We start from the raw sequence: 144,179 nt of genomic DNA on the forward strand, positions 1-144,179 counted from the left end.
GTGTCCACCTGACAAACACAGCAGTATGGGTTACCCTGAGTGAGAGCTACAATGGCTCATATGCCTGTCTCATCACAGTGTCCATTAACTCCAATGGAGGTCATTACATTAACTATGGATGGTCAGCTTCAGCAAGCACAGTATAGCACATAATAGGACTGTGGAAACCTATTTCTTTCTTGTTTGCTTTCTTGCTTTATCTTTAGTTTAGTTTAGCTTTGTTTCTTAACAAAAAGAAGCCACTACCCTTTTCATTTTGGAAGTCAACCTTAAAATCTAGGCATTTCCCTAGGCACTGTCAATTGTGAAAAGATATTTTATATTCACCAAAAAGCTCACAAAGGATGGTTGCTGAGCTTCTAATACTTTCTATAGGTTGTCCTCTACTGAAGATGTCAGGAGATCAATGGAAGTTTTGATCCTTTCTGTCAGTCCCCACTCCTGGCAGACCTCCTGAGGTCGATACAAAGGGAGCCACTGTTCTGCAGACCTTAGAGTTGGAGATAAGAACTTGTTATATGAAGGGAGAAGATCAAGGATGAGAGAGCCCCCCAACAAAGACATTTTAGGAAGTTTCTTGAAACCATCTTTCCTGACCTCATAAGACTAAGGCTCATGGGGATCACCCCTGTGAGCCATAGGAGGCCTATCCCAATGATCTCTTCAGAGGCTTACAACAAACACTACATTGACTCAGTAGAAGCCAACAAATCTATTATGGATTGTTTGATGGAGCAAAGTCAATTAAGTCTTGTTGTAGGTCTTCAAGAAGAGGTCTAAGATTTGTGAGGGTATGTGGATTTGTGATTCCTCCCCCTCCCCAGCTCAAAAAAAAAAGGTTGAGCAGGGCCACTGGGAAAAGGAAGCAGCATGATATTAAAAGCCCATAGCATCATCATCAAGCATATTAGAAGATAGCTAAACAACACTGTATCTCACTGAGAATGCAGAGGAAATTTCAATAAACAGAATAGACCACAATTTGTACTTAGGTATACATTCAGTATTCTTATTGAAATTGATAGCAGCTGTATGTATGCCTGTGAGGACAAAATTTGACTGAATATTTGGGACACTAACACCCCCGCACTTGTGAATGGTATTATGACTTCTTTACTCCTGACGAATGGTCAAGAAAGACCTCAGTTTTATGTCTCATCCAAAAGCTAGCATCCACTAACAGCACAGTAGCCCCTAACACACATGTCCAAGACATGGGGTCAAATATTTGATTCATGTTCATTGGACCCACCTAAACATCTTCTATCATGCCACTTTACAATATTAATACAATATAAATGTTTTTAAAAAAAGATATTATGAAGGCAAAAGCTGCCATCTCCTACCGGAGAAGTGGCTTTATTGCCCAATAGATTAAAGTGATTTCCACAGTATGGAGAGGCAGTAGCTTCACTGTAGTTGAACTGAAATTATCTTTCTATTATAAACTGGATTTCCAACATACCCAACACACTTTAACATCCTTAGAAAATGTCCTTTCTGGCAAATTAGCTCAGGGTCAAAAAGATTTTTTTCCCCAAAAAATTTGACATGAATTGGTCCATCTGATACTGATGTATGAGACAATGAGTTGTTCTGTGGCATCTTAAGGCACATCTACACAGCTGGGCTAAAGTCGAAATAAGCTACAAAACTTGAGCTATGTTAATTGTTAATCATCATGGCTTGGCTTCGCGAACGAAGATCTAGGAAGGAAATCCACGTCTTCTGCAGGCACGCTGGTGGCTGACAAGGCCTATGCGGGACAGGCAGGTCCTGCCACAACGGCTGCAAATATAGGTCTGATCTGGGATAGGTGCTGAGGGGTCACGGTTCTTCTTCCTTCTCCTTTTGTCCTCCATACAGGCCCTGTGGGTATCTTCGAAGAAGGAGGTGGCCTGGTGGACTGTGTGCCGCCAGAAGTTGTTAATAAGCTATGTTAATAAGCTATGTTAAGTTGTAATAGCTTATTTTGGCTTTTGGCACTATCTACACAGCAGGAAGTCCGTGTTATAGCACTCTTCCCCCAACTTCCCTTACTCCTCGTAAAATTAGGGTTACAGGAGTCAAAATAAGAAGTCCTCCAGCTCGACATTATTTTGACATTATATCAAAGTAACTGCCTGCTGTGTAGGCATGGACTATCTTATTTTGGAATAACATCAGTTATTCCAAAATAACACTTCTGTGTAGACATAGCCTCAGTAAATAACCAAAATATATAGAAATCCATGAGCTTTTATGGGCAAAACCCACTTCATCAAATGAATTAGAGTGGAAAGTGGAGGTTTGAAAAATTAGGTGTTTTGGCCATTTGGCAAATCTTGTCATATTTTTTTGTCCTACATCAAAAGAAGAGATGCCTTGAAACCTTGGCTCTGGTTTACCATGAAGTTCTTGAATGACACTATTATCTTGTTCCCAGAAATGGTGGTAATTCGGGAGGAACTTTTTCCCCTGGTGACTTAGCCGTAGCTGAGCCTTCTATTGGCATGTTGCAATCTTCTAAGCTTTACCAAAAGTCTGGAGGATCCAGTGAGGTTACCAAGTGTCTGACAGGCTTGGCGAGTTTGTCTAATTAACTTCAGGACCCCTTCAGAGCTTCTAAGCTCCATGAAAAGTCCATCAGACATGTGTTGCAACACTTCTCCTAAATCCCAGAGGGATTTTTTCTGTTGATCTCCTTACCCCCACAGGGCTCTTTAGCCATGTAAGGACTCCTTTGCAGAGTTCATAAGTTCCAAAGCATGACTAACCCCAGAGAGTCTCAGGTTGAGCTAAATGACTGTAAGAAATCCACAAGTGTAGCTTGGAAAAAATTGGGTGTAGTTCAAGCAAGCAGGTGACCAAGATATGCTAATTGACACAGCTGTCATCTAGGATGTAATCTAATTTACATACTTGGTGGTGAATAAATGCTTCTATATGGCAGAGCACCAGTATTTTTCCTTGACAACTTTATCAAAAGGCTAATGAAATTCCCAGACAAAAGTTTGTTCAGCTTCATTTAAGGGTGTAACTACAGTAACTCAAATAAAAGAAACTTGAAGAAATGATGCTGTTTACAAACATTGGAAAGCCAAGAAACTGTACATTAAAAAGCAGCTTAAAAGAAAGGCTGTGGGAAAATATGGAAACAAACCACTAAGACTCCCCAGTTGACAATTTCTCCCTATTCCCAGCTACTCACCAGCCTAATTCATGAGACATCCTTTCACTGGCTCATCATACAGCTTCATTGTTGACAATATGAGCAAGACACCCCTTGCCATACCCTGGATCCTAAATGTATGAAATACCCACCAAGCACCAACTGTCACAGGTCACTCTCCACTGACAACATAGCAATGCCAGCATCCCACATCTCACACTTCCCTCGCACACCAAAGGATGCTTGAACCCCCATGTCCTCTTCTCAATGTACTGTGGTTCTCTGACACAAATTAGTCCTTATTTTGGCCACTTAAGGATACAAGAATGTGATGTCTCTAACCTCTGAAGTTCAAGGCCACATCATTAAAGCAGTACAAGATTTAAGATGTCAAATAATGGAGACACTTGTCCTATACACAAATACCTCACATGTTGAGTGCATGGGGTGACAGAAATATGAGGAAAGAGTTAAACTTATTTGGCTTTCTGAATTCTCCATTTTCATTCTTTCTAACGTCCATTTTATTTACCTTGAATTTATTAACCTTGAATTAGAATTTTATCCATGGGTTAAGCTAGAAAAAGGAAAGTGGTATTCTTTTAAGCTCTACCCATAAACCAAGCTCTGCCCAACCCAGTTGCTAAAATGAGACATTTCCTCATTCTGCAGGTGTTGAAAATATGACCATGCATGCTCTGCTAGGCTTCATAAATTTGGATCATTTTCACAAATTGATTTAATAAATACAATTATATACAAATGCGTATCCTTGTATCAGAGTTCAGAATAAGTCCTGATTTTAACTTATTCCTTGGCTTTCCAGTGTCTGGATTCTGTATAACTGCAATATTCTTTTAAGTTTCCTTTTTTGCATAAGTGATTGGTATATGTCCACACCTTCAGTCCAGCTTAACAAAGTTGTTGAGGTTTTTTTGCTTTTTTTGTTTGTTTGTGTATTTGTTTTGTTGTTGCTGTTGAAGGGGTGAGGGACTGGGGGGAATTGACAAGGAATTCTGTAAGGAGGGTTAAAAAATTTCCAATGGAACAGTTTTCCATCAGAAAAAGCCTGATGTGAGTAAATGAAAACATCTTGTGGGAAGAGTTCAATTTAGTTGAGGATGAATTATTAAAATATTTATTTTCAGTAAAATCAAAACCTATTGTTTTGATTTGAACAAAGAGCTTTATTTTGACTTTATTGTTTTGACTTTTATATCAGATTTTATTGCAAGGTTTTTGCATGTATACAGCAACTTTAGTTCTGAATGCTATACTATAATATACAAGTCAAAATGCAATTGTTTGACCATTATCATAATGTTTAATTTTGATAAGATATTTTCCAAATTGGCTTTTTTTTTGAATTTTTGTTTTGCAGGAAATTTTAATTTTCTCCTCTTCCCCAATTCTGGACAAAAGGTGTTTTTGAAATGCCTGTTTCAACTAGCTCTAGACTTCTTTTGGAAAACTTATCTGCAAAAACTCCATGCATTAAAGAAGAAATGTACTGCAAAGATGCAAAATTATTGTTACTAACAACTGCCAGCAGGCCCCTCTATTTTTCTCCTGAGGCACTCTAGGATTTTTGCACTAATTTGTATATACTTTAATTAGGCATTCCTAAACTCGGTAACTTTAAAGACATGTGAGTACACTCAATGCCCAATGGAAAGAATTACTCAGCAGCGGCGGCAGCAGCCTGGACCAGCTGACTATGAATAAAGTGGAGTTGGCAGGCTCCAAAATAGAGTCCCAACCACATAGCCAGAAATATGATATACAAGCTAAGGGACTGTACGTGTCCAGTTAGCCCAGGCAGAAAATGGGAGCAGTTAAATACACAGAGGAGATACAATTTCTGGCTTGAAATAGAAATTGGTTTTCAGCCATATCAAAAGTGGAACACCTTCTAACAACTGCTGAAAAAGATATTTTGCACTAGTTTAGGAACACATCTTTGAGAGTGCGCTAGAAATAAATAATTTTGGTTAGATACTGTGTGTATTTGAAATGCTGGACATGTGCCAAAAGGAAATGGTTATTGTTAAACTGATACAAAGGTTTCCCAGTTGGTTTCACCTTGGGTGAGAGGGGACTGAAGTGTTCTATACCTGATTTACATTATCACCTTCTGTTTCTGCTCACTGTCATTAGTGCAGGACTACAGTCACAGAGGACAGCACTGTTGCCTGGCTGCTTTCTAGTTGTGCGCATGCTGTCAACCGCAAATATGCCTGGTGCAATGAGGCCTTTACCCATTCTGTGGATTTTGGCTTCTACTGACAATGTCATTAAAAGTTTCCTCTTCTTGTACTATTTTGGGACAGAAGAGATCTAACATAGCCTGGGAAAATGTGGTAAGCCTGATTGGTAAAACATTTTTAGGCTGGAGTAAACACTACTGCCATAAAGGCTGCATTTCCTATTTGAGCTGTGTTCCATCCACAGAAGGAGAGCTCAAGACATCTCAGCTGGGCTGGCACAGTCCTTATTTCTTTCATATCCCCCTTGTCAACAGTTTGAAAGTGAGATGGCTAATTTTGTGCCTGACAAGAAAGGACACATCATTTTCTCAGATGCTGCTATCAGCAGAGTCAGGGCTGGTACACTCTCTGAGGGAGTCCCCAAACTACAGGTTACTGGCAGGCAGACAAACACTCACTGACAGCCATTTGTGACCAACTATGAAACACCATCTGCTGTTGTTGGGAGGAAGGAACATATCCAGTAAGTGATACCACTGTGAGAAATGAGTCTCTATGTTGACACACAGCAGTCTTTAGCTGGCCCTAAAGAATAAGCTTAGTTTTCCAAGATTTGTGAGTATGAGGGAGAGAAATGTATATTGATGCAGCACTGTACATGAAGCATTCTGGCTCTGTTTATAATAGAGTTAGAGAAGAGAAACTTTTGGTGCATTAGTATTACACATATGAACTAAATACAGTACATCCATGAAGTGAACCCAATATCTATGGGAAGACATGCTAAGGAGAAGCAACATTGTCTAGGAATTAAAACAAGTCGACAAAAGCTGGAGTGTGGGGTTTTATTCTTGCTCTGCCACTGATTACTTGTGAGGTTGGGCAAATCACATAACTTCAGTGTGACTTCATTTATGAAATGTTAATCTCAATTCCTGCTTACCTCTCAGGGGTTTAGTGATGGTTCATTAATGTTCATTAAACACTTTGAGATCCTTGGATGGAAGGTGCTGAACATTGTCATTGATACTGACAAGCCGCTACTGCAAATTGTTAAATACACTACAGTACCAAAGATGGTAGATAATTTTTCTTCCCACCGTGGAAAGAATCTGCCTTTTGAATCAGCTCTCACTCTGCATATAAAACACAAAAAGGGGAGTTTATGTACATTAATTTAACTTAGTGAAAAATGTTACAGCTGTTGTAAATACTCACCTGAATCAAAAGCAATGTCAGTTTAATCATGTGGCATACAAACCATTTCAATTCAAAAGTTTCAGGATGGCTAAAGAGCCAGCAACCTAATAAAAGAAAAAAGGAATCTTACTTGCTCATTAACTTAAATAAGGCATGCTGCCAAAGGCATATGCCAATGCTTCCCTCTCTGGTCAGAAAGTAGACTTCCATCTTTAGGATATTTAATAGTTCTATGTTGATTAAGTAATGAGAGCAGGCATCCAAAGTGATTGAAATTCTGCTGATGTTGCTTTAGGCCGTCGTGGACCATAAAACACAATGTTTTAAAATAAAATAAAATAAAATAAAATAAAATAAAATAAAATAAAATAAAGACCTTAGAATTTCATGCTTCTTCCACAGCAGAGAAGTGACAGGGTTATAGTATTTGGCAAGAAATCTGTCTAAATTGTTGTTTGAGTGTGTGTGTTTTTAATGGTGGAAGAACCTCTGTATGGAGACTAACATTTGAATCTGAATTCTAACCATATAGGTCAATGCATATCAAAGAAAATTAATCGAGACAATGCTCAATTCAGCTCCCATTGAAGTCACTGGGTGTCTTTACATTAATTTCAGTAAGAGTTGGGTCCGATACATAATCACCAATGAGAAATGTCTTTCTAAAAGCATACACTTGTGGTTGGTGCCTCTTTAAGGGAGAACACGCAAGGAGCCATGATTTCCCTGTGATTCAGGCTGTTTTTACATCAGTGGACATCCTGCAAGCTCAAGTGACCTGCAAAAGAGATGAATCAGAAACTTCATAGTAATTTGTGCTGGTGGAGAAGCCTGTTACATTACACCAGAGGGCCAGAGTGACCTGTGCATGGGAATATAGCAAGATAATTACAGGGGGAGAAAAGGGGGATGTGGGGGGAAGCCTTATGATTTAAATATGCTCTCACTTATGGCTGTGCAGTATGAAAACCAAATCTAAACATTTGTCTGTAGAATCAGGTGATGATTGGCCCTCTACTGTCTCAAGGGGGGCAGGAAAATGGTCTATGCACCTGCCACCTAATTCAGTTTAAAACCTGACACATTTTCCAAGAGTGGGCTGGCATAATGAAGTTCATTCAGGCTGTCAGTGGAGTCAATAACTTATCCCCAACTGCTTTTGTTTCAGTGGCGGCAGTGCCTCTGATGGGGCTGAGGTACTTATCCAAGTAAAATTTATTTTCAATTGTAGGCCATAATACAACTGGCACAAGCCTGGCTTTGACAGAAGCTTTTGCTCAAGGCTAACCCATTGTTAAAGTTTGTGCCCATTGTCCAGGGTCTTTGATCTGTCAAAGCTGCTTAACAAGCTGGTTAAAAACTGTTTCAGATAACAGGTGTGTCCTTTGAGGACACTGAGACATTTTTCAACTTCTTTTAAAGACTAGTCCAGTGGCTGACTAAAATTTACATGCTGGTTGGTGGTGATATATGGCAAGCACTTTTAAAGCAAGAAACTAGATTTAGTGTTTTATTTCCTGGAATTTCTCTGTGTGCCTCTCCTGAATTGAGTGAGATATAAAATCATTTCTCTGCAGATTTGCAGAAATTTAGAGCAGCAGTGAAATATTCACCAGAGCTGCAAGCACTCTCTTTGTCACTTCAGAGAGAGATACCATTCTTGGTGTTTGACAAGGGGAAGGCCTAGAGGGAAAGGGTGTGACTCATACCAACATGTCAGCAGTGAAGGGAAGCTTTTACAAACATTGCATCCTAAGGCAGTTGCTGTGTTGTTATGTGAGAAGTTCAATTCCCTGTCTCTCATTCACCACCTTTGCCGTACATAAAGCAAGCCTGAAACTGAAATGGTGTCTGGGCCAGGCTGAGAGAAAGCCCTTTATCAACACTGGAAGGCTGACTCTTGCGATGTGGGAAAATCCACCTTGTCATAATAAATCCCAGTCTTGCTCTCTATTCTGAATGTGAAAGGTTAGGTTTTGATTTTTAGCCTGAATGCTGAACAACCTACAGAATGTGCCATATGTAAGATGTTTCCTTTAGGGTAAATGAAGAATGGATCCTTCTTTTTTATTATTATTATTTTTTTATTTTCAGTACTATCCCCCTTCTCCTCACCTTTTCCCCTGATTTACTCAATTTATCACTATTCTACCCAAAATCTGTGAGCAGAACCAATCTTAGTATTCTTGGCTGTGTCTACACAGGCAAGATTTAGCTCAAAAGCGTCCACTTTTGCGCAAAATCTTGCCACCTGTCTACACTGGCTGTGAGTATTTGTGCAAGAACACTGACATTCTACTGTATGAAATCAGTGCTCCTTGCGCAAATACTCTGATGCTCCCGCTCAGGGATAAGTCCTCTTGCGCAAGTGTTCTTGCACAAGAGGCAAGTGTAGACAGGTAACATTAATTTCTTGCGCAAGAAAGCCTGATGGCTAAAATGGCCATTGGAGCTTTCTTGCGCAAGAGAGCGTCTACACTGGCACGGATGCTTTTGCACAAGGCACATGCCAGTATAGACGCTCTCTTACTCAAATACTCTAATGCAAAAACTCTTGCGTTTAGTGTATTTGCGCTAAATCTTGCCAATTTAGACGTAGCCCTTGTGTATGGCTGCAAAACTACCAATAGGCAAAGGATTGGGACAGGGGAGTATTGGGTGGGATGACATTTAGACTACAACCCAAATTCAATCTTATCACTGGGAATATTTGAACCTGAGATCTCTGGAGCTTAATATAAGAGACTCTACAGCTTAAACTATAAAGCCAGTTGGCTACGTGTAGAGCTCTCTTGTTCTTATCCCTTGCTGTAAGTGGTCTAAGTGCCACTACATGGGACAGTGAACCACACCAGGTATGTGGATTACATACGCAGAGGCAACATACCTGCTGGTGGCATAGGGAGGAAGGAGAACAAAGTGAGGGTAGCCATTTTCATCTGATTATTGAACATGCTCAGTACAAGCCAACTAACAAATCTATGGCTTGGGGCACATGATCCCCACATGCCTTCTTCCCATGTGTGGCGTCTGCCCATGAATAAGTGTGTGTGTGCAGGATGGGAGAGGTCAGGATATGTAGATGTCTCAGCAGGTCTCAGTCTACTTGAGGAGCTCAGCAGCTTGTGTTGGGGTCTTATGGAACCAAACTACACTTTTTAAAGTTTTGCGAGTCACAATTGTCCAAATAAGCAGGATACACTGCAGCTTACTAGGCCTCCAGACAGTGTAATATTACACTGACATCTTGCTGAATTTTAGTGCACTCTTTCTTACAAACATTAACCACTTAGTTTTCACAGGCTAAGCACACTGTGAGCTGAAACATGCTGTGGAGTCATGTCAGTTTTGATGAAGTTTTCACCAGGAAGCTGCGTTTTTGCCCAGGACTCTTGGAAAAGAAGTGACCAGCTCTTGCCTGGCTTGAAGTCACCAATGTCCACTTACAACAATCCCAAACAGCTTTCAAGTGAATCTGATGTAGGCAGGGCAAGGTGAAATTCCTTGGCTAGAATTTTAGCAATTCTTTTCTTCTTCACACCTGGGCTGTGTCCAGACTCAGGGGTTTTTTCGAAAAAAGTAGCCTTTTTTCGAAAAAACTTCACCTGCGTCTAGACTGCAGCCGCGTTCTTTCGAAATTAAATCGAAAGAATGCGGCTTTTCTTTCGACGGTGGTAAACCTAATTCCACGAGGAAGAACGCCTTCTTTCGAAAGTGCTCTTTCGAAAGAAGGCGTTCTTGACAGCAAACAGGCTTTTTAGAAAGAGAGCATCCAGACTCACTGGGTGCTTTCTTTCGAAAAAGCGGCTTGCTTTTTCGAAATTCCGCGTGCAGTCTAGACGCGCTCTTTCAAAAGAGGCTTGCAGTCTAGACATAGCCCTGGAGCCTAGTGGTTACTAGCAAAGTCACAGTAACTCTCTTCTTCCCGTGATGTTAATAGAGCACAGTGCATCTTGCCTGGTACCATATGCACGTGAGAAATGTGGTCTTAGGTTCAAACAGTATCATGTGTGGGTGTGTACACCTGGAGCTGCTTAATGCAAGAATCTGTGGTAAGTGCTAACTTTGCTTTAGTTCCTCTGAAGCGGATAAGGGAATAACAGCTTTAGAAATGGGAGCTAGAAGGAACCCTTTCAATTTAGTATCGCTGGCGTCACAATGGAGAACGCAACGCAGAAACTTCTGTCATCTCCAGGAGCAAAGTAACCGCAGCTCAGACTCCATCTGTCTGAGACTTGAGGCGCAGCTTCCCCCTGGGGGTTTGGCTGAGGACGCGTTGGATTCCCGGAGGTTAGGGGAAGAGGGTGGGTGTTACTCAGCAGGGATCCCCGTTGTTTCCCAGCTCCTCAACAGTGGGCAATTGAAGTTAATGGAGCTAGGGCAATTCCCAGTCATACAGACGGTCAAGCCGCCAAGCCCTGCTGCCGAAGATCGGTAGTTACCAGCAGGGCCCTGGAGTGGGAAGCAATTCCCCTCGTGGCCAGACCTTGGAAGAAATGGGTCAGAGGCGCCGAGCCCCGTCTCTTCCTGCAGCTCTCAGCAGCTCAGGCCCGAAGAGAGCCCGAGCCTGCTCAGACAGTGTTGCCTGTGCCAAGAGCAAGCGATCCGGCCACAGCTGCTGGGAACGGGAATTACCCGGCTTGCTGCAGGCTTGTGTTAGCGCCTGCTGAAGCGAGGCAGCCCGGGGGCGCTGCGGCTCCTGCTTTGCCGGCCAGCTCACTCGCAGCACTGCTGCCCTGTGTGCGGCAGCAAAGGCCGCGGGGCCGCAGTGGTTTGTCAGTGGAACGAAGAGCCGGCGAAGAGGAGAGAAAAGCAAAGGAGCGGACTCGGGCCCGCGGGAAGCCTGTGGTTGCCGGGGGGTGGCAGACCCGGAGAGGGAAAAACCCAACCCAAGCGGCGTCCAATGGGCTGCAGGTGGTTAAGGAGTCGGTGGCGCCGCACTGGGCGCACAGAGGCCTTCTCCGGAGCCTCCCCTCCGGGCCAAGTTCTGCGCCCAAGGAATCCACATTTTCTCCCTGCTCGGCAGGTGGCAGCGCTTCCAGCGCGCACCCCCCTGGCCCGCCGCGTTCTCCAAGTGGGCCCAGCAGGGGCTGTGCATGTCGGCAGAGGAGGCACAAAGCAGCCCGAGCTCCCTGGGGCGGGCGGGAAGCAGTTTCAGAACAGGGCAATAGTTATTATCGAGGCCGAGGGGAGCCCCGGGAAGGCTTCTTAGCAGACTGCCCGGGAGGGCCGTGATGTCCCGGGGAAATCGAGGCAGCGATCCTTGAGCCCGTGACATCAGTAGCCAAACTGGCTTCGAGCGGGGAGCGGGCCCGCTGTCGCCGGCCATACAGTTTCCTTCCCTAGGTGGATACGTGCGAAGGGGCCATAGGCTTTACTGAGAGCTTGTGGGTTTCTTTCTCAGCCTTCCCATCAGTCGCTACAGCCCCGAGCGAGCCCCTGGCAGGGCGATGCTCACGGGGTTGACTTTGCCACGACCACAGCGCACCGGTGGCACCAGCCCGGAGACTCCCTTAGGTGGGAAACCTAAGGCCTGGGGGATGCGGCCCTGGCTTGCCTGGATCCGGCCCCAAGGCTCGGGGCTTTCTCCGCCCCAGCATCGGGGAGCCGGTGTTGGCGCTCCAGCCCTGCGCCCGCCATCCCGCATAGACTCCCCCACCCGCACTTCGCTCCTGCATCATTACCTCCTGGGCAGACCCCTTGCCCCCAGCCTGCTCCTACACCCGCCTTCCTTCCCACACCCTGCACCCTCACTCCGATCCGCACCCTCCAGACTCACTCCCCCACCCCACCCCTGCACCCTCGCTCCCGCCCTGACCTCACACGCTAAGCCTGATTCTCGGCAGCCTCCTCCCACACACTGAACCCCTCATTTTGGCCCCACCCCATAGCTGGGCCTTCCTAGGCACTGAGTCTTTCTACTTCTGAGTTGGGAGCCACATCAGTGAGGTGCTGGCTTTTTTTCTTCTCACTTTTGTGGGGCCCTGACTGATTTTTCTGTGGATCGGGGCTCCTGATCTGAAAAAGCCCCCCCCCCTCCCACCAGCGATTGATTCCGAATTACAGCCCGGAGGAGAAAATGGGAAGGAAAAGAGTTTCCCCTTTCCCAGTTACCCCCGAAATGAACGATAAGCCGCATCGCATGTTTGTGATTTAAAACATACTCCTGTGTACACGAAAACCCTTGGACTGCAGCGGGGAAGCGGACTGGACCCCAGCTCCGTGTTAGAGCTGGACCTGTATACACCGGCTCACCCAGAGCCGATTTGCTGCAGGCACGATTTGAGAAGCGACTCCAGCCCCGGCCCTTAGCCCCAGGAGAAGTGTATCCGTGACACTGCTGGGCAGGGGCGATTGGCAAAGATGTGGCTCGAAAGCCGGCGGCTCCATCGGAGGGGAAATGAGACAGGTCTCTGGACCGGGAGCGAGGGGGGGGAGCGGGCTTGGTGTGAATATAGATTCCTCGCATCAGCTGTGCGGTTTTCTGAACGCTCGGCTGCCCTCCCTCTTCACAAAGAAACACGCTCGGGAAGGCCACAATTGGAGATCCCTAGAGCTCTTGCCTTATGAAACCCGCAACATCAACTGTCCGGGACAGAGCCCTTTCGCTTTCAGCCCCCGACATACTTAAGCTGTGCTTTTTAAAGATCCAGCCCTTTACACTTCGCGTGGCAAAAGAGCAGAGAGACTCCTTTTGGGGAGACTCGCAGGGCGTCCCCTTCCTCTGGCCAGGAGAAAGGCAGGCCCGAGGAGTCGGAGTACCATGTGATACTGTGAGTTACCCAAATCACTATCCCTGGGAGCGGTGGCGTCTGAGACACAGCGCTCTATGCTGGCCTATGGGGGGGGGGGGAGTTTGATTTAGTTAAAAACAAGCCCGAGAACTTTGAGAGACCTTGAAACAAAAACAAAGAAGCCGGCCAGGGAAAAAAAGGATCTTTCTGCGTTCTCCAGCCTCCTAAACCAATGAACAAATGACTTGAAATAGTTCCGCTCTTCTGGTGAAACCCTGACCGTGATCATTAACACGGGGAGATAGATTTATTGTACAAATGTCTTTCCTCGTTCAATTAGAGTAGGGGGGAAAACTCTCTCTTCATCCCACCTTGAAAAATCTGCTGACATTCTGCAACCCGGATTTGTGAAAACTGGTTTCATGGTCACACTCTCTTTTCCCTACCTCCTCTTGTAAAAACACAACATCCACGAGTCAGGAATGAGCGATAGCAATTAGCAGCCCTCACGCCCAGATACAAAGCACAAACCCGTCCTTATCTGCTTTGAGTCTACTCTAAACCTTTCCTGGAACATGGAAGAAAAGGCAATCCGGAATCTGCTCCTGGCTGCGGTGTGAACTTCCCCAGGGCCCTGGAACCCGGGCTGGGGGATATCTGATTGTGGCTGGGGAGGGGTGAAATGAAGTCTTGGGCACTACCACTTCCTGACTCATCGGGTTGCAAGTAAAGCTCGCCCTTGTGCAGAGAGGGCTTTTTTTGGGGGGGAGTGCTAAGCTACTAAGCTACTCCTTAACCAACTTCCTTGATCAAGTTTCTTGCTAGGATCGCATATAACCCATTGCAAAGTGTTTCTGTTTCTCTGTCCGAGAGATGCGGCCCACGATGCTCTCCCCCCCCCATTGGGGAAATCCATGCTAGCGCTCCAGCCCCCCGTTTCCCATGGAGCTAAAGCACACAAACTCTGCTAAGATGCCCCCCAGGCTCTTATGCGGGAGGAGAACGTGAGGTTTATTTTTCTCCTCAATCGGGGGCCAGTCAGTGAAGGTTTGTGGGGTTGTTGGGGGGGTTGGTTGTTTGGTTTTTTGCTCCTCACTTGTGTGCAGCCCTCCCCGATTGTTCTGTGGGTCAATGGCTCCCAACCCAGAAAAGGTTCCTCACCCCAGTGCTAGGGAGTTTCTCATCCCAAACATCAGAGAGGCTCGACAGAGACATCCAGATTCCTCCTGCGGCTGTTTCCTCCCCACTCCCTTCCTCTTAGTCTCAGCGCACCCCGAAGTAGCCCCGTACATTTTAGGTCTCGCCTGCGCAGGAGCCGGGGTTGGGAATGGGACATTTGGTCCGAAGCGCTTTGCTCTTGCGTCCTGCTGTTAAATCCCCCGTTTGATCCGGCCCCTCTAGCTCCCCTGAGTGCAGAGCCTCGCCTTGTGTATTTCGTGTTTCTGTACAGAATGCCCCGAGCTGGCTGGGGCTCTGTAGCTGGCAGTTTGATTCTCGATTAGGAAAGACACAAACAGGGTTCCCCCGCACCCCCAGTTTTGTGAAAGAGGCGCGTGTGGATTCCCAGGCCATGTATCTTTATGACGTGACAATTGCCGGGAGCAGCAAACGAACCACTTGGGTGGAAAAGGTTTAAATTCAGAGATGGAGGAAATTCAAGTGAAACATTCTCCGGCTACTGCTGTTCGCCGCTTCTCTTCGCCAGGGGAAGGATCCCTCGGTTGTTTGGCATGTTGTTCCGGGCTGCAAGAAGCTGCACAAAGTGACCTCAGACCCAACCCTAAAATCTACACAAGCAAAACTCCCATTGGTCCATAGAGCTTTAAAGAAAAAGAAGACTGGTGCCGGCAGTGCTCTTACTCTCCGTCATGTGCCCTGATTCCCCGTTATTGGGAGAGGGGCGGCGAGAAGAAACAAAGTGAGAAATTCAGTAGCTGACTCAGATACTGACGCCACTAATGTCAAGGGGTGAAAAACCAGAGGGGGAAACTGTATCTGGTTTATCATGCCGATGGGAATCTTGAAACGCGTAAAAGTTCCCAAGGGATAAAAAAATCACCTGCGCTGCGTCGTAGTGTCCCCTGCAGGATAGACAGGATGTCGTGTCTTTTTTTTCACTCTCAATTATTAACAGTTACAAACTTTCAAAAGCAAAAAAAACCTGCCTGGGGACTCCCTATTGAGACACTGTAAAGGAAAAGACGAGCAAGTGTGTACCCGCACAGCGGATGAGAAGCCACTGGGAGGTCGATTTGGAGTAGTCTTCAAACATCGTACAATAGACAAGTCTCTCTGCACACTGCCAATCTCCCCAGCGCCTCTATCTTTAATCTCAATGGCAGTGTGGAGTGAAAACTCTGGAGTCTGTTTTGGGAGAACCCACGCGGGGAGAAAAAAGATATCGCTCATCGTTGTTAGGCCTCATTTGGCCCCAAAGAAAAAGGATGCTAGAGCTGCATATAGGAACATACTAGTATGGAGTCGAGTTTAGATCAACAAATCTTCCTTCCACTGATGTTACTGCCACTTTCTTTAGTATTAATTTTAACTTATTCTCGAAAATATCTTCAAATATTTTTGGGTCTCCAACCCCAGGACTACCCACATTTTGCGCCCTTTGCTCGCCCACTGCAGGCAGTATGGGGTTTCATTGGAGTAACTCTGAGTTTACATTAGGGTCCTTGAGAATAAAACGCGGCCCCAGTGGGCCTACGAGCATGTGTAAAACGGGCAGGATTTGGCCCAATACCTTAGTCACTGTGTGTCCCATAAATAAACACTGGCTTTTTCAGCCTCCTCGTGCTCACCTTTCAAGCCCAGGGGAGCAAGAAAGATACCATGCGCTTCTACACTTCTCTGCTAGTCAAATGCCCCTTGCCACAAACTCCAGGGCATCAGGCCAGGTTTAGCAGGCGGGGAATCAAATTTCGAATGCAAGCGGATTTCCACTAGATCCCATCACAGCCTCACTTTTTGTTTTATACCAGTGAGGGCGGTTTTCTTTCAAAGAAGAACTCCCATTTGCATCTAGTTTCCCCCCCCCCCCGTAGCGCTGCATTCTCTTTTCCATCGCACCCCAAAGATGGTTTAGTTACATGAGCCAAAAAAAAGCCTTCATCTTCTGTCCTCCAGTTCACAAGGCCAAAACCTGCTCGATTTTTTGCAATGAGACAACTCGCTTGAGCAAGAAGAATCAGACCATATGCAGGTCTTGATCTAACTTTGTCCTATCTGTCTCCAATTTAGAGAGTAGACTTTGTGGAAGGAAGGAAGGAAGGAAGGAAGGAAGGAAGGAAGATCCTTTTAGAAGAGGGGACTGGATTAATTTAAGCAAGAGAAAACTAAAGCACTCTTCGTTAGTGTAACATTTCATTAGTGTGTTTGCTTTTGTGGTTTTCGTTGGTCTACAAAAGAATCGATTGCTGTAGCACTTCGCAGGCAGTGTATTAAAAGAAGCGGGGTTACTTAAGGTGCATTCGGAAAACTGTTTCATTTATTCATTCAGATCTTTTAGCCTGAAAATATTAAAATTCCCGAGAGTTACTCTGTTTCGAGTAACTCCTCGACAGCTCCTTCATCACCCAGTGGAATGAATCACCAGAGGGAAACAGACCATTATCCCCCTATTTATCTGCCTAACACCACTGGACATAATCCTCCCTGCCAAATTAGATCTTTGCTTCATCCCTTTCTCCATTTCATGGACACTCTACGGGCAGTTTTTCGGTTAGAATGAGTTTCTTTCAGACTGGGCAACATAAACTTTCCTCTCTCTGTTCCTTATTTTCCTCTATACGCCAGGAATCAGGAATCAAACTCACTTCTCATCGTTTTTATTTGAACATAAACAGCACGGCTCTGCGGTCAGACAGTCTGACCATCAGTCTTCGTTTCAAATCCCTTCTAAGAATCTTCTTTGGAAGTTCCCAGTAACCATAAAGTGGCGGTGGTTGTTTCATTTTGTTTGCAGAGCCTTTTGTGTTAGATTTGTATAAAGTAACGAACAATAATAACTACCGCTTCTTCACAAAGTCATCGAAGCTCAAACACACGGAGTTTACACGGATAAAAGTTCTCCGTGGACCTAGCACAGTAGAAGTTTGAGAGTAATTCTAAATGGAGAATTTTCTCTTACAGAATTTTTATAATGTCCAATTTAGAGGCAATATAAAGAGATGTTAGAGACCTGATATAAGAGGGAAGGAAAATAAAGGTACGATTTCCTGCATTATTAATCCTTTCTTCATGTGCAGTAATTCACTGATTCTTTCCCAGTAATTATGCAAAAACTGTCCCCACTATAGAAAATAACAATATTTTAATAAATATATGAGAAATAGGGAATTTCGTTATTGTTACCCAATCAGTCCAGAACAATATATTTTCTATTATTTTGCTTCTAAGACTCATTTTGAGCTTGTAATATTTTATAGTTGATTTTCTGTAACGAATTTGTTTTTAAAAACTTTTTTAGCCTGGAAAATAAATGTTATTTGGACATAAAGAAAAGTTAACTTATTGCTTCTCTGTTTGTAAATGCATCTGCATTTTGCACTGTCATTTTGCTCCTGTATATCGCTTTGACAATCACTTTACGGCGAATAGTTTATGCACTCAGAAAGATATTGCACACTGTACAAAGAGAAATAGCCCTATAATTCAAGCAATTCATTTACACACGCAAGAACACAAGGAGGGGAGGAGGAGCTGGACAATTGGCTTCGTTTTTATTGCTACCCTAAAAGTAGTTCTTGTTAGCCTTCTTCAGCTTGTTGAGAAGAGTCACAGCAAGTGACTTTTCTAGGTTTTCCTTTTTGTTTTTTTTCTCGCAGTCTCAGACAAAGGCGAAAACAACTTTTATTTCATTTTTTATTTGAAATCTCATCCAGAAACACTGGTCCATAATAAATATATCGATAGTTATCAAGAATATATAAAAAATAAAGACACGTTGTTGTCTTTGAGGCCGTAACAAAATATTTCAAGCAAATGCCCAGGAAAACATAACAAAATCAAACATAAAACGACAGTAAAGTTCCAATGGAGTAACACAATGACCAATCTGGCCAGAGTCGACCCTGCATGCAGATCACTGAGCAAGGGGTATTGAGGGCAATGTGGAACCCAGCCAGCTGAACTACTACACTGCACTTAGAGCAGGAGATAAAAACCTGGCGAAACATTGTGCGTGTTTTGCGCTATTTCTCGTTTTATACAGCCACGGACGGGGTGAGGGTGTAGGGAGGAACCCAGGAAATGCTTTAGGGAATATCCTTGTTACAAGGAAAACTGCACCATTGCCAGAACAACATGTTTAAACGAGATTCAATTATAAGCAAGCATGCATTCTTTTGGGCTATATTGGGTAAAAAAAAGAATCATCATTCCTAGCTGTCATACCCTGGAGTGGAGCAGAGAAAATTCCCAGAAATGGCGGCGTTTGTCTTTAAAAACAAACAAATAACAAACAAACAACCCTCCCCCCCAATAACTCATCGTCTCTTTGCAGCTGCGAACAGTACAATGACCAGCATGTCTTTTTTTTGCATCCATTTAAAGGAATTATTTACATTTTTATTCGTTTTTTTACAACAGGGATTTTTGTTTTAGCATAAGAAGACAACATGGCCCGAGCATCCAACTAAAACGTTACCTTTGGAAGGTCCTTACTACACTAATCCCTTGTTACAACAAATGCAGTTTGGACAAGCTCGGATGTCAGTGAGGGAGAACACACCGGCCGGCGTCCATGGGAGGAAAAGAAGCATGCATGCGAACACTGGACTTCTTGGCTTGAGTCTTCCTGCGGCAGCACCTAGCAGAACTTGGGTGGAGGTGTGTCTCTGAGACAGCGAGCGAGGGGCGCTCAGCGTCACTTCAGCAAGTCCTTGGATTCTGCAGCGAGCCTGCTCATGTTGGCTGTGGTGAGGGCAGACAGGTGTGGCGGGGGTGGCATTTGACAGATCGTGCACGGGCAAGGCAAACCGGCCCAGTGCTGGAAGCCACTGCCAAGCTGGAGGGCCGGGGGGGTAGAGGGAGTCTTGAGTAAAGAGTGAGGGGGCCTGATGGTGCCAATCCCTGGTAGGGAGGCGGAGAGCGGGGAGGAGGTGTTGGCCGAAGACAAGGCACTGCCAAGGATGGGGTGAACCTGGTGGACCGTGCTAGCTGGGTGGGCCGGGTGCCCGCTTGCGTGTCCCACTGTGCCGCAGTGAAAAGCGGAGTGGTGCCCCCCATAGATTTCACCCACCAGCCTCTTCATCTCCTCCAGGGAGCTAGTGAGCATCAGGATGTAGTTTCTGGCCAGCAGGAGGGTGGCAATTTTGGAGAGTTTCCTCACCGAAGGTCCATGTGCGTAGGGCATCACCTCCCGCAGCCCATCCATGGCCAGGTTCAAATCGTGCATCCTTTTGCGCTCCCGCCCGTTGATCTTCAGCCTCAGCTGCTGCAGGTCCTGCTCCGAGAGCTGCTTTTTGATTTTGTACTTGCTGCCTTCCCCTCCGGCCTTGGAGCCGTTTCTGGACAGGCCTTCCCCGGACATCTTCTGCACCAGGTCGCCCTGCGTGGAGGAGACCGAATTGAGCCGGTTGTCCTGATGGTGGTGGTGGTGATGGTGGTGATGGTGGTCTCTCAGGTACATCTCATCCATGTCTGGCGAGGACGCTCTGCTGGAGACAGAGCTGGAGTCAGAATTCATTGTATTTGGACTTCCGAGCAAGAAATTTCTTCCCTGCTCTAAAGAGGGTGACGTTGGGTGATTGTTATTTTAAAAAAGCAAAACAAAACAAAATAAAACAAAACCCTGCAGGCTCTGTGAGGGGGGAGGGAGTTCAAACAGGAGGAAAATTCTTCTTTCTCCCTCTAATCTCTTCCGCTGGATACCCAGCCTGCATACGGGATAGCTGGTTGGTGTATGCTTGAACTAACCTCAGCCTGGAAAAGAGGGGCTTTTATAGCGCTGCAGCAGAGAAAAGAGACAAAAGGAGCCCTCCTATCTATAATGGTCTTGTTAGGATGACGTGCAATTATTCAGGGCGGTGCGCTTTGACTGTCCCATTTAGCAAGGACTCCCATTCATATTCATTGTGGTGCCACCCTGGGACACCTCAGCCATGGACCATCAGGAGTCAAGGAGACACAAAACCTCTCTGATTGACAACACGCACTCATCCCTGAATGTTCACGCCCTCTCCTCCCCCTGTTTCTAATTTCCAATATAAAACTGCCTCTAGTGTACAGTAAAGAGCAAAGGGGCTGATTTGGGTGTGTATTTTTGCTTGGGGTCATTTTTCAGTCTAGCATCTCAGTGTTAGTAACATCGTAGCAAATTCTATTTGTCTGAGGAAGCAGAGGAAGATTGGTTGCTTTGGGGTGTGTGCCTGTGTGTATGTATTTGGCTGGTTCCAATCCCGAAAGAAAATAATTGTCTCACTTTCTTAATCCTTTTCTATACATATTTTAGTTCCCCTTCGTTTTCATTTGCCACCGATCTTTATGGTTTTCTCGCTTATCATTTCTATTAAAATATTTGGAAATTCATCTCTCTGGCTGCAACCATTTGACTTTTTTTGCACTTTGAATGAATATAAACCATGAATCTGTGTTGACAGTTTTATTTTTAAAGATAATCCAAATTGTTTCAAAATTAGAAGAGAGACCACGATATATTTATTCCCTATAGATACACTGAATGGGAGGAGGTGGGGAAAGGAAGTCGTTTGTGAATTGGACTAAGAAGCTGCATAAAAGACTGGACACATGCAGGCAAAAGGAAACTAACATCAAGTCACAAGGGGGAGAGACTCTTGCAAGCAATAATATGTTACGCGATGAAGATTTGTTAGAGTAAGTAACTGGCTCCTTGAAGTAGTTTTATTTTGATATATACCTGGTAACAGACATAGGAGTCTGGTGTATGTGTGTGTGAGAGAGAGTGTGTGTGAGTGTGTGTGTGAGTATGAGTGTGTGTGTGTGTGTGTGTGTGTGTGTGTGTGTGAGAGAGAGAGAGAGAGAGAGAGAGAGAGAGAGACTGTGTGTTGGGATACTGAAGGATGACAGTTTGTGTGTCTATAGCTGGAAGTGTTTCCGTTATGTTGCCCTGAGTGTCTGTGTGTATTGTGGCGGAGCTTCTGCAAAGCGCCATGCAAGACTGTTCCAGATATGCGGCAGTCTGGGTACCGATGTGCAGGATTTGTTTGTGGGCATATGTGAGTGCTTTCTGTAGGATCCGGGCAGAGATACTGCGCATTGGGATGCGCCATTGCGGGACTGGGGAGAGAGGAGTTTGAGGGTGTGTGTGAGGGGGGCGGAGAAGCCTGCCAAAGCCAGGTGTGCTTATGAGGAAGAGTGTAATTTGGAGTAGTTTTGTAGAGATCCGGTGTACATAGAGACGGCTCAGCCCCTGGAATTGCCAGGGACTGATTGGTGTGTGCCCTGCACATGCTGAATGCATGAGTGTGTGAAAAGGACAAACATAGGGAGTGAATTGAGAAGAGTGACAGCGACGGTTTGTCTTGATTGCAGTGTTTGGTTAGCAAGTGTTAGCTGACACCTTCCAACAAACTTCTTCAAGCACTCTTGTGTAGACACGGCAGTGGAACCGTTAGCACGTGCAGACTGGCTTGGGTTGAAGCCTGACTCCCCCTTTAACAGCTTTCCTGATTGGAGAATGAAACCTTGACAGGAGTTTTCCGTCTGAGTATGGGTTTTAAAAGACCAACTGCACTGGACAGACTAAAAGCAACTGCTAGCAGGCAGGGTCCAAGTTATTGTTACTCCAAGGATATTTCAGACCCACAAGGAGAAGCGTCTGAAAGCGATAGATGTTTTCCTCCTATTGATTCTAACTGTACTTAATCTGCTGAGAAACACATTTAAGACGTTTGTCATTGCTGTCTGTAAATCCCGCCGTGGGAACTGGAGCAGATAGAGTGATAAAGAAAAGAAAAGAAAAGAAAAGAAAAGAAAAGAAAAGAAAAGAAAAGAAAAGAAAAGAAAAAGGCGCTTCTCTCACTGGGGGGAAAGTTGGACCAATAACTTGACTGAGAAATAAGGTGCATTAACCCCTTGTTCAGAAGCACGTAAGACAGAAAAATGATTGCATTCAGTTTCGGTTTGCCAAGCCTCCGCTGAGAGCATGGGAGACGCGGCTTTTCTCGTAGCTGAACCACTCCAGGTATAAGGAGAAAGAAAAACTGTTTGACTAACTTGTCCACATTTCCGTGTAATCTGGCGCCTATACAGAGATTCACTCCCATTTCACGACATCAGGAACCGCATAACTGATAGTCTGTAGGGGTTGCCGTGTTAGTCTGTATCTCTAAAAGCAGCCAGGAGTCCTGGGTCACCTTACAGACTAACACATTTAATAGGGCATCAGCTTTTTTTGGTCAAAATCCCTTCGTCAAATGCAGGAACATAAGTGAATAATGCACCTAGTGATCGCCATCCCTCTTCCCAGCCAAGAGCACAAATCTAAGCAGGACCAGGCAGGGTACACTTCTGGAGCTATCTTTACTCATGAAAAGACACCCAACGTGTCTCTTTCTGCCCCTTTCTACTTTTTATGTGCTTGGAAAAACTGCTGGCAGGACCTGCAAATTCCAGCCTTGCCCACTGATTCCCCCCTCCCCATTGTATCTATTTGAAACACTTTAGAAGTTTTAAAGGGGGGGCATTAATTGCTTAGCTATTCACATTAATAAGACAAAAGTGTAAGCACGGGAGAAAAGAATCAAGTAAAACCCGTCAAGCGATTCATAGTAATAAATGCGATAGCTGCAACCAAAGGGATTCTGTTCTGTCTCGGTTAAGAGTTCTTCGTCCTCAGAACCGCCCTTAAGACAACTTCCATCGGATCAGGGGCCGGCTGCATGGCACAGGCTTCTTCTTGGTCCCCAGGCTTTGGGGATCATGGAGATCCCTGTCCTCAGACTTACATTTTTTTTTCTCTTAGCAAGAGGGATTAGCGCCAGTTCCCGGCTTTCTACCAAAACATCTACTGCCCGGGAGAAGCGATCCCCGGGTGGCTGCCTTCTCTCTTCCGAGGGAAGAGTGTGGAGGGCGAGAGGGAGGCCTTGTCAGCCAGCTCCGGAGGAAGGGGGGTTATTAGAGAGAAGTGAACTCCCGGCTGCCTCGCCCCCACCCTGTCCTGCTCATTCCTTTGCGGTCCTGGTGTTCTGCTGCAAACCGCAGCGTCTCCCATTGCCAAGGGCAGGAGCGCTCCGCACGTGCTTTTTGGAGTTGGGGTTATATTCGAGCAGAGATGGGGGGAGGCGCAGAATGAATTGCAGGGGGAAACTGGCATGTGCGCTCTCTCTCTCTGTCTCTCTGTCTCTCTCTCTCTCTCTGTCCCTGCCAGACATAGAAACCAGAGGGGTGGGACAGCAGGATCTTCGCTGGGAATTGTTACAGCCGGGTGTAATGTGGGAACAGGCCATGGGGTGAGGAGCTGTGTTCCCGGGTGGGATGGGGGAATCCCAGCCACCATCAATGACTGGGTGTCAGTGGGGACAATCTTGCTGTCAGGACATTATACTGTGAGCCCGAACCTCCAGCGTTTACCCGGAAGATCCACAAACACACATGTACATGCTTCTTCTCTACAGCGGCCAAGGGAAGGTTTTGCCTGAGCTAGGCAAGTTGACTGGCAAAGACGAGAATTCGAGCCCCAGCGAGGGAAGGGGAAGGACCAGGCGTCACGGGCTAGAGATGAAGCGATCTGACTGCAGAAAGGGCCTTCGGACCGACTTTTCCAGCGCTACAGCCATCAGCCACCCTGTACCGTTCCATCGCCTTGGCAGGTTTTAGCCACCACGCCCGCCTGCGACAGAGTTTTGCCTTGCTGGCTGGAGAGCAAAGCGCCTCTGGTTGTTTTTGTTCAGTTAATTGGCAATCCAAGGTACACATGCACACACAAAGGCATAGTTTGCAAAAAAAAAAAAAAAAAAAAACCCGCAGAGAGATTTTCGGGGCATCCGAGCGCATTCTGTCGTCCCCTCTCCCTCCAATACAATGAAAATACTCCGCTTGAGGCGGGACAAGTGTTATTTTGCATTTGCTGCGACTTTGGCTGGGGCAAGGCTCTGCCCCCTTTCTCCTTGTTTAGCATTGCACATTTTTGGTAGGGCCGAAAGAACGCAAAATCTACTCCACATATTTCAGCAATATCAGACAAGCGATGTGTATCAGTAGTTGGTGTAGGATTTGATAGAAAATTTCACTGCCCTGGAATTCTTATACATAAACCCAACCCTACGCCAGAAAGGACCCTCCATTTGATCTAGTCCTTCCTCTGGGCCATGTGGGAATATAAATAAGCAAAAGGGGAGGGGGAAGGCTTTGAGAGAATAGCTTTGCACGACACTCTACAATTTAGAGAGATGGAGTATGTATTAATTATTATCAACATGGTTGTCACAGTCACCAGCAACTCTTGTTCGGCTTAGTAATGCAACAGGCTGTTCCCCCAAACTCCTTGTAGTTTAAAATGGGCCATAAGTGATTTATTACTATATTTACTGCAACAGAAATATCGCACAAACAAATACCTGGTTACCAGCTCTATTCCTTGTTAGAGCAGGAGTGTTCCTTACAATATGTACTTCTCTCTAGTCTGTGTTTCTCATGTGTGTGTGAATAATAAAGCAGTAGCTCATACTTCTTTGTACTATGATACTGATTACTCTCCATTATCTGCTACACTTGCTTTTTGTTTTGTTTACTTTAGAAAGTGAAGTAGGACCAAAAGCAAAATCAATTTTAGACAAGACTATTAAAGATTTTAAAAGTGTGCTCTTGCTCCCCTTTCAGTAAATAGCAAAACTCCCAGAATGCATCTACACAGAATCAAAAACTCAAAATAAGATATGCAATTTGTGCTATGCAAATTGCATATCTTATTTTGATTGAATTTTGAAATAGGCTATTTTGAAATTTGGCATGACTACACAGCGTCAAATTTTGAAATAACGTGCTATTTTGAGACATCCCTTAACCCTCATGGAATGAGGGTTACTGGGATGCCAAAATAATAGTGTGCCTGGTATTTTGAAAAATATTTTGAAATAACGAGCTGCTTGTTAAGACACTGGATAGCTATTTTGGGATATCTCTGGTTACCCGAAATAGCCATGCAATGTAGATGTGCCCCTAGTGACATCAGTAGGAACAAAATTAGGCCCTAAGATTCAGTAAGTTAGACAAATACATATTATAATAATTGATGGAAGAATATAATAAGAAAGCTAAACTGTGCTGGAAAAACTAACCTTTCCTTCCCTTCTGATCCCTCTCTTCACAAGGGGAGGATGTCAATTTGATGAGAAAGATATGTATTTTCTGATGAGAGGTAAATGTCTAACAGCCTTGCACTATGAGGCATGTGAGAGTCACAGGATGTGAGGGAGCCTCAGAATAGCACAAGTACTAATTATGCTACTATATATGAAAATGGAGTTTATTGGCAGAACTGGAAGTTTAATTTTAATGATGCATAAACATCATGGTTGATTAGAACTTGCAGACTTATTATACAATTCTGGTTTTGAAAGGTATATTAGAATGGAAGTAATTAATTTCTATGGACATAGTTTACCTGATTTTTAATTGGTGGATGTACTTCAAATTAGCAACTCCTAATTCTGAAGTCTCGTGCAGTTTCTGATGGTATATGGATGTGTCCTAAATATTTTTAGCATGGAGGCATGTTTCATCTTGGATCACTTCCATGGTGATTTTGTTTTGTCAAGGATCCCCTAACCTAAGGACTGACTGGTTAATTCAATATATAATTTTAATGTATTACTACTGTGAAGTTTTTAAGAGGCTATTTAGTTTTTTTATTCTTTGCCATCTAGATTTTGTTTCCTATTTAATTAATGCATTTTTAAACAGTGCTTTTAACAACTCATATATAAGAAGGAGATGACAAAGTTTTAAGATTCTTATAGTACATTATATTGTTACTATTTGATTAACTAATAGTGGAAAGAAAGAAAGAAAGAAAGAAAGAAAGAAAGAAAGAAAGAAAGAAAGAAAGAAAGAAAGAAAGAAAGAAAGAAAGAAATGAAAGCTTTTGTAGATGCTTTATCATATGTTGTACAGAATTCTGAAATCTGCTTGTATTTCTTTTAAGCATGTATTTCATTCAACAGAATTTGAAAGGTTTCCTTTTCTATGTTCTGTTTTTGCTCAAAGTGTGTTATTGATTTACAGCCAGATTGATAGTATCTTATCATTTGACATCCTTATATCACTTAATTGTATAGTCTGCAAGGCTGATATATAGTTCTTGTGATCATCACAAGCTTCTTTTCCAATAATTGACTCTATCCTGTACTCGAGGAACTAGTAATACAGCTCCCATTGAGCAGAAAAGGAGTAGGATCAGGCACAAGAAGTTTGTCACTCGCCAGATTCCAGTGGGATAAACCCAATTTTCTCCTTGACTCACATTTGCTGTCAAATTTATTGACATCAAGGATAGAGCAGAATATGATGCCATTTATAGGGTATAACTCCAAAGCCCTTACTCATTCCAAAGTCACATTGAATTAATGCAGGATCAGGCACTTAAGGTACATCTATACTGCAACACTATTTCAAAAGTGGTATTCCAAAATAACTTAGTCTGTGCCTACACAGCAGTCAGTTATTTTGAAATAGGGTCAAAATACTGTCAAGCTGGAGGACTTCTTACTTCAACTCCTGTAACCCTTATTGTACAAGGAATAAAAGAAGTTGGAGGAAGAGTGCTCTGTTTCGAAATAAGTGCTGTAAAGATGCTCCCTATTTCAAAATAAGCTAAGCAATTGACGTAGCTCAATTTGGGTTGCTTATTTCAAGTTAAGCCTTGCTATGTAGACATATTCTTAACAAGATTCTGTTTTCTAGACAGACTATAACATGCATTGTTGAAAGTAACAGAAGTGTGATTACCTTCTCCCTGCAGTTCGGTTTATTGAGGTTGCCATTTTCTTCCTACATTTAAATACGGCTTTGCAAAACTTTATGAAAAAAGTAGACATTTAAAAAACTTTGAAAAGAGAAAGGGAAAGAATTAGAAGTCAGTTTTCAAGGATTAATTAGTTTGAGGTGTTTGAATTACTAATCCTCAGTGACATTTGCTATGAACAGCCTGAAATTAGTTTCTGTAAACAAGTAACGCTACATAATCAACAATATGCATTTTGTTCATGTTTTTTTACCTTGCCTTAAAGATACCTGAATCATAAGTTTCACATTTAGTGAATGGATTATTGTAAATACATTTGAAGGTCTAGAAGGCCTTCAGATATACTGGGGATTTAACCAACAGTGAAATATTTTGCTGTCTTTGGATTGTAGAGAGAATAAAACCACCCAGGGTTGTTTGTATGCTTCCACCACAGAATGTATTTTTTAGGTGCTTGGTAAAACTGGCATTACTTCCAAACACTGAAAAGGTCTGCGCTACAGTTATTTGCTTTGTCAGTCATAAAGAGTTGTGATTATCATCTGTCTATTATATGCGCAGAATGGGCTGAATCAAGCAGTCTTTATTTAGGCAAATCTCCCATTTACTTTGGAATCAGGACCAGTTTGTATTAAGTTTAAAGGATAACCATAATACTTTTCAGTGGTCTTTATTTCATTTATTTTCCTTTTTTCTCTCTGATGACAACACACACATATTAAAGTCAAAATGTTTTAAATTAGTAATGCTGAAATTTTAAAATAAATTATATGTTTTCCTCCTCTTCCCATCTGGACCATCAAACCGCTAATAGTTATGCACATCTGAATCTCTATTAACCTCCTTCTAAACACTGGCATTAATTCTGACCCTTTCCAACTGACTTTTACCAGTGGCTATGAACAGAGACATAAATAACAATGTCAACTAAGAATAAAAAAGGTACAGGCAGATAAGATATGAGAAAATAATTGGGAAAATCAGCTGTGTTGTTCTTTGGTAAGTTTTTAGGCAATTAATAGGTTATTTAATATAATACGATATTATACCTATAGCTAACACATTAGTGAAATAACCACATAAAATGTAAAAAGGGTGCTAGGGTTCCAAATGGTTTGTAGAAAGACTAAGAAATTCAATTACAAACTGACATTAAGAAGACCAAATAAAAACACCCGAGTAGTCCAATAACCCCTAGCAACTTCCAAGTACACAAGCCTCAATAAAGAGAAAAATATCATATTCTAATTTTTATCATTTATAGATAAAGATAGATAGAGATAGAGATATATACACACACACATTGGGATAAAAATTGGAAGATGATTTTCATTTGGTCTTCATAATGCTAATTTTTAATTGGATCCATATATATATATATAGTGTTCATGTATGTAATAGTTTTCAGGCACCTTGCTATATTACAATTTATGATTACATTTTTGAAAGTATGAATGTGCAGGGAGACTTTGGAATTTCAGACAAGCTAGTTTCATCATTGTAATAATTTTCCTTTGCTTATTTGAATTAACTAGGTCTTTATCCTTATTACAGTTGTAACTGAATTCAGTCAGGCCATGTATAATGGCACTAATACTTTAGCTACATTTATTCATTTAAATAAATGGACAATAATATGCTGGGGCAAAATACAGTAATGTCAAGCACAAGCACAAAACGGAAGAACAAAGTGCAGAAAGCAATGGCACAGGAAAGGTTTGGGCCAATAGCGTGTAACCAGATGGACACCAGATCACACCGACAAATAAAGATTAATAGTCTGAGATGTATATATGTTCTGAGGTGTTTCTTGTATAAGGGAGAAAATCTATCTTAGGAATCTATGACTGTTTTTAATCCATGTCCCCTTTTAGGAAGATACTTAGCATGTGTGTAACTTTACACATGAGAGCAGCTATACTGATGTCAATTCAGAAAATGCCTTTTTGTGTACCGCCCCCCCCCCCCCTTGGAATATGCTAGGGAATAGGTTTACTGGCAGGGACAGGGGAACAGAAGGTTTGGTGTGATTATGGAAAATGAAATAGAGTTAGTTTACTATCTCAATAAACAATATAATAAAAGATGGACGAGAAAACAGAAACACCGAGAACTAAAGTGACATGCTCAGTGTCACACAGCTGGTCTAAGGTAGAACTGGGACAAGAACTTAGGTCTCTGGATGCCACATCTAGCACCCCCTCTACTAGACCACATTTTCATGTTCTTCAGTGACAGCTGGAAATTCCAAACATATGGTTCAGTCTAGCACAGTGTTTCTTAAACTTTTTAAGACTGAGGAACACCAAACAATAATTTTTTTGTATGAGGAACACCAAGGATTTTTGTTGAGCAAAAAAAAAAAAAAAAGCTCACCTGCCCCTTTAAGGGCAGCCATTTTGAATTCTGTTGTTCTCTGTGACACACCTCTGACTGCCTTGCGGCACACCTCTGACTGCCTTGTGCCACAGAATACAGCTTAAGAAACACTAGTCTAGCACATTACAAAGAACAAATGCACTCTTTGGAAGTATTTCCATGAGCCCCAGCAATATGCCATATTTGACAGGAAGGATTTAGCAGTATCTAAAGAGGAAGTGAGCCCAAGCAAAGGCAGAGATATTATCCCAGCCCTTTCTTCAATTCTATGGTGAAAGCCAGTACATCAGCACATAAGCTCTACTTCCATAACAGCTGAGAAAGCTAACAGTCTCAACTAAACCAATGGTGTTATCTTAAACTGGTTGCTGGTAGGCATCCATTAATGATACGGCACACTACATCCCCCTTCTACTTAGTAGCTCTCTTCTGTGGTCAGCCTTTGTTATTATAAACCCACTGTGTCAGAAACAAAAGGTTAGATCCCATCAGTGGCAATGTAGTGTGCCCAGGAGAACATAGAACGGCCATACTGGGTACAATCACACGTCCCTCTAGTTCAGTGCCCTGTCTTCTGACAGTGGCCAAAGCCAGGTGCCCCAGAGGGAATGAATAGAACAGGTAATCATCAAGTTATCCCTCCCTTGTAACACATGCCCAGCCACTGGCAAGCAGAAGCTAGGGACACCATTTCTACCCATCCTATCCAATAGCCATTGATGGACTTAAGCTCCTTATCCAGTTCTTTTTTGAACCTTGCTATAGTCAAAGATTATATTGGTCTGATCTGAAACCCTTTTTCCCTCGTGAGTAAAATGGCACAAGAATCATTGACATATCAGTGCTTTCATCCTGGACTGAAATGATTTTAAAAGCTGCTAGCAAATGTCACTTTGAAGAAAAATCTAGAGAATATTGATTCTATTACTGAAGGCTGGATTGTGTACATTGTACTCTGGCCCCACACTGGGCTGTAGTATAGAACTCAAAGCCCCAAGGGGAGAGTTTGGGGAAGAATTGCACCTCAGGAGGTACAATCCCCAAACTACTGCACCATTGTTTTAGGGCCAGGCCCTGCACTCGTCCTCTGTAAGGTGGTTTGCAAACCCTGGGGAGACTAATCCTTGTGTTTTGCCAGGGGCATGAACTTCCCCTGTGTCCTTCCCTTGTGTATTTTGAGGTGGAGTGGGACACAAGAAGAAGAGAAGTTTTTGCATCCCTGTTCACCACCAATCTGCACCCATATAAGGGCAAAGACAAAGCACAATGGAGCAGTAAACCGATTTACTACTCAGTATTTTCCACCTTACATCTTCCATCTCATCAGTACTGCAGTATCTCAGTGGAATTATAAAATAATAACAAAATAGTAATAAGAACAATAATATAGTACCAAAAGGCCTTAACCAAGATCAAGGCCTTGGTGTGCTAGGCACTGTAAAAACACATGGTAAGAGTTTGTCTTGTCATGGAAGAATTTAGACTCTAAATTGACAAATTAGGTGGGAAAGGACAGACAAGAATAAGGGACACACCAAAAAAGTTGGTGGGGGGGGCGATGAAACAGGCAGATTAATTTCTCTTGAGATGGCTGGTTTTAATTACGGATCTCTATGTTAATGCTATCCTAAACTGTACCATAAATTAACCTGGAAACACTAGGTTTTGCATGTATGATTGCAAGTTAAGCGTAGGTGCAAAATGAGTGGTATCTTTCGTCCCTGTAACTAATAGTTTATTTAAAATAAGAGTTTTACAAAAAGTAGCCTTTAAATTATTCTATCCAGCACCATCAACTCTGACTCCAAGTGAATTTCCACACCAAAAGTCTACATTCTGACTATTGTATCACTTCCCTACAAATCCACAGCACTCAAATTGTGCAGTGTTAGCATACATGGGTTCCCTTGAACATGCCAAGAAATTGCCACTCCCTACTTTTCTCTGTTTATTTGGGGACATTGATGCTTACCTTTATTCCTAGTTCATCTCCAGAACTGCATTTTGGGCCCTCCAGCAATTCAACTGCTTCTTAGAACCACTTTGGTCTGCAAATCTTAGAACCTTTCCCATCTGGTTTCATTAGAACCATTTCCAGCCATGGAATTGCAGAAATGCCTAATTAACCAACTGTTGGCTCAACTCCTATCCACTTTGCTCCTGTGAGTAAAGATCACATTTGGACTGCAAGTAGGTATTTGTAGTGTGCTCAGAGTCAGAGCCATTGATTTCAGCCAGTAACTTGGCCCGACTTACTCCATTTTCTAACAGCACAAGGAATAAGAAGGTTCCATTTAATTTTTCAATGACATTTCAGTTCAATTCTTATTGAATTAGGCTTGTTCACCCAGCCCAGAGTAGAAGAGTTCTCCACTTTGGTTTGTTTGTAATGCCGGTCTCTATACTTCCCCCTTCCAAGTGCTCCTGAACAATATGTTATTCCACACAAGCTTTTATCCTAGTGAGCAGGAACTGAACGAACAAAAGAATGAATGAATTAATGAATGAATGTATTAAAAAACCTCCACCTGCTCTGCTCCAAAAATCTCTCACTCCACTTAATAGAGACTTGTTAATTTTGGCTGGCTACAAAGTACTCCCTTTATTTTTACACAATACAACAAATAGAAGGTGTTTTCAATTGAGGTTGATTGCCGAAAATGAAAAATTTGCGAGAAACCAAAAAATTGCTAGTTAGCCTCTTGCTGGGGCCAGGGCTAACCTCGCTGCCCATGAGGTAATGAGGGAGTGAATAAATCAAAGGCAGAAGAGAGAAAAGGTAGCTTTCTCTAATGCCTTTCCAGAAATCTCACGCAGCTCTAATGCACACGTGTGCCCTAAGGCTGCAGCCTGCAAGCCCGTGCTCACATATGTGGCACTTACATGGGGAGACCCACTAACTTTGCAGGAGTAAAGACAACTGGATATGGACATGAATATTGCAGGATCAAGGCTCTAGAACCCAAAATATTGAGAAGCAGTGTTTATCCCTTACACACACACACACACACACACACACCCTTTGTCAAACAACTTTAGCTAACGCCACACACACACACACTTTGTCATACAACTTTAGCTAACGCCACACATACACACGCACACACACACTCACACTTTTTTACACACACACTTTGTCAAACAAGTTTAGCTAACGCCACACACACACACACACACACACACACACACACACACACACACACACACACGTTAGCCAGAAGTCTGTATCAGGGATGCAGAGCTAGTTCTGAGTTATGTGTTCATGGCAACACCGGTTTAAATCGATTTGCACTGGGGACACACCAGTGGGACCGAGGTGCGGGAGTTTATGGCTCAGGACGGCTGCCGATGATTAAACAGCAGCATTTGTTTATCCCCAGTAACCACCGCTTTGAGCACCAATAAAAAAGCAACTGTCCCCCGCGTGAAGGTGCTGAAACGCTAAGCCAGCGCTCAGCTCCTTTTCTCTCTCTTGGTGGCATTTGAAAGTGTAAAGCTTTGAATACCAATTGCTTGAACTGGACATATGTGAATCTCTTCTAATCCTACTAATCCCGTCCCCAAGTGCTTCTTTGTATGGGCAGGCAACACACATAGATCTAAGTGAAAGTGGCCGTAATCCTGGAAATGTGGAAAAAGGTCCCAGTGTGAGAGTCGGGAGAGGGGAAAGCTCCCTGGCAAAGGGGACCTGCTGGAGAACTCATTGTCTTTGGGGGGTGTCAGGGGGCGGGGGGAGACACGAAGGAGAACTCTCACCTTTTCTGGGCTGCTGGGAGGAAAGCAAACCCACCCAGCAGGAAAGCTCCCTCGCCAGCGGCCATCGCACACTTGAGCAAGCCCACAGAACGGAGACAAAGTTTCCAAACGCTGGGAAAATTCACCCACTGGCAGCTTTCAGCAGTGTGAACGCAGCAGGCCAGGCGCTAATGTGCTGACTTCATTATTTCCCACCCTCGCCTGTCTGAATGGCCGATTTGTTTATGGGATTGTGGGCTATGCCTTCTCGTCTGTACACAGATGCACGGAGGGAAACGGGGATCCCAGCCCTAGGAAAAGGACGAGACATTGAGTGTAAATGAGAATCAGGCTCCCTAAGCATTTCGCCTTTCCCAAGCAACAAGCAGATTGCAAGGCATGTGAGGCGCTCATACAGCTCGGTGTGAATAGCAATGTTAAAACCTCTGCAGCTGAAAAAGTATCCGGATCACAGGCCAGGGCACGCTGTATTAGTTTGCAGCACAAGTCAGGTTTCATTTTTAGAGCTTTCAAACTCATGTTTAAATTGGAGCAATTGAAAACATAAAATTCTGTTGGGCGAACACTCCCAAGACAGTCTATCCCCTCCGAAGTGACTTTTGGGGCTTTCCTAGATAAGGGTATGTCTACACAGTAGGGCTAAAGTCACTAAGCTACCAACTTCAGCAATGTCAATTGCCTAGTTTAAGTCAAAATAGCTTAATTCAGCTTTTGGCACTGTATACACAGCAGGAAGTTGAAGGAAGAACACTCTTTCTTTGACTTCCCTGAAATGAGGATTACCATGAGTTGTAAGGGGGCATCTACACTCTACCCCAAAACTCGAAATAGGATACGCAATTTGTGGTATGCAAATTGCATATCTTAGTTCAATTTTATTTCAAAATAGCTTATTTTGAAATTTGATGTGTCTACACAGCACCAAATTTCAAAATAAAGCACTATTTTGAGCCATCCCTTATCCCTTGTGCAACAAGGTTTACTGGGATGGCAAAATAGCGGACCCATTATTTTAAAAAATATATTGAAATAACAGGTGGCTTGTGTAGACACAGGGTAGCTATTTTGGGATACCTGCAGTATCCCGAAATAGCTCTGCAGTGTAGACATACCCTGAGAAGTCCTCCAGCTAGACATTATTTCAGAATAAAGGGTGTGTCTAGAAAGCACCCTTCTGTTGGAATAAGCTGTGCAATAGCTTATTTCGAGTCTAGGTTGAAAGGGCTAAGTTGTGTGGAGACAGTGCCAAATTTCAAAATAAGGTACTATTCCAACAAATCCCTTAGCAAAGGTTACAGGGATGCTGAAATAGCGCGCCCACTTTTTCAGGAAATAGCAGGAGTGTTTAAAGATGTGGCATTGCTATTTCGGGATACTTCCAGTATCCCAAAATAGAGTTGCTGTCTAGACATATCCAAAGGTTTGTAGTGTAGATGCGCATTTTGTTATTCAGAATCATGTCAGTTATTCTGAAATAAAGCTACTGTGTAGACATACCAGAGGTATCCCAAAATAGCTCTCCTGCATCTTCACAGCAAGCCTGTTATTTCAAAATATAATGGGCTCGCTATTCTGACATCCCTGTAAACCTCATTCTATGGGGTATAAGGGATGTTTTGGAATAGCGGGTTATTTTGAAATTTGGCACTGTGTAGACAGCCCCAAATTATGAAATAAGCTATATCAAAATTGACTTGAAATAAGCTATGCAATTTGCGTAGCTCAAATTGTGCATCTTATTTCGAGTTTAGGGTGCTGTGTCAGATGAACTCAATCTGCTGTTTAGTGATTGTATAAAGCATCCCCAATTCAACTGGGAGTTTATCTGAAAAGTTTTTGGCATGTAAGCCCACTTAATGGAGCAAGAGCTCTGGGTGCCAGGAGGATGAGGGAAGAACCCTGACTTTGCACTGAGTAGAACAATCTGATTTTCATCAGCAAGGAAATAAGGAATGAGTTTGCTTTCAAAATACTTCTATTTGTGATTCAAATCTGTACAATTATTCCCAGTGGGGACAACAGCCTCACTGTCCCTCTGGGACTGACTGGAGGGAGGAGTGCTCCATGCTCCTAGAAGGGTCCTGGCCTTGGTTAGACATATTTAACATGGTCTTTTTATGGCATCAAAGGAAAACAATTGTAAAACCACTATTTTCCCCTAACTCAATGGCTCCCATCCCAAAAGTCCTCAAGATGCTATAAGTACTCCTAGAGTTAAATGCAAGATTTGTCAGCTTTCTGCTTCTGTAAACCCTGCATTGTCCATTTCTCCTTCAATGAGGTGAGCTTTGTCTTCAATCAAGTGCTCCTACTTAAATCCATTGGTTGAAACCAGGCAAAAGTATATGCTGAAGCAAGGACATTTTAGTTGTTAAGCTTGTTTACAATACCGTAACTTTTCACTTGTACAGTACCTTTCATAGCCAAGAGGCTGTCATGCTTCAGGGGGTCTTGGATCTATTCTGCAGGAGCAGCTGCAGATCCATCTGGCAGCCTGCTGACATTTGCTTACCTGGGAGCCTGGAAGCCCAGTTTCAGGTTGAGGCTCTGTCCTGCATGTCTATTGGCAGACTCCAGAACCAGCTGATTGGCTTGCTGGTCCTATTTAAACCAGCAACAGGAACGGGAGGCTGTCTGAACAGCTGAATGCCACTTTGTTCTGGACAGTGTGCCACCTGCTCCTGCCTTCAGTGGCTTGATTTCCTGACATCCTAACTTCTGGCATCTTATTTATGGCTCTGACCGCTAGTTTCTTTCCTGCTTCTGACTTCCTGGTATGCTGACCTAATTGACTCCTGTCTTTTGACCCTGGACTCTAGCTCTGTGACTAGTAGGGCTTTTCATGACCTTACTGTGATAGTAGCTATCAAAATGCTTCTCCAGAATTATGTTTCACAACACCCCACTGATACAGAGAAGTATTGGAATATCTATGTCACAGATGGAGAAGCTGTGCTGTACAAAGATTAAGTGACTTGCCCCAAAAGCATAAGGCAATTTACTAGCAAATCCCATTCCGGGCTGTCTGACTGACGCTGATTGAGGGGTTGCTATAGTAGACAGGGCATTGTTGGAGTGCTGGAACATCTACCCTTATTCCAGAAGCTAGGAGACATGTACAAGTCATGATGCCAGTTCTAGACCAAGGATTCCCTATGGTCAGGGACTCCTTCAGTGGCTGATTATGCTTACTTTAGAGCTGCTTTGTGCTTCGGGGGGCAATGCAAAGCAACTATGACACTGGAGAACTGGGTCTACCATCTTTTGTATGTGAATAATATCAGTTTTGTCTGAGTTGTGGAGCGATTAGAGCTGGAAAGAAGAGGGGAATTTTCTAGTCTCCATAAAGAGGGAATGAGCCATATATTGCTTATTGTTACTAATCTGAGTAACAATGCTACATACACCCCATCCCATTATTCATTCGTTGGGTACAGAATGTAACCCATCCTTTCATTTCAACTCTCCTTTCAATAATGCTAAGGTTTCCTTGCATTAGTACAAAATAAATATGACAACATCACTTTTTAAATTCCTTGCTGTTTCAAATGTTGTTTAATTAGGCAAACTGCCACCCTGGAAAAATCTAAGAAGCAGGAAAGTGATATTGATTCTTTGTCACTCTAATTGTCTATTTTGATGTGTTAAAACTGAAACAATCTTCCAGCTGCAATGTCTAATGAACTCCAAGATCAAACAAGATCTTGCTAATTACTAAGTTAATGAGGACAGGTTCACAGGCAGAGTTAAGTTAGTAATTACATGTTTCAAAGCATCTTGAAGCTAAATAAGATTTTGATTTGTGGCTATAATGGTATATATTTTGCATCTCTTCCGTCTGAACATGGTATAGAAGGGCACCCCATGTACAGTGTATTCTGCTAATAATGTGGAAAGGGGGCACAAGGAAGACTTCAATAAACTAAACTTATTGTTTACAAATCCTTCAGCTAGAAACTGAAATCTCACTTAGGTTTCTGCTATCATATGTAATTTGTACATACATAATTTCAAAATTTGCAGGATGCATGTGGGGACCTATTTTGGATTTAAATTCCAGAACATGTGTCTCAATCCAAGGAAAGGCTACCAGAATTTTAAACGTACGTATTAATGACATTTGCAAAAACTGTCACCACTAGGCCAGGTCTCTGTGTCTGTAAGTCACATATGTTCCTTTGGGGCACAAGAGTCGCCACACACATTTACACTTAGTGGAACATGTGTTGTTCTCAGTAAAACCAAGAGGAGACCTTATATTTAACTTTTTTTTCTGAAAACTCAGCAGAACTCAGTAGTCAGTCTGCTGTGCATTGATTTTCCTGCAATTCTCAGCCTCATCTTTCAAGATGGAGGATGATGACCTCCTTTAACATGGTATCCTCATTTAACACGGTAGATACATTTCAGAAAATGATCGTGCTAAGTGAAAACGTGTTATGCAAGGTCAATTTTCCCGTTGAAAATAATGGAAAAGGTGGGGGTTGCGTTTCAAGTGCACATATGCTTGCAGCTCCAGTCTGCATTTGTTAGCAACTGAGACCAGGACATAGGTTGGGGGAGAAAGGGGACTGGGTTATAGCAGGGAGGGGAGGTGTTTGGCTCTGAAGAAGGGAAGGGAATGGAAGGACAGGGGAGGGGGCTTGCAGCCGGAAGCTGAGTTTCCCCAGCTGGCCCATCACCGGCAGTTGCGTGGGGCTTACCCTGCCTCTGAAGGTTCACCGTTCACCGCACCATTCCCCAGCAACCCCCTCTAACCGGATGCCTCGCTCCCTCTTCTTTGCCCCCCACTTTCAGCTGGTGGCTGGGTTTCCCCAGCTTGCTGGTCACCGGCAGCTGCGCAGGGCTTCCTCTCCCTCCTTACAAAAGCGCCGTAGGTTTGCCACTCACCGCGCAGTTCCCCGGTGACCCCCTCTGGCCGGACACAAGGCATCGAAAAATGTTCCCCCCCCCCCAAAATCGTGCTATCGCGAAAATGTGTTAAGCAAGGAATTACTGTAATCAGACTTCTCCCCTCCTGACTTAACAATAGCAGCTGCCCCACACGAGAGGGCCTGTTAGAGCCCCAACCAAGAAAAACCATGCACAATTGGATTCTCCGAGGAGCAAACCTGGAAACAAGTGGTAACTGGGCAGTGGGGTGCACGAATTCTGCATCAGAAAATGTTCCCAACAAGCACCTATCCCAGGTTAGCAGCCCACACCAGCTGCTCCACTCATTAGGACAGCCATGTTACACAGAGAAACCACATGCTGGCATGGCAGCTCTTTGTGGCTATATTTGTAGAGCATGTTCTTCCGCTAATGTTCTGGCAGCCTCAGGTAGAGAAATGAGGGTGAGGGAAGAAGAAATGATCTACAAGCACTGGGCCCAAGAATATCTTCAGAACAGGATTTCCAGGTGGTAGGTTAGTATATACAGGGACAGCTTTGCATAGTTCAGGTATCTGTCATTTTGAGTTGTACATCGTGAGTTCATTCTGTCTCACCTTTAGTATTTCTCTTGCAGGTTCCTGGGAGTTGGTTCTATTGTCAGAGGAATGGATGACTGTCAGACTGGATGTATTAAAGCAACATTTTTTCCCTTTTGTTCCTATTATGTCTCTTTTCCATTGGTTTTAGCTTACATTGTATACACTGTTTTTCTCTCCCCCCTCCCCTCCAATTGAAGGTGAATAAGAAAAATTCTCTGTTTGTGTGTGGAAACATTTTCTAGTATAGACATTTATTTTTCACTTTCTCTGTTTTTTGCATTTCTCCTGAGAGAGCAAATGCCAATTCAGTGAAAGCTGCAGTTGAGTCCACAGCTCTGCAGAGATCAGAGGATTTATTTGACATTAGCTGAGCCAAAATTAGAACCATATTTAAATACATATATGAACCATGAGATCTGGCCTACAGCAGGAAATTCAGTTAGTATAACTACATTGCTCAGGACGATGAAACATCCACACCACTGAGTTGCACAGTTAACCCAACATAACCTCTGGTGTTGACAGCAGTAGGCTAATGGGAGACTTCTGAGCTATATCCTTTTGGGGAGATGGCTTGCCTGTGCCTATGGGAGAACCCTTCCCATTAGCATCATCACTGAAGCATTACTGCAGCGCAACTCCAGCAGTACAATTGCAGTGTTTAAGTGCAAACAAGCCCAGAGACCTGGAGAACTCATAGATCAGGCCACCTATTCTAAAATGCACACCTTTTTGGTAAATCCACACTGCTGGACAGTAAGGTGATGCTCAGCTCTTTTGGCTAGGGTTTTTTTTCCCCACTTTAGGTTGGGGAGTTTGTTTCAATAAGATCAAAATGAAAGAGGGTTTGAATATCTATGAATGCCCAGGCACCAAATTCAGCAGGGCCCCAGCCAGAATTCATCTGTGCCTGAGTTAGCTTTTTGTTTAGCTAACTCTTGAAGATAGTTACTTGAACCAGAGAACTCCTCTCCCAGTACACTCCGCCCTGTTGTCATCTCATCAGAAAAATCCTTCTGTTTTTGGCCCAAATCCACCACCATCAGAGAGGCTCACCTGATAACTCTTAGCCTAGTGGCCAGAGCGTTTGCCTGGGTTCAATTTCCCCTGCTCCCTTCCAGAGGGGAAGAAAAGATTTATAGTGGGGTCTTCAGCAAGTTTGCTAACCAATAAGCTATTGGATATTCTGATGAGCCATTCCTCAGCATCTCCTGCTGAGGCTATTTCACCATGGAGAAATACTGGGAGTGATTGGAGCAGCAGCTTCTGTTTAACCAATTAATTGTGGTCTGATGGAGGGGCCTGAAAAAGACTCAGCTGTAGTGTCTGCAGCCCAGATTTAGGCAACTATACCTGAGAATAGCTTGCAGTGCTGTCATTAGCAATGGCATCTCCCGCTGGCTAGCTAGGGCAATTCCCACCTACGGGGCCAACCTTTGTGAATCCCATTTGTTGTAGAGGGAGAATAGGTGCCTGACACTGGTTTGTGGATCATCGCTGTACAGGGCTCCCCCAGCAAGCTATGTCCTAACTGGCTACTTAAAAGCCTCTCCCTAATTGGCCAGAGCTCTACGCAGGCTCCTTCCAGCACCCCTTCTGACCAATGAGGGGCAGCCGCCTCACCACACTGCCACTTCAGATACTTAAGCCCAACAATGAGGGCCACTGAGATCATCAAGATCCCTACTCAGCTGCTGCTGAGTAGACACCTATGTTCCCATGGCACCTGCATTTCTGCCAGTAAAGGGCCCAAAATCTACCCATGATCATATACACAGATGCCTTAGTCAAGGTGCCCAAGTGCCCCTCAATGGCGTTAAACCGCACTGGGCCAAGAGAGAAAAGACTGACTCATTAGGGCTCTGCCCTGGAATGTGGGAGACACAGAGTCCAGTCCCCCTGCTCCAATGAATATTGAATTGTTGACACACAGCAGAACAAATCCAACAGGCGGGGCTGAGGGAGCTCCCACCCAGAAAAATCCATAGTCCAAGTGGCAGGGTACTCTCCTGAGAATGGGAGCCATGTTCAAATCTTTTCTCCGCATCAGGCAGAAAGGGAATTTGCACCTGGGTCTCCCACATCTTGGATGAATGCTCCGGTCAGTAGGCTAAAGGTTAAAAGGCTTCAGAAACTCACACTAGCAAAGGGTTCACAGTTGTAAAACCCAAGCACAGTTAAGTCCTATAGGAATGAGGGATTTAGACCTTCTCCTTGGCATTTCCTATTGGCCAGCTCCCCGCTCAGCTTGCTGGCTCTTGTGGATCCCATTGTTCGGTGCCTCACGTGGGACAGTGGATTCCACTAGGTAGCAGGGCACGTAAAAGAAAGATACTGCAACTCCCTTTATGGATCTAGCCCTTTGTGACTCCCAGGCAGGTGGCCTGGGGACAAAGAATTATAGGGATCAGAAAGGCTTCTGGGTTCAGAGAAAGGACCTGGAAAGAGGTGTGAAAGAAGACAGGGAAACCCACACTCATAACCTATGCTGGGCAGAGGAGCTACTTTATTTTCATGTTATGCTTACATTTTGTGTTTAAGAAATGAGTTGTGGCCTAAGGCATGGGCCTGAAACATGCTCAGACATAGCATTGTTCCTTCCCGGACTGGTGAATTAGCCTGCTGGATAATCAACATCTCACCCACTGGGAACTTGATGCTATTGGTTGCTGATGAAATAAAGTAAGACGGGCTTATATTGTTGGCACTGTATGTTCATTTCTAATGCATTTCTTTCATTAGATTTGTATACAGATATGCACCAGTGTGGTCTGGTGGTCTCCAGGCATTGCCTGTGGATTATTTTTCATCCCTTAAAGAATGTTAATATTTTTCACCCCGATTTGCATTGTTACACGTCAGTTTGTGTCACTTCTCTTGTCTTGTTTCTATATTAGGAGAAGGCTTTTACTAAGATAATGAGGTTTGCACACCTTCTGCTCTGACTGTACCATGGGACTTGTGGACTGCTGTTGCCTGGAAATCATGCCTGGGTTTAGCTCAACTGCAGAGATGCCAAGCAGTTTCTACTTGTCTACTGGCAGTTTTCAGTGCGTTTGTGCGTAGCTAACACAATAGGGAGTTAATTCCCACGACAAACATTATACCCTTTCCTGACTCACTTATGCTTTGGAATCAAGGGTAACATTTCTTTTTGAAGCTCTTTCTCTGAATAGTCTGGCAAGCTAAGTTGGACTTCCCAGTCTTGGGCCAGAATTCAGATAAACTGAAATGCAGATTAGTGACTACAGCAGATTGTCCCAACCCCTACCAGCACACTAGTTTTCCAATAGCATCCGATCAGTAGCTCATGCTTCTTTTTCTGAGACAAGAAACTATTCACTTAAGACAAAGCTTAACCAGAGAAAGTCTCTCTATTTTACACCCACCTTGAGCAAACTACCTTTGTCTAGTCTTGTGTCCTAATACACTTTAAAAAATGTATGGAAAATGTTATTTGAGATTTTGGTTTATACTTCATACAGCTGGCATTTGGTGACAATGTCCATGATCATTGAGGACAGGTGTAGCTGGCAAGCCCAACCAGCTAAAATGACATTCAAAGCCCGTGCCCTTTTCTGTCACAGTAACAATGAGGCATCCTCACTCTGGAAATCATGGCAGAAGTTCTACCCGTAGAATTCTACCCACATTCTAATCAGTGGGAGCCAGACATGTAGCATTTGGCCCAAAGAATTGTGTTGCAAGATGCCTCCTTCTTTTCTTCCTGGGCCAGATCTTGCTCTTAGATATTGGTGGGACTGCCATTGATTTCAATGGGTGACTATGTGTATTACCGACAGAATTTTGCCCTCACCAAGTTTATGAAGGACAATGGTTTAAATGTGGAGTAATTCCACAAAAGTCAATTAAGTTATTTTGGAGTTACACTGGTGCAAGTGAAACTAGAAGCTGATCTTTGTATTTAATTGTTTTGTTTGGGTGTTTTGGTAATACATTCTCTGCAGCAGTTCCTTCCTTTTTGATAGGTAGAGTCACATGTCAGCTGGCAGTAGCTTTAATGTGGGAATATTTGGTAGTGCCAAAAACAAGTATTTCTGGAGTATTCTGCTTTAGCAATTGCTTCTAATAGCACACTTTTATTGGTGATTTTCCATACACCTAATAGTCTGTTTTCCTTTACTATGTGACATTTTCTTATCTGTATAAATCTAGTGATATCAATAGTTAGACAGTGGCAACCAAAGAGAGAATCTGGCACAGGTTAGAAGACAGTCAAAGCTGATACACAGTGCACTTTTTTAATGCATCACCAATTTAGACTCCCTTGTGCTCAGTTGGTAGAGCCAACTACTACCAAGCCACTTACTAATGTGTAACTTACATATCATCTCTGCTTTTGGCCCATACGTATGAAATTGGCATAATCCTTAAAATAGGGCCACTGTTCCCTTATGGGAGTATTGATATTGCCAGTGTCAGAGGACATTGGATGTCAAGGCTGCAGTAACCGCAGCATCATTACACAACCAGAGAAGCTTAAAAAGTGTGGTTTTCCTTTCCCACATTTTGGTCTTCTGTCTTAGTGCAATGGAGTGATTCCTAATTTCAGCAGTGCAGGTAGGATCAGAATCAGGATGATGTCTTTTATCCCTTTAGCCATTTTACTCGTCAGGTCTTCGGGTTATTTTTCTTGCAGAACGTTCTCACAGGTAACTTTTTCCAAGAACAGCATTCCCTAGAGTTTGTGGCATAATTGTGTGTCCTCTTATTACTTTTACATGAGGACTGCACATCAGTCATCAAACATTTGGATCACAGAGAGAAATTCCAAATATGAAAAACTGATGATAGATTACTTGCTGGGAATGAGTGTGAATCCACTCATCTCCTCCCATCTACAGGGTTACACTGCTGAAATGGTGGGGCAGGGGGAACCCAATACCAGTGCATCACCTTTGAGGCAATGCATATTAATAGAAACCTTGAATGGGAGAAGCATCATGTCAAGTTTGCATATTGTAAGCAATAGCAACAACAACAAAAAGAATGGTGATCAATTTCTTTTTAAGTGACTGACTTAATACTCCACGGCTGTGACTTTTTTCAGTGACTAGTGTGACTACTTTCAGCCTTCACCCTGAAAGTACTAAAGCAAAGAGCATTATTAACTAAGAGGTTGTCTGAAGGGACTGCTCACAGGCAATTAAATGTAACACCATCTCAACACATAGTGTGTTCAATTCTACGAGAATCACACCAATGACACTTCAAGGCCTAACCCTATATGGTTTAAATCTTTCTTGTGTAACTATCTTTTCAGTTTGCCTGATTACTTACCAAGGTCTTTTTTTCTCTCTCTTTCCTTAGACTCCTTTCAGCCTTGTCCTCTCTATTCTGGTTTGAATGTTGCTGTGTGTTTGGTTCACCCACTCCCAATGTGCTCGGATAACCTGAAAGAGAGAGGATTTTTTTTCATCCCTGGGAGGATACAGAAGAGGAAAAAAGATTAAGATGTAAGCTGGCTAGATAAGCCTGGAACGGAGTTTATTACTAGTGCTGAATGGGGGTACAAGGATATAAAAGCAGACTGCTTTATTGGAGCTGGAGCAAGGTTGGTGGGAGCCCTATGCTGATTGTGTGCCACTCCAAGAAGGGATGTTTCATTAATTACACATTAACTATGTGCACTGAGTAGGAGGTAGAGGATGAAAAATGCAGATGTTTCTGCTGCCCAACAGAATGAAAACCACTCTTGATCCTGTCAAAAGAACATTTTGAATCAAAGGGGTTTCATGGGACTGAAAGAATGAGTTTTGTGGCGGAGTGCAATGGTGAAGCCTTTTAATCATTAAACCCTTTTATGGTGGTAAAATGAACATCCATTGTCATGGCCACTCCAATGGGGCCATCAGACCTGGTAAAAAGGGAATAGTTTACGAAGGGCACTAAAGCAGGACACAACCAGCCCAACTGCTGGAATTGTAAAGATAACAACAGCAGTGAATGACAAAGAATGAAAAGGCAGCCCAGGTTAGTTTGCTCAAATTACTTTCCTCCCAAAGCCCATCACACAAGCTGAACATGCACCAGCTATAATGAGCATTAGTACTTTACAGGCTGGCAGTTCCCCTCCTTTGTTTGGTCAGATTTTACTGTCTTGGTTTAATTTTTACTGTTCTTTAAGTGACGGTTCCTTAGGAAAACTGATTGAAATGTTGTTTTAATCACTTTCTGCAGTGGGAGTAAAGCCATTAGCATTGTGAGAAGGGGTGATCCATTTCCCTCCCATCTATGCAGAGGCAGGCATGCTGCAAGACTGTTTTTCAAATGAAATGTTTCCAACCCACTGTGAGAAAGCAACCCTAATTTCAAGCTGGCTGCCAGCCACCCTGGAGTTTCAGCTATTCTCCTTTCCTTGCTTTCTTCTCCCGTCCCTTTATTTGATCGCTCAACAGTCAAACTATTTGTAAAAAAGTTGGATGAATCTGTACACTCCCCGGTTCCCTTCTGAATCAGAAATAATGCAATTAAAATATCTCTGATCTCAGACTGGGAGGTACTGGAAATCTTGGCAGATTTCTCTGATTTTCAGCCCAAAGAGATTATCAGCTCAGATAAGCTCTGGAGAAGTGCCAGAACCAAACCTTCAAACTTTTCAAGCAACACTGAGCAGAGAAAGATGATTCCATGTGGTGAAGGATTTTGAAGTTTGTTTTTTTTCTGATTCAGAGCACTTCCCCTCCCCCGCTCACCGATATTGAAATTATCTTTGAACTGGAATGGAGCCCTGGCTGCAGACAGAATGCCCTGGAACTTGGGAGCTCAGGCTGCAGCTGAGCTATGAGCCAGGGCTTCCAGGATCTTGGATCATTTTCTGACCACCAGGTGGATTGCCAAGTAGCCAGGGGGCAATCTGGCAGGAAATCAGGCAAGTAGATTTTGAAAGCTGCCTGGTGCACAGGACTCAATCAGCCTGCTTGAGCACCACTGAAATGAAAGCTGTTTCCAGGAAATGTTTCCATGTCACTGAACTAGAAAATTTCCATGAAAAAAAAGTTTTGTTGAGATTTTTAGGACCAGCTCCATTTCTGAGACTAATCCATCAATAATTAATACCGATCTGCCAGACTGGTGAGATTAATATAACTTTTATGAAGACTGAAGCATAATCATAGAATCATAGAATACTAGGACTGGAAGGGACCTTGAGAGGTCATCGAGTCCAGTCCCCTGCCCTCATGGCAGGACCAAATACTGTCTAGCCCATCCCTGATAGACATTTATCTAACCTACTCTTAAATATCTCCAGAGATGGGGATTCCACAACCTCCCTGGGCAATTTATTCCAGTTTCTGACTACCCTGACAGTTAGGAACTTTTTCCTAATGTCCAACCTAAACCTCCCTTGCTGCAGTTTAAGCCCATTGCTTCTTGTTCTGTCCTCAGAGGCCAAGATGAACAAGTTTTCTCCCTCCTCCTTATGACACCCTTTTAGATATCTGAAAACTGCTATAATGTCCCCCCTCAATCTTCTCTTTTCTAAACTAAACAAACCCAATTCCTTCAGTCTTCCCTCATAGGTCATGTTCTCTAGACCTTTAATCATTCTCGTTGCTCTTCTGTGGACACTCTCCAATTTCTCCACATCTTTCTTGAAATGCGGTGCCCAGAACTGGACACAATACTCCAACTGAGGACTAACCAGCGCAGAGCAGAGTGGAAGAATGACTTCTTGTGTCTTGCTCACAACACACCCGTTAATGCATCCCAGAATCATGTTTGTACCCCTAGGTAATATATCTTTGCAACAGCATCACACTGCTGACTCATATTCAACTTGTGGTCCACTATAACTCCTAGATCCCTTTTTGCCATAGTCCTTCCCAGAGAGTCGCTTCTCATTCTGTATGTATGAAACTGATTGTTCCTTCCTAAGTGGAGCACTTTGCATTTGTCTTTATTAATCTTCATCCTATTTACCTCAGACCACTTCTCTAATTTGTGCAGGTGATTTTGAATTATGACCCTATCCTCCAGATTAATCGCAACCCCTCCCAGCTTGGTATCATCTGCAAACTTAATAAGCGTACTTTCTATACCAATATCTAAATCGTTGATGAAGATATTGAACAGAGCCGGTCCCAAAACAGACCCCTGCAGAATCCCGCTTGTTATGCCTTTCCAGCAGGATTGTGAACCATTAATAACTACTCTCTGAGTACGGTTATCCAGCCAGTTATGCACCCACCTTATAGTAGCCCCATCTAAGTTGTATTTACCTAGTTTATTGATAAGAATATCATGTGAGACCGTATCAAACACCTTACTAACGTCTAGGTATACCACATCCACATAAGGAGATGTCCCAAAGAGCAATAAGTGTAGAATAACATATAGAACAGTGGAACTATGACTCAGAGGAGACCTATGGTACATATACACAGCTCCCTAAACTTGAAATAAGATATGTAATTTGCGCTATGAAAATTGCATATCTTATTTTGATTCTATTTCAAAATAGTTTATTTTGAAATTTGGCACATCTACACAGCGCCAAATTTCAAAATAATGCACTATTTCTAGACATCCCTTAAACCTCATGGAACGAAGGTTACCAGGATGCCGAAATAGTACACCTGGTATTTCAAAAAATATTTTGAAATAACGGGCAGTTTGTTAAGACGTGGGATAGCTATTTTGGGATACCTCTGGTATCCCGAAATAGCTGCACAGTGTAGATGTACCCCTAGGTAATATATCACCGGTTCAACTATTGTCCTGATGGCTGACCTTGAACAAATCACTTCCCTGCTCTGTGCCTCAGTTTCCTCACCTGTAAAATGGGAATGATTCTGACCTCCTTGTAAAGCACTTTCAGATCTACTGATAAAAAGCTAGGCGTTGGTTTTAAATAAAATCAAATAAAAGTTATTTCTATCTAAATACATGTAGACCACAATACACTGAAAAGTTACTCCTTCTAAGGTTCTGATGACAATTTCTGTGGGTACTCATCACATGCATTCTGCTGTCACTAAGTTTCCTCAATGGAATTACAGTCTATTACATGGTGGCTGTATCCACTTACCTTCATATATATTTCAGGTTAAAACTTCTTCCCGAAAGGTTTCTCAAATGACATCTGTAATTTTTTGTACCTGAAGTGTTCTGAATTGTGAAACTGTTAGATGACAACACTCAGATATTGGAGTGACACAAATAAAGTTGTGGGAGAAATTTTGAAGGCCAGTTTGAATCCATTTCAAAACTGGCCACTTGGAGATAAAATTAGTTTGATTTTTTCCCAGTTTATAAGTCAGGGTATGTCTACACTACCCTCCTATTTCGAAATAGGAGGGTAATGTAGGCATACCGCAATTGCAAATGAAGCCCGGGATTTGAATTTCCCGGGCTTCATTTGCATAAGCGGGGCGCCGCCATTTTTAAATCCCCGCTGGTTCGAACCCCGTGCCGCGCGGCTACACGAGGCACAAACTAGGTAGTTCGAACTAGGCTTCCTAGTTCGAACTACCGTTACTCCTCGTGGAATGAGGAGTAACGGTAGTTCGAACTAGGAAACCTAGTTCGAACTACCTAGTTCGTGCCGCGTGTAGCCGAGCGGCACGGGGTTCGAACCAGCGGGCATTTTAAAATGGCGACGCCCCACTTATGCAAATGAAGCCCGGGAAATTCAAATCCCGGGCTTCATTTGCAATTGCGGTATGCCTACATTACCCCGCTAGTTCGAACTAGCGGGGTAGTGTAGACATACCCTCAGACAGAGGCATTTATTCATTAGTCCATGTTGGGGAGTTATTTGTGTGAGGATATGTGTATAGTTTCCTCAAACCTATAGCAGGAAGCAATGCTGAATGTACAGCGGAAGATTTTAGTCAGAGACAGGGATGTTGAAACGGGGACTAGGAAACCATAAGGGTCACTGATGGAGGGAGGGCAGAGAGGAGCAAGGGAGGGGTGGGGTTTTGAGGGAAGATGCAATCCTGGGATGGGGGATTTGAGGAGATGGGACAATGAGATTCCTAGATCTCAGGAGGTACTGTGCTGGGAGGCATTGCCATGGTTAGGGCACCTGTGGGCCCCTTTACAATTTTAGGGCACTTCTGCCACCGCCAGGCCGAGGCGCTAAAGTGAAACAGAGCAACCAAAGCAACTTTAGTAAAAACATTGTTATAGTCATTCCAATAAAACTCCTTGTTCAGTATTAAAGGAAAGAAGTGTTTTCTGTGATTTGCTGCCATTGGCACATGGTTTTAGAAGCTGACTAATTCCTGAACTAACTTAAATCAGGAGAAAAAGAAAATACCAAAATTCAATCTCCTGCAACTCTCTTCCAGATTAATTTCAATGTAAAAGCAGACTACTTCATTGGAGCTGGAGCAAAATTGGTGGGAGCCCTATGTTGATTGTGTGCCACTCCAAGAAGAGATGTTTCATTAATTACACATTAACTATGTGCAAGGAGTAGCAGATAGAGGGTAAAATAAACCTATGGAATAGGCTGAATGGACAGAGTGTTTCATTAGATGTGAACGTCAAAGAACTTAACTCAGAAACAGGAAGGAAAGGTCATCCCTTTGATTTATTCAATGGCAAACAAAGCCGAATATATTTATAAATCACAGATTTCAAGCAAGGAAGGAGATAAGGAAAACTACGAGGAAAACTATGACATCGCTATTATATAGTATTGAGTCCAACTAGGAATGTAATAAATGAACATACATGCTTTTAACAAAGAGGGCAGAAGTCTGGAGAAAGTTTGGGGATCTCTTTAATGTCCCCATGTGAAAAAGAGCATTATGACTTCAATGTCAAGTAAAGAAAACACTTCAGATAGCATCTAGTGCAGTGGCTTGCAACCTGTGGTCCATGCATGCCTGGGGACCCAGCAGACTATGTCTAAGGAGGTCTATGAAAGGTTGTTGTTACTATAGAACAGTGGTTGTGAACTTGTGCTGCGTGGACTCTTGGAAGTCCACAGACTATTCCAAAGATTTCCAGGGGGGTTGCACCTCAATTTGAAAAATTTTAAGGGCCTGCAAATTAAAAAAGTGGAAAACCTCTGATCTAGTGGTTGTGATTTCAAATAATGAAATTCCTAGAAAAATTAATCTGTGGGGCAAAAATGTCAAGCTATTTAGTTATCTTAAGAGGCTGACAGTGTCTAGTGTGATTTAAAGTTTCTAGCCACCTAACTCCCCTTGAACCTTTACAATCAATGAATTAAGGTACGTAGGCCCCATAGAAAATTTCACGAGACATCTATTTGCATCTTTAGGCTCCTAAAATCTTAACAAATCTGGCTCTTATGATTGAGCTAAATCTGGAACTTGCACTGCAATTTGCATAGTAGTTGGAGCTTTTGATCATGCCTCATGGTCTCTCAGCAAGAAAGGGATGCAAGCATGGTGTTAGAAATGCCAAAGGTAAGGAAGCCCCCTAAACATGCACCTCAAGACTAGTGAGTTTCCTGGCAGACGTAGGGCAGTGGAACACAGAGCAGATGGAAGTCTGCCCAACCACGGGAGGCACATTCAGGAGATGTTAAAAAGAGAAGATGTTGGCAGCAGGTGTCAGAAACAAATGAATCAAGGAGAAAGGCTACACTCTGGTAAGTGTGATCCTTATTTCCTGTGCTCTGTGTCCCAAGAGAGCACTCAGGAATGGGCATGGATTGTGAACATCAAAGTTTTCAATATTGTTGTGAAATTTAAAATTGAGTCAGGCAAAGGCAAATGATTTGTAAAGGGATCTAAGAAGGTGAGCTCAAGCCCCAAGCGAGAGCAGCTCAGAATAATGCTCAGTATTCCAGAGGCACAGATAAACTGTTTGAGTAAATTAACATCTGTACTGCTTACAAAGACATAGAGTTCATATTTCATGCTATTGTCATTAATGGGCCCCTCCCAACATAACTGTTCCATAGCCATTTAGAGATATACTCAATATGCAGAAGGAACTGGGATGGTATTCAGCAGGGAAACACCTCCTTGCACTGTACCATCTTCTTCTTTGTCTTGTTGTTGTTGTTGTTAATAATAATAATAATAATAATAATAATAACATATTTTTTTCTTGTTCTTATTGCTGATCCAGGATCAGAGCTTGGAGATGATCACTGGATGTGAAAGTAATTGTGCTGATTTGTTGGACTATTTCTAGCTTTAGCAAATCATGAGGTGTTGGGCTCTCATTCTTTTTATTGTCTTTCTGCTACAGATTGTCCATTTCAGTTACCAGGTTTTAGCTGCTGCTGTTACATAGACTATTTAAGATGAGAACCTCTGCTTTATGTAATTTCAGCAGTACAGATAAGTATTATTAGTTCCTGGCTTTAGAAGTTTTTGAGCTCATATATCACAACAGAAGTGAGGGGAAAGGGCAAGGTAGTAATCAGAATAACATAAATTGAAGGATTGTCAACTTGTGAGTGACCTGCAAAGAGTAGGAGATTAATGCTTTTGTGCCATTGGAAAGATAGCTTTTCCACCTCTCATGGGTCATGACAAATTGGCCCTTATAAAATACCAGGGCAGAATATAATATAAACATGCAAACTAGTTCTTTTAATAGCGGTGAGCAAATCTTAAACCTTTCACCATAAAAAATGCCTCCAAAAAAGCAGGGCCAAAAATCTCTGATGTTTATGGTGATAATTAAACTGAATGCTGCTCAAATGTTTATCATGCTATGTATGGATGATGTGCAGCATCATTACTGAACCAACTGATCCTCTTCTCTCAGACTAAGTCATAAAAGTAACGCTACATATGACGTAGAGACATTGTTGTACCAAAAGCTTTAGGAGTATGATCCTGGTCTACTTGAAATCAATGGGAGTTCTGCCATTAACTTCAGTCAGAGCAAGAGTGGATCCTTTCATTGTGCCATTTACGTTATGGTAGCCCAATAAAAAAAGCTATGATACTATTTATCAGGCAGTTCTCAGGTGTCATAGAAAATACTAACATTTTCTCTATTGCAGGGGTGTCAGACTCCCAGTCCATGGGCCATCCCCAGCCAGCAGACTTACATAACCCAGCCTGGGAATCCCAGAGGACTGGGGGAGAGGCGGGGAGGCGGCGGGGAGGAGGTCTCTCTGTTGCTGTTTCCCAAGCTATCACCCCATCCTCTCCCCACCATGGCACCTCATCCCCCCAGGATGCAGCTTTAGGAATTACGGTCAGAGCTGTTCCCCACTCTGGCACTCTGAGTGCAGAAGGTGGGGGCCCACAAGAGAACTTAAAAACCTTGCCTCTAAAGGCACTGGTTACAAAAAACTTTCCATCAGAATCACAATACACAGATTTTTGAGAATTGCTGCAACCATCAAGTGATTTTTATCTCTAAAAGAACAGGGGTGAACACTTGAACCCACCCCCATAAGTACCCCAAGCTCTCCTGCCCTAAAAGAGCTTGAAAAAAGAAAAGAGGAAAATAAGCTGCAATCTCTAGTAGCTGCCCTCTCAGTCAGAGGCACGCAGTTACACACAGAGGGTATGTCTACACTACCCCGCTAGTGCGAACGAGGTGTACAGATAGTTCGGAATGGCTTGCTAGTCCGAACTATCTAGCCCGTGCCGCGTGTAGCCGCGCGGCACGGGGTTCGAACAAGCCGGCATTTAAAAATGGCGCCGGCCGGCTTATGCAACTAAAGCCCGGGAAATTCAAATCCCGGGCTTCATTTGCACGTTCGGTATGCATACATTACCCCACTAGTTCGCACTAGCGGGGTAGTGTAGACATACCCAGATAGACCTTCCAGGACACAAGAATCAAATCCTCACCTTTTGTATTGATTTTTTTTATTATAAAACAAAGATAAACTTGATAAAGCATACTTGGTTGCTAGATGTTACAGAGCTACTAAGGAAAACAAATTAAAACACAAAGAAAAGTCTCTGGGCACAGTGCTAGATGGTAAATGGTGAGGGGAGGCATAGATTCACACAGAGCAGTTCAAACTAAGCCACAAAATAGAGAAGAATTACCCTGAACAAGACTAGATTCACTTTCCCCTTTACTTACTTCTAATCTGCTCTTTGTTCATTTCACTCCCATGCCCCAAATTCCTTGGAGACATTGTAGTCCTGCCTGGGTTTAAATCATTCTGTCTCTCTCGATTCCTGGTTTTTCTCTCCCACATAAAGAAAGCAGGCAAGGAATTCAAATTTCAGTCTTCTATCTCAATTGGTTCTCCTGGCCCCCTGGCCAACACCGTTGCTAGCTACCTGAGTTTAACCCCTTAGTCACTGGGTGCTGGTCAGCACTCCACCTGTCCATTACAATTACCGAAGGGGCTGAGGAGCTAGTTTGGGGTGGCAGCAGTGGTTGGGCTGCCCTGCACTCACTGCGGTAGCAAGAGCCATGGGGAAGCGGAGTGCACTTGGTAGGCATACTCAATTTGCTTCGCTGTGGTTGCTGCTGCTGTAGGAATTTAGGTGGAGGAGGATCACTGCTGTTGCCTCACCATCCCTCCAGTAGTAATCCCTGAAGCCATGTCCTCAGAGATGGGGTGCCTTGGGAAGAGAGGGTGAGGTGATTACAGGAAGGGAGATGGTAATGGGCAGCCCCATTCCTAGATCACCAGGACTTCCAGGCCAGATAGCACAATTGCTCCAGCTGGGGATGGCCTGCAGCCTGCTCTACTGAGATGCTAATGCAGCAGGAATTAAGCAACATTTCTTCATTTGTTCAGTTTTTCAGCTGTGTAAGGGAAATTTTCAGAACACTCTGACCTCTTACAACAACAGCCCCCACTGCACTGCACACACATTTCTGAGTCCTGGGCACTGGACCTTCAAATCATTCCGCCTGCTTGTGTCTGCTCTGGGTTCCACATGGATAGGAATGGGGAAAGTGCTAAAGAAGGAAAACTCAGGAAAAGCTGCAGTCCCTGCCCAGCCCTGAGCATGAGTAATCAGGATCACTGGATTCTATTCCTGAGTCTGCCACACACTTTATTGTGACCTTCAGCAAGTTCTCAACCTCTCTGAGCCTCAGTTTACCAACTTGCAAAATGGCTATAATATCTTGTCAGTGGGGTGCTGTGAGTCTGTATATGTAGGGCCGTGCGCAAATACATTTGTATCCACAACTGCATCTGTATTCACAAAAATGAGCCATGGATATCTGCATTGACATCCATGGTTGGACACCAGTGGATGTAAAGACCCGCTGATTAAAGGCTCTTGAGCCATGCAAACACTGTTATTAATTGTTAAAATCAGCTCATTGAACACCAAATACCAGGAAGAACATCTGTTCTCTTACTAGTCCATAGATCTTGGTATATTTCTGGAGCTACGAGAGAAAGAGATAGATACACGGACACAGAGGGACCTGATGGACACACAGCTGCTTTACAACAATTACACTTTCCACTGGGGACTGGGGACATGGAGGGAGCAAGTGAGAGCACAGAACTCTCTGAAGAGTAAAGAAGCAAGACTTCACAGATATAGAGATGCCTCAAATATTTCAGCTATCAAAAGGTGACTTTGATATGCTATGAAGTGGTTTAAACACACTGATTTTCATGCTGAGGCTTGGTTGATGGAGCTCATTCCCAGGCATGATCTTGTCCAGATTCTCAATGGGAAACACCTCTCTGAGGGTATGTCTACACTGCATCCCTAGTTCGAACTAGGGATGCAAATGGAGACAATCGAAGTAGTTAATGAAGCGGGGATTTAAATATCCTGCGCTCCATTAACATGATCTCGCCGGCGCGCTAGTTCGAATCACAGCTGATTCGAACCAGGAAGTGCGTGCCGGGACGCGTTAGTTCGGACTAAAGCCCTTAGTCCGAACTAATGTTACTCCTCAAAGTTCTTTCGAAAGAAGAGGAAATAGGAAAAAGCACAGGTGCCCTGGTGGCCACTCCATCCATAGTAATCACAGCTCAAATGTGAGAGAGCTTCCATTCAGTGTGGATGATATCTTTTGAAAAAGCAGATTGCTTTTTCGATGCACTTCTGCAGTGTGGATGTGCTCTTTTGGAAGAAGTTTTTCTGGAACTTCTCTTCCAGAAACACTTCTTTCAAAAGAAGCCTGCAGTCTAGACGTAGCCGCAGAAAGACCTTAGCCTGGCAATGGAATCTACTCTGTCAGACTGTCCACGGAAGACATTAGTTCTGATATCAAAGGGCCCCGCTAGGTGCTAGTTATGGGCAAATTATGGAGCTGCCTAGGGCACAAGATAACCTAGGCCAGTACATTTCTGGGAAAAGCATTTTTTTTTAATGTTTGGCCCAGGTCATGGCTTGTCTACATGGCACTGCAGAGGGATCGATGGGGTGCAAATTGGAAAGCTCTCTGATGGGTAGTACTCTCACTGGTCCACATATGCCCTGCTGGCACAAATGAGAAAGATACTGTAAGGACTTTTTAGGGAAATGTAAGGACTAAAGACTCTTTATTATTGTGATGGACTCCATCTTAAAAATATAGATGCCATTTTGTCTTTGGGACTGCTGGAGAAGTAAACAGAACTGGTTCCAACTGGATTTTCCTGCCAAGGACATTATTTACCTCAGATGTGCACTACGCTGCACACGGTGCGGGACATTTTGCACATAGCACAGAGACAGTGCACTCAGCACCAGTGCTGGCTCAAGCAATTCTGGTGCTCTGGGCAGCGAGTGCGTGACGCATGTGTGGTTCCGCCCTGGGCGCACGGTGCATGCGCCCCCCCCACACCCTGGCGTGCTGCGCACCTTACAGCTGCCATCGGGCGCATGGTGCCTGATGGCAGCTGTAAGGGGTGGTGCGTGGAGCTGGTGGCGGCAGGACGCACGTGTTCTGCAGTGCCTGGCCTGGCCACTGCCGCTGGTGCGCAGCCCAGGGCCGCCTGGGGCGGGCCACACTTGGCCATGCAGGGCCCTTGGTCTGCTGCTGCTTCTTGCCTGTCCTGCTGTCACTCTGTGGTGAAGGCTCGAGTGAGGCCTACCATCCAGCTGCAGGATAGAAGCTGCCTGAGGGAGAGGAATCTCTGAGCTGCTGTGGGTGCCTCCCTTCACAGCCTCCACTGAAGGGCGTGGGGATTTGTGTTTAGGGGACATCCAGCAGAGTTCCTAGGTTCCTTTGCCCACTCTGGAATCCTGGCCTGGTCCCTGTGGTGAAAGCCCCCTGTAAGCCAGACCTGAATCCGTGATTGACCTGAGCCTGAATAACATTGCGGGATCACCTAGTGTTCCTGCTGGACAGCAGGTCTCCCTGCTGAACAGTAGAAGGTCCTAGGCAACTTGCTTTCTTCCCTCCGTCCGTTTGCCACCCTCCATCTAGCGATACGCCTACCTGTAAAGTATTTACTTACCTTGTTGTATTTGGGAAATCCTTTTCTATCTTCTTCTCTCTTCTGGTTCGGAGGTGTGGGGTTGGTTATTGGTTATACTGGGGTTAATCTGTGTTATCATATGCGGCGTACTGTTCAAATTCTTTAATAGACTGGTTAAATTTATATTTGAGTTGTATTTTTATTGGGGGCTATAGAAATTCACTGGTGATAGATACAGTTGTCAGGGGACCTGTGTTTCTGGTGTCATGAACACAAATCATAAGATCACATTCTAGTTTAAACTACATTTTATTATTGTTACTGAGTTCCTGGGTTACAATACCTAGCTGGCACAGATGTAATCCTGTTTCAAGAACATTGCCTCAGTGTGCACTAAGTACCTTTTGTGCATGCCAGCAGGATCTATGGGGGGCATTCTGTGGGCTGTACACTAGTATGGACTGCAGCTCACGCTACCCTTCAGATGAATCTGCAGTGCTGTGGAGGCAAGCCGAGCCCATATGTATGATCACAGGAAGTGTTTGGTGCAGAATTTTTCTTCTAAGTTAAAGCCACTGAATTTCTAGAGGCATGGGTGCACTCTAATAAGCGTAAAGGTGTGTCAGATTTCTGGGGGGTGGGGTCTGTACTGCAATTGAAAACGGAGAGCAGTGTCTCAGAGCCCAATTCAACTGGCTTGGGCTTACGGGGTTAGAGGCTTAAATGAGCAATAGATATTTGGGCTCAGGCTCTGAAACACCATGAGAGGGGAGGGCTTCAGAGCCCAGGCTCCAGCCCACACCCTGAACACTTAAATTGCTATTTTTAATGCCAGAGCCTGAGCCCCACAAGACTGAGTCAATTGAGCTGGGTGCCTCTGCTGTGGGTCTTTTATTGCAGTGTAGACATACCCTAAGAGGGCAGAAGGGGACAGCACCCTGAAGTTTTGCAGAGGGTGGCCTATTGTCTTGTGTGGTCATTGTCTGATAATGGCTATTATACTGACAATTGCAGGCCTCTGACTGCGGAAAAACAGTGGTTCTGCTCTTCCGAGCACTGTCCACAAAATAAACTCCAATCTCCACCACATGAGTTAGGAACATGAGATGCTGCTAATCGTAGGTTGTGTCGATGTTGAAAGTCTGACTATGCAAGTCACTTGAGCAGTACTTAATCCAACATCCCCCTCGATTGGCCTTGACAATGCCCATAGGTTATTGGCTATTTCTTGACTAATGGTAGGGTGACCAGGTAGCAAATATGGAAAAGCAGGTCAGGGGCTGAGGGGGTGGTGGTGGGGGTGGGGGTGGTAACAGATGCTTCTATAAGACAAAAACACAAATTTATCAGGATTGCCCTATAAAATAGTGACATCTGGTCACCCTAACTGAGAGTGGGGAGAAAATCATGTACTCATGGCACCAGAATGAGATATAATTTAAAGTAAATTTGGTCCTTCCTGTGATTTCTTATATGAAGAACAAAATAGCTAGCAATGTTGACATTTAAATCATCCTCACTAAGTATGTGAGTTGAATGGTGATGTTCATGCCTCTGACAGCTGCTGTGGCAGACTCAGAGGAACATCTCCGCATCAGTTGTTTCATGTTTTTAGATTTTTTTCTTCTCCCCATACCAGCTAGAGGCTTACATGCTTTAATACACTTTGAGATTCTGATGAAAAATACAGCATCAAGTAAGACATTCCACTACTCAGTACTGGCATGAACTGACCCTCTCCCAGCGCAATTTATTTCATAGTGGCAGAAGGATGATCCACAGTACCAAGTAAAGTTTAATCACTTGGGGAAATCCTCTTTCCTTCTTTTTCCTCTTAAAGTGTATTAAACTGCTCCCTATCCCAGTTATCTTTTATTTCAAACTCTGAATATCCAGTCCCTTTTTTGCTCGTTCTTGACAAGGAATTTGATGGAATTACTTTGTCAAATTTTCACTATTGCAATACAGTTTGTCAGCTGTCACTACTGTCTAAACAAATAAAGTCTCAGAGTGGTAGGCGTGTTAGTCTGTAAGTTTAAAAACAACAAGTAGTCCCGTGACACTTTAGGGTACACTATGCATTTATTTCAAAATTTTGGAATAATAACTCCCAGAATAGCTATTTCAAAATAGGCATTATTCTTTGTGAAATGAGGGTTTATTATTCCAGAATAAGAAGCCCATTATTTCAAAATTATTTTGAAATAATGGGCTTACTGTGTACTCGCTCAGCTGGTTATTTCGAAATAACACTGTTGCATAAGCATGTCTTTAGAGATGAACACAGATGTATAGGATCTTGATATTTTGTTCATCGCTAATGTGCCACAGGATTACTTGTTTTTAAACAAATAAAGTTCACCCTGATTTACTTATTTTCTCTCTGGTTTCCATTTGGTCTGTTTAATACACATCTCTTGATTAGAGATAAATATGATGCCTGAATCTGTGAGATGCTGAACATCTCCTGTTAAATATTAGCTATCCTTAACTTTCATTGATCTAAACAAGAATTGAAGGCTCTTGCAGGATGAGGCCACATTGACTATCCATCCATGAAAGTGGATGTATTAAACTAAAGAATTCAATACAGCCAAGTGAGGCTAAGAAAAGTTGAAGGAATTGGCTAACCCCAGATTTCAAAGCCTGTTCTAAGGCTAACATTTTCAAAAGCAACTAATAATTTTGGTGCCTTCATTTTTAGGTGCTCTACATGAGACCTTTTTTAAAAGACCTGATTTTTCAGAAAGTGATGCACTTTGAAATTCAGGTTCTTCCAGTCAGTCACCCCCAAAACAGAGGCACTTCAAATCATTGGTCACATTAGTAAATGTAGGCCAAAATCTTTATTAGGGAGGTGACAACCAAGGGTGTTGTGAAAGTCATTGCTTTGTAAAGAAGCAGTTTACAATTCCAGTGAGACATTTTAAGTGAGACTATGTCACATAAAGTTCCTCTGGGCTCTGTAACAACAGCAGCACACAAAACAGTCACTTCTCTTGCTGCACTTTATTCTGTTGTCATGTTAAAAGCAATGAATTTATTTCCCCCTCTTCGTCCCCCTCCACTGCTGCAGTCCTGCAGTAAATCAAAAAAGTAAACTCTCACTCTCATTGTGCAGGGCTTACTTCCAGGCCTCTACAGTTTCCACAGTAACTAATTAGAAATTTGCATCTCCAAGAGAGAATTATTTAATACTGATGTAAGCCCTTTTATTCTTCGGAGCTTGGCCTTTTGCTACTCAACTTCTGGTAGATGTTGGGCCTTAAGGTCATACTGTACAAACTCTGAATGTAGGTGGCCGTGGTCTCTCTTTTTTTATTTTGGATGATTCATATCCTGTGAAGAAAATGTCTTGCCAGGTTTTTGTTCAATGGCTCGATTTGAAAGGCCGCACCCAATTCATTTAGTCACCATTTGTTTTAAACTGTAACATCTTCTCCAGTCCTCATTAGCTAACACTTGTGTAATTGAGTCATGCATTTTTAGTTGTGCTATACCAGCGGAGCTAGGTCACATCCATGCACCTTCCCCATTAGTTCCCTTGCTTTCTAAATCTAAGCAGGGCTTTTATTTTACGTGACAGGACAGAAAGGCTGGAGGCTGGAAGTGTGTTGGCATTTGTTTTGTGGTCATGTCACAGGTACTGTATGTCTGATACGGTCAAGGCCTAAATAATGAGGGAAGAAGAGAATGAAGGCTGCAAATGAAACAAAAGGTTTCTTTCAAATCCATGCTCCACAAGCTCCACAAGCTTCCACGGCATAGAATGCTTGTTGGTAATATGGTAATAGGAGATACGCACAGGGGGCTTAATCCAGAGCACATAGAAGTCCTTGGCAAGTCTCCCATTGACTTAAACAGGCTTTGGATCAAGCCAATTGTGAACTTTCAGGAGCTCTCTCAATACCAATATTTTTTCAGCCAGGGGGCATTTCTAGAAAGGATCTTGAAGAAAGAGCAATAGAGGCTATCATCTTTGTGCCAATACAGGAAACATGCTCACCCTGATTCTCCTCTCGCTTATACCAGATTTCTACCACTGTTTCTCCATTAACCTCAGTGGGGACACCCATCATCTCCATTGGTGGAAGCAAAAGAGGCATCTGGCAACATTGTAGTTTCTTCCTTACACATTGCTCTTGAAGAAGACCTCATAGATGCAATATAAATAGTTTTGGGTGTGGGGATAGTGAAAGCTTTTTGTTCCAGCCACTTAAAGTGTGTTTGGTAATGGTAAAGATCTACTCTTCTGAAGATAAACTAGATGGAACTTCTCAAGAAACCATGTGCATTAATAATTTATGTTCCAGGAACAGTTCACAGTAGCAGAGAGTTTTCTGGACTATTAAAAAATGACCATAAGATTCCTTCCTTCCTTCATCCACCACCTGAAGTTTTGGATCCCTCCTTTGTGCCCAGGCCTGCTGACTGGGGGGAAGGAGGGGAGGGGGGCAATTGCTCAGAGGCCCAGCATTTCAAAAGACCCCAAAATTCCCGCCCCTTTGAAATGCCACAGGAGCACTGCTTTGTGGGGCTCTGACAGCAGGAGGGGATGATCCAACATCGCACTCTGGGCAGTTAAGGACTGACTGCCCTTGGCCCTCCCCCTTCTGCCTGAGGCTCCACCTGCTTTGGGGTGTGGAACCACCCCCCCGACACCTTGTCCCCCAGACCTGGGGTGGCAACTGGGCCTGCTGCTTGTGCCTCATGTTGGCAGGTAACAAAGATGGTTTCGGTTTGGTGGACCCTAACACTTGGAATTTGCTTGGCATCATTGCAGTCCATGTGTTTCTATTTAAAGACAAATAAAAACCTTTAAACTGTTATTCCTAAAGATGTTTTATATTATGAGCATAAGTTGGACTGACATTTACTATCTTCTCCCTACACTTCATTTTCAGTGGATGTTTTGATTTTTAATATTATTAATTTAAGGCTTTAATTACATGATCTCATCCTGAGTTCCAACATGACTAAAGGAATCAAAATCTGGATGTTAATATTCTAAGGATTTGGTGGCTTACATTTTATCATGTACTAGATGTAGTCTAACATATTTCTATGGCATTCCAGGTGCCTTGGCATGAAGACAACTTAAAAATGCTGTGTCAGCTCCAGATACAGTTTAGGACGCAACTCCGTTGTCCACCTCTTGGCTGTTCCTCAGTGCCTAACAAGCAGTGAAGTAGTGAGGGGGAGTGGGGAGGGCAGGTGCCCCCAGGTGCCACACTACGGGGGTGCAAATTTAGTCCCCTCTGCTTCTCCTGTCATCCCTTGGCTCACCTGCTCTTCCTCAGCCTGCTACTGGTGGCTAGAGCCTTCTCCCCGCCTCTCCGCCCCCAGCCTGCCCCTGCTCCATCTTCACCGGTGGGTTAGTGCATGCAGGAGCCCAGCCCCAAACTGGAGGACAGGGGAAGATGCGGTACAAGCTCGCCCCCTTCCTCTCAGGATGGGGTTCAGCTGTGCGCCAGGTTTGGGGTCCTGCTGTGCGGCAGCAGCGGGAAGGGTGGGGCACAAATTTTGCCTTTGCCCCCGAGCGCATAACACCCTCACTATGCTTCTGCAAACAGGCAAGCAAGCACACCGAGTGTCACTCTACCTCAGCCTGATGGAAACAGAGTAGTGGATTGTAAGGAATTTTGACACCACACATCTGCCACTTCAGTGCCCTCTAATCCCCACAATAAATACATGTGTGACAAAAGGAAGTGAGCAACAAAACAGACACTGTATTCAGATACTTTTACTGCCTACCATACTGCCAACAAGCCACACATGGAGGGGGGAACTGGAACTGGCTTTTAACAGTAAAAGCCACGCCAGCTGATTAACTCAGAATTAAGTGTGGAGCGGAGGTAGTTTTATTGGTTAAGTGGGAGCTCTGAGGAATGGGTAGCTGGAATTAAAATCCATGCCATACTGAACTACTGTTGAGTAAAATATTACACTCCTGACTACCCAGCTCATTTCTTGTTCAGAAGCAAAGGGATCAGGTTCATTAAAACTATGAAACAGTGTGGTAAATGTGACACCAAGACCTTAAATCTCAACTTTATTAGTTTAAAAAAAGAAAATGAGGGCAAGCCAGATGGAGAGGCTGACTTTTTAAAGTTTTTGAGTTATTTGTGTACAAAAACACCTCACCCGTTTTATGGGAAAAGTAAATATCTATCTAACTCCTGCTGAGTTGGTTCAGAAATTGCTGTATGAATTTTTCCAGTTCTTTCAAAAGACAAAACAAACCAAAAAAGCAATTTCTTGGCCGAAACAAAGTAAGCAAGCAATTTAATACAAAAGGAGGCTTTTACAGAAAGTTATCATTACAGTTTGACAAAGAATGGAAACAATTATTCATATTTTAATTAATCTTGAATTGCTTTTTGAGTCTCCTATGTTCATGTCCCCTGTTTGCTTGTCCAGGAATATTTGTTTAGGTGAGTGGTTTTTTACATGCATGTTTGTGCAAGTACCCACATCCATATATGGACAAATGGCTATTTGCTAGCAGAGGCAAGCATGCACTGTTTATACGAGAGATCTCTGAGATACCTTCCTCTTTTAATGAGTTTCAGTCTCCAGTAATGAAGCAGAGGGAATACCATATGTTTTAGGTGATCACTGAAATACCTAAAATAACAAAATAGTCAAAAATATAGTCAAAATGAATAGTCCAGAAACAACCCAGAATCTGAAATATACCTGCATAGCAAATTACTCAAACAAAAACAAATACCTAAGGCTCTTCGTTTTTCAATTTTTATTGATTTCTTACTAAAAAATTCCCAGGTTTTACAAAAGCTGTTCAGTTTTTACTGATATTATCCAAATTTTGGACTGCTCACAGGCTATGTCTAGACTGCAGGCTTCTTTCAGAAGAAGCTTTTCCGGAAGAGATCTTCCAAAAAAACTTCTTCAGAAAGAGAGTTCTTCAGAAAGAATAGTCCACACAGCAAAAGCACATTAAAAAAGTGATCTGCTTTTTTTAAAAATCGCATCCGCATTGATTGGACGCTATCTCGCATTTAAATTGTGAATACTATGGTCGGAGCGGCCACCAGGGCACCTATGCTTTTTCCTGGAGGCCTCTTCTTTAAAAAGAAACCCCTTTTCTCCGTCCACACATGCCTTTTTCTGAAAGAGCTCTTTCAGAAAAAGGCTTCATCCTCGTAGAAAGAGGTTTACCGCTGTTGGAAAAGCCCCTGCATTCTTTCGATGCAATTGCAGTGGGGACTTAAGTGTAGTTTTTCCTCCAAAACAGCAATTTTTCCTGAAAAACTCTGCAGTGTAACCATACCCAAATATACAAGAATACGTAAGTCTAGAAAATCCAATATATTACAAAAGCTAAATGTGTTTGTGTTGATAATAAATTAGTCTAAGTGTAAATGTGAGGCTGTCTGTTAAAGTAAAGGGAAAGTAAGGAACGGTATATACACACATTCATGCGTGAGAATATGTGGATGTATTGTTAATGTACAATTCTTGAAATAAACCACAGCATCAAGCTGCTTTCACATTCAATATTCTTACTTTTAGTTGTTTTTTTAATGTCTTACTGTCCCCAATATTAACTGTGGTATTTACAGAGAATTTATTACGTTGATTTTCATCTGTTATTTTTATTTTTTTCTAGGAAATTTTAAACAAAATACAAATATAAAATGCATCAGTAAGATTTTTTTTGTTTTCTGTTTTTAAAAAAAGGTCAAGATGTGCAAAATCAACTAGCGATTTTGGATGCCTCCATTTTGAGGGGATCATTCCCGCCCATCGTGGGGGGCAAAGTGAGCAATTGCACATGGGCCTGGAGCTTCTACCCATCGTCACTGCTACTGGGGCAGCCGTGGTCCAAGCCCTGGGCCTCTTTGAATTGCTGTTGGAGCTCAGGGCTCTGAGGGTTGGGGGGCGGAGAGGGAGTGGGGAGGAGAGGGCACAGTGCCATGCTCTGGGCAGCACTAAGGGATAAGTGCCTTTGTCTCTGACCATTCTGAGGGTGCAGAGCCAAGCCCTCCCCCACTCCTTGCCCCTGGGCCTGAGTGGCTGTTGGCCCTACTGGGAGTGATTTTTCAAACTGAAGCACGAATGAAGTATCCTATTGAACACTCAAAACCATAGCTGTGCATAACCACTTGCCATTTTAAAAAATCTTTCCCAAAGCCTATGCATGAAAATATTGCAAGCAGAAAAGTTCATTAGCTATGTTTTTCATTGTGAGTTGTTCACACAGATCTAGTGAGGGAGTGACAACAATAAATGTTATGGCTATGTCTACACTCGCAGCTTCTTGCGCAAGTACAGCCGTTCTTGCGCAAGAACCCGCAGAGCATCCACACTGCCCGCCTGCTCCTGCACAAGGAAATTTACAGTATGGCGTGGTAAGAGAGGGCTTCTTGAGCAAGAGCTACGCTCTTTCCTAACAGGTGTAAGCTCTCTTGCGCAGGAGCTCTTGCGCAAGAGGGCAGTGTAAACGCTTGGCAGGGATTTCTTGCGCAAGAAAGCCCTATGGCTAAAATGGCCATTAGAGCTTTCTTGCACAAGAGAGCGTCCACACTGCCATGGGCTCTCTTGCGCAAAAGCACAGCTCGCACACCGTAGTGTGGACGTATTCTTGCACGAGACTTCTTGCACAAGAACCCTTGCGCAAGATGTTCTTGCGCAAGAAGCCGCCTGTGTAGACATAGCCCTAGTGACAAGTCACAGCCACATAGTCTCCACGCCTGCACGCGGGTGCTACAGTAAAAGTGAAATGCCAAGACCAAGCACACTTAGCAGGCATGGCTTCTGATTACAGTGAGACAAGATTGAGTGAGATAACTTGTTTTGAACTAACCTTTCTGCTGGTGAAAGAGATAAGCTTTGGAGCTGTACACAGATTTCACTGTCAGTCATTTGGCTGTAATTACTTAATCACAGAGAGGTAGTAAATGGAAAACTCCCATTAAGAGCAGCCTATCTCCATACAATCCCACTTTTGTACTCCCTGGAGGCATCTCAATTCACCTCACTTCATTAACACCTACTTGTTGAGAGCTATTAGCTGGTCAGGTAGACTAGTTGGTGTCAAGGAGTCTGCTTCATAGAGTACTGACTACTAATTAGGGTCATTAGAATGAAGCTAGATTGCCCAGCCACCTGCACACCAGAGCTAGATATGTGGTTTTGCAGGGAAATGGTAGAAATCAGCAAGAGATTCATAACTAAGGGCATCTAATTAGATTAGTAGGTTTCTGTGCTTTGGATTTTCCCCATAATTCAGTCAATTAAACTACACTTTCATAGTGAGGCCTTTCATGCCATGTATCCCAAGACACCGTACAAAATAATAAAATTAACAGCTCATGTAATTATTATGGAGAGATGGTTACTTCTTCCTAGTTAAGATTGTGGGGTTTTCCATCATAAGACTGATTTAGACCGACCTTTTCTAATAGTGTTAAGAAAGCTTATTTCTGCTTCAAATTTTGCATGTGTGATCTGTGGCCAAAGAACCATTTTTTAAAATCAAAATTTGAGATAGATAATTTAAGGAGGTGTCAGCAAACCCTACAGCCTGGAACCTGGCTATCTAGGAGAGAGACCATGTCTTCCTCTGTAAACCCATGATGGCAGTTGTAATCAATCAGAAATCTTTTTTCATATTGTATTGAATGGCAATCACAAACACATCAACTCAATTCACCAAATACAGCCTCTTCTGGTGCCAAACAAAGAAACTGTTTAAACAACAAATAGACAATCCTTTCAGTGAGGAATGCTGTATCTGACTGAAAATAGGAAGGCATTTTATGTAGGCAAAATATAATTTACCACATCAAAATATAGCCAACATTTAGTGGCTAATCTCAAACCTTGTACAAAATACCAGGAGATCATTAGATCTAGAAAATTATCAGGATATTATCACATATCTTAACAACATCCCAGGTCCTATAGCACATATGATGGACGAGCATCTCATGAGAGCCCAGGTAACATTGTGCTCAGTGCCAGTGTCATATTTTCAGTTAATAAAGCAAAGATATTGCTCAGTCATTCTTCATTCTGGTCGCTGGCTCAATGGGTCTTATTGTCCTGTAATCAGATCTGCTGTATATTATATGGCATTTGTTTTAGAGAAAAATTCAAAACCACAAATACAATGGACATGGATACTGTATAAAAACCTAGATAAAGAAGAACAGAATAAAAATAAATCCTTTAAACTCAAAAGGGTGGCACAGAATCTGAAAACAAAATGTAGATATTGTTTTATTCTACACACTACTTCATTTCTAATTTAGATCATGTGCATTCAGAGCTATACACACTTGAATCAGCTATGTATACAACAGGCAAATAACCATTGGACATATTGAGTGAAGGCTTTCCCATACTACCCAGTCAATTCTGCCTCAATGAGGGCCTGAAGAGATTGCCAACTGGGGTATGAAAAATACAGTTTCCATGCTTTTACAGCCATTTAGTTCTCTGCTAACATGGCCAAAAAGGGTGAAAAATATGGTGATACAAGGGTGGTATAGACACCTATCCATTAATACATTTCATATGGGACAGTGCATAATCAGCAGAGGGCAATTATATTTGGTCACTGTGGACCAGGGCTGCTTTGTAGATTGGATATTTTAATTACTTAAACTTCCACCTAATTGGCATGCTATGTAGTCAGTTCTCTGTATAACTTAGAAAATATCCCTTTCCTGATTAATTGTCTTTTGGGATCATTACATAAATAACAATGCAATATATATTTTTGCTGCTTTAAGAGAATGGATCAAATCCTCATTTGGTGGAAATCAGTGTAGCAATTGAGTTATCTCAGTTTATATCCATTGAGTATCTGGCTCAATGTTTCTAATTGTTCTATGAGGCACTTATTGTCATCCTGAGGCTGTCACTTAGGTCTTTGCTACTATGTTCTAGTTCTACATTTCAGACACTTCAGCTTATTACTATTATTTTTTGACATCTCCAGTGTGAGTTACCCGCATCACCAGGGATTGCCTGAAAAAAATATTTTTAAATAAGAACCTCTAAAAATCCCAGCAGCTTTCCCATAAACACACACCAAAAGTCTAAACTGACTTTCCTGCTAAATAAACTCCACAGTTTGCTCCTTTGCTAAAAGCTTTATGCCAAGTTGTTTTCCTTAATCCAATGTATTAAGCTGGGTTGCATCAGAGTTTAGGAATACAGACAGCTGTTCCACTGTAACTGTCAGGAGCTGTGTTACTGTATGCAGCTAGAATATACTCTGCATTAAAGTCTTGGAACCTACTCTCTGAACATCAGATCATGGGATTCCTGATTTACTCAGCTGACAAACAATTGTTTTGTCCTAAAAAAAGAAAAATCTGCAAATTTTTCTCCTTCGTTGCTGAGGCTAACTAATTCCTGAATGCACTCTATACCACTCAGAGCTTTGTAGGGACCAGGACAATATTCTATAACATTTACATTTAAAAAAAATATCAATAAACAAACAAACAAAACCCAGAACTCCTTTCCTCTCTGTACTGTGCATGGAAGAAATTATGCTACTCCTTATAAATAATAGGGGTGTGCAATGTGTCATTCCTATTCAGTGTTTGTGGGGGTTTTTGTGCTTATTGATGCTGCATCTGTTTTGTCAGTGCGTCAGCTAATGGAGAAAGTTAATTGTGTTGGTTGTAAGGCCACCTGTCACACACATGCCTCATTTCCATACTAATGGTCCAACAGAGGCAGGCAGTGTACTCCTCTGCAGTAGCAGCTACTGCCTCTTTGGAAACATGGGCCAAATGCGTGTATGCAGCAACTGTAGGCCTCTTACATGAATGCCTCTAGTGTTGTGTCAACCCAGGCTCGCGTTAGCTCCCTACTGACGTCCCAAAGGTAGGTTTATCAGTATTTGGCAATACAGCAAATGTCATGCTTGAGCTAAGTCCACTTGCACAGCACAAGTATCAGGGCAGGCAGTATATGGCTGTTTGCTTCTGCAGCAAGTTTGGTATGACTAGCTGGATTCAGAACTGTACTTTCCCTTACACACATGCTTTGCCTAAGTGACCATCCCACCGCACAGGCAGATACAGTTCTTCATTCTTTAACAGCTGAATCCAGTCACTCCCCAGGTTCTTTCCTTTGCATTTTTAAATGGTTAGTGAATCCATAGCAAAATTGTCAAGTAGAGCGAGGCGCTGTGCTCATCTGACAGGGGCCAATATCAAAGTCCACCTTTTTTGTCCCTTTTCTTCAGCTTGCCAGTGAGCAAAAGGCACAGACAGGAAGGAAAATGTTACTGAGGCAAGCAGGAGTACTCTAGGCTGCAATGGATTCCACAGAAACTTTTTTAAACGCTCCATTATAGTTACCAAGGTGGTGCCAGAAAAGCTGCAGCTGATGAATATTTTATTTTAACATATGGGAAACTATTGTCTTCAGTTGAAATTATTGGGGCCTTTTTTTTTTCTTTTAGAAGGTTATGTGACTATAGGGATTTATTCTGAACTGTCCAGAATCTTTTCTTGTGGTTTCCCGTGCCCTGAAAAATTACCCCTAAATCTCTGATGGATTTTACACTGAAAACATGCTCCATATTTAGTCTTGGGACCTTCTATGAGTTTCTAACATTTTTGCAAGTAAAACTGTGCTGAGCTGCCCTCTAGCACATATTGGAGGAGAATGATCAGGGCATGAAACATTTGCTGAGCTGCTGGATGTAGCAAAGATTCCTTAATCCCTTCTGTTTTCAGGGGAGTGTGTTCTGAGACTCCATAACCTAAAGTACCCCCAAATGAAAGAGTTAACATAAATAAATTGCTATCCCTTTGCAAAATCTTGCTGCATGTCTGGTCCATACTACCTAATTAGGTAGGCCAAAAGTTCAGGGGTACAGTGTGTGCAGAGAAGTCAATTATGCTGCTGATAATATTTTTGTATTTCCAAGTAACTAAGGTGGCTTTGGCTGTGCAGAAGGATCCTGCACTCTTTCTGGAGAACCTAAGAGAAATTCTTGATTCAGTCAGACTACTTCCTAGGGGCCTCTGTGATGCATTCTAGTACACTAGCTCTTCCCTCCTTGGGAAGGATATAGCTACCCTCTCTTGGAGCACTCAGTCAGTGGATCAATGCACTGTGTGTGGTGGGGCAAGAAATCACTTAATCCTCATGTGGTCCCACTCTCCATTGGACACTTAATTTATGTGGGGACACCAGGAACAAGCTGGGTCTCCATGTTCCCAGAGGGTTCAGGCCAAGCTTTGCACTGAGGCACAAGTGTGAGGGAAAGGCTCTTTGTGTTGTGCTCACATGTAAACATTTAATAGCTAAGGTGCCAGTAGAACATGTAGCATAGTCCCTGGGTTCTGTGGGACTGGTAAGACTAAAAGGTATGCATTGCAAATGGCTCCTTGAGTGCAGTTCTTTATTCACCTTCCTTGCTTTTCCCATGCAGGAGCCGGCCAGAATTTGGCCCTTAATCACCATCACACTCAGGAATCAATGAACGAAATCATTGTGAAAGTGGAAAGAGTGGCAGTGATATGCTGGGACTACAAAATAGGCTTTACCCCAACTAAGGAAAATCCAGGAAATGGATTAAATGGAAACTAAAAAGAAAAAAGGTTTAAGAAAAGATTCAGAAAGTCAGGGGTTCTCAAACTTTGTGATACTGCAACCCCCCTCTAAGTTGCTTGCGATCCCCTGGAAGGTCGGGACCCACAGTTTGAGAAACACGGCAGTAAGGTAAGGAATTTGTTTCTCTGTTTGTTTCATTTAAGTTAAGATAGTTAAAAGCAGCATTTTTCTTCAGCAATTCATTTCAAAGGCTATGTCCACACTGGCAATTAAGCAACAAAACTTTTGTCCTTCAGAGTTGCTAGCTCCCTTCCCCCAAAGACAAAATTTTGTCGTGGGAAGTGTCAGTGTAAGCAGCATGTTGTTGGCAGGAACGCTGCTCCTTGTGGGTGGCAAAAGTGCTGATAAACAGTGGCTGCCTGACTTTCAACACAGCCGTATTGCTAAAAGCTGTGGAGAACAGATAAAGCCAAAGCTGTATTAAGTCAATGTTCAACTGTAAATTTTTGAAAGAGCCAGAATGTTTTGTTCAGCATTACAAACAACCCTCCATTTTTGAGGCATTCCACTGTAACACCAGAGGGAACAGAACTCACATTCTGCTGCTTTGGCCCATACCATTTTAGTTAAGGAGAATCTCTGTTAGCTGAAGCACCCCTTGGCTATGTCCAGACTGCAAACTTCTTTCGGAAGAAGCTTTTCCAGAACAGATATTCCGGAAAAGCTTATTGTGAAAGAGAGCGTCCAGCCAGCAAAAGTGCAATGAAAAAACGATGTGCTTTTCCAAAAAATAGCATCCACATTGATCTCGCATTTAAGTTGTGATTAGTATGGACGGAGTGGCTGCTAGGGCACATGTGTTATTTCCTGGAGGTCTCTTCTTTCTAAAGAACTCCCTCTTCTGCGTCCACACATACCTTTTTCCAAAAAAGGTTTTTTGGAAAAAGGCTTCTTCCTCGTAAAAAGAGGGTTACCGCTATTGGAAACCCCCCTCCGTTCTTTCAACTTTCTGTCGAAAGAACGCAATAGCTGTGTGGATGTACGTATAGTTTTCCAGGAAAACAGCCGTTTTTCCAGAAAAACGCTGCAGTGTAGACATGCCCTCTGACTCACAGTTGCACAGTTCTGGCTATATCCAGCAAAGGCTACTAGCAACCCTTTAAGACAAACAGTTTCTTCACTATACATTGCATGCACCTTCATTTTTTCTTCTACCATAAAAAAAAATGTAGGGTGTTTTCAAAATTGTTAAAGAGGAAGGAACGGGAGGAAGCAAATCAATGGTAAAGATAGTGAGTATAGAAAAATGTAATAAGTTGGGGCATAAGGTGGAGCACTCTGCTCCTGGAGGAGCCATCTTTTGGCTGTGAGGTAGAACAGAGGTCTCATTCCTTCATTGGGGTCACCACAAAATCCTATGAAAGATGCTTTGACAAAAGAAAGGAGCTGTGTCTGCTTCCAAATCTTGGGTGACTTCCAGCATTATCACTACATCCCAACTGTCTAAATGTATACATATATGCTAATCTGTCCAGGTTGGAACATGAGTGAATATGTGTATGCACTATTCAGGAGGTCAGCTCTTCATTTTTGCTCAGTATTTTCCTCCTTTCCACTCTCATCCTCCAAAAAGCTATCCTTGTCCAATGTTTTGCAATGGAATTAAAAGCTGTATATCTGTTTTTATCCTCAAATGCCGTTATTTATTTCACTCAGGTGCTAAGAGTTATACAGTATCTAATTTCCTTCTGATGTCTTCACTTGCTGTTTCTCAACTGCTGCGTAGTGTTGCTGACACGTACGTAATGGCCACTAAAGTGTCCTAGCTGAGAGGCTGCTGCATTTCAGCAATGTGTGAAGTGATCTATGTATAGTATGTAATTCTGTGGAAATCTTTTGAGAGGCTTGAGAAGGAAGCTAATAATATAATTTGTAACAAATATAGCTGCCAGATGTGCACACCTTTTTCCTTAAAATATTTCACATCCCCAGAGTATATGGACATTTTGGGAACTTTAGCTGTTAAAAATCTCTCAGGACTGTCTACTGAGGATATGTCTGCCATGCTTTTTTCAATGATTTATAATATGGCAAAATTTGGGCAGATTCTCCCAAGAAATGCAAAAATAACACCAGTGCCACGAAGGCCACTCTTCCGTCACGTATCAAGCCCCTGCTCCTAAACCTGAGGGCACAAGAGCTAGTCAAGGAAAAGGGTGCCAGAATGTTTTAATGTGTGCAAAACAAGTTCCCGCCCTAGTCTTGTTCTCCAAAATGACTGAATGTTTTGGTCTGAAATGTTCCAGACCAATTCTGGCTGAGGCAGACACCCAGCCTAGAAACTTCCAGTCCAAACAGCTGAAGTTATCACTAAAAATAAAGTATTAAAATGGGACCTGTTCATCAGCCCTGTGAGGGTGGGAAATAGACTTAGTAATGATGACATTCATCCTCTATGTAGATGGGTAGAGAATGAGTGGGTGGGGCTAAAGAGAGGGTGCAGCCTTAATACGCACACATACCTGCCAGGCTGGCCTCCCCAGCACACCCTCTGCATAGATGGGATGATGCAGTAATCTGCACCCAGTAAGGGTACCACACAACACTTCCTCTTTGAAGAAAGGAGAGAACCAGGGGCCAAATTATGACTCTCCAACTAACAATTCAATCCCTGGTGTGTTCCTGAGACAGTGCTGCCCTTTGCTCATAGCTTGTGGTAACTCAACCATGGGGCTCTTTCACAATGAGAGGAAGTCAAAACCATCCAACCTACTTACATTCACAAAACATGAACATCTCACAGCAAAATAAAAATCAATGTGAAAATGTTTTTCTGTTGGGAAATCTCCATCAACATCCAGAAACTGACATTGCAGCTGCTTTAAGTAATGCTAGGCAAATTACTATAAAATAACAGGCTGATAGTTCTATTTGGCCACAGATCTTAAGAGATGCTATTGTCAGCGAGGGAGCTGTACAGTTGGCTGATTAAGCCTGAAATAACAAAAAATAAAGTCTGGTGTTTTCCTCCACTTTAAATTCACCAGTGAAGTCTCAGTCAGGAAATATGTCTCAGCCAAGTAAAGTGTCACTGTCTTGTAACAACATACACTTAAGATCAGGTTACTGCCAAAACCTAATATGCTTAATGGAAGAGGAAAGATACTGTGTATTGCGGGAAGTGCTATGCAAATTGCCGTAAAAGTGTGGCAACTAGACAAGAAAAATTCCTGCAATATCAGCATGTATTAGCTAAGAGCTGCTATAATTCTTTTCCCTAACAACTCTAAACATGTCTTTTTCATCTCTCTTGGAGTTATTTTACTTTTCAAACCATTCAGTCTTGCCAGTCATGCTAAGCATATTAAGAAATTCCTGATGTCACACCACCATCTTTGTTCAATATATAGCAGAAGTGAGATAATTGTGGTCCCTATTTATATATAATTTTGTTAAAATATAAAGGGATTGGACATTTATATGGATATCAAGAATATTCAGAGTTATAATTAAGGATACAAATATTAGAAGGGATATTAAACAGTATGTTTATGCTCTATGGTAAGCTTTAGCTATTTAAGACCAGAATGAGGCATAATGTGGGGTGAGGGCAAATTATCCTACATCTGTTTATTAAAAGGTTCTTACACTTTCTTCTTATGCCCTAAATATAGGACACTGTCAGAGATGAGATATTGGACTAGATTGACCTAGGATCTCATCCAGTAGGGCAATTCTTGTGTTTCTAAACATACTGCTTTTGAAATGTGAAGTGCTGTATTCTGTTTGGTCTCCATGTTCACCTCACATCTTCAGGTTTTAAAAATGTCGTATTAAAAATACGTATTTATATTTCATATAAGCATAAGTGAACCTTTGGAATTCACTGCTTCAGAAGAGGTCACAAAGTCAAGTACTGCAGCCAGATTTAAAGAGAGGGCAGATAATTTCATAACAAATATAATTGGTGTTTAATATTTGTGAATTATGCATTAATAATACAAGAACATTTATATTAAGCTAATATGGCTAATCAAATTTCATGCATTAGCGTATATGTTGATTGTCCCAAAATTCAGGGAGATATTTCCTCTTTGCATAGAGCATTGTGCAACTGCTAGTGCCACTTTTCAAAAGAACAACCAGACCCTGTGTCCTTGGTCAAAATTTTCTTCTTTCCCCCACTTGTAGGTGAATCTGTTCCTGTCAGTTGCATTACTCTTATTAGCCAGTTTGTATTGTATTCTCCTGTATCACTCCCAGTCCCTGCAGTGAAGTGAGAGAGACAGAGCATTTGTGTTAGACAAACATACCTGGGAGATGGAATAAGCAGTTGGAAATAAGAGATTCCTAACAAACAGGGTGACTCTAACATGATTAAAACAAAGCCCAAATATTGTACCACTGTTGTGCAGTGCAGTATTTGGCTGCTGCCCTCTACCTTAGCAATGGTTGCATTTCCCTAGTAACGTCTGAATGTAACAGGAGTTTGTGAACCGCCTGTGGAAACTTTGCTGTAAAAAGTATTTAAAAATATACAAAAAATAATTCACTGATTCTCCATCTCCCCTGCTCCCTCCCCCCCGCGCCCACAGTTTCCTGTAACTCATCAGGTATGACTCCATTGCTGGAGTCAGGGTATAAGACCTAAATGTCTAATGTAATATGGAATATTACATATGTTTACATTGGAAAAAAAACCCTTTTTCATACTTTTGAAGAATTAATCCTGCAAGATGCTGAGTGCTGTCATTTCCCACTGACTCAGCACCTGGCAGGATGAAGCTTCAAATTACTGCAGAGTTATATTGCTGCTTTTATATGCTGTTGGAGATACAGCTTTTGCTTTCAGCCAGATAAGCTGTTAGCTGTAGCTAGACCTGGGTATAGCATTTCAGATTTTTAGTTCCTTACTTGCTGATCTCACTCCTCACCACCAGATAGTGGTTTAGCCAGGGCTCCCTTCGAGCAGTGATCTATCTATCTCTACTTATTGTTCAAGCGGCTCCTGTCTGCTGAAAACGTTAATGAACTAATTATCCTTTTACACTAATGTACAGCTGGAATACCTTTACTGAAGCCTGTGGAGCCACTGTAAACAGACATCAGTACAAGAGTAGAATTTAGCCCTTTGTCTTTCATGCCATTTTCCCTTTTCAGTTCAGTTGTTCCCAATCTGTGTGGAGTAAGATGTGCTAGAGTGCTAATATGGTCCATCACTGCTTTAACTTTTAGCTGGGGAATCTTAGAAGAACTTCATTTTTCATTTCTTCTCCCTACCCAAATAATCTTCCCAGGCCTATAGCTGAGACCAGATCCCAAAATGTGAAAGAACAAAAGCTTGATCTGGCGTTCATCCGTCAGGCTCCAATATGCATCGTTTTGGGGCACCCCCTGAAGGCAAAATGACATCTGCATTCTCAACACTATAGAACCAAAACACAATGCTTTAAAGCCTCTCAGAAAATCTACAGGACAGTTAATATGATTTAAGCCTATATTTAAATTTTATGAGACTCATTTTCAAGGCTAATAACCCAGTTTACTGTGCACAATATCAAATGCAAATTTTATTACTGACTTAGTAAAAACCAAGATGATATTCATTAGCATATCTCAGTGCATCACCCTTTTTAGCCAAAAGGTGCACCAAGAGTAACAGTGGGAGTTTTTATATGTGCTGTAAATTACAGTTACTATCTCATTAGATAAACACATTTAAAATCAGGTTATCATTCACTTATATATCAGAAAGTTGTTTGTTCAATTGCAGCTAGTCTCGTATTACAACATATGGTGCATGAAATTCTTAGACTAATAAAATTTCAAGGTACAGGGAACTGGTGTCTTGGCAAAAACTGTTTCTGCTCAACGAATGGCTCGATGTACTCTTGTAATTGCTTTGAAACAATTATGCAGCAGGCTGTTTTGTACTTAATAGTATTTACATCCTTAGTTTTATTAGCAACAAAATCTAAGTGGAACTTGTGAAAGAGATATTAATTTTTGCACTAAAAGATGTAAACTTTTAAGTTAAGGGTCCAGCAGACTGTGGAAGTCTAAAATACATGAAATATTCTCTAATTTAACTTTTCTTATGCTGAAATGGTTCTCTGATATTTGCAACACAAATCTGTAGATTTTAATCTTGGTCACACTTATGTACATCCATTGACTTTGGGGGAATTTCTTTGGCTTCATACCAATGTGAGAGCAGACTCTGGCCCTGTACATTTAATTAGTCTTTGGAAAATACCAAATAGCACATGTTGAGTATCCACATATATTAGCTATATGATCAAAAATTCAATACATGGTCATCAGATTTTTCCTCACAAATTAAGATTTTTCAAATGTATTAGATTCCATATAATATATCCATATTAATTATTGTTTGTTCAGTTATTTTGATATGTATAATATGGTAACTATTTGCTAAATATATGTTATATTTATTTTAGATAGATAGATAGATAGATAGATAGATAGATAGATAGATAGATAGATAGATAGATAGATAATTGTCTGTCAACAAACATGCAACCACATAAAGCTTTGGAGCATATTTTCAACTTGTATAAATTGACACGACTGAAATAATTTTAAAGGAAGATAGTTTACACTAACCAAATATCTGTCCCTTGAATATAATTTTATGCATATTTTGCTAAGTTGCTTCTTTGAAAATGATGCATCAAGTATTCAAAAAAAAAAAGTTACAGCTGGCTGCATCCTAATAAACCTTCTAACTACATATATGTATTTTTTAAGATTGAACTTGCTATAATAGTTCAAAACCAGGAACTGTATAGTACTGACTGTATGTCATACAGTTGGCCTCAAGTGCTGGGGGAAGATTGAGGACAGAGTCCAGATCACTACTTCCTATGGAAGTAATGGAATTACACCAGGAATGAATTTGGCTCATAGTAGTGAAGATAATTTTCCAGTGCTTGTCTAATAATTGGGTATGTGCCCTTTTTTTCTTCCATCTGGTATGTAACAAAGACCTAAATGTTTGTGATTGATCATTCTTGGGTTTTTTGCTTGTTTTTACTGTACAATACTAGAAAATTCAGTTCTGTTCTTTCCTGGTTTCACTGAAGGATTCTTTGGTGGGTCTCACAATGTTTACTGAACTTTCATATCTTAACTGAAAAGGAAAATTTAATATTAACAAAGATGGCCTTTCTCCCTATGGTTGACTGAGTATTGTTGTTAAATAGGTATTAATAGAACTGCACAAAATCAAAGCATTAGAGGTCTTATGTACATGAGGAGAATTGAATCCCATAACTTACTACTGGGCAGAACTACATGTAGCTTCAACCATTGAAGCTGTAGTACAGACAGGGTTCTGGTGTTTTTATTACTGTGTTCTCTACTCCTGCTCTGCACTATATCTTCCATCATTGCTATCACCAAGGAAGCTGCAATGTTGGGGCACATCTACACTGCAGGGCAAAAGTCGAATTAAGATACACAACTTCGGCTACCTCATTGTGTAGCTTTAAGTTGAAATAGCTTAATTCAGCTTTGGAGCTGTCTACATAGCAGAAAGTCAAAGAAAGAATACTCTTCATTCATCTTTCCTTACTCCTCATGAAATGAAGGTTACAGGAGTCAGAGTAAGAAGTCCTTCATCTCAATATTATTTCAAAATAATGTCTTGCTGTGTAGCCACGCTCATTTGAAATTTGGGAAGACACGCAAGCAATATTTCATTCTCACTGACTATCACCTTGAGACATCCAAGACTAAAACCCCAAAGAATTAGTATAGAGCAAATCAAACACAATGAATTGCATTTGGAAACAAAATGGAAATCAGACATCCTCTGCTGTAGAAGTTTTGCTGAACAATGCTAATTGTTTGTTATTTTATAGCACTGATGACTATTCTAGGGGCTTAGTATTATACACAGAAGACAGGACTCTGCTCCAAAGAGATTATACTCTGAATGATGGAAGTATACAATTAAGTAGGCACTAGTCATAGTTTAAACAGACTGACATTTCCAAATAGCCTTTTTGGAAAGTTGAAATTCAATGTCTTCATTAGTATGAAATGAAACATACACTCAGTGTGACCAAAAAGAGATATGTGTGCAGAATCAGCTTTAACACTAATATTAGGGAAGATGAGAGTTATATGATGTATCCATTTTTGAAAAGTGCTTCCACAATTCATATGGTCAGTGTTTATTTCTAGATATAAAAGGGTATTGTTTCTCCCTGGATTTCACATCTCTTTCTTTCTCTCTCTCTCTCTTTCAAATATACCATTTTCTTTTCTTCCTTTTTCAAGTAGGTATGGAAGAAAATGGAAACATTGCAAGAACTGGAAATCTTTGTGCACTGGGAATACAGATAAGGACAGGTCATAAACTGAGGATATCAAAAGATACTGATGCCTCTTGGCAATGCTATGATCCACACCTTGCTGCTATTCTCTTGGTATCCCAGCTTTTTCCCGTTGGTAATCAGTTTGCTTCTTTATTTGTTACAAACAATTCTTTTGAGATCTGAGATACCAATGCCCCACCCCTTTTTGTCTCATTGTAGCATGTGCTCCCGTTAATGCACACACAGCCACTCTTCATGATTTTCATGCTGGTCACTCTCTCAGTCCAGCTGAGGCCCAATATTGTTCTTACCCAGAACATCCCCAAGGCATTCAATTCTCCCTCTAAATCTACATCAGAGACCAGCTCTCTGAACCCTTTCAGAAGCACCAGCACAAAAGGCTTTGCACCCACACAGAAATAAGTCAGGTTATTTATTATCTAGATTTTTTTTTCAAATCAGGAAGATTTTTGTTATTATTTAAACAGAAAGGCCAAGGCATTTCCTACTGACCAAATGCCAATGCCTGAGAAAATGTAGGTCTAGACTGACAACCAGTATGAATGATAACTGAGCCTCTGTGTTTTCAGAAGCAAAGAGGGAAAGTGGCAGGCTAGCTTTTAGTTTTCTTTATATTAAACATTTAAGAAGACTCTGAGGCTGCCAGGCCCTCTGTGCAGGCCAAGAGAATAATTAAAACACACAGGCAGGAATGGAGAGGAATTTGTCCGTAACGCTACCACTTCCCGCTATGCCAGTCGTTGTAAAGGTCCAGCTGGGGTTGACCAAGTTAACACTAAAACAAACAGTGCCATCTACTGACTGCATAACATTATTGCCTAACTCAGACTTAACACATTCACCTCTAGTATCCAGGATCTCTCTGCATCTTCAGACTTTTTCTCCTTCTGATACATTCTGATAGCTTACAGTCTCTCTCTGGTCTACCAGGCCATCTGTCTCTCCCTGCATATAGTATGTGACCCAGGGCCACCAAAGGGTGTGTGTGTGTGCCCCGGGACCCCGCAGTTTAAAAAGGCTGGAGTTCCTGGCCACTGCCACTGCTACCAGGGCAACAGCTGGAACCCCAAGCCCTTCAAATTGCTGACAGAACTCCAGGTGGCACTGGCCAGGTAGCACTGAAGGCGTGGTAGTGGAGGCTAGCCCCAGCCCTGCCCCTTTTGCCTCAGGATCCGCCCCTTCCAGGGGCTCAGAGACAGCCCTCCCATGCAACCTTGCCCAGGGACTTGGAAATTCAGTTGGCAGCCCTGGGTAGGCTTGTTTTTTATTCCCACTGTCTCTCTACGCTGCCAGGCTTTTCTCCTCTGCCTCCATTCTTTCCTGTACTACACAACGACTCGGCTTCTCTGCCTCTCAGTGCACCCTTGGCTTTCATCTAATCGTCCAGCATGGATGACGTATGGGAGAAAATTAAGTCACTTATACTCAGTCTACTTCTTTTTCCCATTAACTTCAATGGCGCTCTGCCAGTTTACACCAGCTGAAGATTTGCCCTCTGTGTGTTCCACTAGCTCTCTCATCCCTAATCTAAATTAGAAATCCCATACACTGATTTTTCTCCACTGTGCATTTTTGAGATAATAACTAATTCATGTTAGTTGAACATAGTATTAGAGATGTGCTGAAAAGGAGGAGTATCAACATTACATTGTACACTTCAATTGCTTTGTAATGCAATTATTCTTTTGCATGTGCAAAACAAACCCCTTCAAACTTATAGTTCTTCTTCGAGTAGTGTCCCCGTGTGTGCTCCACTACAAGTGTCGGGCTCATCCCGGCGCCGCAATCTGGAGAGTTTTGCCAGCAGTAGCCCCTAATGGACCACGCATGCGCTGAAGCCTCCTCGCGCCGTTCGCACCCTTTCTGCATCGTGTGGTCTGTCGTGCCAGTTCCTCCTAACCGTCCACGGCCACAGACGGAGTTGGAACATGCTCCTCCTCACTTGAGGAGAATTTGAAGAAATTGAAGATTGTTATTCGTTAGATCCCAGTTAGCCCCCTTCCTCATAGTTATAGTTAGTTTTTCTAGTTAGTAAGTGTAGTGTTTAAACAAAACAAAAAAAAAAAAACAAAAAAAAAAGAGGTTTTTAGTTCGCTTTACTGTTGGCCTGCAGGCCCGTTTTAGCCCGGCCTGTCAGATTTTTTTCTAAAGAACTTAAAATATCTAAATCATGCCTGGCTCTTCAGGCTTCAAAAAATGTGCGTCAGGTGGCGAAGCGATGCCGGCCTCTGACTGCCACTCCCGCTGCATCCGCTGCCTGGGAGAAGGCCACCTACCACAAAAGTATGGCCACTGCTCAAAGTTGACCGTCAGGGCCAGACGTGACAGGGAGATGCGCCTGAAGATGTTACTCTTCAATAAGGCGCTTCAGCCCCCGTCGGCAGAATGACAACAGGAGGCCCCAATGCTGCCTAAATCCCATGAAGGGAAAAGCTCCACTCTATCTAGCAGTGTAAGTGCGGGGGACACACCGAGCTTGTCGGGGCTGCCACCAAGACATGGCGGGATAAAGTCAGCCAAGTGCCGTAACATGTCGGTGCCAAGTCCCCACGCTTTCATCAACAGCAGCACCAGCAGCTCGCACAGCACTGCGCCACGAACCCGCACCAGCGGCAACAGCACGGAGTGTGCAGACGGCACCGGACCTGATGCAGCACGGTCTATGGCACCGAGACCCAAGCCAGTACAGAGGCTGCCGGAGTGTCATACCTTTCAGCCAGCTTCAACCAGAACTGAGCCAGCGCTGAGAGCCAAGCCGGCACCGAGAGCCGAGCTGGCACCAAGACCACCCCGCGTGCACACAACGCCCTGTGAGGCAGCTCAGTGGCACGTTTGTGCACAGCCGGAACTGAAGTACATAAATCATGGGCCAGCACCGAGTTTGCATGGACAACTGGCACCGACACCGCACCCGGTACCACCCGTAACTGAAGCCCAACAATCTGGCCTTTCAGGGGAGGACACAGCACTACCATCACTGACCTGAGCACCCAGATCACCATCCCTGCCAAGGGATCTATTTGAGTCCGCCTCTGTCATCTCTGTGCCAGGCAGCCCAGTCCCCACGGCCCGTCCGCCTGTTACTACAGTACCGACTGAAGCCCAGAGGAAAACGCGCCACGTGCGCACACCCTCGCCCAGTTTGGATAGGACTGTCTTTTCTCTGGGAACCTCATCCTCACCTCATCGCGAGAGGGACTATTACTGATGCTCACCTTCATGGCGGTACTGGAGATCTCCGAGGCGATTCCTCACTCCTCCTCGTTATCATCGCTCATACTACTCAAGGTTCCCCTTGCACTATTCACAGCGCTCACGATCTCCATTATTGCCTTCTAATTTGCACTACTATCGGCACAGGAGTGCCAGCTCATATTAGCCTGGTTACTCGCACCATGACCATCGCCACAGCTGATACACCTCGCGTTACCAAGACTACCCATGTTCTTCCATGAGACGTACACCTCCTTCTTCACCAGAACGTCCGCAGTCGTACTCACCACACCTGCCGACTCAGGACATTCTTCCTCCGGCACAGCCTCCCCTGATGCCCACAGGCGATGCGCCATCCATGTCCACCCATCACGGGGATAACGGTCAATCCCCCACCACGGAGCAGCAACCGTTCGACTCTCCAATTGATCTCTCCTTTTCTTCACCAGACGATGTGGACTTCAATGATGATTCTTCACCTGTGGAGGATTATAAGCAATTTCAAGAATTATTCAAATGAGTCGCCCACTTACAGAACTTGTGTACCGCGGAATCCCCTCAGAAGCAGCATGCCCTTCTGAGAAATCTCCAAAACTCCAGCAGGTCAAAGTTGGCTCTCCCCTTCGATGAAGCAATTCTTGAAATTTCCAACAACATTTGGCAAACCCCAGCGTCCGTGCCACCGACAAACAAGCGCAAAGACAAAAAGTATTTTATTGATGCCAAGGATACGGAATTTCTTTTCACGTATCCCCCTCCTAATTCCATCAATGCTGCTCAACAAAAGTCTAAGATTGCACAACCCAGGAACGCACCTTCCAACAAGGGTGCAAAACATTTTGACCTGCTCGAGAGAAAGGTCTATTTGTCAACTATAGCCACCTTGAGAATGGCCAATTACTCTGTCCAACTTGCGAATCATGACTCTGACAATTATTCTAAGTTGGTGCCCCTAATGCAATATCTACCTGACTCCAAGAAGGAGATACTTAAAGCCTACCGGTCAACAAATCCCAGACCATTCAAGACTTGGTGAACGTCCTGCTCACCGCTCCCACAGTTCCTATACTTACGTGCCTGAAGTTGCTAGGGCACATGGTGGCAGCAACGTATGTCGTTCCACATGCGCAGCTCCACATGCGATGCTTTCAACAATGGCTCCTTGTAATCTACAAGCCAGGCATCGATGATGCCCGCAAACTTATCTCTATGCTCACTCAAGTGAGGGACTTGCTCACATGGTGGCTCAACCCGAACAATACACTGGCGGGCGTCCCCTTTCACACTCAGGCCTCATCCGTTCAGATCACCACGGATGCATCCCTCATTGGCAGGGGTGCATATATGCAGCATGACCACGTTTAGGGGTTGTGGTCACATCACAAATCCATACTCCATATAAATTTTCTGGAGCTCCGCGCTGTCTTCAATGCCTGCTGGCACTTCATCCACGAGTTGAGAGGGGCCACAGTTCAGATCCTTACCAACAATATCTGCACTGTCCACTATATCAATTGGCAGGGCGGTGCCAGATCCAGATCCTTATGTGCAGATTCCATACTCCTCTGGAATTGGGCAATTCGGCATTGGGTTACGCTCACAGCAGCTTATCTTTCCGGCAAGAGCAATATCATTGCCAATGCTTTGAGCAGAACCTTCCACCTGCAACACGAGTGGGAACTGCTCGACAAAGTAGTCCGCAGCCTTTTCCAATCATGGGGCTACCCGGACATGGATCTGTTTGCAACTTGAGGCAACAAGAAGTGCCACCTCTACTGCTCGAGGGTGGGCATAGGCAGCGAATCGATGGGAGATGCCTTCCTCCTCAATTGGGGAACGTACCGCCTGCTATATGCCTTCCCACCAATCCCTCTTATACCACGGGTGATAGAGAAGGTACTGGCAGATGGCGCAATGGTGATATTGGTGGCACCCTTCTGGCCCCATCAGACTTGGCTACCACAACTCATGCAGATGTCTTTATCTCAACCTCGGTGACTTCCACAATTCCACAACTTACTCTCACAGCAACACAGCACCCTACTGCATCCGAGCATCAACCGACTATACCTAACAACGTGGCTCCTGACTGGCTCCAGGGCCCAGAATTAGCCTGCTCCCAAGCAGTCCGAGAGGTGTTAGTACACAGCAGACGTCAAACTACTCAAAAGTCTTACCTTTATAAATGGCATCGCTTCCGGGCCTGGTGCCACTCACATGACACGGATCCTTTGCTAATACCCATTCAACACATTCTGGACTACATTCTTCACTTACGCTCACAGAATTTGGCAGGTTCTTCGCTAAAGGTGCATTTAGCTACAATCTCAACCTTTCATCCTCCCATAGATGGCACTTCAGTGTTCGTGCACTCACTCACTAAGAGGTTCATGAGAGGAATTACCAAACTCTACCCTCCGCATAAGCCTGTTCCGGACCCATGGGACCTAGCCCTTGTACTTGACACTCTTACCCGCCCACCGTTTGAGCCACTAGCGACTTGCGACCTACAGACTCACCATGAAGGTTTCCTTCCTTCTGGCCATCATGTCAACCCGTCAAGTTAGTGAGCTGGCAGCGCTTTCAGCCGACCTTCCATATAGACTGTTTACCCAACAGGGTGTGATATTACAATGTCATCCAGCCTTCCTGCCAAAGGTTAACTCATCATTTCACATCAATGAACCCATCGTTTTTCCTACCTTTTATCCTAAACCCCATTCCACTCCAGAGGAGGCACGTTTACACACCCTGGACATCAGGAGAGTGCTGGCTTTTTATTTGGACAGGACACGTCCCTTCCGAAAGTCACAGCACCTGTTGCTGTTTGTTGCGACCCGATCTAAAGGACAACAACTGTCGGCACAGCGCATCTCATCGCATATCGTGAATTGCATCACCCACTGTTATACTCTTCGAAACAAGCCGTTGCCCTGTAAACCAAGAGCACATTCGACTAGGAGTCTGGCCACTTCAACAGCTTTCCTAAAGGGTGTTCCTCTGCATGACATATGTCGCGCTGTGACCTGGTCATCCACGTCTACCTTTGCTAGACATTATGCCCTCAATAGTATCTAGGTTGCCGACACAGCAGTGGCTCAAGCAGTCCTTTCTTCTGTGCGCAGATGATTCCAAAGCATGACTTGGCTGTTGGGCTACTGCTTCATACTCACCTGTAGTGGAGCACCCACGGGGACACTACTCGAAGAAGAAGAAACTGTTACTCACCCTGTGCAGTAACATCTGTTCTTCGAGATGTGTGTCCCCGTGGGTGCTCCACAAACCGCCCTCCTCCCTGCTTCAGAACTCTTACATTTGTATCTTTCAGATGTTCTGGCTAGGAGGAACTGGTGTGATGGACCATATGACGCAGAAAGGGCACGAATGGTGCGAGGCAGCTTCTGTGCATGCGCAGTCCACCAGGGGCTACTGCTGGCAAAACTCTCTGGATTGTGGCACCGGGACGAGCTCGACACCTGTAATGGAGCACCCGCAGGTGGACACATCTTGAAGAACAGATGTTACTGCACAGGGTGAGTAACAGTTTCTAACTTTGTGGGGGAAATTGATTTTTTATCTGAATACTTTTATAAGACGTGGGGTTTAAATCCCATAACATCCACAAACATAGTGCAAGGTAATCTTGATATTAAACAGGAAGGAGCTCTAATTTTTACATCATGTTTACAACATAACATGAATGCACACATATTCGAAACAGATATGTATATCTGTCTTAGATATTCACATGGCACCTAATATTCTAATACCTAAATACTTCTTACAAGGCCAAGAAAGGCAAGGAATAGCTATAAATAGGATCCTACCAAATTCATGGCCATGAAAAACACAGCAGGGACTATGAAATCAGGTTTTGTGAGCTTTTAATCTATACTATAGATTTCACAGGGGAAACCAGCATTTCTAAAACTGGGGTCCTGACCAAAAAGGAAGTTTCAGGAGGGTCACAAGGTGAATTTAGGGTGTGTGTGTGTGCAGTATTGCCACTCTTACTTATGCCTTTGGAGCTGGATGGCCATATAGTGGCAGCTGTTGGTGGCACCTTGCCAGCAGCAGGACAGAGGTAAGTGGAGAAATACCATTCCATGCCACTCTTACTTCTGAATGCTGCCTTCAGAGCTGGGTAGCCACAACCTGGATAACCTTGTGAGGAGGGCTTTAAACTAAGTTTGATAGGGGCAGGGGCAACTGGTGAATGGGTAGTAGGGGAGCAACCAGCCACATGATGCTCCCTAGCTTGAGGAAAGGCCAGGACAACTGCCCTCCATCCCAGGCCCCATCCCTCCCTGCACCTGTTCTGCCCTCTCCCCGCCTATTCCCTGACTGTTCCTTATCCTTGCTTTGCCCCCAAGGGACTAGGGGCTGGGGCTGGCAGCAGAGGTCACCCTCCCACTCACTGGCAGTGGTGGGGCAAGAGAAGCAATGCCCCCAGCTTGCTTTGCTCCTCTGGCTGTGTCGCTCTGCTTCCTGATGGTGAATATGGGGTGGTCCCACCCCTCCCCTGAGCAATACAGCCAGGGAGCAGAGTGAGCTGGGACCATTGCTCCATGTGCCTCACCACTGCCTGTGAGTGCTGTGAAGGGCCAAACCCCTGCTGAGGGCACCAGACACCATCCCCTCCCCAATCTTCCCACTGGCTACTGACTGTCTTCTTACCCCTCCTGCCCCTGGCATTTGGGGCCAGGGGCGGCCCATGAGCCTAGGCAAACTAGGAAGTTGCCTAGGGCTCCACCGGCCCGGGCACCTGATGATGATGTCACAGGGTGCCAGGGCGCCCCATGATTACGTCACCACCATTGACGCCTTCCACCTACGGCGCCAGCTGCCGCAGCCAGCGTCAGGCCGCTCCTGTTTGGGGCACATGGCCCCTGGTGCCACCCTCCACATGTTGCCTATGGGCAGGTGACAAAAGCCCACAGGTAAGTCAAAACCATGGAGGCCTAGAAGAAGAGTTGTAATCTGGGGACAGTGTGGGCTGCAATAGTAGGGATAAGAGAGTGACAAGAGAGAACATGGGGCAAACTAAATCAGTATCTTAGCTGTCTACATATTAATGTGAGAAGAGTGGGAAAGAAGCAGGAAGAAGCTGAGATGCCAGCTAATAAACACAACTGTGACATAGTTGGCATGACAGATGACTGGAATATTGATATATAAGGATGCAGCTTGTTCAGGAAGAACAGGCAGACCAAAAAGGAAAAAGGTGTTGCCAGGGCTGTTCTATGCAACTGCGCCCCCACCCCCGTGTGGTTTCAGCCCAGGTTGGAACTTCCCTCCCCACCCCTGTGTGACACTTGCCATGCACATGGTTTCTGCTGGGGCTTGCAGCTATTCCCCCACATAGCTCCTTCTGGGGGGAGGGGGAAGCTTGGGGCTTCCCTGTTCCCCCACCAAGGTGTGGCTTCCTCTAGGGCTCTGGGGCTTCCCTGGAGTTGGTGCAGCTGCAGAGACTGACAGCTCTTTTCCACCCCCAGTCTGGTAGGAGGGAGTCCTCAGTTAGTGATTGACTGCAAGGACCATATGTGGGTGGGGTGAAGGGAGAATTCCTGCTGGCAGCAGCTGGAGCTGCTTGCACTGCTCACTGATCCACTGATCTGGAATAGGGCACACTCAGCTGCCTGCCAGCCTGCTTGCTGGGCACTCTGGAGATGGGATGGGGCTCTGGGCTGTGAGCTCTGGCAAGGAAAGGGGGCAGGAAGGGCAGAAGAGGTGGGGCCCCAGGCAGAAGGGTTGAGCCAGCTGGGAACTAGCCTACCCAAGCCTGCCTGTCACCTGCTGTCAGGGCTGGATTAAGGGTGGGACTAGGTGGACAGCTGCCTGGGGCGCCAACCCGTGGGGGGCACCTGATGGCAGCTGTAGGGGTGCCTCCCAGTTCCGGATGCGCAGCACCTGATGGCAGCTCTAAGGGGCGCAGCGCGCCGGGGGGCAGAGCCATGTATGCGCTGTGCACCCAGGGGCGGAGCTGCGCATGCGTTGCATGCCCACTGCCCGGGGCACGGGAATGGCTTGAGCTGGCCCTGCCTGCTGTCCAAGAACTGTTTGGGAAACTGAAAGTGGAAAGCAGCTTACGTGAAAATCACCATGAAATCACCATAAAAGAGTTCATGATTCTAAGGAATGTTAGGAGCACAGTAAAGATAACAACAAGGAGTCTGGTGTCACTTTAAAGACTAACAAATTTATTATAACATTAGGGGATAAGTTTTCGGGAGATATAACTCACTTCCTCAGATGCTGATGAGAAAAGAAAACAGAAAAGAAAGGGATACAGAGATGGGAATGTGACGTCAGGGCTAATTACATCATAGTGCATGTGTCGCAACTCCAACTGTGGGGAGAATGTGAGAGTACCTGGATGGGAAATTACCTATTGTAGTGTGGGAACCATTCTATGTAACTATTTAAACCTTGTTTCAGACACTCAAATTTGCATATGAATTCAAGCTCAGCAGTTTCTGTTGGAATTGTCAAGAACAAAATGTGTCAAACCAAACTAATAGCTTTCTTTGACAGGGTAACAAGCCTTGTGGCTGGGTGGAAGCAGTAGTTGTGGTATATCTTGACTTTAGTAAGGCTTTTGCTCATGTTTTGCATGACCTTTTTGTTAACAAACTAGGGAAATAGCACTTATATGGAGCTACTATAAGATGAGTGTGTAACTAGTTAGCTAACAGTTCTCAGAGAGTAGTTATCAATGGTTCACTGTCAAGTTGGAAGGACATATTGAATGGAGTTTCACAGGGATCAGTTTTGGGTCCAATTCTGTTTGCTATCTTCATCAATGATAGGACTGTAATTCAGATTGATCTGGACAAACTGGAGAAATGGTCTGAGGTAAACAGGATGATGCTTGTGGGAGAAAAATCAAATAACCCCAATTGTGTCTAAGGGTGGACTGTGGAGGAAATCAAAACTCTCTAAAAGAAAACTGCTGTAAGGGTTAAAAGTTTTCCAGGCCTTTCTCCCTGTAACAGAGAGAAATCATCTTAACTCTAATCAAGACCCTTACAATGCCTCCTATCTCAAGTTCATGGAAACTCTGTCTGTCACAAATTGTCATGTAAACTCTTATCTTTGTCACAGTTTGCCTTGTAGACTCCTCACTCAGGTTATCATGTGCCTTTGTACTGTAAAACTTACTTCTAGCACTTCTGGTGTGAACAGAAACATCTCAGAGTACTTCTGCTGAGACTTCGATATGTTAAAGAAAACAATCAACAACTAAACTGTCTGAACATACTGTATAAAGGATCCCTGAAACTGTCTCTCAGGGCTGCTGCTGCTCTCACTCTGGTAGCTGTCAGCCTGCATGCATGTATAATAAAGTTTTCCTTCTTGATTTCTCTCCTGCCTCACTGCTTTGACCTCCAGCCTCGGACCCTTCTGGGGACTCTGTACCCCAGGGGAGCGAGATTTCCCCAACAATGCTCAATAAGGACAAATGCAAAGTGCTCCACTTAGGAAGGAACACTCAGTTGTGGACAAACAAAATGAGAAATGGCTGCGTAGGAAGGAGAACTAGAGAAAGGGATCTAGGCGTCATAGTGGAGCACAAGCTAAATACGAGTCAACAGTGTTACGCTGCTGGAAAAAAAAGCAAACATCAGTCTAGAATGCATTCTCTGGAGTGTCGTAAGCAAGACATGAAAATAGGATACACAAAATCTGCAGATTGTAACTGTAAAGCACCTTTGCATTATGCACATTCATATTCATAAGCCAATTTTCATAAAGCATGGGGGCATGACACCTCTCACCACCTTTAGCAGGAGAGGTACTTTCTACCACATTCTAAATTACGTTTCCCTCACATTTCATTAGAAATGCAGACTGACAGGGAAAAAGCACGCCAGGCTCTCCCTGATAGAAAGAAGCTGAGGTTTGACCTTATGAAATTTGAGCAGGCTGGATGTAACAGGTTTGGCATCCTGCGAAAGACAATGGAACTGTGATTCCTTTACCTTATGGTTCAGCAGGGGAACTTGTTTAGCATGGACAGAAGGAGAGGTGCTAGACCTGGCTATTGTCAAATATTAATACAGGTTGGACCTGACTGGTCCCAGACAAGGGAGTTTTCTGGAGCAGGGGCGGTCTGAGTGGGCGTGCCAGCCTCCCCAATGGGTTCCTCTCCTTAGATACCAGGGCTCATTTCCCCAGCCTCCTGGCTCCACAAGCTGCCGTAGCCTTGCTGAAGCATCTAGTCCTGTGAGCTGCAGCAGCCCTGCCGGAGGTCCTGGTGGCCTTGCAACAGCCCCACCAGAGCTTTGCCCCCCCCCACTGGTTTCCTTGCCCCACTGGCTCTGGTGCCCTATGCTTCACTGCCCTACTGGCCGGCTCTGCTCTGAGTTGCCAGCAACCTCTGCTGATAGGGCTCTCTAGTCCTGCAACATCTGTGGTCCTTCCAGACAATGGATGTTGCCAGATCAGAGAATCCTGGACCACAGAGGTTCAACCTGTAGCATCAGTTTTAGTGGAAGATTGTGAGGCTAACTGATGCAGTGGGTTTCTTTTTCCCCTAGAAAATGGGATCAGTGAGTTTGAATTTCATCTATCCAATGGGTTTCAAAGCCTGTATCTTTCCCAGGAAGAAAAGATGTTTGGGGGGAAGGGAGGTGTCATTTTAACCCAGGTTTGTGCCCATCACAAAAGCCTCACATACTTTGGCATAACTTTTTCTCAGTGCAGTAGAGGCCCAGGAACAGGAACAGATGGTGTTTTAAAGTCAAAAATGACTTTGCTATGTTATTATGCTGAAAATATGACACACACAATTTGAATACCATGTACATCATTCGGCTTGACATGCTGTCTCAAGTCTGGTTTATGTAACCCATTCAACAATGTCATTCCATCTTTATGTTGTTTAATATTAGTCTTCTATGAAGTCATGGAAACAATAACCTGTTGGCAGTCATTATCAGTGTTCCTGACTTATCAATTTGATTGCCTGAAGTACTAACCTGGTTAGAAGGAAGAAATAAGGTGGGAGGGTTATGTGAACTTCAGTCAAGTTAAATTTGTGACCTAGGACTGCTACCTGCTGTCCAAGGGCCAAAATTGTAAACACAAACAAGGGATCCCCAGCTGCTTAGCCAAAGTTAGCCCTATATGTCCTTTAGGGCTTTCTGATTATAAGAGCTCCTATTATCTTTCAAAATTTAAGATTGTAACTAATTTGTGTATGTATGTTTTCCCACTTTAAACTTGTAAATAACCCTCTTATTTCCTTGTCTTATTAATAAATCTGTATATAGTTTTTTATAGGATTGCAAGTGTTGTTTTTGTCAAGTGACTTAAAGTGCAACTTACCTGGGTAAGTGAGGATCCTATGGCACTGGAGATAACCCGAATATTGCTGTGATTTGTGGTACAAAGGGCCATCTATCACAAAGGTAGCCTTGCCTAGGTGACAAGTTAGTAAATAAGGGGACTTCCTGTGACTCCATGCTTAGGATGTTACAGAACCCAAGTTTACATTTGATAATAAATCAGCAATATCTAAGGGTACAACTTTCAGCCAATTTAACAGGGTGTCCTGAAATTGGCATTCATACTCTTGAGTCAGTGCGATACAGTTTCACAGATTAAAATAATGTTTAAACAAATACCACAGCACCCCCAACAAACTAGCATTGTTGAACCAGAACATGAAAGTTAAAAAAAAAAAGATAAAGAAGTGAAGAGTTTCTTTACACTCTCCAATATTATGAACAAACAGTATGAACGATGAGATGTAAATTCAGTTTATAAAATTATTATTATAATCTAAACTGCTGCCTGTAATACAGGGACAGGTTTTTAAAAAAATAATATGTAGAGTGTACTATGTCCTTTTAAAACATAGTTTCAGTTCTCAGCATAGGACATTTCTAAGGCAGGCATCTCACACCTCTCATGTGATGTTAGGAAATCATGCAAACTACACTTCCACATATAATGTAAGGCGCATACACACAAATACATTGTTCTAAAAGTATTGCAAAACATCCCCTTAGAGTGAAAACAATCACAATCCAGACCCAGCTAGAGAAGCCTGGCGAATTAGGAATAGTGACTGTTATTGGCAAGTGGAGCAAAAACAAAAGAGCAGCTTTTTGGAATAGGTAGGAGACAGAGGGAAAAAAAGGAATTGAGCTTCTTAAGAGAAGTAGTTTTTTGCTTCTGAGATCACAGCAGCATGCAGTCCCTTATTGTGTATGTGGGGGGGGGGGAGGTGTTACATACAGATCCCTGCATATGAATGAATCACACACATACACAACTCCAAACCAAAAATTGTTTAAGGTGTCTAATTAAGACCCCCTTATAGAAAAGCTGTTGCTAGGTAAACAAAACTGTTTAAAACATGTTCATCATTAAAGTGTCCCTTGACAGAAGGATGAGGCAGCAGACTTGGTGACAGAAGGGAGAAGAAGAGAGGCATATGGCCCCCAGGTCTGTCCCCTGCTGACAGGCTGCCTAGCTGCAAGCCCCCTTTCCACTGTCTTCCTTGCATACAGCAGATTGCAATACCCCAACTTTCCCATCTGTATCCAAGGCTCGTGCCCCCAACAATGTGGCAGTCATGTACTTTTCATCCCTGCACTATAGGCGGGGGAGGGGGAAGGTTACTAGGGTAGGGTGGAGGGAGGAGGAGGGAGGGAGATTAACAACCAATAATCACAATGCTATACATAATGCATTGTCTCCGCAAGATTACATGGTATATTTCCAGTGGGGATTAGCCCATCCATCACAGGCCTTTATTGGCCCTATTTTTGTTGTATAGAGCCCAAACACTGCCGTAAAATTCTAAACTGCTTAATTGCTGTGCTGTAAAAATTTGCATATCAGAGATATGTCATTCTATCGTTAAATGGCACTAGGCATTTGTTACAAGGCCCTAACAATCAAGCTAGAGCACCTCTGAAAAAAGGTCACCTATTGGCATTATGCAAAGTTCTCTGCTGAATTCTAATCAGCAGCAATTATGGGTTTAAATACTATTGTGAATCAATGTGTTTTGATTTCATGTGATTCAAAATCCCTAGGCGCACCCCTCCTTTTTTTCTACATGATCAGACTGTGTGAGCAATGCTGTCTCACCAGCTTGAGTTCTATTTGTGTTAGGCCTGCAAACTTTGCACCTGTACAATCTGACCATAAACTAAAGAGTAGGTTTGGAGTAGTAGGCATTTCTCTATTCATATTTTAATTTGTTGCTGTTATTACAGACCTCACAATATTGCACCATGCTATAGCCATTCCGTGAGCAGCTCCATACTACACAATTTAAGGCAACTTCTGAATTTAAGATAAAAAATCATGTATGTTTATTCAAGAAAAGATTTTTATAGCACTGCTTAGCTCCTACAGAGCATTTTCATCCATACATCTTCAAGACATGTTTTATTAAGGGGTGAAGGGATCATTATCCTCTTTTCACACTTTGTGAAACTGAGGCTAAGAGGAGAGTGGTGGTGGAGCATGGTGTGTTTTGCTAGAAATAATCATGATTATTTTGTCTTTTATGTAGATCAGGTAATAGGTAACTTTATTTTTCTCTAAAAGCAGAGACAGTGGGTCACCTTAGAAATCAAATGGAATGAGATTTCTCACCCACCTCAAGTCTCTATGACCCACTCACTGGGTAAATAGTCCAGAACATTGCATTAAGTCACTTTAAAAGCCTAGATCTAGCTGGGGAAGCATTCCTCTCCCCGGTGCAGGAAGGCAGCCACAAGCTGTCCTCCAAGGACCCACTTGTCATCCTGGCCTGGGGTAGCTAGCAGAAAGTGGTTAGGCTGTAGTATGTAGCATTGCAGGAATTCTGAATCAGGCAGCCATATGCAGACAGATTGGCTTGAGCTGCTGTAATTTAGGGCTACCTAAAGTGCACAGGTGGCCATTTTGGCCTCTGCAGTAACTCAGAATCAGGAAAACGCAAAAGTGGCTTAAATCTACCTGAGCCCCCAACCTTCACTTCCCTCTCCATGCCTCTGAGAACTTTAAAGAGATTTGCTCTTGGCTGCATTGAGAGCAGGATCCTATCCTGTATGTTTAGATTTTCTGGGGGCAGGGGTTAGTTCTCTTCCATGTCCTGTCTCCACAATCCCGTATATCTGTAGTGCATGTGAGACTGAAATATCCTCAAGAGATATCACAGAGATGTTAATAGTTATCCCTGCTTGAGAGGGTCAACTATAATGAGTCTGTTAAGTGAATCAATTCCTGTAGAAATGTTCCAGAGACCTGATGGAATGTATCTTTTGGATCTCAGGGGCTTACATTCCTTTTATGAAGGCCAAATTCAGCCCCTTTCCTCACAAGTGCACAGGTTCCCCCTCCACTCCACAGTAGGACTGTTAACTAGACGCCCTTGACTCATCTCTTCCCCCAAGGACTCACCTCTGCTCTGGCTCTTTCACCAAGTCCTTGCTCCCCACTCCCAGGAAGCTGGTGTGAGTTAGCAAGATGATGCTGAAGCAAGAGATTTAGAACAGCCTGAGAGGTTTAAAATAAGAAGTGTTTGTTTGCCTTTTGGAAAACTTTTTTCTCATACTTGATTCCTTTCCACAAGAAAATTATTCACAGAAAAATCATGTAGAAAATGCCCCTAGGCCTAGGAGCATTCATTAGATATCTCATTCGTTCTGTAGGTTGGCTTTCCCTACACACTCTATCAAGGACTTCATTTTTTAAAAAGAGAAAACTGATTGCACAATCAAATGAAGCATAAATAATGAGCAGCGCAGTGTTATACAAATACATGTTGACATTTACCCAGTATGCTTCTATTTGCAAATGTGTCTTAATACTTCGGGCTTGTCTATATTAGAAAACTTGTACAGTGTTAGATAAATTAATTTGAAGTCTGTGTAGTTAAATATGTCATATCCCCTAATGTAAACGCACTTACGCCCATTTAATCCTTGTTTAACAGGTACCAGTAAATTGCTAATGTAAACTAAACTGATTTGAGTGAGGATTAAAAAGATTTAGATTCACTTACATTAAGTAATATCCACTAATATCCAAAAGCAAAGTTTAAAAATCTTCCTATAAGTTGGTTGAAAGCCCACCCAACTATTTTCTATGTGTTAGATATCAAATGGTGCAGAAATATGAGATTTTTCTTGGGGTGAGTGTGAATGAGATGTTTCACAAACTTAGAAAAGGAATGTTTCAACAATATAAACAAGAATGCCTTGCTAAAACATAATATCCCAAGATAATTACAAACAAACCTGGCAGCATATGTAATTTTGCTATAAAATGCTAATCCACTGGCCAGGCTACTGCTAGCTACCCCCACCACCATTTTCTATAGTGCTACTTCTCTTGTTTCTGTTTTAGAATCTCTAAATTCGGTACAAATATTATGGCTTCTGGCATGTTACATACAGTAAGGCTTGTTTTGTAGCAATTAAGTCTTTTTAGGTGTCTAAACCATTCTTTGAAAAGCTGGCAAGTGATTGTTGGCTGGTTAACACAGTATTGTATTTTGAATCAAACATTTTAAAAATTGTCAGTAGAAGCATGTGAGAATATTGTTTGACTAGAAATGTATTAAACTACATGTCTGAGAACTCACCTAAACGTAGCTTTGCCCTACTTCCCAAAGAAGTGAGGGGGGCAGGAGTTGGCATTGAGGGGTGCTGAGATAGTAGGGGCACAACCTGGGGGAGAAGTCTGTGGGGGGCACTGGAATTTTGGGAAGCACAGTAAATGTCATCGAGGAGATGTTGGGGATGTGGAGGGAGAACAGTAATTGCCATTGACAGAGAGAGAGTGGGTGGGTGGGGGACCAACTGGAATTAATGGGATATTGCTGAGGCAGAGAAGGAACATGGTGGCTTGGTGATTTGGTCATCCCCAGTTACATGTTATAGTGTATTATTATTATTATTATTATTATTAAGCCAATAAGAGTCATATAATGTGGAAACACAGGTGCAAATTCTGCTTAGAGATGCTGCTGATTAGACTGTATCAACTCATTGCCACATCCGTCACCAGTATACTCCTCAAAGCTCTACTGACCCAAATCTCACCTACCACCGGCAGCAGTCAGTAAACTGAAGATCCACAGAGATCTCTCTCAGCAATGCACTTCCCTAACACGGTACATTCACAGGAGGTATTAAGTTTGCTGCGCTGCTAAAGAGTCGGTACATCATAGCTTATCAAGTTAACTAAATACACTCGTCCCCTCAAACACAGTGAATTGTAAAATGCTTATTGTAAAAAGCAAAGCCAAGTTTAACAACAAAAAAGCCTGGCTTAGGTGATACCAAGTAAAAGAGAGAAACACAGAAATGCAAATAAAAGTGAAAACACACATCTAAAAGTCTAAAATTTACTCTAACAAGACACACAATCTTTGTTCAAAATGGTTCCAGTTACTTCCAATTTCCAACTTTTTACTGGCAGGCCTAGCCAGGACTCATTACAGAAATCAAATCACTTGGTTTCTCTGGGCTGGTCTACATTTCCACTTAAGTTGATGCAACTTTTGTGAAAATGATTCCTTCCCTCCTCCCCAAGGAGTTACATCAATCTAAGCACTGTCTTCACTGGTCCTATGTCAACAGGAGACACTTTCTCACCGACATAGCTTCTGCCTTTCTCAGAAGTGGAATAATTTATGCAGCTGGGAGAGCTCTCTGATGTTCACAGCAGACAATGTGAAAGATTCCAGTCAAAGGGAATGACTCTTGAATTGGGCCCTTAATGATTTCTATTTCATTTTCAGTTATCCATGAGCTGCTGAAGGCTTTGGAATGATATAAAAAATTAGCTAAAATACAGACTCATGGGGACATTTTGGAAATTCTTACTTTATTGTGTCATGCACAGTAAACCAACTTCAGCACAGTAATGCTCAAGGAGTGGCTGGAAATGAGGTGTGGATGAGAACCTTAAAGTAAGGTTCTCACATGCTCATTTAGGGTTAGCTTCTTGCCATCGATGCATAGCATGGACATTAGGAAATGTCTTTCAGGCACATGAATCAATTACAAACATTTTTATTGACAATAATATCAATAGTGCCTGAGGGTATTTGGCACCTCTGAAAACTGGGCTCTCTCTGAAAATTCACCTGTGATGGACAAGGCCTGCACGAGCCCTTCCACACCTCTTTAATCCTATATGGGGGATATGCAACGGGTCTGCTAGCAGAGTGGCTGTATGGGAGCAATAACACATAGCTCTTACCATCAGGCCAGATCTATGAATGGAACCCAGATTTCCTGAGTTTCTGTCCAGGACGCTACTGACTAGACCTCCTTGCCTCCCATCAATATTTACAGAAAGGATCTCCAGGCAGGTTCCTCATAATCCAGCATAGAAGGGCACGAGGGCATTCAAGGAACGAGGCTGTGAATGAGCGTGCGTGACTGCCTTCATGAAGCTTCAGTGACACAGAAGCTTTATGCATTGGGCTCAGAAGCGCTACTGTTGGTGTTATAACTTATTCCCAAACCTGGCTTGTGGGGATGGGCTTTACTTCCCTGTGCATTCTGTAATCTAGCCACGTAAAATGTATGGAGATCTGTCTGCTGACTTCAGTGGGCTGTTAATTACTCTGGCAAAAGACAAAGCCCAGGCCTGACAGTGGCATGCCCAAGGTGCAATGTCTCAGTGGCAAGCACTGTCAGTGCTTCAGTAAGTCGGCCTTGTAGGTATTAGTCCTGGTGGGTCCCAATAGCCACCAGGCTAAGGGAAAAGTTTTTACTTGGCCTGGCACGCAAGGGGGGAGGTTACAGAGATCCCAGATATTGAGGCTTACACAGTTACAGCCTGGGGTACTGGAACAATGTGTATAACAGGGGTGCTAGAGTCATTGAGCCAAACTGTAAACTCTGGATACAATGGAAACCACTTCAAGCCATGGGGTGCTGCAGCATCTCCCACACCCCAAGTTCCAGCACCTTTACAGCTCAAAGCAACCAATAACAGCTCCTGTTTGGTTCTCTGGGGACAACTTCTTTCGGAGTCAGAGCTCTTCAAGCCTGGTACCTGGCTGCCATCTTCTGCCCAGTCTCTGTTCAAGCAATGTGCATTTGCAGATGTCCAATCCAGGCTCGGTTAGTCTCTCTCATTGGACCCCTTTGCACTGGCTCTGTGCCCAGCTGCTGATTGCACAAGTCCCACTGTCAAGACTGATGAATGCAGAAGTGGGGGCCTGCAAGAGCACCCTAAAACCTTCTTCTATAGGGTCTGCTATAAAAACTTCCCTCCAAAATCCTAATAACCAGATTTTGAGGAATCTGCTGCCACCATCAAGTGCTTTTCAATCCACAAACAGGGGTGGACACTTGAAACCAACCCCAGAGTACCCCAAGCTCTTTTCCCCCAAAAGAGCTTGAAAAAGAAAAGAGAAAAACAAGCTACAGTCTGTGGTAGCTGACCCCTCAGTCAGGCATGCAGATACATACAGGCAGACCTTCTAGGACACAAAGATCAACTAATACCAGTTAATTGAGAAAAAAATACAATCCTTTATTATCAAAACAAAACTAAAGTTGCAAGCATTTTAAAGTGGCTAAATGGGAAGAGCCACCAATTGATATAGATACTCAGGGAAACCTCCTGGGCTAAAACTTATTTACAAAGGAAAAAAAACCCACAATTAACAGCTCAGACATTATTTCCAAATTCCCAAACAAGGAAAACAACAAATCCTTATGGACTATCTAAACTTTTCCCTACTTACACATTTTAAGAAGTCCATTCTTGGAGAGAGAAGTGTCTCTGATCTCCCTCAGGCTTGGAAGAAACTGCTCTGCCTCTCAGGCAAAGAACAGAGAGATAAACTCCTCTTTTCCAGTTTGAAATTCCTACCTGCATTGTTATTGGCTGACCACCCAATACCTGGCTAGTTACAGGAGGCATTAGTTAACCCCTTAGTCACTGGGTGCTGGTCAGCACTGCTGGTTATGACACCCACACAGACCTATACTCAGCTGGGATGACCCACAGGTAGAGCCCATCCCAGTTCTGGCCATACTGGGCTTATTTACAGTTCCTTGCAGCCCTGCAGTTCACACTCACAAACAGAACCCAGCCACACCCTGCTTCAGGACCTTTTCCTTTCCCTGTGGAAGTAAAAGGTAAGAGCAGTTGGTACGGTGTGTATATGTGTGTGGGAGGGGAGGGACGGGGGGAGGGGAAACTGATGGGAGTTGTAGTCCCCTGCTTTGCAAGTTCATCACTGGGAGTTCTATCAGGCCCAGTGAGCTTGAATAATCAGACTCTCTGAAAGTGCAATGGATTTGCACCCTTACTGAGCAGTAATAGCTACATAATAACTTATGTATTCCTACTGTTACATATCAAATATATATGTTTCAGATAAGTATGACCCTATAATTGGCAATGTGTAATGATCAATGATTTTTGCCTTTTCCTTTTGTTCATACATTTTTCAACATTTGCTGCCTCAAAATGTATTCATTATTCAACATTAATCACCCAAAATATTGAATTGTAGCTAATTTCCTTGCAGTTTGTTGCGAATATTCACCACTCAGCACCTGAACTGTCTTAGTTGATAGCACGTGTAAGTCACATGGTATGTTTTGGTTTCTTTTAAATGGAACTAACAAAGGTGGTCTACACACAAATGTGCTCTAATTTAGTTAAACTCATGCAAACCCCTGTGTGTATCGGACAATCTTATTGCACTTCTGAAGTGTTTATTTCAGTTTAAACTTGTTCTTAATCAAATTCACTTAAATCAAAATATGTCTGATTTAACCACAATAAGAACGTCCACACAGCCTTTTGCATTGGTGTAACTGAGTTAGTGTAAAATCATATTATGAGACAAACTGATGCAACACTGTATGTAGATAAGCACTGAGACACAAGCTGCTGGTGTGAACACTACCATTTAGAAATTCAACATCTGTTTCTTGTGAATTTTATTCAATGGTTACTGAAAGATGTGCCCATTAAAGTCAGTGGAAAGACTCCCGTTAACTTCAACAGGTCTTGGATCAGGCCCAGAAAGAAACATTGTCCCGGTAAATTTATAAGATAGAAGAATAGTCACAGAAAGTGGAAACAAAAGGGGATTCAAACACAGTAGGCCCAGAATTCACAGAAAAAATCATGGACCTTTTTTGGCAGTAATCATTCAGCTTTATCTTTTTAATATACAATACATTTACGATGAAATCTGGAAGGCCAGATTCTCAGTAGGGATACATCAGCTTAGTTCTGCTGATGTCAGTGGAACTATGCCTGTTTGCATAAGGTGAGGGATTGGCCTAGATTGTTAGTCTGAATAGTGTAGTTGCTACATGTTATTTGAATATCATCGAGCTACTTAAAATGTTCCTTTGGAGGCTTTGTATTAATTTGTAACTAGATCTGCATTCATTACGTTTTCATTAATTCTCTGTAAAAGTGTTTTAATAAGCATCTGTTTTTTATTGTACAACTGTTTTATTAAATCTATATTAAATGAATATTTGGCACCTTAATTTAAAGGGTCATCAAGGATAGAAATGGGAATTTGTCTTCTTTCTTAATTTCTTGGGTCTATAAACATCAACAGCCCCATAAATGTACTGGCATTCAGGGATGAGAACTGCTAAAAGCCTTTGAGGACTCATTCACACAAACATATTCCTATCATTATCAGTTTGACAATTAAATGGCTTTAAACAAATGTTAATTGCAGGCTTTGCCTTCAGTTTGTCAGCTCTGCATTCACTCTTCCAAACTGCCTGCGTGATCTGTAACCATTAGAAGCACTGAGAAGTCAGTGGATCGAATGGTCAAAACGAGGCCCCTCCCAGCATGTGAAAAAAATCTGTCAGTTAGAAAAACAATAAAAGTACAAAAAAAAACCCATTAAGAAGAGCATTGGGGAACCAGAGGGTAAAAATAAGCCTCCACCACTGGAGTGCTAAAACAAGTGCCATTGACTTTTTGTATCACACAGTCTGTTTCATCTGTCCCCTCCCACAGGCCATTCAATTAAAAGTTCGTATCCCATAAACCTAGGTTAGTTTCACCAATAATTAACTGGCACTTAGTTCACTAGGTAAAACACAGAGTAAGTAGGCATGTGAAAGTCACAACAGCCTTTGAAAGGGAAAGGAAAATGAAGGCAATCCATAACCATCAAAGTACCGAGTAGTAGGGTAAATGGCTTGTGTATTACAACCACCACCAAGGTGTAAAATAAATAAATAAATAAAATAAAGTTCCACAACTGTCCTATTAACATACCAGAGTTGATTCGACTCCATTATATTTCATCAAAGTTTAGAAAGCACCCTGCATAAAACATCATCATAATTGTAATCATATATTTGGCGATTTAACGTCTACACCATAATGTACCATTAGTTACACAAATAACTAATAATTTGCTAATGACAATATTATGTTAAGTCAGTTTAGGGGCAATTAAAGTGAGTGATATTTACATATGCCTAATGAATCACAGTCGATGGCAGATTAAGAGACTCTAATGAATATTCATCCAGACATTCGCAACCAGCTTCACAGTTTATAAACTGAATTATGGTTGATTTGCCCTTTTAAAAATGAATATGTGAGTATCTGCTGCATGGGAAGAATGAACAATTGGGGCTGATTGTAAAAAAAATTGTAAAGCAATGTACTGGTCAGGATACAAAACATTTTTATGCACTCTCGTATCCCTGGCTTCTCGGCTTTTTTTTATATCACAGATCAGCGTTGATGAACTATCTTCATTTTCATTCTCATCCATGACATGAAATATAGAAATTGTTTTGTGTCAGATTAAATGCAATAGAAGTTTTATGTAGCCTCACTAAGGAAATAATTACACAGGTAGCCTTCTCTTCCTAAGTGGAGAATACAAACTCTCCATGCCACAGTCAGCAACACTAAAGCTCAAAAAACAGCCTTTAGACACATCACACATTGACTTCAGTGGAATCTGGATAAGGTCCTTGTCTGATAAAACTGGGGTAATGTTATGTCTTCTTTAGGTCTTCTACCATTATTATGATTATTAATAATAAAATGAATCACAGTATTGCAAAAAATTGGCAGAAGACACAGCTTCCTAATATGGCTATCACAAAAGCTGCAAAGTAAACTTAAAAACAGAAAGAAAAAACTAAAGAAAAGAGTTTTACACAAATATTTCTATAATTCTTTGATAAGATTTTTATGAGTTCTGTGCCTCAGTTGCTTTTGAAAATAGAACTTAAACATGTAAGGCACTTAAGCTTTGTAATCTGAGAGGAGCAATGTATAAAGACCTTTAAATATCTGTGCCTAAGTGACTAGTCCAAGGTCACCCAGGAAGTCAGTGACAGAAGTGCCCCCAATGAAGTAAAATAAATGGGGAGATGCCCATTGGCTTCCATAGGGCCAGTATTCCCTCCTAGATCTCAGTTCCCATCAAGGCTCCCTCTAAGCTATGCAGCAGCACAACCTTGTAGCTGCTTAATCAACCCAGCCCAGTCATGGGTGCTCCATGCACAGAGCTGCCTCATTGGCAGAGGCTGCCACATAGCTTAGAGGGAATCTAGGTTCTCAGTCATTGGCGCCAACTTGAATAAGTTAGCTAAGCATTATGGGTAAAATTTACTATACATGGAGGGCCAGTCCAAATCTTCTGTGGGTTTAACTGGTGCATACGCCTTGTGCTGAGCAGGGATAAATTTCATGCTCTCTCACCTATGTCACCAAAATCTTTATAGTTTTCTAACTAAAAACTTTGTACCTCAGGCACATTAACTGCCTTTTTATTATTCAGAAATTTTTCCTGGTGTAAGTATATATGTAAGGTTTCCCTTTTGTCCCATGCAGCAGAGCTGAGAGCTCCATGATCTATTATTCAACCCAATTCACTACTAGGAGGTGTTCTCATGAAAGTTTAGTTGGAGCAAGAGAAACCATGTAAATACTTCTGAGGGGTAGCTGTGTTAACCTGTTTCAGCAAAAACAACAAGGAGACTGGTGGTACTTTAAAGACTAATTAATTTTTAGGATATTAGGGCATAAGCTTCTAAGGATAAGCAGTCTGAAAATCAAACCATGGTTAGGAAGCAAAGCATGACTTAAAAAAATCTCTTTATGTTCTTACCCCTATTCCTCCCTCTTTTAATCCCAGGCTCTTTGCCTAAGCCATCTTCAAAGCAGGACTGTCCTTGATGCTAACGGGAGGTTGGAGATTTCCGTGTCTCTTCCAGGGCAGGCCCACAACATTTTGGCACCTGAGACAGGGAGCTCAAATGACACTCCCATGCCCCCGCGCTTGGGCCAAAACTTTGAAAGGTCTCAATTCTGCCTTCTTCCTGTTCTACTCCTCTCATGGTACTGCTCTGCTACCTACATATGCACCAGCAGCAGACACAATTTTCTACACTCTGGGTCCTAGTGGCGTCCCCCCACCCCCACAGTCTGACACCTGAGGCAGCCGCCTCAGTTTGCCTCATGGTAAGGCCAGCTCTGGCCTCTTCAGCCCTAACATTTTTTCATTTCAGTTCTCAGTCTTTCTAAGTGGACGGTGGGCACATTATCCTGCTCCTCCATTTTCCCTGCTGCTACTAATTAAAGTGTAAGCATGTTATGATGTGCATTTGAAATTCTTCATAGTTTGCAGAACTTGATGGAGTCTTCCAGATGTGTGTTTGAAAGAAAAAAATTACAGAAGGAACATCCACATTTTTGTTGCTAGGAGAATTGTGGCATTAATAGTGAACTACACTGGCTAACATGGCAATAGTGACTGACTGGCCCTTATGCCCAGGGTATTGGAGAACAAGTGGCTTGGACACCAGCTGTTACTTCTCCTATGGACTGGCCGGGATGGTGGGGCCCTCTCCCCTGGGCCAGTCAGGGTAGCAGGGGCCATGCTGTCTGGCCAGCAGCTGTTCTGTGGCTCTTCAGGACTGTCAGAGTGGCAGGGGTGCTTGCTTGTTGTCCCCTTGTAGTCATTCTGGAGCATAACTGTCCCTGCTAGCACAGCCCTCCCTTTCCATTTGATGAGGGACAATCCCATTCCACGCACATCCCATTGTCCTGGCACAACCAAACCCAGACTCTTTTTTAAGTTATGATAAGTGGAAGCTGCATACCACATTTGGTGGTCCTAGCTCTTACCGTTTAGAAGGAGTTCTTGAACAGACTCACAGGTGGATGGACAGTCAGACAGACACACATACTCTCAAATATACGTTAGGATGGTAAAAAAAAGTAATCAAAATATGTTGCTGTTTTTGCATCATTTTATATCAAATAGGCCATGATCCCACTCTCTCCTCCCCGATGCAACCCTCAGAAATGTGAACATTAGATGTTATCTCCCTCATGAGAATCTACTCTGAATTTCTCCATAGATGGTGAAAAAGTGCCACTCTTCTATATACAGAGCCTATAATCCCTTTCCACAGATGTTGGGTTTTTATCTATTGTAATTGAAACTAGATGCCTAATGTCAAGACTGTGGATGCTTACCTCAGGGCAGACTGTCAGAAAACAGGGCAGACACCCCAAACTGGTGATGTGTTCTCCAATTAGATTTCTCCAATCCAGTAACAAATGTGAATCCTGAATCACTGGAGCAGTCTTACCATGGGATCACAGACAGTTCCCTTAGACTCAAACCACTCTATCTTGCCACTCAGACAAATTGGGCTTTGTAATAAAAGGTTACTTACAGCAAAAATCATGCCACATCAGGTTGCTCCCAGTCCCAAGTGACCAATCATTTACCCCAGACCTATTGATATTCTAGATCTTATACCAAAAGACAAGGCCGGGAGCCAATTCTAAAATAAACCTCTATACAATTATAAACTTCTATAAAACTAAAGGTTTATTAGGTAAGGACAGGCACATATAGCACAGATAACTTACAGTTTGTAATTCCAAATGGTGACAATGATGTAATAAATTGCTAGTTTCCTAAAAGTTTTGTCAGGGTCCCCAGATAGTCTCTGGGGATTTCCATTTTTGCATCTGGTACACTTCTCCGTAGAGTCCAAACAGCCCAGAGATCCAGGATCTTTCCTTGAATTCATATTCATAGCTTTTTCCTCACAGAAAAACTTACGGTGTCACTACCAATGTGGGCTTTTTTTCTGATGGCAGAGAGTGAGGAACGCATTTTGAGTCTTCTACCTCAAATCATCATATACAATGACCACTTACTTTGAAATTAGCTCTCTTTTGTTAAAATTCTTCATTAGATTAAAGAAGATAGTTTTCTCATTTCATAGGTTACTTAATTATGGGAGGATACACAATGTAAATGTTTGCTATTACATTATAACAAGATGCAGGAAGTTCCCAGCTTAAGAATGGGATGTGTTCCAAAAGTTTGTTTGTAAGCGGGTTGTTTGGACCTTGGAATGCATTTTCCCATAGAAACTATGTTATAAATAATAGTTAGGTTCCCAGGCTAGCTCACAAAAGCCTATTTAACCCATACTGTAGCTGAAATACTGTATATTTGCAATGAAAAACAGTAGAAATTGCTTTTTAATTAACCTTAAATGCTGGTGCTTAAGGAAAGGCAGGTTTAATTAGAGGACGATGAGGAGGTAGGTGGAGATTCTAAAGGGGACTTCTGGGCATCTCTGAGAGCCTTCCCTCCTCTGCCCTATTGGTGTGCTCTGCACTGACTCCTGTGGCTAGCTCCATCCTGCAGCTGCCTCCCCCGCCCCCTCCTGTGAGCTGTACCCAGCCCATGTTTATGGAGGGGGTGAGTGTTGTCAGCATGGGCTGGAGAACTCCAGAAGAGCAAATGGAGGCCACACAGCTGGTAGTTGGAGAAGAGTGGAAGTTTCCCCTTCAAAGCTCTGCTTCTTTCCAGCGCTGGCTGCATGACTGCCTCCTGCTCCTCTGGCCAGCACTGGCACGTCTCACCACCACCTGTGCCTCTAGCTTTCTCCCCTGAAGCTGCAGGTGAACTTCTGTTTGTATGCACAGATGTCTGTAATTCATATGTTAATAACTTGGGGGAAAGGTGTTGAGTACCTGTAGAAATACATGAAAACAATGCAAATAACATCCCATTAGTTTTCTTGAATTTTACTCATCAAATATACTCCACGACATTTAACACTCACTTTGGTCTATATTAATGCACAAGTGACTAGGCCTGGCACTCTGGCAGGAACTGGCCCTTGGTCTGCCAGCATCGAACCTAACAGCTTCATTAGTGTTACAGGTTCCTGTCAATAGGTATAATTCCAGATTCCTCTGTGGCAAATAAGACAACTGATGGGCATGTAATGAACCTCTGTCTAACCTGTGTGAAATAATCTTTCAAATAACCTAATTTGTTTCTAGCCATCTAGCAGCAGTAGTATTTAAAACTCTTGTTTTCACTTTTACTAGCTGCAGATTGTAAATGTTTTATGAACTGCTGAGCTTGCAGCATTACTATTTTATTAGGAATTTGAATATCTTGCATCCATTGCTGTCTTATGAGCAAATCTTGTATAAAAAATTACCTGTGTACGTCTTATGAATGATAGTTTTCTAACCTGATGGAGGCTACTGTTTCAGATCAGTTTGGGTTTACAATCTGGAAATTGAAATAAGCTTCAGAGGGGCAGCCATGTTAGTCTGTAATTTTAAAAACAATGAGTAGACCTGTGGCACCTTAGAGACTAACCAAACTATACAGAATCATGAGCTCTCGTGGGTAAAACCAACTTCATCAGCTCAATAATCCCAGGATTTTGTTAATAGAAATAGTCCCATGATTATGTTAATGCTATTACACCCCATTACTCACTTAAAATAAATAGCATTTCCTTTTGACAACACAGAAACATTCAGTTGGTTTGGTTTCTGGGGGAGAAAGGCCTGAGAGTGGATCATTTTATCATCAGAGATTTGTGCTATTCATGAGAAAATGAAGGGAAGGACTTCACAATATGAGGGCACCAGAGCTGGAATGCTTTTTTCACTATAAAATGTTGAATCAGCAATGCTTAACTGACCTACTCAGCTGCTCCAGAGCTGAATCACAGCTAGCTGATAGACTGCTGACTCCTAACACATGGTGACTCCATTAGTCACAAATCATATCCAAACTTGATAGCTCTTTGCAATGTAGGCAAGTCCGTAGAAGATGAGAGCTGAGTGAATTTGTCAGCTGCTTCCACGGAAGCGTTATTATTCAGGACAATGGGAGGAGAAAATACCAGCAAAGCCTTTCTACCAATTTTATGTGCCAGTCAGAACTGTTATTTAACTACAGCTCCCATGGACAAATGGTCAGTGCTTAGGCAGCTTCTCAGATGTTTCAGTGTATGTATTACAAATTCTAGTATGAAACTCGAATCTAAAGTAGGAGTAGCTGGAGTCATTGAACAGTACGGAAGGCCCAGCAGAGCACCAAGCGGTACTTTCAATGAAGTACTGCTAATTAACAAGCATAGGTATAAGTAAGGCAAGTTAAAAATCATTAGTCTTAATACATTGCGGGAATTTCCCTGTTCCTTAAGGGTTCAGAAATTCACAGTCGCCCTGTCTCTACTGACACATGGAGGACCTTCTTTAAGATATAGTGAAAATGTAAGGTGATAGAAGCAAAACATTAAATTTGGTTTGCGAGAGGTGCAAATGATGAACTGATTACCAGACTGCCAGGACCAGTTTTAGAGTGGAGTCCTTTGTATTGATGGTTCACCAAGTTGCTTATATCTACAAGGTTTATGGACAATGCCTGCTATGAGTCTGCAACTAGGCCTGAAGCAGTTGATCAAAGTACTTGCAGATAGAAAGGAAAATACCTGCAATGACATATCAGAAAGCAACTCTGAGATCAGCATCTTTGGAATCAAGTCTCCCACAGGGACTGCCTGTTCCAGTTTGATGCCCAGAAAATCTGCTTACCGTATGACAGGGATTGAGAAACAGACTTTTATTTACTTGGGGAAATTAAGATAACTGACTTCTGCTGTTCTGAGCCATTTTATCATGACACATTTCATTTTTCACACTCCATCCCACTGGCCCTGATGGCTCTAGTAAACCAAGGAGTTATTAGCAAAAGAATATTTGTATAAATTAGCATAACGGTACCTAATATTGGTATAGTGAGGGTCATTTCAGTATGGTACATGGGATAAGCTCTACTGCAGTCAGGCACTGGTGTGTGGTATGCATCCTCCTATGGGTGATGCCACTGCAATTACAGTCTACCAGACTGCCCTTAGGCTGAAAACAGCAGAGACCTACCGGTTAGAGTCAATACCACAGCCGTTGTGTTCATGGCAGCATGGCCTAGGAGCCAGAGTTAATATGATGGCCCTTTGATTCATAGCAGTGCAACCTAGTGGTCTGAGATAATATAATAGCCCTTATATACAGGATGGTGTGGTCCAACAGCCCGTGCTTGAAGGGCTGCTACAAGAGGGTGGAGTATCTCACTACAGAAGTAGGTAAGCGGAGTTTCAGCACCATTCTCACAGCAGGAGCTTGACGGGAGAAACATGCCCATCGACTTCCCTTACTCCTTGCAAATCAAGGATGCACTCTCAGCATTTGATTTAGTGGGTCTTCACTAGAACCACTAAATCAAATGCAAGAGGATTGACTGCCACAGCATGGATCTTCCTGTGGTGGAGACATGGCCTAAGAAGTTCTCCCTTCCCACATCCATTAGCCTCAACATATGGGCACATTCTCCACTTGAAAATTAGGCCTGCGTGTGGGAGAGCTTTGTTTTATAACTGTTCCAAGCAATCTGGTGTTCTGTTTATCATTTACTGTCTAAATCAAATAAAAATGCTTCCATTCACTTAAATTCTCTTTGGCAGGTATCAAGGTGTGGGGTGGAGGTGGAGGGTGGGGGTGCAGAGGACAGGAGTGTTGTTGAATAGGAGAAAATATGTGTGATGCCCAAATCCACCCAGTATTTCCCGAGCCACTGAAATTTGTTGTTGCTGATGTGGCTTCATAGCCAGGTGTTTGACTGAAAGTGTTTTTCCTGAAGCCCTTAGCTCAGCCATCAAAATATATATGAACCAGCCCCATGGGCACATCTGGGGATGTCCTCTCCCCTTGATCAGCATGTACCTTTTCAGTGAATAAGGTAACAGAGCGAGGAAGGAAGAGAGAAGTAAATGAGCAATGTGGAGCAGCGAGACAAGGAGGGTGAAGTAATATATTTTATTGGACCAACTTCTTCTGGTGAAAGAGACATGCTTTTGAGCCATATGGAGCTCTACTTTGGGTCTCAAAAAGCTTCTCTCTCTCATCACGGCAGTTGGTCCAATAAAAAATATTTCATCCACCTTGTCTCTGTAATGGCTTGGAATAGACATGGCTAAAACCACATTGCATACAAAATCAAACAGAGTGGATGCCAACTGTGCTAGGACAGGGAGCAAGGGGGCAGGTTCATTCTGTATAACCAGAGGCTTCAGCAAAAGGTTTGAAACAGCTGCAACATTAGGTTGAATTTGCTAGGGGTTTGTTTTTCCTGTCCTATGCTGCCCTCTTCTGATCACTACCAGCTTCAGCAACACGTATTACTGCTACAGATGGGGAAACTTCTCTCCTGCTTGCAAACTTTTTTGCTGTGTTTTTCTTCTGCATTACAGTCAACTGTCCAGGAGATGAAAATATAATTGATGTAGCTAAGGTTTCTCATTGGTACATTTGTCCAGGCATTCTTCCTTGAGATGGCCTATGAAGAGGTTGTCATATTGGGGAACCATGCACAAAGTGTCTGTTGTTGAATGTAAAATTGTTATGGGTGACGATAAAACGAGTGACTTTGGAGGTGTGTTTGGGGTGGATACTAGAGTGTTGTCCATTGCCTCGTAAATACTTGAGGCAGACAGCAATGCCAGCAGCTGAGGGATGTTGATGTATGGGTATGTGACAACAAGCATCTCTTCAAAATCGCTGTACAGTAAAACTAATGCCAAGTACCAGTACATCTCAAACCAGATGTTGAAAAACCTGCTGTGAATAAAGCAGTAGTTCAATACAAATAAGTGCACGTGTAACAAATAAAATGTTCCATATTAACATCTAAAACAAGTACCATGGTAGAGCTCTCTCTTCTTTAGGATGTCTCCAACATGGTCAAGAAAGGGCAATATATGAGTCACTACTCTACTCTTATTGCTAAGAACAGTCACATGCCCAACTGCTCTGGTACACAACATCAAATTGTGCCTTTGCAGTGGGAAAGTGTGACACTTATGCTGGGTAATAACTTCAGGCTAGACCCACACAGATACTTAGATAGCTAACTGTGCTTGTCGGCACCTAAAGTGCACCACTGAGATGCCACTGGCATTTTCAACATCACCATTCAGTGGCTGCCTAACTCCACAGATACCTAAGTTTCCACTGATGGACATGCACAAAACTGTCTGATTGCTGATACCACTCAAGAGCTAACTAGCTGCTCAGAGTCCTTGTTTGTAAAGCTGAAGCCCTGCTGGCACTAACACAGTGTCTCAAATTAGGCATTCCCCACCTAGCTTGCAAGCTCTGAGCTAAACTACTGTTGGAGATGAACGAGAAGTTAGATAAAAGGTTCCTGTTTTAAGATCCAATTCAAGAAAGCATTTGAAAACATGTTATAGTTCTTCCCTGTTTGTTCTTACCCAATTCAGCAAGATACTTAAGCACACTTAACTTTAAGTGGATTTCCATGGATTTACCATGTTGCTTGGCCTTCTTTAAGTTCCACCTGCTTACTCAGCATTTCACTTTAAGATGAGTTTTAGGACACTAATTATTAGCTTTATGATTAGCTTTGCATTAAACGCCTTTTGTTCCACTTTCACACTTAAGGCTGTGCTGCTAGTCTTCTGATATTTATAATATCTGATGTATGGTTTGGAAGAAACAGAAGATCACTCTGAGACTTTCTGGCAAGTTTTATATAAATTAAAATGCACAGCTAGCACTAGTGTTGATTGAATTAGTCTTTTCGTTTAGACACACATCACTTCAGCTAAGACCTTTAAGTTCCATTTAATTTGTTCTTCAGACAGCTCTCTAATACCTACAAATTCATCTTAGTTTTTAATGGCTACAAGATCAATATTTAATTTTTTGCTCTAAACCATTCTCTTTCATTCCAGAATCTCACCAGATATTTTACTTTTATTAAACATCATGTAATGCTATCTCATATTAGATTTTCAGGAGATTCCATGAGTGTAGAAAGGTAGAGGTGACACTGTACAATTTTTAATGGTCTAGGAACAATATTTCTTATAGTAACTGATACTGTTTTGATAGTGTATCTGCCAAGCCTTTTATTAACCAACATCCACGCAGCCACACACATACACAGGGAGAGTGGGAAAGTCACAGCATTTACCATGGAAATACCACTGTCTCTAGTGTGAAACTGGGAGAGAACTTTACCTATGTTACAAAACAGCATCCTCTTTTATCAGAAAGCAAAATAAAGAAAACAATTTTTCTTTCTGTTGATAACATACAGGGAAAAGATACAAAATGATCGTATGTTCATCTTTGTCAGCCTTCAAAGAAGGAACACTTCTTCTGAACGGCATGTTTCAGTGACCGCTCTCATTATCCCAGACAGTCTAGTGAAATCCCCTGCACACTGATACCACACAGCACAACCTTTGGGAAAGCTGGGTAATTCTGAGCTCTCCGAGGGAAATGGTAATAAGACTGGCTTCCTCTACTGAAGATTTCGAGGCCAACTCAGCTTTTTAACATACTTTCATGAACGGCACATGGCTGAAAATTAAGCAAACAAATAGTATTCTATTCTGCCAATGACTCTACAGCATTTCCTTTAGTTAATGACAGGAGAGACTTTGTTCCCTGACTATAATCAAAAGTTCTATATTGAAAAGGAAAGTAAGTGAGATATCTCACCAAATATTCTCAGAACTGCCCAGCGATGAAGTCAGAGTGCTGATTATTATTAAAACTTCCTGCAGGTTTACCTTGCTGCTGCCTGGGAATTTTAGCTAGAACTTCAGCTCTGTCTCATTGTATCTTCCCCTGCAAAAAGTACCATATTCCTGGCAGCATTGAGGAAATACAGAGATTGGGTTTGGATGGAAGAATCAGCTAGGAGTTTGTTCAGTTCAGAACTTAATTGACTAGCATCAGGTTAAATTCAGCTCTGATGTGAGGTTTAACAGTTGAGTTACTATTTGCCATAGGGCTGATTTTGGCCCATTGTTTCTTGCTCTCCCAAGGCTGCACAGAATAGCTGTAGTTACATCTGGAGCCTGATGCAGTGACACTGGCCTAACGGTGGAGTAGTTCTGATTCTGTCTGAAACCAAACACTAAATCCTAGGCCTTTGCTACACTACCATGGGTTATCCACCTAAGTTACACAACTTCAGGAATGTGAATAATGTAGCTAGATCAACATACTTATGTCTGCTTACCACAGTATTTTCACCACGGTTAAGTTGATAGCTGACACTCTCCCATCAATTCTGCTTACTTTTCTTGTTTTGATGGGCTACTGGAGTTGACGGGAGAGTGCTCAGCGTTGACTTATCATGTCTAAAGATGTGATAAATCAACTCCTGCTGGACTAATCACTGCCCATGGATCCAGCCACTAGTGAAGACATATCCTGGGATACCATCACCATTCATTGTCGTAATATTGATTTCACTATTTGATTTGATTCAGTGGAGAAGTGGAAGTAAATTGAGAGATGATCCTAGCAGTTTCATTTAGGAAAGAACTTGAAGGATGTGATGTAGGGGAGAGTGGAGGAGGGGGAGAATCAGCATGGTCAGAGGAATTGTCAAGCTGGGATGTTATGAGGTCCTAGACTAAAGTTTTACCAGTGTGGATAGAAATCTTAGAAATGTCATTGCAATATCAGCATGTGTATTTTGTAAGTGAACCCATTGAAATCTGTATTGTACCTTTCTGATCACACACTCATTTTCTTATGGGACATTAGAATACTAAGGTTATGCATACTAAATAATTCTAATCACTGTTATCATCTGATTGTCCTATATGCACATTAGTTGCAACCTACATCAGCCAGTTTTCCTTGCCTGTTTTTAATGCTGCATACAGCATGTTTAAAACAGTTACAAACAACAAATCAGTAGGTGATGATTTAAACACTGCTATGGGCTGCAATAATTCTACAAGATGGATCATGAATTTCATTGATTTTGCTGCCTCCTTTTTTGATGAAAATTTTTGTGATGGAGTGAAGACCCATTTCTTGTTTACAGACTTCATTTAACAAAATGATGCCTGTGCACTGGAGTTATCCATCTTCTGTTTCTGCACCATAGGCAGAGTACTTTATTTCTAATAGATTCTGTTTTGAGACATTCTTTTTAGTCAGCTTGAAGGACATTTTGCAATGCTATTAAAGCATACCCCCCAAATCAAATATATACTCAGAAAAACAGTGCAGAGTTTTAACAAGAAGATTTTTTAAATAAAACTTAGTTGCAAAAACAAAAACAAAACAAAAAACCCAACCAACTGACACTGTGCTCAAAACCCATTTTCCCCTTCTATTTGATCCTATAGTATAGTATAGTATAGTATAGTATAGTATAGTATAGTATAGTATAGTATAATGATGTTGTAGTTCCACAGCAACAAACTTTGTTAGGATAAAACTTAATTGCAGAATCAAGATAGAAATTAAATGATGAAAAGGGGGAAGTTTCACAAATAAAAAAAAAACCCTTAAAATTCTAAATTCTAAAGTATCAATTTAATTTAATTAACTGTCCAATGTAATTAACTTTCCAATTTAATGTTTAACAAATTATATTGATTGCTTTACAAAAATATAGGAGAATGAGATTACATGACACTGGATAGATATTTGTCTTGTTTTCTCCTAATTTTTTTAAAATTTATTTTGAAAATTCAAAATTAAAAAAAATGTGACCAGCTCTGTCAGAGGATACTAAAACAGGGACTGCTGTTTAATAAATACTGTCTGTCAGCCCTCAGGAAACAAATAATAGTAGTAGGCTGGGATGGAAAAAGAAATATGTAATAAACAAAAGAAGCACAATGTTACATGTCAAGTGTCACATAAGTTTATGGACACTTGTTTTTCTAAGGTTCCATCAATGTGAAATGATTTCTTTCAAATACTGTTCCTATTAGAAGAAAAACAAAATGAAAATTACAAGCACGTCAGTGTGTTTCTTAAGAGAAAACAGAGAATATTTGAGAATGTTTAAATGGCCTAAACTCAGGTCTGGAGTTGGACCCATGGGGTTGAATCCCAACAGAGTCAGCTTGGCTCTTTGTCTTTACAAGCTAAAGAAATTTAATTCCAATAAGTTAATTATGTGGCCTTTTCCCAAGAAGCTGAAAAGCAGTGTGGACTTTAAAGATTTAATAGTATTTTTAATAAGGGTTTGAATTTATTTCATAGTAATCAACCAAAATTATCCCTCCCCCACCACTATGTTGGTGTCCTCCACCCCAGATGTGGCTGGATTTCAATAGTTTCCCGTGGGTACAGTTTATGAAGCACTTTGGGAACTTTCAGAAGGAAAGGCATTACAAGGTACAACACCATCTTGTTACTCATTGGTCCCATGACAGTTCAGAATGGAATGTGATAATGCAAAAGGTATTTAACTTTTCATAAGAGATTAGTTTAGCTCATGATCATCTTCATTAACATGACACACACACACCAGAGACTCGTTACAGTGTGTCATGTGGTACGTGGGTTAAATCAGTGCTGTTTTGTCTCAGAGCAACTATTGGAAAAATTATCCTCAACTTTCTGTTGTTGCTCTCACTGTGCTTATTTGGAATGGAAATGGGGGTTTACCCTTGTACTTTCTGTGTCTGATCTATCACAAAAGAGAAGTACCAAACTTCCACTACAAGTGGATCAAGTAGACAGATCAAAGGGGAAATCCAAAATGCTTTATTCCCACCATGTTTGCTGCTCTGCATCCAAAATATCAACATTGGCATTCTGCCCCTTAGCAGAATGACACCCATGCCAGGAAAACACACAGACTTTCAGTGTATTCATCTTGACTTCTCAAAGGCTGACACTGAGTTCTATGGGGGTATGTCTAGACTGCATCCCTCTGTTAGCAGAGGGATGCAGATTAGGCAGGTTGACATTGCAAATGAGGCAGGGATTTAAATATCCCATGCCTAATTTGCATAAAAATGGCCAGAGTGTTTTGCCGACTCAACACTTTGTCAGCAAAAAGCGGCAGTCTAGAGGGGGATCTGTCAAGAAAGAAAGCCTTTTTCAACAGTTCCCTTATGCCTCCTGCAAGGAGGTTTACAGGATCTGTCAAAAAAGGCTTTCTTTCTCGACAGATCCCCCTCTAGACTGCCGCTTTTTGCTGACAAAGTACTGAGTCGTCAAAACGCTGTGGCCATTTTAATGCAAATTAGGCACAGGATATTTAAATCCCTGCCTCATTTGCAATGTCAACTTACCTAATCTTCATCCCTCTGCCAACAGAGGGATGCAGTTTAGACATACCCTTAGGGAAAAAGTGCTCCCTTTTCTGAGGCCTTGTTTCCACTTACCAAGAGATTGACACTGTGAAGATCAATTTCCTGGGGATCAATTTAGTAGGTCTAGTAAGGACCTACTAAATCAACTGCTGATCATGCTCCTGTCAACTCTGGTATGCCACCAGGTTGCGAGAAGTAAGGGAAGTCAACAGGAGCATTTGTCCTATTGACTCTAGCAGTGGGGACACCATGGAAATTCAAACTAAATAAGTCAGCTCCAGCTACACTATTGACTTAGCTGGAGTTGCACATCTTAGTTTGACCTTCTCCCCTAGTGTAGATTTGGCCTGACTCTTCCAGATCTGGCTCTGCTATGAAAACTCATAATCTCAGCTTGTGGCGTAGTGGGGGTGCCGTGCTGGTGGCTAGGCTTGGGCAGTGGGCTGTGGGTGACCGCCACTGGAAGCTATTTGTAGCACGGCCCAGCAGGACAGCAGATGAGTCACTAGGCAAGGGTCTCTCAACCTGTCCGACAAGTTGCCTCCCAGGGAGAGAGACAAAGGGAGGAATGCGGGGTCCAACCCCTGGCTGGGGAGCAGGGTGGAAGAGAGTTGAGTTTCAGTCTGGGATGCAGTGAGTAGGGGCTAGGGAGGAGGCTGGGATTGCAGGGCCCAGCCACCCTCATCTCAAAGGGGGGGGGGGCTGAGGTCTCCTAGCCCCAGTTCCTGTAACCAGATTGCATCTGTGCTGTATCTTGGAGAAGCAATAAACTCCCTCAATCCTACTGGCTGGTGGAGTCTGTTCAAGCCACTACGGGGGTGCAGGAGAGGGGAAACCCCAACATGCCATCACACAGCTCTCATAATCTCCCAGGCTATAGCTATACACACTGGAGTTTAGGAAAGGGAGAAAATGACAATAGCCATTTGAAATTACAGAGGGACTGTAAGTAGGTAGAAGGTAGCTACTTCAAATTTATATAGTATGTTGGGGTTAACACCCTGACACCTGCCAAAAATGCCACAAGATCTTTGACTACAACAAACAGGGCCTTTGTTTAATGTCTCAGTTTAAATATGTATGTCCAAAATATTAGCTAAGAAGGGAGATAGCATGAACACGTACAAGTAAGTATTACTTCACCCATCACTTTGAAAATAAAAGAGTAATGACAAAAGATGAGACCAAGTAGACTGAAAAGAAAAGGCTCTTCCCATTGCTTCACTGCTTATGAGGTTATTTTCTGTCACACAAAGATTCAACATAAACCCAACTTCCCTTGAGAGTACGTGTGTTTTAATACTGAATTTGACCATTGTGCAGATTCTCATGTTAAAGGCTTTGCTTAGATATTAGAATATGCTAACACAGCACTTTCTTATCTGTTTACTTTGTCCAGTTTCCATATGTACAATAACTAAGCAAACCAAGCTGCCGTTTCTCCTCCCCCAGTTACATGTTCCTTCTCACGTGTCCTGCAAACTAGCTGATGATTTTTTAAAATAAGAGGTTCCTCAAACTCTTCCAACCAGCATGATCAGCTAATTCCATGCTTCATTTGTGCCAGGGCTGACCCCCAGCACACCCCCAGGCTTGGAAGTTCAGAGCCTGGCACCTCTGCTGCATCCGGAATGAATGTAAAAAATAATTGCTTGAGCCCTGGCACCTCTTTCTTCGCAAATTAAGCACTGGCCTTATTCCCACCTGCATCATAAGTCATAACAGGTAAATCCGAGCAGCAAGTGACCATCAATTTGGATTGAATATAGCAGCAAGCCCCTGCCCAGTTATGCGAGTAGGACATTCTGCTACAGCTGTCCAACAGAAGTAGTCAGGGCAAACCACCTCAAGAGTTTTAAGTTGGAAATAGGATGATGCGGGTTCCCTGAGCAAGCAGGGGACTGGGCTTGAGCACCCAGCAACAGATCCTTATGGATCTATACTGCAACTGGGAGGTCTGTTTCCTAGCCCAGGTAGACAGACTTGCAGTAGTTCAGCTTGAGCTGGACCATTGAAAATAGTAGTGGCTGCTACAGTAGCTTGGGTTAGCTGCCTAAGTCCAAGCCCATCCATCCCCAGGACAAACCTCAGGTGACTGCCCACTGCCAGTGCCACAACATCTCCATAACTTGAGCTGAGCTACTGTGAGTTTGCCTTCATGGGCTGGGAATCACACTTTTCAGCTGCAGTGCAGAAAAGTGCACTCTTGCTGTCATATAGTTGGCATTCTATGCCTGCCCCACATGCTAACGTAAGCAGTATAATGAGGCAGCCAGTTGTCACTGCATTACTCAGCATTAGTCATGGGATAGCTGCCCACGATTGCATAACTTAGGTGCTTTATGCTGTGTTGTGACTGCATCAGGCCATAGCGCTTTGACACAAGCTCGATTAGCCAACTTTGGCTATCTGGTGGCTGCTTGCAACACAGTGTCTTCAGCTTCATATGTCTCAGACAGAGCGCCCAGACAGTGTTGCTTCCAAACTATTCCCCACAGGAAACAGTACACTGCCTGATAGGTTCTACAAGCACTTCCATATTGTTGCAGTAGGAACTGTTCAAAGTCACTGCTCATTGCTGGCAGCATCCAGCGCTGTCCCTAAACGCGTGGCAGGAGAGGCCGCAAGAAGCTCCTCTGCCTGCTCAAGTATGAGGCAACAACAGCGTTACCGTTTGCGATCCTCTGCACTCAGATGTGTGGGTCAGCAATGTTCAGCGCCCCAAAGAGGATGGGACCAGGGCCCCCTTCCCGCCTGTGCACCAGCTGGAGGCTAGTGCAGAAGGAATACATGCAGCACCTTTTCACATGTATAGCAAGTGCTACTCCTGAGCCTGCTTCCACAGCACCCGTCTGCTCTAGCAAGCATAGTATTAACAATATATGACTCTGTGTCGCTGTTTTCATCCGTAGTTCTCACAGTGTTTTACAAATGCCTGCAGCCCATCCTGGTACAGGAAAGTGAAATGAAGTCAGTCAAGCTGCACTTGCTTTCCCCAGGACTGAATCTGGCCTGTTGGCAAAGGACTTTGGAGTTCTGCTGCATAAATGATCATCATTGCCCCAGTTACACAACTCTACTAAAAGTATTGGAGAAAGGAATAATAAAACATTTCCTGTCTCGCTTTGGGTTTCTTTTTCCAATTTAGATGATCTAAGTTGTAGACAATAAAATAAATAACAACAATATTCAGTACTTGACTGATCAAACCAGAAACCTAAGGATTCATCTGACAGGCTACTGCTGTCTTACAAATATCTTACATCTTGGCCAGCACCTACATGCCTTATTATTAGGGCCAAACAGAGGAGGGAAAGGAACATCTACTTGAGCCAGTCAAACACACAGGGAGTTGATTTGAAACAGGACACCAGCTTCCAACATTTCGGAAGAGAGTCCCATCCCAGATTACAGCACTTGTGTTTATTTTCACGTCTGGCATGCTCTAAGTGCTGAGAGTACCGGACTTTCCCAGCCTATCCCACTGGAATGTAAATAAACTTCAGATGCCAACCAGATGCCAGCATATCTTTGGGTTAACTAAAGGACAAATTCACAGGAGAGATTCAAAGCAAATGGTAATCATTTTCCTTTCTGCATAAAGGATTAGTTTGAGAAAACAGTGTTCGCTTTTATAGATTGTTAGTTGGAAGGAAGAGTGTAAGCTTAAACACAATAGCTGCTGGCGATGTAGCTACTCAATTGGTAAGCACGGGTCTAGTCAGAAGCATGGGTTTGCTGAAGTGTTCACCGACTTTGTTTTCACTGACTTTGACTATCTTTGGAGTATGCCCTTTAAACATAGATTCTGGTACATGAGATAGAGGCACACTGCAAACTCACATACATGGACATTTATGCTCATAAGGGGCTTGAATATTTCCACAGTGGGATTCATTCCACCTTTTATTCACTTATGCTGTGGGCTAGTGGCTAAAGTGCTGGACATGGACTTAGGAGACCTATTCCCAACTCTGACATTGCATTGATGGATGACTGTGGGCAAGTCACTTTGTGTTTCACTGACCTCCCTTAAAGCTCTTTGAGATTCACTGATGAAATGCTCTGTAGAAGACCTTATTATACATATAAGTAAAATTTGGTTTCCAAAAAGATCTGTGTAAAGGGAAAATTTCATTGATATTTTCTATACAAATTCTCATGAAATATTTGTGCTAGAAGTGTTTGTGCGACATAGATGACCGATCCCACACCCAAAGAGTGAAGAATCATGAATCCTTGATACGTTACTCACAGCTAATACTTTATGAACAACCCTAGAGCTGAAATTTATCATTCATCAATTTCAAAGAACAAATCATGATTGTGATTGGTAGTGTGTATGGGCCCTCCCTGAAATCAGAGCCCCCATGATGCTAGATGCTGCACATTCACATACCATGAGGCAGGCCTTTCCCCCATGAGTAAAATAATCTGTTTGTAAATAATGCACAAAAGGGTTAAATTTGTTGAAGTCATTTGCTCTGAGCAGTTTTCCTTACTCAGTTTGGATCTCTCTTTTGTTTCTTACTCATGTGTATAGTCTCATTGTTGGTAAATGGTTTTGTTATCTAAATGAAACATTATGTGTCATGCATGAAAAGTAATTAAGAAATGTTTATTTAGAAAAGATGGTGGTATTACGTACAATGCCAATAAATCAACATACATATGAGGCTATCATAAAGTTAGTAGGAAAATGGCATCAATACTGAAATCTTTCTTATTCTCAGGCAATTCTACTTAGTTCCTTTTCTTTCTCCTTATGATCTTTCAAATCAGCGTCTTTAAATCTTTGCTACATTATTCGTCTCTTCTGTGTTTTGTTTGCCTTCTCTCTTTAACCAATAAATGTCTTCCTTAGGCTTCCTCTCAGCTCCTTCCTTTAACAACTCCTCTCTGTTCTCACTTCTCCTTTCTTTCCTCTCCCAAACTGGTCATTTCCTAGCTGGTCTTACCTCTAACTCACCCATCTTGATTAAAGCTCCTAATTCAAACTACCGTTAAACCTCCTTGCAGGTAGTTCGAACTACGGGCATTTAAAAAAAATGGCGCCCGCCCGGGAACATGCAAATGAAGCCCGGGATATTTAAATCCCGGGCTTCATTTGCAAGTTCGAATGCCTACATTAGCCACCCTAGTTGGAACTAGGGTGGCAGTGTAGACATACCCTAAGGGCCACAGGACTTCTCATTGTTTATGAAGATTCAGACTAATATGGCTACCCCTCTGATACTTGTCAGGATACCTGCTGGCTCTGAGGTATAATTGTTATATGCTAGAGAGAAAAAAAGCTCACTGGAACAATGAGCAGGAAACTTCTCAAGCTGAAGAGTTGCTTTTGCATGGAAATAATTCTCATGGGTTAAAATATTGCCTCTTTGTTAGAGGTCAGTGTACACTTTGACTTGCATAAGGAGAGTATGATGACATATGTATGTGTGCGCGCGCATGTGATATATATTTCTGATCCTGCATCCTGAAATTTAGTTTTCTAGTTCCTGTTTCTTTGTGTGTTTGGGGGAGGGGGAAGGGACATATAGTGTTGGGTATGTGCAGCTACCCAGGGCCTGCCACTACATATCTGCCTTTCAGGCTAGTATGTTTTGATCACACTTGCTGATTTAATCTGTTTATGGTTATTACATATTTTAATTGTGCAGCACCTCAAGGAGTATGTTGGCACTGGAGAGTCTATTTTGTTAAAGCAGAAAACATTTTTTGAAGCTTGTCAGCAGCCCAATTAAACCATACATAAGTTTGCATCTTGTTTGTGGTGACTGGCCAGGGCTTTGAATGCAGGGATATTATACTTGTGCTTGGGGATGTTTTTGTAATTGGCATAGCCATAGGCACTGACTTTTATTTTTTTCCCGTGGAGGTCCATCCCTGATCATCCAAGGCCTCACCCCTGGGCTCCTTCCCCTGAGGCCCCATCCTCACTCCACTTCTGCTCTCACTCGACTTTCTCCCCAAAGCCCCCCACCTGCCATGCACTGCTCTCCACCCTCTTGCTCCTCACTGGTTCTATTGCCACATGGCCCATTTCTCTGCCTGCCAGGCTATAACTGATAAGTGCTGGTTTGTGGGAAGCTTAAGTTAGCACACCATGGTCCATTGGCTCACAGAGAGCGGGAGGCCTGATCTTCATACTGTAAGTGTGGGGCCACATGGGATTATATTTACCATGTACCCTAATTTGGCTTTAGTACAATCTGTTCATGTGGCAAGGCACTAGAGCTGGTATCCCATCCTGTAAAAATTAATGGTACAAAATTCAGGTGCTGAAGTTTACAACCTCACAGAGAGAGGAGAATGTTATCTGGACACGTGCTGACTATGGTGGTTATAAAAGCTTGGAATTTGTAGGCTTTGCAGGCAGAGGATGAAGCTGTGTGCTCTGTTAAGGAACAGCCTTTACTGCAAAGTTTACATTGTTAAAAGTGCTGTTGCAAGTACAGTTCCATTATTGTCCAACAATCTGTGCTTACAGGTTAGTATCAAGCATGAGCTCACACAAGACATGTCTGGGGTGGTTATACCTCTAATACAGAAGAGGCTACCTACTGTATGATGCAGAGAGACATCATGTTTTTTTAATGGTGACAATGTTTTGTCCACACCATACATGTATTCTCTGCAGTTGGATTCAAATGCTAAGCATTTTATGCCGCCTACATGTAGAGTGCCTCCTAGCTTTTCTGACAAGATCTGAGCAGAATGGGAGTGAATGAGAGGTAACGGTACTGTTCAGGGTGTGGAAAAGGGCCAATGGATTGGAGCTCACCCATGGTTACTGTATATAAAAAGAAGCTGATGTTCAAAAGTGCACAGATTTTAGGGCATTTAATAAAAGCAGTTTCATTGGCCAGCCATCAAAGAGGTGACATGCTGGGTAAATGGATCTCAGATTTTCTCTGTGTTAGATTACCAACCCAGTTATTGGCTAAAACTTCAGAGCTGTTATTGACTTCCATCACATTAATTTGGTATGTACTGCTATCAGGGACTCCCTTTTTGTGTAGTTTCTGCTCTTGAGGTATTTCAAAGGGAGATTTCTCAGCTCCTTGATTATTCCTAAGGTGAATGTTGCTATTGGTACGACAATCTCATCTTTGTAAAGATCCTTCCTGAGCATAATGATATTCTGGACCAGGTGCCAACTTGACTCCAGCAAGCTGGTATAAAGTTGAATGTGTCCAAGTGCTGTTTTGCTAAAGATACTGTAGAGTTTCTAGGCAGGGACATCTATAGAATTTATGGGGCTCAAGGCAGCACTATTAAACTGGTGCCTCCATGCTCAGTGGAAGCCTGGGGGTGGGGGGGGGGGGGGGCGGGATACCACTTTTTTAGAGATGTGATTTTATAATCTTTAGCAACATACTAATAGTAATGAAATATTGTAAAGTAAAATGTAAACTAAGGTCCTGTCGACTAACACAGCAGAAACTGACAGCATATTCCTGGGGTTGGCAAATGCCTATTAAATGGCTTCTTACCATTTGAATGGCTCTTTCATAGGTCTGATAATAGCTCTGGCAGGTTTTTTCAGTTTTAAATTAACTAGATCCTCTCCAGAGGAATCAGAGCCACAGAAAAGGGATAGGAAGAGGCAGATAGATGGACATTAAGACCCAGTGGTATCCCAAATTTTCATGCCCTACACAGCTGCATATTGATAAGGCCAGCTCTGTTTCTAGGCCAGCCACTGTTGGCCAATAGTGTAAATGACATGTGAATGGCTACAAATTTTTGCTTCACTATTGTTATCTATTGATTGTAACAATTTATGTTCATTTCTTGGCCTCGATCAATACATAAGTTGCCGTGCTTTGCTCCATTTTAGTTCTTTTGCCAAGCTGCTGTGGGTTTTAACCTAGGGGTAGAGACAGTTGATTTGGACTGAAGAGGTATAGCAGGTTTTTGAAAACCTGTCTCAAGCCTTCTGTTAGATCCAATCCCAGCCTTATTTTAATCCCAGGATACCCATAGTGATTCAAATTGATGCAAGCTAGTCTGGACGTTCCCCTGTCGACATCAAAGCCCTTTGTCTTGGAATGAGGTTTACCGGGGCTGCCGACAAAGGGCTTTGATGTTGACAGGGGGAATGTCAAGACTAGCGCGTGAGCCAACAAACAGCTGATCAGCTGTTTGTCGGCTCAGCGCGGCAGCCATGTAAATTTAAATGAAGCCGCGATCATTTAAATCGCGGCTTCATTTGCCTTTGCTGAACAAACAAATCTATATGCCTCTGCCGACAGAGGCATGTAGTTTAGACGTACCCCTGATGTCTGATTTGTCTCATTTAGTCTTTTGAGTAGGGACGGTATGGTTTGGCTGATGTGCATGGCAGAGAGGCAGTGCTGGGACATGATGGCATATATCACATTAGCAGAAGCTCAGGTGAATGAGCCTCTGATTATGTGGCTGATGTGGTTAGATCTAGTGATGGTGTTGCTTGAGTAGATGGGTGGGCAGAATTGGCAATGGGGTTTGTTGTAGGGATTGGTTCCTGGGTTAGTGTTTCCGCGGTGTGGTGTATAATTGGTGGTAAATATGTGTTTCAGGTTGGGGATTGTCTGTAAGTGAGGACTGCCTGCCTCCCAAGGTCTGTAAAAGTGAGGACATCTCAAAAGAGCTCATGTCTTACCTAACCACTTTATTTGAAATGTGTGGCCTTCCAGGGTGCCTGTTTCAGCTATGGGACATCTTTCATATCAAGGGATTTTGAAGGCTTTCTGATGAATATTTGTACAGGTACATTATAAATCTGATGTGGACCAGTTCTAGGGAAATCTGATAGTGGAGAGAGTGTGTGGGAGTCTGAAGAAGTATATAATTTGCATATGGATGAACATCAATATGCTCTTCCCTATTGCTCTAAATCATGCTTTATATGTTATGCAGTGCATACCTCCTGAAAAACACTGGAGTAATCCTATTCCATCAGCTCTTCAGCATCCCTATGACGACCAAGTTGTGTATGCTGATGGAAAAGATTCGATTCACCTCTTCTCCATACTTGAAGCCGACTGATGTTACTAGGAAATATGTGAGTTTCAATAAACGTGAAGTTTTACAAATTCTATCCTAAAGAAGCAGTGTTAGGTGAGAGACTGGAAGAATTTCTGATAGTTATGACTTGATCTTGTGAGCTGCGGGGTATGGCATGCAGAAAGGGCACTTACCCCAGAGAGAACACTGTACACGATACACTGCTCCTGGGAGGAGAACAGACAGGGAAGAAGATGCTCCTTCTCTGTATGATGATGTCATGTGGCCAATAGAAGAAGTCACCCCACGGCGACAGCACATACCTCCTGTACTGAATAAGAGGTTTGACCTACAGCCCCAGGGTCACTAAAGGCCCCTGGCAAAGTACTACTGAACTTTTGGGGAAGGTAGTAGGAAATTGTGATGACTGGCGTGTGTTGCATTCCTGCCCCCATTTCCTGGTTCCTGCTCCTTGAACTCAGTGTTCCAGTTTCTGTTTCCATGGGTGGGTGTGGAGCATTGGGAGTATGCAGCTATTTACAATCAGCTGTTGCATAGCTGCCTTTCAGACTGCTATTGTGTTTTGTTGAGTCTGTTGCTGATTTAACTGGTTCACTGTTATTACACATTTTGATTGACAACGCACCTGCAAGTGTGGCTTTGTTTTTGTGGCACTTTGGTATTGCTGTTCTCAGGCACACCTGAGCATGACAGAGGGCGTATAGCACAGTTGCAATTATTTTGTGTATTACTTGATAGGCAAATGATTTCAGTTGTACTCCCCATGACATGATCTGTGCAGAACTGCTATCTGTGCTCAGCTCCATAGCTGTTTGAAATCTGGTGATGTTCTCTTTCTAGTTTGGGCCACTGCGTGAGCTTATCAAACTGCATAGCGTGTAGAGGACAGAATCCAAAGTCTGAATTTTCTTTTTCATTTATTTATGCTCATTCAGAATGAATCATCCCCGGACACCATGTCATGTGGCAGTAACAAAGAGCCAAAGAATTGCTTTGTCTAACACTGAACAAGCAGCTGTGTAGGAAAAAAGAAAACAGTGTTCTCTTAAAGCTGTCCTGAGGCTTTGTACTTCACTGTTGAGTTTCTACCTGTTGAGTTTCTACCTAGAATGTTTCTCAGCTCCCTCCAACCTGGTTTCCTACTGGTTTAAAGAAACAGGACACACCCATTAATGTAGTTGTTAAATTAATGTGGTCGCCGATGCATAGAAAAGGTGGATTGATTCCAAAGCAGAAAATGGTAAAACAAAATGGCTGAAAACTAAAGGAGTCTGTTTAATTAATCTTCTGTGCCAAATCAACACCAGCACTGGTATATACCTGGCCTAGGCAGGGTAGGCACCAGACAGCATTCAAGTGACCACTAGATCCACTGCTCTTCCCTCTTGCTGAGTGACTGCAGAAGGCAGCTGTTGCCAAAGAATGTTATTGTGAAGGCACCAGTTTATAAACTGGCAAGGTGCAGTCTCCTTTCATAGAAAGTTCGCATGCAAATTGGTCAACTCAGAACATAGCCTAGGAGTACTTTTGGATTCCTCCCTGACACGGAGCTCTCACATCACAATCGCATGAGTAATGCTTTGTACCGTCCCCAGTTGGTGAAGATAGTCTGCGCCTTTCTGGTAGACAAAGCTCTGGCCTCAGTTATTTATTTTTCTGTCACCTGTTGGCTGAGTGACAGCAATGCAATATACCTGGGGCATGAAACTGTCAGCAATCCGAAACTTCAACTAGCATAAAACTCTGCAGTACCTCTCCTCAGCACTTCAGGCTACTGCTGCCTTCTACACTGGCTTCCCTTAGAATTGTGACTGAAATTTAAGGCCTCTGGACTTATATTCAAAGTGCTCCATGGGCCCGAGATACCTAAAGGCCCTCTGAAACTCAAAGATGAAGACTGTGGCTAACAACTTTGCACTTCTAGCACAATGAAACTCTCAAAAACAAGAATAAAGCTTGTCTTCATGAAAGGTGTGGTCTAAGACTGTGGCACAAGTTTCCCCCTGTCATGAACTAATGACTAATACAAACCTCACTGTCTTCCATACCAAGTGCAAGGTGTATTTATTTGACCCTGCATTCCTTAATACCAGCACATAGGAACAGGCATATTTATGTAACAAAAATAAAAACCACACACCCTATCATAACAAATGCTTAACTGCACATGCTTATCTCTCTGGAGGAGACAATGAGAGAACAATCAGCACATGATACTACTGGAAGGTACTCAGAGACTGTGGTGATGAGCACGGTGTGAAAAAAAGAATAGAATTTTAGACCATAAAGCTAAGTTGTTTTGTGGATCTTAGTTTCACAGCTGAGTGGCTCATAAGATTATTATGGAAAAAGGCCTACTTCTTCGAGGCCATTCTGGCTAACTCACAAATCACTGCTAAGACAAAGACTGCATTCCTCTGAATTCTTCAGACACAAATAAATACCTGGTGAGATTGATTTGCCTTGTTAGTTTATGAGATTGGAATGAGCTTTCCATTTCACCACCCACCTTCCACCTTCTCATGCGCAAGTGCTACAGACATCTTTTGACAAACACAATTGACGGCCATAAATCACATTCTTATAAAAATCAGTTTTAGGATCCCCACTGAAGCCATTGTTTATTTTCATTTTTCTTTTTAAAAGATAGTCCATTCATTATACTCATTAAGATCCAGATCCCATTACTGGCCATATCCATGTAAATCCACAATAATGTTATTAACTTCAGTGACTGAGATCAGAATTTAACTTTTAGCATATCTCTACTTCCCCTTCAAAAAATTCCACTTTTATTATAAGATGCAGCTGATTTTGAGGGTACTTTGATGGCAAAAGTTTCCTAGTCTATATGGGTCTGTCTACACTACAGTGTTATTTAGTGTTATCTACACACAAAATGCATTTCGAAATAGCATTTTGCTATTTTGAAATAGCGCATTCATACCAAGTGGACTCTGAATCACATTTAAGGCTGGCCGGAACCAGTTCCAGCAGGACACCAGGTCAGGACTTACTGTGTGGGGCTGTGCTTAAAGGGACCTCCTGAACAGCCAGTTCTCAGGTTTCCCTGCTTGCTTGTCTACCTCGATGAGAAACAGAAAAGCATTTTGTCTCTGTGAACTCTGGTTGCCCTCACTCAGGACACCACAGCACTCTGCAACATGGAGCCAGAGCTGCCCCTGAGCACTCTGGTGCTTCTCTTGGACGCGTTGCTGCGAGCTTGGCTTCACTTTCTGCAGGCTGCCATCTGGGAGGTCCATCGGGGGGGGGGGGGGGAGAGGGGCAGGAGGGGGCTGTCAGTATCCAGGAGGCCCTGCAGGAGAGCTTCCACCCTGAGGAGCACGAAAAGCCTCCCAGGTCTGCCCCACTGAGGGCTTGTGCCTCATTCCTCACTCACGTCCATCCACTTACCCCTCCCTAGCCCCCTTCCTGATGTCAAATAAAATACATGTATTTTCATGAACACAAACTCTCTTTATTTAACAAAACTTGGGAGGAGGGAATGAAACTGGTGAGACTGGGGAAAGGAGGCAGAAGAGGGGAGAAGAGTGGGTCAGAGAGGGGAGGGTGAAACCTGGGAGGAGGGAGCTGGAAGGGGGAAGCAAGGGGAAGAAGGGGGAGGGGAAGCTCAGGGCTCAGCGGTGGGGGTCTCGCCGGACCAACTTCATCGTAGTGCAAACCTGCTCCTAGGTTCACATGTGGCCTTTGGTGGCCAGGCTGGCAGCTATCCTGCCATAGACGGCCGCGTTCCTCCGTCTAGTGTGGAGTTCATGGACATTGGGGGCACCCCCCCCCAAACCTGAATAAGGTCCATGATCTCCACCCTGGACCAGGAAGCCACCCACCTTCTCTGGGTCCTGGCAGGCTCCTGGGAGCTGGCAGACTGCTCCTGGGGAGCGGTGGAGGGCTGGATGCCAGTGGCTTGCTGGCTCATGTTTTGGGGCCACTGGGTCAGGGACAGTGACTGCTTGCTCGGGGCTGGCAGGCTTGGAGCTGGCACAGGCACTGTGGCCAGAGTCTACCCCTTTAAGGGCTCCGGGGAGGGGAGTAGGGAATGGAGTGTTCTTGGTTGAGGCTGGAGTGGCCACCAGGGAACCCTGGGAAGGCTGGAAGACCCCTATTTTGAAATAAGTGTCTACACAGCACTTATTTCAAAATAGCTATTTCGAATTTGGAGTTATTCCTCGTAGAATGAGGTTTACCAAATTCGAAATAAGCGGTTTGGCTGTGTAGACACTAGTACAGTCATTTTGAAATAAGGGCTATTATTTCAAAATAACTTTGCTGTGTAGATATACTCTATGAGAAGAATGTGTTCATAAATTTAGACTTAAATGACCATAGCAGTTAGAGGATGGGAAAAATATTTAACCACAGTCCATTCCTATGCAAGCATAGGATTCAGTTCTACTTTCGAAGATATATGATTCATTAAAGTAAACTGATAAGAACACACACTAGTTTTAAGATTTCCCCCTCTGATGAGTAATCATGAGGAAGGCTGTGAGTTTGTCACAGAGGTCATGGAAGTCATGGATTCCGTGAATTTCCTGGAACTCTGTGACTTCTGAAGTGGCTGGTGCAGCAGGCCCAGGGGCCACTTGCACAGAACAAGCATCTCTGTGTCAGCCACACCAGCTGTTGCCTGCACAGTCTTGCGTGACCATGACCCGCCCCCTTCTCCCAGCAGCAGGGGTTTAGGTGTGGGAAGGGGCTAAGGGATGGGGTGTGTGAAAGAGTGTGGGCTCTGGGCATTGCTTTCTTTTGGGGGCTCCCCTGAGCACTCATGGCATCCCTAGTCACCCCATTCCCCCAAATTTAATCAGGGATGTATAGTACCAGTCATGAATAGGTCTGACTGGTACTATATATCCCTGATTAAATTTGGGGGAATGGGGTGACCTAGGGGGGCCATGAGTGCTTGGGGGGGGAGGAGGGGGGAGGGAGCTGCCTGTCCATGACTTTTACTAAAAATACTTGTGACTAAAATGTAGCCTTAACCATGATCCACACAATTAGGAGATACATAGAAATGACATTGTATAATCCTATCTACCTGTCTCTACACACACACTTTTTATCATCTGTTAATAAGAATAAGGACGGATGAGATTGGAGAGATTAAGATAATCTAGGAATGGCTCAAAAAGTAAATGAATATTTTGCCTTGAGTTTTAGTAAGAATGATAATATGAGTATGGGCATGAAGGCAGGACACAATGGAAGTGAGGGTATAGAAATGAAAATGACTACCCCCAAGGTGAAAATAAAATGTAAAGAGGTTCATGTGCTCAAAATGGGTACTGGATCATTTCCATCACAGTATACTGAAAGATATGGCACATGAGATTGCGAGTCTGGTAACAAAGATTATTAATAGATATATCTGTTTGGGGTCAATTCCATATGACAGGAGACTAACCAGTGTTGTACTTATATTTAAGAAAGGGGAAATAATTGTTCCGAGCAATTACAGACCTGTTAGTCTGATCTCAGTAGTATTAAAGACTTTAGAACATATTGTGAATGAAAGAATAATTAAATTCCTGGAGGCAAACAGAAAATGCAATCCAAATTCGGCAAGAGTAGATCATGCCCGACTAACCTGATTTTCTTCTTTGAGGAAAAAAAAAAGATTTTGATAGATAAGGGAAATGCAGTAGGTCTAATAGACCTGTACTTTAGTAAAGCATTTGACATGGTATCATACTGGAAATTAATTATATTAGAGAAGATGACAATTGAAAAATAATTGCAAGGTAGATAAGGAACTGGTTAAAGGGGAAAAGGAAAGGGTTGTGTTGAAATGTGTAGAGCCCTGCACAGATACCTTTTTCATAGCTACATCACATTTGGTGGATCATAGTCATCCTTTGATTATCTGACACCCTTTGGTCTCTTTCCTCCTCTGTCACTTCCAACTGATACGCTCACCACTTGTAGTAGAAATTCTTACCATTAGAACCTTAGTTCATGATCTTTCACTTTTGTACTATTGAATTGAATCCCATTTCTGTCACTCCAGTCCTCAAGGACATCCAGATTTTCCTGTAAAATGTTTTGATCCTTTTCTGTATTGACAATGCTTCCCGTCTTTGCATCATTAGCAAATTTCATGAGCACACTCCTACATTTTATGCCACGATCATTAATAAAAATACTGGATAAAATTTGTCTTGAAACTGATCTTTGAGGTGCTCCACTAATATTCTCCTTCCAGTCTGATAGTTCACATTTCTAGAGCCCGGCAGATCCACAGATATCTACTTTATATCTGCAGGTGTCCACATATACCGCTGTGGATATCTGCGACTCAATTTTGCAGATATGAATGCAGATAAGGATACAAATTTTGTATTTAGCACCCTGCAAATTTGTGGATATCCATGGGTATCCACATCTGTGGACATGAATGTGGATATCTGTGGCTCATTTATGCAGATGTGGTTGTGACTACAAATTTTGTATCTGTTCAGGGCTCTACACATTTCAGCACAACAGCATTTCAGTATTTTGTAGTCTGTAATACTTTGGTCTCATTTCTATTGTTGGATTTAGTGTGTGGGTGCTGGCTGCTGCTGGTGATCTGGGATATACAGGAAATCAGACTAGAGGAGTGGGGCCAAACTGTGAAGAGTGCCCCTCTGTGAGGGAATGGAAGAATGTCTGGGGAGGGCATAGCAGGGCCTGAGTCAGCTCCCACAGGGAGATGGGGGGGAGGAGAGCACCACCCAGTCCCAATCTGCCCTCAGCCCCACCCCCAACCTTGGCTCTAGCTGTAAGCTCTGACTGCAGCCGGGCCCCAGCTGCAGCCCCCAGCCCCCAGCTTCTGGCTCAGCTGTGGCCTCCACTCCTGGCCCTGCCTGGCTGCAGCCCCAGTCCCAGCCATGGCCCCCTGTTTCCTACCCCAACAGTATCTCTATTCCCAGGCTTGGCGCCCAGCCCTGCTCCCACTCCTGAGCCTGGCTCCAGCTTTAGCCCCAGCCCTGGTCTTGGTCCTCACCCCAACCATGGCTCTGCTCTCTGTCCCAGCTCCCAACTGCAGCTCTCAAAGGGGCACAGGCAAAATACCTTTGGTTAAGAAGAGGTGCCATTTAAAAAGTTTGGAGTCCACTGAACTTGAGAGAAACCATTTCTCTGCACTCACTTTTCTGATAGCACCTTTTCTTTCTGATCATTTCAAGTGCTTCCAGGCAACAACCCAACATCAGTTGGGACAGGAAGATGCATATATTCTTGACGGCAAAAATAAGTTATGGTTCCCTCAGGCCATCAAAACAGAAAAAAGCAGCAAGCACAGCTGGAATGAAAAGGGGAAGTCACCTTTCCTTTTGCCCACCCTCTATTTATTTTGCAAGGTGTCTGTTGGGAGATGCAGGGAGGGGTGGGGGAGATATACAGGATTTCCACTGTAAAGCTTCCTCAGTTTGAAGCCTGGAATAATGTGTGTGGAAAAACAAATGGATTAGCCAGTTAGCCTCTCAATGTAATTGGTTCTGGTTACATAAGAGATTAAAATAAATATATGCATGATAGGCTGCTGTTTGAGGACAATTCCAATAGATGGCAGCACGTGATTCATCCTGGACTGATCTATGTGGAGATGAATATCCCATATAGGGGAAATATATTGAGCAGAAGATGCAATAAAAGGTTCTGTTCTCCTTTAAAGTACATTTAAATGCAAACTGGTCATTCTTTTGAATGAATGTTAGCTATGGAAATATTCTGCAAGACAACAAAAGACTAGATCCCTATGTTTTCCAACAAGAAAATGTGAAGAAGTAAAACAAACCATTGTTAGATTGCCAGCATGAAAGCTTTTTGGACCCTAGAGTTATACACTCTTGAGCTATGGCAGAGCCAGGTTTTCAGAGGGAAAGTAGATGGATGAGGAGTCATGCCCTCATTCACTTGGCAGTGGTGACTCCTGCCTGTGGGGCAGGAGCTAGGGGGCTCCCCACTCCAGGTGTTGTGACATGGCACACAAGGTGGCAGTGCTGTGTGGGTTTGGCTCAGCTGCCCCTCCATCATGATGGAAAGACAGCTGGGCCAAATTCAAGTGAGTGGCATTGGACATGGCCAATGAGGTCACAGTGCCAAACAACCCCATGCGCCAACTTGAAATAGCAAGAGTGAAAAGGTGAGTCCAACCCCTCTAGACAGGAGCTACTGTTGCCCGGTGTGAGCTGGGGGGCTCATTCTCCAGCCCTGAAATGGCATCACCTAGACATCTAAAGGCTCTGGCTTGCCTGGATCCGGCCCTCAAAGTTCAGAGCATTGGGGAGCCTATGGTGGCATTCCAGCCTCCCTACTGCCCCACCACAGGGCAGGAGCACACAAAATCTAGTAGGCTGGGCCCCTCTGGGCTCTGGTGTGCAAGGGGAATGTGGGGAGTGTCTCTCTCCTCAGCTGGGAGCCTGGGGGCCATGTCAGTGAGAGTTGGGGGTTTTTTGCTTCTCACTTGTGTGCAGTCCCCAACTACTTTTTCTGAGAGTTAGTGGTCCCTGACCCAAAAAGGGTTCCCCACCCTGGTATAGAGTGTAAGTGAGCAAAGGTAAATGCACCGTTGACACTGGATAGACATCAGTGAGAACAGAATATGGCTTTGTTGCTTTCTCCTACTCTCTAGCTGTATTTGTTTGCTGCTGTCTTAGTCATGCAGTGCTGCTGCCGTCCTCTGAGCACCTGCTGAGTCTTTATTTGCTACTTCCTCCAGTACACTAGAAAGCTGCCATCTTGTCACTTCATAATGAAGCATCCCCAGTGCTTGTGTGGGTGCACAGCAGGGGAAGAGGGAAGGATGGGAGGAATGGAGCTTTCATCCCTCTACTTCCAGCAAGGGTTCAGGACAAGTGGACTCAGTCCCGCTAGGCTGAATGATCCCAAGCCGCTGTGCTAGCCCACAGAACTAAATGGACATACTAGGGGATTAGGCTTCCTCAGTTTAAGAGCTGATGCTGCTTGCAGACACCCCTCCTGTGCAATGGCACTCTGTAACGGTATGTCTACACTACCACCCTAGTTCGAACTAGGGTGGTAATGTAGGCAACCGGAGTTGCAAATGAAGCCCGGGTTTGAATTTCCCGGGCTTCATTTGCATAAAGCCGGGCGCCACCATTTTTAAATGTCCGCTAGTGCGGACTCCGTGCCGCGCGGCTACACGCGGCACGGACTAGGTAGTTCGGACTAGGCTTCCTAGTCTGAACTACCATTACTCCTCGTTTCACTATTACACGAGGAGTAACGGTAGTTCAGACTAGGAAGCCTAGTCCGAACTATCTAGTCCATGCCGCACGGCTACACGCGGCACGGAGTCCGCACTAGCGGACATTTAAAAATGGTGGCGCCGGCTTTATGCAAATGAAGCCCGGGAAATTCAGATCCCAGGCTTCATTTGCAACTCTGGTTGCCTACATTACCACCCTAGTTCGAACTAGGGTGGTAGTGTAGACATACCCTAAGATATTTAGCAAATCTGCACCACTCCCCACCCCTGTCAAATAGTAAAATATCCAATGGTTCAATGAGAGCAACAGTCTCACCCTTCTAGTGTACCAGGCAGTGACAAATACACAAGCTTGGGCACTCTGGAGCACAGATGTTGAGAGAGGGGACGAGGTATGTGATATTCTATCTGGAGGGAAGCAGAAGTCCCTGTTCTGGGGGGAGAACAAAGGCAGTGCTAAGAAAGGGCAGGTAAGAAAGGCTTGAATTTCAGTCAGTTCCCCACCTTCAGGGCAGGTCTACATTCTGCTCATGTCAATATAACTTATGTTGCTCAGGTATGTGGAAAAAGTCATCACCTGGAGCAAACAAGTTACACTGGCCTGCTCCAGGCATGCTCCAGGCCAGGCCCAAGCAAGATTCCCCCTGCAATTGCAGCTCTGGGCTGCTTCAAGCTATTGCTGGGTGCAGGCACTGGAACAGAGAGTAGGATAGACAGTTTCAATGATCCTTCTTTTGGGTCTCCACATTGTGGAGGTGGAAGCTGCCTTACTTAAGCGTGGAGGGGAAATGAGCTAGACCGCGTTGGGGAGGTGAGCAGAACAGATTGGGACAAAGAGCTTGAGGGAGCCTGGAACTGCACACAGGCAGGGAGGTACAAATGATTTTAAGGCTTTCTTCAATGCATTATATTCAATGTACAGTCAATCACCAAAAAGCTCTTGTGAACTGAGAAAGCTCACGTCAATGAATTAGACATTGTACTTAAAAAAAATAAAATAAAAATCAGCAAATGTAATGTGCGTAGCGTCAACATGCAAAGCAGTCAGTGTAGTTTGGCACACATACCCAGCTTTAGTAAAACATTTTGAGGAGGCCTCATGAGATCAATCGAGAGTCGGAAGCAAACATGCTAAGTTTCAAGGACTGCACTCAAAGCTGTGTTCTGTACATTTCATCAGAAACCTTTCTTTAATGCTGGATGCTCTCACAGAACTGAAGGACTTGTCTGAGATATTACAAGAACGAGAAATTCCCAAAGCAGAAAGCCTAATGAAAATATACATCGAGAGAATCAAGACTAAAACCAGACCCATGAATTCACTCTGAACAAGCCCAGAAGGCTGACCAATCCAGGATGTTCAAAAACAGCAAACCAAATAGCACCGGAAAAAAGCCCCAGAATCAGCTTCTTTGGATTCATTCATGCAGTTGCTGACAACACAAGGACAAAAATTCACAATGCCTCAAACAAAGTTAATCAAAGGACACATGAAGAAAGGGCTTGTGATTATATTAACTTAATCAACAATTTATCAGTTTTGAATCCTGAAACATTGTCAAGAGAATCCAGGGAATCTCTACTGTGGAGGAAAGGAAGTAAGAACACTGGCTAATCAACTGAGAATAAATCAACAGGAAACACACTCAAGGTTTCTGAAGGAAAAAACATTCCTGAAAGACTTAAAAAAACCCTTGTCCTTGCAGTAGACATCCTTGCTGCAAGCAAAAGGGAATTTAGTACAATGAATAACATAATTACAGTGAAATGGTCTGTTCTTACTACTCATCATGTAGCGGACTTACTATTTATTTCATGTGTGGGACCTCCTTATGCTCAGTGGAATCCTATGGCATGTGTGAAAAAGTGCAGCACATGTATCTTAAGGCATAGCATCACGAGATTGAGGAGAGCAGTGAGAGAAGCTATATGGGCCAATGTGGGAGTTACTAGAAGGTTATTACAGGATTTTATTCCAATATTAAAGTTTTATTCTAAAGTATCAGTAGTAGCTTTAAGTATCAATCATTCAAAGGGTTCCATGAAGTTACGTGTCTAAGAGTAGAGGTGGAAGGGGAAGGGATGTTTGCAATATGACAGTACACCTGTGAGAAACTTGAAGTTACTTTCATCCCTGATTATAACTGATATTTCTTTCTTGAAGTTGCGCTCTCTAGTCTGTTTGAGAGACACAAGTCATTTCCAGAAGCATTTGCTAACATCTAAGGTGCATACACAAAGATATATTTTCCATTCATCTGCCTCTCCCTTGCAGAATATAAGTAATCACCATTTATGCAAATATTTGTTTCCTAGAGTGCATGGTTGACAGGTGAAGGCCCAGCTAGGGAAGGCAAGCCCAACCCCTACGCTTTCCACCTGAAGCCACACCCCTTTCCCACAGACCACACCCCTTCCACAACCTCCTTCTCCTCCCAAGCCATGCCCCACCCAAACCCTCAAGCCTGATCCTTCCTGGCCACCAAGAAACTGGGGTTGTTGTGCAGTGATTCCAGTCCTCCCAGAAAGCCAGGCAATGTATGTAGTTTTGTGAAGGCAATTCTTTCTCTTGCCTACATTACCCACTGCCCATGTTAGAGTGAACTGATAAAATTATTTTCCCAACCACTATCACAAGGCACCGGTCTTCTCTTACATAGGTCCTTTTGGTTTTAATCTACAGAATGGACCACAATATTTTTCTGACTGCATCCTGACTGCACTAAAGATTTCTCTATTTCTCCATCATTCCAGTCTAGTCCATGGACACTGCCCTCCTTCTACAGTAACACTCATTACAGCATTAAATAAAGTCATCCACTTTGGACCACAATGATCTTCTAGATAAACCACTACTACCTATCAAATGCACAATTACAAAATGGGAAATGACAGGCGATGTTGCAGTACTGCTGAACATGATGTGAGGTAACAGTGATCACAACATGGAATATGAGTCAACAATGTCATGCAGTTGTAAAAAAGGCTAATGTTCTGAGGGGTGTTAACAGAAGTGTTATGCATGAAACAGAGGTAATTGTTTCATTCTGCTTGAGACTTGTGAGTCTTCAGCTGGAGTACTGTGTCCAGTTCTGGGTGCTACACTTTAGGAAAGATGCGGACAAATTTGAGAGTGTCCAGAGAAGAATAAAAATGATAAAAGGTTTAGGCAACCTGACCTGTGGGGAAGTTTTAAAAAAACTGTATGTTTAATCTTGAGAAAAGAAAATTGAGGAGTGAGCTGATAGTTTATTATATTTAGGTTTGGTATTAAGAGGACAATGATCAATTTTTCCTCAGTGTCTGTTGATGATAGGACAGTAAGTAATGGGCTTACTTTACAGCAAGGGAGATTTAGGTTAGATATTAGGGAAAACTTTGTAACTATAGGGGAAATTAAGTGCTTGAAGAGGCTTCCACGGGAGGTTGTGGTAGAAACCCCACTGGCATAGTTAATCCACATCAATGAGAGGTGGTAGTTATGTTGACAGGAGAAGCTCTCACACCAATATAGTTCTGTGTCTACACCAGGGGTGAGGTCACTATAACTATATTACTCAAGGCTGTGGATTTTTCTCACTGCTGAACAGCATAGTTATACCTGTATAAGTCTGTAATGTAGACCTGGCCTGAGTAAGTTTTCCAGATCAGAAGAGCTCTGTGTAATCTCCAAAGCTTGTCTCTGTCCCCACCAGAAGTTGGTCCAATAAAAGATATTCCCTCACCCACCTTGTCAGACTAAATCAGTTTTTATAATCAGGTATAACGCATTAAATTTGTCAGGGACGGATGGATTTCTGGGTACATCTACACTAGCCCCCTAGTTTGAACTAGGGAGGCTAATGAGGGCAACCGAAATTGCTAATGAAGCGTGGGATTTAAATATCCTGTGCTTGATTAGCATACTCCCAGCCAGTCACCATTTTGGAAACTGACTAGCCCAAAGTAACTGCCCGCGTCTACACGCAGCAGAGAAGCAGGATTATGAGATAAACACCTTAGTTGGAATTAACTGTTAGTTCTCGTGGAATGAGGTTTAACAGTTAATTCAAGCTAAGGGGTTTAACTGTTAAATCCCGCACTTCATTAGCAATTTCGGTCACCCTCATTAGCCTCCCTAGTTCGAACTTGGGGCTAGTGTAGACATACCTGCCTTTCTTTTGAAGCCACATTAGGTTGAAGTAAATTCCCACTGAAGGGAAAGGGGAGGTTCCTAACCACAGATCCAGAAAAATATCTGAAGGAATTGTCCATGATGACTAATAGGAAATTCATTTCTCTCAGAACAGAAACAACCCATGGTCACCTCAGAACATTTTACTCACTGTAGTAAATTAACTATGTCAACTCATTTCTCTGGACCTGTTATGCAGGCCTGATTCAGACTTGTCTATGCTTTAAGCATTATAGCGGCACCACTGTAGCACTTCAGCAAAGATACTACCTATGCTGATGAAAGGGGTTCTCCCAAGGTTGTAAGTAATCCACCTCTCCAAGAGTCAGTAGCTACGTCTACGGAAGAATTTTTCCTACCAGTGTCAACACCAGGGACTAGCAGAGGACCTAGCTATCCAAAGGGTTGCTTGTGAAAAGTGCCAGGAATGACACAATATACTCTGTTTATTCAAAGAACAGGTGAAGCATGAGCAGTCACAGAGCAGATTTCCCTAAATCACCTTTCCAGTGTTTCTCCAGCCCAACTTGAATCCTTTGGGATTCAAAGATAACTGCATTCACCCCATTCATGTTCCATTCCAGTCCCTGTTATCTGGACATCTGAAAGAACATTATTTCACAGAATCCATTTCACCGTAAGCCAAATCTCACTTTTGTCAATGATAAACTAGACTACTTCAGAACAGGTGTTTAGAAGCAGCAGTATCAACATTTAATATGGAGGCAGTGTTGAGTGAAATTACCTAATTTACTGGCTTGTCGTGGCATAGCTGTGGTTTGCATTTGGTTTACCCCAGTTGGAGGTAATGTTTGACAATGTATTTCACTGCATCTCCATCATCAGGAGATGTGGGTAGTAGCTGTAATGCTGTTTCATACTTAGGGAATGCTAGAGCAGATGACCTTGATTCTGATTAAGGGAAACACATTTTCCAAGAGTGGGTGTGGGAGTAGAGCTACACAGGCAAGTTTCTGATGCGTTTTTCTCTGATTGGCAATCAGGTTGGTGTGGGACAGTGTCCCAATCTTATCCAGTCCTCCTCTGTTTTTTCCTAACTATGAAAAACTCAGAGGGGGACCATCACATCAGACACTCGACTGGCCCTGCCAGTGTCAGATGCATTACAAAATTAGAATGATGAGGAAGACAATACAAGATCCCCAAACTAGATGTTCCATTACTGCTGGCAATGCAGGATACAGTGGAGATGCTATGAGTCAGTTGATTGAAACAAAATTAATTGTATGATCTTCACAATGGACACAAATCCTACCTACTTCCAAACCATGCAATCCTCCTGTACCCAAATCCTTATCAAGGAATTGACAATGCACATGGTCTATCCCTGGGTGAACAGAGAGACCAATGGAAAACAGTCATCCACATGAATGCTGCTACAGTGATATCATCATAATTGCATTCTTTGCCTTGAAAAGTCAATGTGAGAAAACTCTCCATGGAGGAATAAAATAATTGAGTTTTCAAGACATTAACATTCTTGTCACGTGATAGTCCAACATGTTAGGCAGCCAGATCACAAATTCTGTCTCTTTTCTATATTTACTACATAATTTTGCAAGTCTGGAACTTCCACGCAGATAAGAAAGAAAATTAGAGGTGATATGTATTAGAGCAAAATTTATTTCATTGTAATGTTTTTAAATGACTAGATCATTATCATCTACATTAGAGGGGAAAACATTAAGAATGAAATCCTGGATTTATTGAACTTTATTTAATTAATTGAAATCTATGGCCAAAATTAATTGACTTCAGTAAGACCAGGATCTCACCTTAAAAATCTCTGTAAACTTTGATTTTCAGTCTGCTATTTAGGAGTTCAGTTTCAGTTCATTTTGTTCTGTCTTGTCTTTGGGATTTTTGCCGTTTACTCAGCCTTTATTTACAAGAATCTTGAATTTCTTAAGAATTTTATTTGGAAATACTGTAATGTGGTTTATGAGGAAGGATGAGTTTATTTTTGTATGCCCACCTCCTGTGTCTTAAAGATGTATTTCCTTCCACAAGAGAACAAAGGACAGGAGCTAGAAAGTCCTTTTCCAAAAATTTCCCACAAAAGGAGGAGAAGTAAAAAGAAAAAGAGAACAAAACAGAAAAATTTTTTTTTTAAAGGTTATAAGAAAAGGTGGAGAAATAGAACTAGCGTGATGGGATTTTAATCCATGAACAGGCCATGAACATAGCATAGGTGCTATGATAGACAAATATATGGATGACAATGACAATAATTATAATAATAGCAGTGATAAAGGGGAATTACAGGGGCAAATGTAAAAAAGTTTTATTTGAATGAGAGAGCAACTTTTCTACTTTCCACTGCTGAGACTGTTTTCATTAGTAAAATTGCTATGCTTGAACAAATTTGTGAAATTTTGCAAAAATTTTGCCCCAAATCTGGTTTTGGGCAATAGTTCCAGAGGAAAACATTGACAATTTAACATAACTGTAACAAGGAAACTCTCAGTGGTGGATTTCCCATCCCTAATAGAGGAGGTGGATTAAATACAGCAATGAGAGAATCCTTGCATGTTTATTTCTACTTTCTTTATAGTCTTTCAGGAACGTTTTTATACAGATGGAAAGAGATGACAGACTGTTTTGTCCATGGAACAATCATTCTAGAGTATATCAATAATCAACAAGCCAATGTAAAATTATGTATGCATTTTCAGTGGCCTCCTTAAGAAACAAGAAGTGGAATTCCCCCATGTAGCAGCCAGCGGGAAAGCATTCATTTCTGCATGTGCATGCATCTTCATCTGTGCATGCAAAGTTACATTTTCAAACTGAAACGACTGCACATAAACTGGAGAGAAGGAAGTCTGATTTATTGATACTTTAATTTCATGTTGTAAAAGTCAGTATCCTGATTATTAAGGGCTCTGCCTCAAGATGTTTGAACACATAGAGTTGGCAGTAACAGTACTGTAAAAAGTTCTCCAACATTTAATCTCATTTTGTCCAGCTTCTTCTATTATGCTCCTTTTTCAAACCCAACATGAACATCTTATTGGGCTTTGACACAACCTGAAAAGTTTTTTAAGCTAACATATTTCCTTAACAATATTATCTTTGATTAAAACTAATTTTTCATCAGGAAAATTTTTCACTTGAAGCATTTTGACCTGCTCTGTTACCAGGTTTGTGTCCTTTCCCTCTAGGAACACACCTACCTATAATTAAATTACTCTCGATTCTCAATAGGAGTTTCTTGAAAGAATGCTTCCAGGCTCTATGGGCTTGTTTTAACAGAGGCGGACATTGACGCTATGGCAGTTGATTTTCCGGCATTTGTTTTAGTGGGCCTAGTAAAAGCTCGCTAAATCCAATGCTGATGGTACCCTCATTGACCGCAGTACTCCTTGCAGTCACAAGGAAAGTTGATGGGAGCATTTCTTGTCGACCTGCTGTTGTGAGGCTACCCCAGAAAATGATGGAATAAATTGCCTAAGGGGGTTGTGGAATCTCCATCGTTGGAAATATTTAAGAACAGATTAGACAGACACCTGTCAGGAATGATCTAGGCAGTGCTTGGTCCTGCCGTGAGGGCAGGGGACTGAACTCGATGACCTCTCGAGGTGCCTTCCAGGTCTAGTGTTCTATGATGTAAGGTACATCAACTCCAGCTATGCCATTGTCATAGCCGGAATTGCATATCTTTCATTGATTTTCTCCACCAGTGCAGACCTGGTCTGTGAGAGATCAAACCACTCTCTCAACCACCATAAGGTTCATCAGCTCCGTTTGTTTGGAGTAAACGGACATTTAATGGCAGATCCACCGGGGTGTATTTTATTACAATTACAAACAGTTCCGTATCCATCTGCCTTTCACAGTCAAACCAATACTTCATCGTCCCATCCTGCTGCTCTGACCACACCATTACCCTCCCTGCATGCTACCCTGACTCCCTCTTGTTCCACAAGCTTTTTCATTCTCATCTTCATGGCCCTGCACTCCTCCACTCAGCCTACAGCTGTGATCTAATTTCCTCCTGCTTCTGCAATGTGGTTCCTCCCAAACCTCCCTCTCTTAAACTGCTGTTCTTATGTCCTTCTCCCACTCTTTATAACATGCCTTCTTTCATTCTGTCACCTATCTTTGGAACAGCACTCCCCTCTTGTGCACAAAGCAACATCATTCTCTTCTATTCCTTTTGTCAAAACTTCCACTGCTCACTGCCTTCCAATATTTCACAGTGATGTCTGTTCCCACAGACACTGAAACTATTACTCGGTATATCACATATACACTCAGATATAGTGTATGTTCCTTGAAGCAACCACCTTGCTTTTTCTGTGTTCTGTAAGGACCGTATTTACCTTTGGCACTATATAAGTAATGCCTAATAATAATAGTGATAGAAATTATAACTCACTTGGTTAGGTCCAATAATGGTATCAGCAGAGTGAATAACAATAATAATAATAATAATAATAATAATAATAATAGTGATAGAAATGTAGCCGTGTTTGTCTGGTGTAGCTGAAACAAAGTACAGGACTATGTAGCACTTTAAAGACTAACAAGATGGTTTATTAGGTGATGAGCTTTCGTGGGCCAGACCCACTTCCTCAGATCAAATAGTGGATCGTGCACAACTATATGATTAATGATAAAAGGTAAACTTCTGTTCCTTGCTATGCACCATGTCTGACAGAAGCATGGTTCCAGATTATTGTCACGAGCATGGAGAGTACACATACCTGATCCTGCAATATTTCTAGATCTGCAAGGGATGCCATGGGAAATGTGCCAATTCCTTGGAGGCTAGAGGGCCGTGTAACACAGAAGGAAACAATTTAAGGTGGATGATGGTATTCACAGAGCAACTGGAGATGGTAGAGTGCCAGTTCCAAGCCCAAGAAACAAGCATTGACTGGTGAGATTGCGTTGTCACACAGGTTTGGGATGATGAGCAGTGGCTACAGAACCTGTGGATGGGTAAGGCATACTTCTGGATCTGTGCGCTGAACTGCCCCCAAAGCTCCAGGGCAAGGACACCATTATGAGAGCTGCACTGGCAGATGAGAAGGGAACAGCAATTGCACTGTGAAAACTTGCAATGCCAGATTGCTACAAAACCATCCACTCTGCCCTGCACCTGCACGTTAGGAGAATGTCCCTCACAGTGGACCAACTCCAAACTGATTTGTGACTGACTAGTAGCAATGGAGTTCCCAAACGGTTGTGGGGGCAATAGAGGGCATGCATATCCCAATTTTAGCATCAGGCCACCTTGCCACAGAACACATCAGCAGAAAGAGCTATTTTCTATGGTTGTAAAAGCATTAGTGGATCAGCCGGGATGCCTTCATTCATGAGCAGGTCAGGGAAGGTGCATGAGACATGCACCTTGAACACAGAACAGTTCAGAAAGATGCAAGCAGGATGTTGTGTTCTGGTTATAATAATGACCATAAAAAACATTGCTGATTCCACTGCATAATAGTCGTAACACATCCTATGGCAGCTAGGACACATGGCCAGAAAGATTTAAAGTTTAACAATCCCAGGGAAAATGACTCAGAGTCAACCTGTGCAGACATGTGAGAAAAGTATACACATGGTAATTAAAGCCATTCAATGCTAGTTAAGCTAGAATTTTGAAATACAAACCTTCATTGTTAGAAATTAGAGGTAACACTAGCTGTTTACACTTACAGATGCTGATCATATAAAGACAGTTCCTATATATTGCTACTATTCTGTCTTACTTCACCCAACACACAACACACAGTCAACCTGTGGAACTCCTTGCCAGAGGATGTTGGGACAGCCAGGACTTTAACAGGGTTAAAAAAAAAAAAAAAAAAAAAAAGATAAATTCATGGAGGATAGATCCATCAATGACTATTTGCCAGGATGGGTAGGAATAGTGTCTCTAGCTTCTGTTTGTAGAAGCTGGGAATGGATGACAGGGGAGGGATCACTTGATGATTACCTGTTCTGTTTATTCCCTTGAGGGGTACTTAGGATTGGCCATTGTCAGAAGACAGAATATTGGGCTAGGTGAACCTTTGATATGACCCAGTATGTCCATTCTTATGTTCTTATAACCATTGATTCAGAGCTCAAAAGAGAATATTAAGATTTAGGAAATAATGTCATTGTTGAGATGTCTCTTTAAAGTTTACAAAAAACAGCTTAATGGATAAATCCCCATGATTTTCAGGGAAACAGAAGATCACACCAAAAGCCTGTTGTTTACCCAGGTCTATACAAGAAACCCTTGGGTCCTGATCCTGTCTCTCTCAGATCTGCTTAATTTTTCAGGGAGGGGAAGCCTAAATCACAAGGGTTGAGATCCTAGTCATTGTCTGAAATCACCCTGAACATGATGTTGGATTATAGCCATGGATGGACAAAATTCTAGAAGAACTTGGTGCATCTATACATTTACCATCTTTATTATGAAGCTGAGCCTCAAGAATTGAACTTATGTCTGCACGTGCATTGATCATTTAACCTATTCTCTCTCTCAATACGGTTTTAGTTGAGTTAATCAGAATTGGCTAGAAGTACAAATTTGGAATAAGATCTGAAATATGCATTGAGCTGGAAGGGAATGTGTCTGATCCTTTGGGACTGGTGGAACTTTGATCTGGGTGTCCAGGTGAAAGCCTGGTGCTGGGTACTGGTAGGGACCTGGATTGTTGTGCTGGCTTGGGCTGCGTCTAGACTGGCATGATTTTGCGCAAAAGCGGCCACTTTTGCGCAAAATCTTGCCACCTGTCTACACTGGCCGCAAGTATTTGTGCAAGAACACTGACTTTGTAATGTACAAAAACAGTGGTTCTTGCGCAAATACTCTGACGCGCCCACTCAGGGATAAGCCCTCTTGCGCAAGAGGGCCAGTGTAGACAGCCACATTAATTTCTTGCACAAGAAAGCCCGATGGCTAAAATGGCCATCAGAGCTTTCTTGAGCAAGAGAGTGTCTACACTGGCATGGATGCTTTTGCACAAAAGCAAATCTGTTGCACAAAAGGCACATGCCAGTATAGACGCTCTCTTGCACAAATATGTAACGGAAAA

General features: G+C 42.9%; 1 protein-coding gene and 1 long non-coding RNA gene across 3 annotated transcripts; both read right to left on the bottom strand.

Moving 5' to 3' along the window:
* Nucleotides 1-18,144: 18,144 nt before the first annotated feature.
* OLIG3 (oligodendrocyte transcription factor 3) lies at nt 18,145-21,245 on the bottom strand. Its single transcript, XM_006112723.4, has one exon. It carries the CDS (start codon nt 19,984-19,986, stop codon nt 19,165-19,167), a length of 822 nt encoding a protein of 273 aa, XP_006112785.1. The 5' UTR covers nt 19,987-21,245; the 3' UTR covers nt 18,145-19,164.
* A 22,633-nt stretch (nt 21,246-43,878) lies between these two features.
* On the bottom strand, nt 43,879-105,245 carry LOC142827634 (uncharacterized). 2 transcript variants are annotated; one of them, XR_012902332.1, is made up of 3 exons: nt 104,133-105,245; nt 81,539-81,730; nt 43,879-44,266 (listed from the first exon to the last, which is right to left on the bottom strand). It is a non-coding gene; the product is annotated as an uncharacterized LOC142827634 (long non-coding RNA). The 2 variants fall into 2 exon arrangements; XR_012902333.1 differs by lacking the exon at nt 43,879-44,266 and adding an exon at nt 73,564-73,938.
* Between the last annotated feature and the right edge of the window lie 38,934 nt (nt 105,246-144,179).

The sequence above is a fragment of the Pelodiscus sinensis genome, chromosome 3, assembly GCF_049634645.1.
Source record: "Pelodiscus sinensis isolate JC-2024 chromosome 3, ASM4963464v1, whole genome shotgun sequence".
NCBI classification, from domain to species: domain Eukaryota; kingdom Metazoa; phylum Chordata; order Testudines; family Trionychidae; genus Pelodiscus; species Pelodiscus sinensis.

What these genes read in the sequence shown, in the direction of transcription:
- OLIG3 (XM_006112723.4), bottom strand. Translation starts at nt 19,986, where the DNA reads ATGAATTCTGACTCCAGCTCTGTCTCCAGCAGAGCGTCCTCGCCAGAC.